At 46.0% G+C, this 142,975-nt stretch overlaps 4 protein-coding genes and 1 pseudogene across 9 annotated transcripts; 3 read left to right on the forward strand and 2 right to left on the reverse strand.

The window, feature by feature from the left end:
• Positions 1-605: 605 nt before the first annotated feature.
• LOC121165586 lies at positions 606-701 on the reverse strand (annotated as a pseudogene).
• Positions 702-3,538: 2,837 nt separating this feature from the next.
• Positions 3,539-24,519, forward strand: POMK (protein O-mannose kinase). Its single transcript, XM_040994192.1, has 4 exons — positions 3,539-3,582; positions 5,438-5,523; positions 9,812-10,114; positions 22,627-24,519. Exons 3-4 carry the CDS (start codon positions 9,833-9,835, stop codon positions 23,395-23,397), a joined length of 1,053 nt encoding a protein of 350 aa, XP_040850126.1. The 5' UTR covers positions 3,539-3,582; positions 5,438-5,523; positions 9,812-9,832; the 3' UTR covers positions 23,398-24,519.
• Positions 24,520-30,448: 5,929 nt separating this feature from the next.
• On the forward strand, positions 30,449-106,757 carry HGSNAT (heparan-alpha-glucosaminide N-acetyltransferase). 6 transcript variants are annotated; one of them, XM_040994197.1, is made up of 19 exons: positions 30,449-30,515; positions 34,975-35,090; positions 37,427-37,563; positions 37,766-37,887; positions 40,602-40,671; positions 44,188-44,346; positions 45,030-45,099; positions 46,262-46,371; positions 49,744-49,820; positions 50,433-50,463; positions 52,691-52,851; positions 54,075-54,190; positions 60,812-60,933; positions 61,161-61,287; positions 63,365-63,451; positions 66,472-66,549; positions 68,900-68,970; positions 69,053-69,165; positions 69,602-70,272. In XM_040994197.1, the coding sequence occupies exons 2-19, from the start codon at positions 35,007-35,009 to the stop codon at positions 69,781-69,783; spliced, it is 1,917 nt and encodes a 638-aa protein (XP_040850131.1). In that variant the 5' UTR covers positions 30,449-30,515; positions 34,975-35,006; the 3' UTR covers positions 69,784-70,272. The 6 variants fall into 6 exon arrangements, 5 of the variants coding, with proteins under 5 accessions (XP_040850131.1, XP_040850128.1, XP_040850132.1 ...); XR_005885284.1 differs by lacking the exons at positions 30,449-30,515; positions 69,602-70,272 and adding exons at positions 78,304-78,408; positions 106,639-106,757 and having other exon boundaries at positions 34,038-35,090; XM_040994194.1 differs by lacking the exon at positions 30,449-30,515 and having other exon boundaries at positions 34,038-35,090.
• Positions 82,942-85,359, reverse strand: LOC121165540 (disintegrin and metalloproteinase domain-containing protein 21-like). The gene has a single exon (XM_040994193.1). The coding sequence runs from the start codon at positions 85,357-85,359 to the stop codon at positions 83,155-83,157; it is 2,205 nt and encodes a 734-aa protein (XP_040850127.1). The 3' UTR covers positions 82,942-83,154.
• Positions 101,866-104,070, forward strand: LOC121165568 (disintegrin and metalloproteinase domain-containing protein 21-like). Its single transcript, XM_040994242.1, has one exon. It carries the CDS (start codon positions 101,866-101,868, stop codon positions 104,068-104,070), a length of 2,205 nt encoding a protein of 734 aa, XP_040850176.1.
• Positions 106,758-142,975: the final 36,218 nt, after the last annotated feature.

Below are 142,975 nucleotides of genomic sequence, written 5' to 3' on the forward strand. Positions count from 1 at the left end.
AGCTGGAGTTAGAAAAGTAAAACCACAATTTTTATCCTGAGGGACCTCAGTTTTGAGAGAGACTAACAGTGTGCAACTCCTCGGTACCTTGAAAATGCTATTTTGACTGTTTAAAGAAATGGTATTTGTGGGGCTGGTGTTGTGTAGCATGTTAAGCTACTACCTGTCATGCTGGCATCCTGTGTATCTGCTGGTTTGAGTTCCACTTCCTTCCCATCCAGTTTCATGCTAATGTGCCTTGGAAAGGCAGCAGAAGGATCTAGCTTCCTGCTAATGGCCTGGGAAAGAAGGAAAATGGCCCAGATGTTTGGGCCTCTGCACCCACATGGGAAGCAAGGAAAAAGCCCCTTTCTCCTGGCTTCAGAATGATTAGGGCCCAGCACTCTTCACCTCGTAAGCTCTGGGAGCTCATGTGGGCGCCAGTTCATGTCTTGACTGCTTCACTTCCTGTCCAGCCTGGGAAAGCAATACAGGATGGCCCAAAGCCTTGGGATCCTGCACCTGCGTGGGAGACCCGGAAGAGGCTCCCCTGGCTCCTGGCTTCAGACTGGCTCAACTGTGGCTGTTTGGAGAGTGAACTAGTGGATGGAAGATCTTTTCTCTCCGTAAATCTGATCTGCTTTTCCAATAACAATAAATGTATCTTGCTAATCTTCTCTGTATCGTTCCAATTTTAGTATATGTGCTGCTGAAGCGAGCACAACAATAAATATATCTTAAAAAGAAACAACAGTGGGTTGTATGTTTGATGTTACAAAGTGATTGATGTGTCTAAGGGGGCAAAATCTGACTGTTGACATTTTTTATTTAACCGAGTTTTTGAATTGGAAAGTCTGATATACAGAGAAGAGGAGAGATAGGGAAGATCTTCCATCCGCTGATTCACTCCCCAAGTGGCTACAATGCCTGGAATTGCTCCGATCTGAAGCCAGGAGCCCAGAGCCTCCTCTGGGTCTCATGCAGGTGCAAGGTCCCAAGGTTTTGGGCTGTTCTCAACTGCTTTTCTAGGCCACAAGCAGGGAGCTGGATGGGAACCAGCATGTGCAAGGTGAGGACTTTAGCCACTAGCCATGCTGCCAGGCCCTACATTTTTAAATGAAGTTTTGATCTTAGTTTTGTAAGTGGTTAAGTCTTATGCACAATTTAAGAGAGAGTCCAGAATCTTTTCCTATGGAAGGTAGGTTATAAAGGAGCAGACATTTAGCCTACCAGAGGACCTGGCTTAGATTTCTAGCTGTCGCTTCTGAATCCAGCTTCCTGCCTAGTAGACCCTGGGAGGCAGCGGTGATGGTTCTAAAGTGGCCCCTGCTACAAGGGAGGCATGGACTGAGTTCCTGGCTCTTGGCTTGGGCCCAGCTCTGACCGACAAAATTAAGATGAGTGTTTCCTCAACAGTTGCATCAAGTGAGGCTATACTAGGTCTCCTCAATGTGATAGGAGAAATTTTAGTTGAATTGGAATTCTGTTTCCTCCTATTTGGTTTATTATTTCCTTTTGCTTGATTTGGTTTACTTTGATAATTTTTAAAGGTAGAAGCTATTGATTCAAGATCTACCGTCCTCCCCGAATTAAGCTTGACGGGCACTGCACTGTGAAGACATGAAGAAAAAGAGGGAAAACAATTTTCTCTGGGATTTGTGGGTTCCCTTTTTTGTCCCATAAGCCAGAAGCAGAAAGTTTCTCTGAGTCTCTCTTGGGCCTGCCAGTGCTCACTGCTGGCTTTGAGCTAGGTGGAGTTCAGGGAGGAAGCAAGGGGTGAAAAGAACAGGAAGATGTGTTTAATGGTGCTTCCCATTCTGTTTGAACTGCCTGCGACATTCATAGAAGAGAGGTTTGTGCATGCGCACTCCGTCTCACAAGGAGTTAGCCTTCTTGGCCCTGGAGTCTGCCCTGGGTTTCGCAGCTTGTTTGTGTCTGCTTACTAGTTAAAATTCTGACTTTGGAAACGACTAACTGATAAATTTGTCCTTGTATTGGTAAACAGTCACCAATCACCAGTGTTCTCAGTATGTAAACATGATACTTGACACGCTATGTTTTTCTGAAGAGTTGGAGTGTAGACTTTATATCTGAAAAATTGTCAAATAATCTGATGTTATTGCTGTGCAACATTTAAAGTGTTAGCTAATCATGGTACGTGTTTCTGAACAGGATTTTAAATTTGCTAGAGGCCAGCATAATAAAAGTTATCATCGTGTTGGTTTTTAAAGTTCACTGGCCTTTTTCTGATCCATTCTGGGCTTCTGACTGCCCTCAGGGGCTATCCTTTGGCTTTGCAAGCCTGATTGTGTCTTCGTTGTAATTACATTATGTCAAACCGTGCTTTGTACAAAGCGTGTTAGTCTTTTCATTTTCTTCTTTTTTGGTTGGTAGTGGGATTTGCTGTTTGAGTTCTAACTACTCTTTTCACAGATCTTTTGTCAAATGTTAATAATTGTATTCAGTCATTCATCACCAGCCTCCCTCCCTGAACCATACCATGATGAAATTCAGGAGTGTGATGTTTTGAGATCTTTTAAAAAGTTTCCTCTAGGACTGGGCAGGCACAGTAGCGTAGTGGCTAAAGTCCTCGCCTTGCATGCACCAGGATTTCATATGGGCACTGGTTTGTGTCCCAGCTGCCCCACTTGGTGTCCCACTTGCCATTCCTGCTTGTGGGCTGGGAAAGCACTAGAAAATGTACCAAAGTCCTGGGACCCTGCACCCATGTGAGAGATCCAGAAGAAGCTCCTAGCTCCTGGCTTTGGATCAGCTCAGCTCCAGCTATTGTGGCACCACAGATGGAAGATCTTTCTGTCTCTCCTTCGCTCTGTAAATCTGAGTTTCCAATTAAAAAAAAAAAAGTTTCCTCTATATGCTCTGTGTGTTCATAAGCTGTGGTCTGTTACTGAGCCTCAAGTCAGGTACCCGGAGGAAAGAAAGGCCAATGATGTATGCACACAGACGAGGAAGAGAAAGGGAAAAGGTTCCTTGATAGCAGGCAACCAGGGGGTGGCAGGCTAGCACCGTAACACCCAGCCTTTACTGGGGAGGGGAAGCAGGCAGTTTGCATAGGAAAACATTTTGTTACGACACCATTCTGACCAAGTCCTCATTACGGGTCTGCTAGGGTGGGGGGCTGGCACAGATTTGGCAGGAGTGCAGCCGGATTTCCAAACTACTTTCAGGGCAGCTGGAGCTAGATCCAGCAGAGCTGTACAATAAAGAAAGCTTTGTTCTAAAAAGCTGCAGTTTTGTCCGACACCTGCCTCTCCAGAGGCCAGGTCCCAGCTCGGGGACCCCTTGAGTCACAGTGTGGGCCAAGTACTGGGTGGTGATGAGGCCCAGCATCCCTTGGGGTTGTTGTGACTTTTAATTTGTATTTTAATGTTTAAAGCGCAAACATAGATCTCCCATCGTGCGGGTCACTCCTGAATGCCCGCGATTGCTGGACTAGACCCTGCGCGGGCCCGAGTCCCAGGCGGCCGCCAGCGGGCAGCCGCGTCCCCGGCCCGGGCTCGTTTCCGGCCGCGCCGGCGCAGGAGGCCGCGTGCGTGCGCGCTCGGGCCGGGCGTCCTAGGAGCGCGCGGCGGCCGCGGGCAGGTAGGGCGAAGCGGGGCTGCGGGGCGCGCGGCGGGGCGCCCGGCTGGTGGCTTCGCGGTTGGCCGAGGTGGCCCTGCACCGGGGCCGGGGCTTACGGGGCGGCGGCCGGGCTGGCGCGCGGTGGGCGTCCCGCACCTCTGCAGGCTGCCTGGGCCGCAGTCCCGCTGCTCCGCCCGGCACCGGCCAGGCCAGGCCGGGACTGTGGAAAAGCCTTTTATTTAGTCTTTTGGCCTGCTTGGTCCTGCTCGGTAACTAACAGCACTGTAGGGCTGCAATATTCAAGATAATTAACTTGGCGTATACCGTATTGCCAACAACAGCGTCACCCAAGTTGTATTGGGTGTTGCTCGTCGGTTTCCTCCGCGGTGCCAGCCACTGTGTAAATTGTGGAAGCTGGTTTGGTTAGGGTGCTTTTTTTCATTTTTAATGGGTGCAGTGCAGACACACAGCGCAGCTGCACCACCCTTCCCATTTGCTTATCGTGTCATTCTTGGAGTTTACACAGGATATCACGCCTCCTGGGGGTGGCCTGGGTTTCCCTGCCAGGTGTCCCGCCCCGCCCTCACCAACCTCTGTTAGTCATTATGTAGAATTCCTGTTTACACATGTACAATGTCTCTGTCCACGTGTGGCTTACTCCATAGAAAGCAGCGGTCTCCAGTTTTGTCCTTTTTGTTGCACCTGTCCAGCTTTCCTTCCTTTTTGTGGCAGGGTGACTGTGTCTTTTACTCCAGTTTCTTTACTCCATCATTATGTGCCGAACAGGTGTCTTCTGTATCGCGTTCTTTTTTTGTGTCAAAGCCAATCTGGGACTGTGGAGTGGTGGGTTCCATCTTGTGCCCTGTTGTCATTTTCTTTGTATAAGCAGTGCCTGTCCTGCTGACCTCAAGGTCAGTCCAGCAGCTAGGAATTGCAGGGTTTAGAAGAATGTGGGTTGGCTTTCCCATGCAATTTCATGGCTTTGGACTTTGAAATGGGAGCAGCAGTTTTATCCACTTTGTGGATGTTGCGTGAAGTTGGCACTATGAAATCAGCTTGATCTGACTGTGGTTGTCTTCTGCTGAGAGAGTGTTCTAGTCGTGCAGTGAGGACTTGGGGATAATTAATCGGCTGCTGAGATGTGAGAGAGAGCCAACAAGATATGTGTGAGGGAATTGTTAGGTAATGGTGAGGGTCCCACAGAGATTAGAAACCAGAGTTCCTGGGGTCCTGTCGAATTTACCCGCTGACCTTGGCAGCCTTTGAGTGGAAATAAAGCAAGTGTGTGGGAGAGCCTCTCTAGGGCTGGACCAGACCTGCATGTGTGGGGTGAGGAGGCAACTTCTCCATTCTACCCTTGCACGAATCCTACCAGTTCCTGGCATAGATCCAGTGGTTTCGCATTCACAGATGGTTCAGAGGTTGAATTGGTGGAGAGAGATTTGGGAGAGGGCTTTCGAGCGTTGAGATTAACTGTGAGGGTGGGCTGTGAGGGTAGGGGAGGGGATACCAGTATCATATTGGAGTTGTGGCATCTCTGCTCCCAGTAGTCTCAGCTGAATGCATCCTAGGTGGGGCAGCAGATGGTGGCTCAGTACCTGGGCCCCTAGCCCGTGTGGGAGCCCTGGATTCAGTTCCAGACTGACTCTAGCCTAGCCCAGCCCTGGTTGTTGCTGGCATTTGGGAATTAAGCCAGCAGCTGGAAGATCTCTCCATCTCTTTGTCTCGGTGTGTCTTTCTGCCCTTCAAAACAAAATCAAAATAAATAGAATTTTAGAAAAAGTAGAAAGCCCTAAAACTAATATGCAGTGCAACTTTACCAAGCTGGGTGGATAGTCATCTTTTTAATTTTTACTTCTTGAAACTCTCATTAAAGATAAAAGATCCTATTGGCTGTGTGGAGGATGGACTGGGAAAGAGAAGGGAGTGGAGACCACATAGGAAGCTGCTGCAGAAGCCCAGGTAAGAGACACTGGTGGTTCACCTCAGGGCAGAGGCGGCGGGCTGGAGGGAGTGGACCGCTGTGACTGCAGGTTGGACAGTGGAATCGATTCTGAGACAGTTGGTTGAGTTAGGGAGTGGGGAGGGGACATTACCCTGGTTGGTGACTTGGTGAGTAGGGAGCTCTGGAGAAAAGGGTGCTGGGTGCAGGAGGCTGACAGTGAGTACAGCTGTGGGTGTGCCAGGCTTGATGAGCCGCTGTGACGTGAAGGGAGTGCTGGGCCAGCTGAGTGACGTAAGAGAAGGTGCTGGTCCCCACTGTGGACCTGGGAATTCCAGGGTTGAGGCAGCACTGATGCTGCCAGCAGGTTGAGATTGTGTGGACGTGGCCAGCCACATCCTACAGCGCTAGTGCTGGGAATGCTCTAATCACTACATGTTGGAGGGAAACCCAACAAAGAACAATATTCGGTTATACATGACAGCTGTCTTCACTGGAACATGGCCTCATGTGTTTAGCAATCACCTGGGATGGAGTGACAGCTGTGATGGGCATGGTACCTGGCTTGTCATTACACCACCCCTGGGTACACTGCAAGGCACAGCTGTGTAGTGCTCTCGATTTTGACTTTGGTCCCTGAGCCTCAGTGCTGCCTTCATAGGAGAGGGATGGTCAAGCCAGGACCCAAGGTCCGAGCTGAGAGCTGGTTGGCTGCACTAAGTGTTAGGAGAGAGATAGCAGTCAGGGGCCAGTCTACACAGCACCCCTGAGGGGCAGGTACTGGTGTGAGAAGCTCCAGAGACTGGGTCCTGGCCTGGCAGTAAAGGCTGTCACGGTGGAAGGCTCTGAGGGTACCTGGAAGGGGAGTGAGCACAGAGAAAGTGGGGGGTTGGAGTCTCGATGAGCCAGGTGGACGCAGTGGGGAGACTGAGGCACAGGGGTGGGCAGGGCTGAGGCATGGAGTAGCAGGAGTGGAGTCTGCTGATTGAGTGAGTGCTGTGAAGTGGTTCAGTAGGACCCGCGTTCACACAGCACCTTGGCAGTGGCCAAGAGGCCAGCGGCCTTTTGTTTGGAGAGGCTGCCTGCGAGGGTCGTGCACCGTCCCGTTCCCGAGTGAAGAACGAAGCTGTGCGTGCTGAGGCTCCGCTGCTGCCTCTGGTGTGGGAGAGTGGCATGACGCTGTCATTTTCGGAGTTATGCCACGGTGGAAAGAGTAGCTTTCAAGGGAAAGGCCACAGATTGAATTTGGGAAGCATTTTTATCTTTTAGGATTGAGATATAATTTTCATGCTGTAAACTTTACCTGTAATTAAATTTTTTCAGTTTATTTACTTGCTTATTTTTAATTTAAGAAAAAGAGCGTGAGAACTTCCATGTAGTAGTTCACTCTCCAAGATGGCCAGGGTAGGGTCAAGGCTGAGGCTGAGGCTGGAGGCCAGGAATGTAATCCAGGTCTCCTGCATGGGCACAGGAACCCAGCTACCTGGGCGGTCACTATTGCTCTCTGGATTTTGTATTAGCAGGAAGTGAAGGCAAGCATCAGATTCAGATACTTCGGTTTGGGATGCTGGGAACATAACCAGCATCTCTGCTGGGCCAGATATCTGCTCCAGAAGTTGCCATTTCAAGGTGTACAATTCCATGTGCGTTTGTTTTTTAAATTCAGTCACAAGGTTGTACAGCCATCAGTCCTGTTTGATTCCAGAACATTTCCATTCAGAAAGAAATCTTGTGTCCATTGCCTGTCAGTTCCCATCTCTACTCTGTCCCGCCTGTGGTAACCACTGGTCTTTCTCCAGATTTGCCGGTTCTGGGCGTTTCATATAAATGGAGTCCTACTGCATGTGACCTTTGAAGGGAGGCTTTCTTTATTTGAGAGACAGGTTTTCTGTTAGCTGGTTTATACCCCAGATGCCCATGGTGGCTGGGGCTGGACCAGCCTGAAGCTGGGAGTCTAGAACACCGTGCAGATCTGCCTTGTGGGTGCTGAGAGCTCAGGTGCTTGGCCATCACCACCATTGCTTAAGGTTGTGCATCAGCAGGGAGCTCAGATCGGACTTGAGGCCAGGCACTGTGATATGGTTGCGGGTGATCCACTGGGCCTCATAACCACTGTGCTGGAGTGTGGCCCATGACTGCCCTGTTTGACTTAGTGTCATGTTGCTGAGTTTTATCCATTTTGTAGCCTGAATCAGAGCTTAGTTCTTTTTTATGGTTGAACAGTGTTCTATATGTGAATGTAACACATTTTAAGTAATGGAAGAGATTAGGAATTCTGGTAATGATTTAGAAGAGGAAAGTCCTGGCCTTGCAGGCTGGGAGGGAGAGACCTTGATCTCTTCTCCACCATCAGCAGTGGTCGAAGGTGTGCGGCAAGAGGTGAGAGAACTTTGAACAGTGTCCCAGGCTGCCCTGCCTGTGGCCTCGTGGAGGGGACCTGTTGGTTTTATTGACTTAGTAGCAGTGAGACTGCACACCTTGGACCTGAGATGTGTGAATCAAAGGGAAAGAACAAATTATAGGATGCTGGGGACAGGTGAAGCTTAGGCCAGCTGTCACTGAACTTGTGTTTTTGATGTGCACAGTACTGAGCAGAGGTTTGCAGAGTGCTTGGCGTCTAGTCTGGATTGCCAAGTGGACGCCACTGTCCGTTTTGCCCACTAGATTTTCCCTATCTCTGGGATGGGAGGAACTATCTCTGTTTAATTCATTGGTGTGTCTTCAGTACCCAGACTAGTGCTGGCGCTAAGTGATTTCATCTGTGTTGGGTGAATGAGGGGGAAGGTGAAGAGTGGGACATGGGGCTGAGCCCAGACAGGCTATTGAACTTGTGGGCAAACTTCCCTGTGGCTGCTGCACCATCCAGGGCTTGAGAGCCCAAGGGGCCACACCATTTGGACTGCTGCAGTGTATTTGTGTCTAGAGCCGCTTGTGTTTGCTCCTTTATGGCAGAATGCTTTCAAGCCAGTCCATGGGGCTAACCAGAGTGCTCACTGACCCAAGTGTTTGGATGGAGACCTGAGCTGGGGGAAGGAGCTTGCTCCTAGAAGGTAACCTCTGCGCTGCAGGTGTTTGTGACACAAGGAGCCATGGACTTTCAGATGCTAGAGTTGCCTTGCCTGCCAGGCTGCATACACTGGTGGGGCTGCTTGCCTTCTGGCTCTGCCGATGCACTCATTGTGACAATCCCTTGCTGTTGTCAGGGTCTCTTCCTGTCCCCCACCCCCTGCCTCCCTGGTCCCTTTCCCTGGTCGCTGCCTTGTCAGTGGCTACTTATTGTCCGGGTCAGCTCTGAGTCCCTTCCTGTCTCAGCTCCAGTAGTCTAGCTTGTATGTTTACGTCTGATCCTAGGTTACTGCCAGGGCCTCTGGCAGCCTCCCTCTCTCTGTTTTCTCCACTGCAGGTCTGCTTCTGGATCCTCCCTGCTGGAGAGCAGTTTTCCTTTCTTAAGAACATTTAGGACTTTTGAGGGCTTTCCGGAGGAGAATGTCCTAATGTTTTTAGAGATTAGGAGGGCCTCAGCATTCCAGCCTTTACCTCCTACTGCTGTGTTTGTCCATCTTCTGCCCTGACCCCCTGGACTAGCAAATGGAAGGCTAGGTCACAAAGTGTTTGGGAAAATGGAATTAAAATACAAATTCATTTTCGTTCAAAAATTTTCAAGTCCATAATTAAAAAAAAAAAACATATTTCTGTGAACTTTTTTGTACCGATCGATATAAACTCATTGTTTTTTTCCTTTTTGAGAGAGACCCTTTGTTGCTAGGCTCCCCGGCCTCCAGGAACGCAGTCCGGAGCCTCCCTGTGAGTGACAGGAACCCAGTTACTTCAGCTGTCGCCGCTGTGCCTCAGGTTACCCAGATCAGGAGCCAGAGCCAGGTGTCCGGCCCAGTCATTTTGATGTGCAATGTGCCTGTCCTAAGTGCTAGGCCAGGTGCCCATCCCTAACCTCATTTTTAAATCCATTTCCCAATCTTTCTGAAGTGTGCTTGTATGCGTTTTGCATTTGTGAATGTCTACTTAATGCACACTGTGGCTAGACAGAATCTTCAGACCTAATGAGCTAGGTGAATTTAGTTTGTAAAAACAAAACAAAACAAAAAAAGAAGATGGGAGCAGTTAACCTTGAGCATTTTGTACAAGCCCCACTAGCCAGTACATTCCTGAATCCTGAAATACTGTGAAAAATTGTGGGATCCTGGAGTGTAAGAGGCCTGAGGGGGTGTGATCAGCTTCAGTCCTGCACAACAGCTTAACGGAGTTAAACACTGACAGTGATTTTTACTCCTCGCTTCCTTTGTGTCCTAGGGAATAACAGAGAGTACCAGCATGGAGAAGAGAGCCGAGGAGAACAGGAAAGGCCTGAGCCGCAGAGAAGTGCCCCCAGCTGTTGGGCTGCTGCTCGTCCTGGCGTTCATGAACCTGCTGCTTTACTTCTGCCTGGATCGGTTTTTTGTTTCTCCTCAACGTTCGGCATTGGACCCCGGCCACTGTCCCTATGGGTACTTCAGAGTGGGACAGATGAAGAACTGCTCCCCGTGGCTGTCTTGTGAGGAGCTGAGGACGGAAGTGAGGCAGTTGAAGCGTGTTGGGGAAGGAGCTGTGAAGAGAGTGAGTTCATGATTGCTTCTGTGATGCCGTCAGAGTGTGCACCTGTGTTAGCTCTGTGAAGAGGTGCGGCTGACTTAGCTCCTCACTTGGCAGGGTGTGGAGACCCCTCAGCCCTGTTGGCTTGGTGTTGGGTGAAGGCAATGGCAACTCGTGGGGCACAAGGGTGGCTTGATTAGCCAGAAATGGAGAGAGATAGGATAAACCCCAGTAACCTAATGAGCCCCTTCCCCATGGCATTTTTAAGCCTCCCCAATTTTTTTTCCCACCCTCTTAGAAGCATTAATACAGGATTTTGGAGTTTACATGTCAAAACTCTTTACATGGAGTTTTGGGGGCCAAATCATACTTAAACCACCAAGCCATAGTCCTTTGAAAAAGCAATTTGATGTTTTATATGGAACATGGAGGTTCCATTAACCCAGTTGTGTCATACCTGGGACTTTATCCTAATAAAAATATGCAAAGCGGGAAAAAGCCAGCTGCGTAAAGGGGTGCTTTTAGAGAACTCGTAACAGTAACTTTAGGAGAATATGCTATGGTGTCACCCCTTAGTGTCTGAGGGCCCCATGTGGCATGATGAAGGCAGTTTTATGATGATCACACAGGATATAGGAGCCACGGTTTGGCAGAGTAATTCCGACTCTGCTTTGGACACCCACATGCCATGTTGGAGTGCCGGGTTCGAGTCCTGCTACTCTGGGTTCTGTTGAGTTTACTGCTGATCATACGCTTGGGAGGCAGTGGAAAGTGGCTTAAATACTTGAGCTGCTGCCATCCACATGAGACACCCAGGTGGAGTTCTAGGTTCCTGACTTCGGCCTGGTCCAATCCGAGCTATTGAGGACACCTGGATCAGTGGAGAGAAAATCTTTCTCAATGTATCTGTCTTTCACACAGAAGTACAATTCAAGGAAAGCAAGCACAGAATTGTGTAGTACACTGTTTTCAACTGCCTGTAGGAAAATACAAAAATGATAGAAATTGTGTTGGGTAAAGGGTTCCATGGGTAATATTTTTCAGAGCCTTATGATAGTGTTATATTGATTTAAAATCTTTATCCCAGAACTCTCTGATTGGTAGCTGTTTCTGTGAGAACTAAGGCCTCCTGGTGCAATGGAGTTGGTGAGTCTGGCAGCTGGATAGAGATGACTGGACACAGCTGCTTGCCAGGACATCCTGACTGGCTGGCATGCGGCTAGGAGGGTGCTAATGGGTTCGTAGCTTTATCCCAGGAGACTGGCACACTAAGGCTGCTCCCCTCGTGTGGGTGGGAAGGAAAGGATTGTATATAAAGTACAACCATGAGCGAGCTAGCTGCTGTTACAAAGACTCACTCCTGCGCTGTAGATGTCAGGGCAGCCTGGAGTCAAACACTAAAGGACATAGAAAACAAGTGTGTGGTTGGTGTTGGTCAGTGACACAGGCAGTGAAGGTGGCTGGGCTGGGACAGAGGAATGGGTTTGTGAGTCAGTGGTCAGGGGAGGACTCTGGCTGCAGCGATGTGAGATGGTCACCAGAGTCCATGGGTTTGGGGGAAGACGAGTGAGAGCAGGCAGGTGTCAGGGGACCGAGAAGGAAGACAGCGTGGGCCAATGGCAGGATAATAAAATCTGCAAATGAAGGAAGAGAAGTGTCAGGTGGGAGCCAGGCACAACGGGCAGCCTTGCAGGGCTGTGGAAGCCCACGGGAGTGATTTCGGAAGAGGAATTTATCTTTTCTAGGGATTATCTTGCCTGCTTTGTGGAGGGTGGGGATTGGTTAGGCCTTTGTAAGTCAGTGAAGAAAGAAGTGAGCAAATGATGGGTTCTGATGTGCAAGGCTACTTGAAAGAGTTTGTGAGCAGGTGGAATCTGTTTTTCTCCTTTTTTTTTTCTTAAAGATTTATTTATTTTTTTATTACAAAGTCAGATAGAGGAGGAGAGACAAAGAGGAAGATCTTCCGTTCGATGATTCACTCCCCAAGTGAGCCCAACGGCTGGTGCTGTGCCGATCCAAAGCCAGGAGCCAGGAGCCTCCTCCAGGTCTCCCACGCGGGTGTAGGGTCCCAAGGCTTTGGGCCATCCTCGACTGCTTTCCTAGGCTACAAGCAGGAAGCTGGATGGGAAGTGGAGCTGCTGGGATTAGAACTGGTGCCCATATGGGATCCCGGCACGTCCAAGGCAAGGACTTTAGCCACTAGCCGTGCTGCCGGGCCTGGGATCTGTTTTTCTTTTAAGATGTATTTATTTGAAAACCATAAGGATAGGGAGAAACAGAGAGGTATTCATCCATTGATTCACTCTCCAAGTGGTTGAGACAGCTAGCTAGGCCAGGCTGAAGCCAGGAGCTCCGTCTTGTTCTCCCACGTGGATGGCAGGGGTTGAAGCGTTAGAGTCATTACTTGTTACCTTTCCAGGCACACTAGCAGGAAGTTAGATTGGAAGCAAAGTTAGCTGAGACTCAAGTTGGCACTCCAGTATGAAATCAGAAACTTCACTTGCTGCACCGTATAGCAGAGGCTCCATTTTTGTGTGTGTGTGTGTGAATGTCTTGAAGATCCCTCTGTGTGTAGTTTTATTTTGTATAAAAATAAACAATTCCACTTTTCTTAGATGTCTTGAAGTACTCTTATGTTCCAAAGGCATTGCCATTGTGACTTCCTAATAGCCTACGTGACAGGATATAAGAGAAAGAATGGGTGACTGCCAGGTTCTGTCTTGGAAGGCCGGAAGGACAGAGCTGGCCTTACCTGAGATGGGAAACTCGGGAGGTGCTGTGTGAGGACTGGAGCAGTAGCTGCACTGAAAGCCGTGCCTGGGAGGGGAGTATGCATTTTGGCATTTGTTGATGTTTCAAGGTGGTGAGGGCATTAGGTCATGACAGCCAAGGAAGGAAGGGGTGTAGTGGCTAGGATAAGGACGTACAACCTGTGTTTTTTTCCTTTAGAAAAGAAAGGTTTATTTTTCCATCTATCTGAAAGGCAGCATGCAGAGAGAAAATCAGTGAGAAAGAACCTGCATTTGGTCACTCCCAAATGCCTTGGACAATCAGGGTTTGGCCAGACAAAAGCCAGGAGTCTAGAACTCCCATCTGGGTCTTTGTGTGGGTGGCAGAGGTACTTGAGCCATCGACTGCACATTAGCAGGGAGTTAAATCACAAGGGGAGAGGCCAGGACTTTAACCAGCACTCTGATGTATGCTGGTGTCCAATGGAGCTTAATATGCAGCACTACAGTACCTGCCCCTAGCCCATGATTTCCTTCTCCAAAGGGTGACCTTGAGGGTTGCCCCTGTGTTGTCATAATTGCTTAGAACACTTTTGGGATTTGTTAGATTACTTTTCTTTAAAAAAAAGAAATTTATTTATTTATTTTATTGGAAAGGCAGATATACAGAGTGAAGGAGAGACAAAGAGACAGAACTTCCATCTGCTGGTTCCCTGCCCAAGTAGCTGCAGTGGCTGGAGCTGAGCCCATCTGAAGCCAGGAGCCTTTTCTGGGTCTCCCACGAGGGTGCAGGGTCCCAAGGCTTTGGACCGCCATCTACTGCTTTTCCATGCCACAAGCAGGAAGCTGAATGGGAAGTAGAGCAGCTGGGATAGGAATCCGGTGCATATTAAGCAAAGATTTCAGACTTTAGCTAGTAGGCTTCTGTGCTGGGCCTTCAAGCAATAATTTTTTTTTTCGATTATTTTTATTGGAAAGTCAGATTTTTACAGAGAGAAGGAAAGACAGAGAGAAAGATCTTCCATCTGCTGGCTCACTTCCCAAGTGGCCACAATGGCCAGTGCTGAGCCATACTGAAGCCAGGAGCCAGGAACTTCTTCTGAGTTTTTAACAAGGATACAGGGTCCCAAGGCTTTGGGCTATCTTCAACTGCTTTTCCAGGCTGCAAACAGGGAGCTGGATGGGAAATGGAGCAGCCAGGATAGAAACTGGAACCCATATAGGATCCTGGTGCATGCAAGGTGAGGACTTTAGCCACTAGGTAGCAGACCCCCCCAGGCAGTTTTTTTTTTTAGATTTATTTATTTATTTTTTATTACAAAGTCAGATATACAGAGAGGAGGAGAGACAGAGAGGAAAGTCTTCCGTCCAATGGTTTACTCCCCAATTGTCTGCAACGGTCAGTGCTATGCTGATCGGGAGCCAGGAGCCAGGAACTTTCTCCAAGTTTCTCATGCAGGTGCAGGGTTCCAAAGCACTGGGCCATCCTTGACTGCTTTCCCAGGCCATAAGCAGGAGCTGGATGGGAAGCAGGCCTGCCGGGATTAGAACTGGCACCCATATGGGATCCCAGTGCGTTAGGCCACCACACCGGGCTCTATAAACAAAATTCTTGCCATTCCAGTCTGGTCTCCCGTAGCCTGGTGTTTGGCTCCACTGCCTTTGCCCTTCCTGGTCTGGTCATCCTGTCTTTGCTGGCCACTCATGCAGTGGGTAATGATCCACTTCCCTCTCACTGCCCTTTTGGCTCTGTCTCTCCATCACGCCTGACTGGAGCAACCCCACACATATTTTAACCCAGCTGGGTACCTGTCCTATGTGAATTATGCTGAAGAGAGGGAAATCCCACAACCACACAATTTCAATGCTTCACCACAAATCTCAGCCATGCACTCAGCATAGCCACTCGCCCTTGCTTCCTGAATTATGAAAACAGAGGCCACCCCAAGGGCGTGTCTCCTTCTTCCAGTCACTGGATCTGTGAGCCCAGCAGCTCAGTTACCCTCCCTGATTTCTCATGTCACTCATTTAAGCTATGCCCTCTGTGTTGAGCAGCAGGTCTTTCCACCCCATGCAGCACTCCTATTGGTGTATGCAGGCAAAGGGCCAGACGTTTGGCCCAGCAGTTGGGACTCATGTGTTGTATATCGAAGTGCTAGGGTTTGGTGTCCTGGATTCAGTCCCGATTCCAGCCTTTGCTAATGTGCACCCTGGGATGGCTCTGGCTCAGATAGCTGGCTTCTATCCCACACATAGAAGACAGCTTGAGCTGGTCTATAAGGAGTGAACCAGCCAATGGCGGCTCATTATCACCAAGAAGTATATGCAATTAAAAGAAAAATGCTGTTTCTTGGGTTCTCGAGTCTGTCTGTAGCTTTACCCTTTGCTACTGCTGAGGTTCTAGTGCGGCTTCTGAACATCTCCACCGTGGTGAGACTGCTCTGTGGAGATAACCAGATCCCAGATCGGGCATTTCTCTGGCTTCTTCCTCTTTAACTGTTGTAGCCCTTGGTGTAGCTGACTCTTCTCCCTGCGCTCCAGGCCTCCCCCGGCACTGCCTGCCCTCTGTTTTCCTCCTCTCTCAATGGCTCTTCTTCTTCCTCTTCCTCTTCTTATCCATCTTCTTTTTAATCTGAAAATATTTGAATATTTGAGTGAGAGAGAGAGAGAGAGAGACCCTGCATCTGCTGGTTCACTCTCCAAACAGCTGCAATGGCTAGATTTGGGTCAGTCTGAAATTGGATACCAGGAGCTTTCTTTGGGTCTCTTACACAGTTGTAGGGGTTCAAGGCCTTTGACCCTCTTCTGCAGGTGTCCCAGGCCCATTAGCAGGGAGCTGAATTAGAAGTGGTGACAGCTGGGACTCGAACCAGTTCCCACGTGGAGTGTTGTCACTGTGGGTGATAGTCTTACTTGCTACGCTACAGTGCTAGTCCCACTGGCTGTTCTTAATTAACCTTTGCTCGATTCTCTTTCCCCATCTGACCTTGTAAGTTCTCAACCAAAAGCGATTTTGCTCCTTAGAGTGACATTCCCACTTCTGTGGGAAGCTGAGGATGCTGTTTGCTCCCATTGGTCGGAAGCCAGGGACGGTCCCTCCCATCTCCTGGCACTCAGCGGGTGCTTGGCCTGAGGTGGGGGAGGTGCAGTCCTTGTGCTTGCTCCCACGGCCCTCCTGGTGGCCTCAGGAGACGAGTCCCAGTCCCACTACTGTCAGTGCCTCCAGCCTCCGCGGGCAGCGCCGTGTGGCCAGGTGGGACTTGGAGAATCTCCCCTCTGAAAGCTTGCCTTGGGTTTGGTAGTCTCCTAGGAGTGGGTACGCATCCTGAGGGCACAGAAGACGGGTCCATGACATGCAGCCTTGAGCGCACACTGCTTAGGAACTGGAATGGCTATGATGATGCAGTGGCTTCGTTTTGATGATTTCTTCCATATATGAACACGCTGCCCGTTCCCTACTCTATTGGTTCGTGTTTGGAATTACTGCAGGAATTGTGTCCTCTCCCTGGAGCAGTGTGTGGCTTTGTCAGTCACTGCACTGGTGGCTTTGTGAAAGGCAGAGTGTCCCACTGTCTTCTCTCTTTTGTTATAAGAACAGTAGAGTCCGTTCAGATATGTAATAGAAGGTTCAGTAAAAATGCACTTCCTCCTCTGGTGTCTTCAGCATCACTCCTCCTCCCCCCGGGATGCAGATGTGGACTCACCCCTTTCAGGATTCTGTACTTTAAAACAAGCAGATACACCCTTTCGCCATGAGTCAGGGAGGCTCCCGCTCCCTGCACAGCCACAGCCTGGCGGCAGCAGCGGTTCCCCCAGAAGGCACAGGGTCAGCCATACTGCTGTGGACAGCCAGAGGCAAGGGTCACACCTTGCTCTGGCTTGCTGTGGCACAGCTGCATTGCCACTAAGGGATCTTCCTGCATGCCAAATGTGTGTTGGGAGTTTCAGGAGGTTGCAAATCACTGTGGAGAATCAAAAGATTGTTTCTTGTTGGGGTTTTGTTTTTAAAATTCCAGAACAGTAACTTAAAAAATTCAGAAGTGTGGATTTGATCTTGTCAGAATGGGCTTTATTGATTTATTTGTTAATCTACTTGTCCATCAGTTACAAAGAAAGAAGAGATACCTTCCATCTACTGGTTCATCACCAAATAACTACATCAGCCGGGGCTGGAGCAGGCCAGAGCCAGGAGCCAGGAGCCAGGAGCCAGGAGCCAGGAGCCAGGAGCCAGGAGCCAGCAGCTTTGTCTGGGTCTCCTTCGTTGGTGCAGGGGCCCAGAGTGCTCAGACCATCCTTTGTTTTCTTAGGCATATCAGCACAAAGTTGGATTGGAAGTGGGTTGAAATAGTATGGGATGCTGATATTTCAGACAGTGGCTTAACTTTATGTGTCACAGTGCCAGTCTCATATATTATTCTGTAGTTCTCTCTTTCTCTCTCTTTAAAAAGATTTATTTATTCAGGCCTGGCACAATAGTATAGTGGTTAAAGTTCTCGCCTTGCACGCACCAGGATTCCATATGGTCACCGGTTCTAATCTTGGCGACCCTGTTTCCCATACAGCTCCCTGCTTGTGGCCTGGGAAAGCAGTTGAGGACGGCCCAAAACATTGGGACCCTGCACCTGTGTGGGAAATGTGGAAAAAGCTCCTGGCTCCTAGCTTCCAATCAGCACAGCAGCGGCCGTTGCGGTCACTTGGGGAGTGAATCATCAGAAGGAAGATCTTTGTCTCTGTCTCTCCTCCTGTCTATATATACACCTTTCCAATAAAAATAAATCTTAAAGAAAGATCTTAAAAAAAATCTTTCTTAAGATTTATTTATTTTTATTTAAAGCAGATTTTGCAGAGAGGAAAGGAGAAATGTAGAGATTTTCCATCCATTGATTCATTCCCCAGATGGCCACAGTAGTTGGAGCTGTACTTGTCAGGAGCCAGGAGCTTTGTCCAGGTCTCCCACATGCTTGCAGGGACCTGAGCACTTTGGCCATCCTTTGCTGCTTTCCAGGCACATTAGCAGAGAGATGGATTGGATATGGAGCAGCCCAGACTCAAACCAGTACCCATCTATGATGCCTGCACAGCAGACAGAGGCTTAAACTACAGTGCCATGGCGCCACCCTAATTTTGTGTAATCTTTGGAAGGATCTTAATGTAATTTTTTTTTAATATTCCAGGCCACTTTATAATTTTAATCTATATATTTGAAAACAGAATGGCAAGAAAAGAGAGGGAGAGACAGACATCTCACATCAGCTGAGCCTCTCGAGAGACCCTCAGTATTAGAGGTTGGTCCGGCGGAAGCCAGGAGCTGGGATCGTGATTCAGGACTCCCAGGCGCGTGAAAGGGACTCGGTACTTGAGCCCCATCACCTGCTATCTCCTAGGCACATTAGTAGCAAGCAGGCTGGGAAGCAGAGCTAGGCTCAAACCCAAACACTTCAATATAGGAGGTAGGCATCTCAACCAGCGTCTTCAATGCTAGGTCAAATGCCTGTCCCGTGTGTGAAATGACAATATGTGTTCCAGTCTCCTTTGCCGGGTCCCCCTGTTCTTCCATTTCTTCTACATCCACTCCCAGAGACCTTGCTGGCTGTGTCTGCAGCAGAGACCTCTTCCCCCAGCTCTTATTCTTCTCTCGCTGCCCCGGCGTGTCTGCTTGGATAGCCCCAGACGTCATGGGTCCAGACACTGCCCCTCAAAGCTTGCTCTTCTTGTTCTCCCCGTCTCAGGTGATGTCTTTGCCCTGGGCATGGGGTAGAGTGATGGGGATTTCTCTCTCACTTTCTCTCACTTCTGTGTTCAGCCCACCAGCAGCTGTTAGTCCGCACACTCCCAGTTGATCTCAGATTGTACAGGTGTCTATTCCCATTGTATCCACACCACCCTTGGCTTGTGAGGATGATCTCATTGACCTTCAGAATGGTCTCTCTGCTTCTACACTTCCCCTCAGCCCTTTGTCTCTGTCCTCAGCACAGCAGTTGGATGATCCAAGTGCTCCAGTGGCTCTGTCCCTGAAAACCAGAATCCTTTGAACAAGGAGGCCGTGCCAGTCTGCACCTTCTTGCCAGCGAGTCTCTGCTGGCCCTCGCCAGGACCCTGGCCTTTTGCTCTGGCAGCCTGTGAGGCTTGCTTCCACCCAGCACCTGCATAGGGTTGCTGCTCTCTCCTGGGTTGAGCTTCCTTGTGCATCAAACAGCTCATTGCCTTATCTCCTTAAGACACCAGCCCGCTGAGATGTTCCCCAACCTAACTGGAAATTGCAAGGGTTGGCTTTTGGCCTGCTTGGGTTACCTGCATTGCATTCACTTGAGTGTCTGGGTTCAGTGCCTTCTCTGACTCCAGACTGCAGCTTCCTGCTGGTGTGATAATGACTCAGGTGACTGGGTTCCTGTGCAGTGCGGTGCCATCACACCCGCTGGGGGCACGTGGAGGGGGCAGCCACAGAGGAGCTCTCTCTCTCACACTGTTGCTCTGTCTGTGCCTCTCAAAGAAACGAAAAATGGAAACGGAAATAAAACTGCAAACCCTTCACCTTTTTTTTTTCTCTGAAGTAGATTTTACCTTCTGATGGATGTACTTTACAGATTTCCTGTTTATTGTATTGATTGTTTCCTGCATTAGAATGTGTATTTCATGGTGACAAGAATTTCAGTTTTTCCCTTGAGGTAAATACTTGTTATCAGTTAAGACATATTTGCATAGAAGTTAAAGGAGAACACATAAACTGAATTTGCTGCATCTTTTTTATTTGTCATGGGGATCACATGGGTGACAGAGTAGGCACAGTAAGCAGCCCTGAAGAGCCATGGATAAGGGGGAGGGAACAGATTTCCAACAGCAGAGGTACAGAAAGGCCAGTAACTGAGATGGACGTGTTCAGGAAGAACAGGTTGCTGTAAGGAGATGGTTTTCACTCTTGAGACTGGCACGTGATGCACACGGTGTCACTAAGCATAGACACTGGGGTTGGGGGAAGGTGTGTGTTGGCACAGACCTCACAGAGGTGATGATGGCAGTGTGTGGTCTTCATCTGCTTTTCTAGTGAATGCCATGTGTGCAGATGCATACATGGGTACAGGAACTGTAGCAGTGCCGTTAGGAGAAAATGGGAAAGAATTTAAATGTCAAAACAGAACGCACAAGCTCTTCAAAGATCTATACAAAATTATAGCTATGTAGTAATCTAAAAGAAAGACTGATACTTTCCAATGGCCTTCATATTTTATACTTGAAAGAAAAAAAGATGTTTATCTGTGAAATCTTATGGAAAACACACTAGCACACAGTATACTCATAAGATGAAATAGTATACAGCTTTAAAAAGATGATCAATGGGGCAGGCCATTGTGGTGAACGGGTTAGGCCATGCCATGAGATGCCCACCTCTCATATCAGTGTGCCTGGGATCAGGTGGCACCTCCACTTCCAGTTCGTCTCCTTGCTGGTGTGCACCCTGGGAGGCACCATTGGCAGGCGAGTATCTGGATCTGTGACATTGTATGTGAGGCCTGAACAGAGTTCTTCGCTCTGGGCTCTGATCTGATCATTCTTTCTGGCTCTGCCTTTCAAATAAACAATTTAAAAACCCTCAAAATTTAGGATGATCTTTATGTATATACATTTGGCAAAAATCCTGTAGGCATCAGTTAAGAGAAAAAACCCTTACTTCTAATATATGTATATTCTCATTTGTGTAGTAGCAAATTCAAATGCTGTTTTATACATGTGCGCTGATATATACAAAAGTGTGGAAAAACTTAGGGGCACATAAAGACTAGATATGAAGAGTGTTATTTTGAGTTGGGGGGAAGAAGGTATACTCTATCCTTCTATAGTTGAATTTTTACCAAGAAAACTATTCATGTTTGATTTTATAATAAAAAGGAAATTTATTTTATTTTATTTTATTTTATTTTATTGGAAAGTCAGCTATACAGAGAGAAGGAGAGATAGAGAGGAAGATCTGTCTGATTCATTCCCCAAGTGGCCATAATGGTTGGGGCTGAGACGATCCAAAGCCAGGAGCCAGGAGCTTCTTCTGGGTCTCCCACACAGGTGCAGGGGTCTAACACTGGGCCATCCTTGACGGCTTTCCTAGGCCACAAGCAGAGGGCTAGATGGGAAGCAGGGCCCCTGGGACATGAACCGGAGCCCATATGGGATCCTGGGGTGTCCAAGGCAAAGACTTTAGGGTCTTCTAAGTGCTAGGCTACTGTGCCAGGCCCAACTTTTTTAATTTTTAAGAATTTATTTGACAAGAAAGAACTCTCCCATTTGTTGGTCTACTTCCTACATATCTGTCTGTTGGCACTAGCACCGTTTATGCACATGGGCCTGAGAAAGTGACGTGTCCTTAAGTCTCATGTCCATTTCAGTGAGGAGGCACTTCTGTGGAGAGAGTGGGTTCAAGATGAAAATGTTAAAAAGTCGTGAGTCACAACAAAATGGCCTTTCACAGAAACAGTCATCCGTGGGGACATTTCTCTGAGTAGGGGTATGACAAGGCCTGGGAAGTGCTTGCCCTTTTGAGTGCATAGGGCCAACTGTTAACCATCTTGGTTTTTCCACAGTGAACCCTCCCTTTATATACCCACAGGGAATCTTCAGAGCCCACCTCCATTTTATATAATATTTTTTGAGTTAAAACTTTTTTAAAAATTATAAATAGGATGTGAATATTTTAGAGAATGTACAAAATACCAAAAGATCTGAAGGAAGAAAATAACACCTAGAATCTCACTGCATAAAGACAAATGAAACTTCACCATATTATCTTTGGTTTCTATAGAATGTGATAGAACAGTGTTACAGTTTTGTATTCTTTTTCCTTTATAACATTTTCATCCATTGTAATTACTGGTGTCCAAACAAGGCAATATTGAGTAATCCTACCCAAACTGGACTATGTCCCATGATTTCCGTTTTGTTTTTTTAGATTTATTTGCTTGAAAGGTAGAGTGACAGGCAGAGAGGAAAGAGAGAGAAAAAATGACAAATTTTTATTCCTGGAGTTTTTCATTTATTTCACATCATTCATTAGATAGTTTTTAAATGTTAAATGTTGATGTTACATTCTGGACAAATAACATGAAGAGTTGCTTTAGGAAGCCTCCCCCTTTATTTTCACCATGAAGAGAGCTCATGTGTGCAGTCAGGGATCACCTGAAGTGTTAGCTCGTTTCCTTTTCAGTAATGTTTCTTTTCTGTTCCTCCCTGAATGGTAGTGCTTCCTGGAAGTTTCCAGCTAGTAAAACGTGGAAAGCCAGGACTGCAGTACACTTCTTGTTAACCTTGGGCCATGTGGATTCGTGGCCTGTTTGTGTAGCACTATAGCTCCTGACTTTACAAGGGAAGCAACTTGACACCTCCTGGCAAGGGAAAGGAGTTGTGTTTCCATAGGAGTGTTACTGTTGATAGGGCTGGGGAGGGGCTCAGCTCCCTTGGAGGGTTGTCTGTAGTCTTCCTGACGTGCTCTGGCTCCATGTGCTGCCTACTCCTGCTCTGCACCCTGCACAGTGCAGCAGGGGCAGCTGCATCTTTGGCTCTCCCTCTTGAGCCTGTTGTCCATGTTCCACACTGCCAGCCTGCAGGAGCAGCAGCCGCGGCAGGCGCTCAGTGTCTGGCCAGTCAGTGTCTTCTACCCCTTCCTGTCCTAAGGTGCTTTGTGCTCTGGGGGTGCTTGCCTTGCCGGAGGTGGTCTTGGTTCTAAGTTTACAGTGAGGTCAGAGCAGCTCTAGGGCGAGGCCTCTGCATCTGCCCCTGAGAGACGCTTGTCACTCCCTATACTAAGCCAGTTCTTTGTTTCAGGTCTTTCTCTCCGAGTGGAAAGGGCACAAAGTTGCCCTCTCACGGCTCACCCGGCTAGAGATGAAGGAGGATTTCCTGCATGGGCTGCAGATGCTGAAATCTCTGCAGAGCAGACACGTGGTTACACTGCTCGGGTTCTGCGAGGAAGACAACACTGTTCTCACCGAGTATCACCCTCTTGGTTCCCTGGGCAACCTCGAGGCGACACTCAACCTTTCCAAGTACCAGAAGGTGAACACGTGGCAGCACAGGCTGCAGCTGGCCATGGAGTACGTCAGCATTATTGACTACCTGCACCGCAGCCCCCTGGGTACCCTGGTCATGTGTGACTCCAGTGACCTGCCCAAGACGCTGTCCCAGTACCTGCTGACAAGCAACTTCAGCATTGTAGCCAATGACCTGGATGCCCTGCCCCTGGTGAACCGCAGCACCAGGACATTTGTCAAGTGTGGCCACCGGGAGCTTCGCGGGGATTTTGTGGCCCCAGAACAGCTGTGGCCCTATGGGGAGGACAGGCCTTTCCAGGATGACTTCATGCCTGCGTACGATGAGAAGGTCGACATTTGGAAGATTCCGGATGTCTCCAGTTTCCTTCTGGGGCATGTTGAAGGGAGTGATATGGTGCGATTCCACCTGTTTGACATCCACAAGGCATGTAAGAACCGGATTCCTGAAGAACGGCCTACTGCTCAGGATGTGCTAGACACCTACCAGAAGGTTCTGAGTTCACTCAGAGACACAGTGCTGGCGCAGACAAGAGAAATGCTGTGAAACTGTGCAACCGTTGACTGGTGGAGGGGTTGCATCTGAAGGAATGTCCTTGAGTTTCATGGTTCATTATTTCCTGCTGTTTGGCCATGTGCTTCTCACTCCACGTTCACGTACACATTTGAGTGTGTTCTACCTTTCCTGGTAGCCTGGGTGAAAGTTGCTGACAAGAGGCAGCTGAGCCTGGGTTTTAACCTGGCTCACGTCCCGAAGGCCAGCTGCTTCCAGCTGCTTCCAGCTGCAGATGTCAGACAGTGGATCTGACCAGCAACTGGGGGAAAACCACCAACATGGAGCCATAAAGAGGCATCACCTGTCCTCACAACTCCATATGTAAGCTCGTAAGAAATGCATACGGAAGGATTTTTTTACATGTCTGTATTAAAGAGACATGTAATTCTCAAGGAGCATCCCCCCCAATTTGAAAGTGGTAGTGACCATTTGGGGTCTCTGGGGCCTGGGACCCTTCATGTTGCAGATGACTGTACCATGAAGTCCATGTGTGTCCTCTTTCCCCAAGGGAAGAAGCTTCCACAGGTGTTCCTGGGGGTTTTGAATGGACAGGGATAACACAGCAAGTATGCCTCAAATGGGAGCTTAGTGAGTGGTGCTTGGGGAAATCCCTTTTGACCTTCCAGATGGGTTTTCTGTGTTTAAAACTAGCGGAACATTTTCCATAAATAAATATCCCTCATCTCTGGGAGGTATCACACCCTTTTACCACTTGGCGTGCATGATTGGATCCTTCAGAAAGGTGTCTGTGCTGGCATCCCAGCTCCTGCAAGGTGGGTTTGGAGCATGTCGACCCTTGATGAGATGGTGAGCTCTGCCTTCCAGATTGGAGCAGGTTTCTGAGTCACCTAGGGTCAGCACTCATCCTCTGGCTCACTGGTTTTAGAGTCCAGGAACAGGTATTTGCGATTGGTGCCCCAGGATGCCGACACTGCTGGTGTGGACATGCCAAGGAGGCACCTGGGAGTGGGAGAGTGTCATCCGTGTATCCTGCCTGGGGTGGATTTGGGAACAGGGTGGCTGTGAGTGTTTCCACTGCTACTGTGGAGCTGATAGGGCACTCTTCACCTTGTCTTTGTTACAACATCTGTTAATAACCTTCTAAGGATGGCTGTAATAAAAAATAAGCAAATGTTGGCAGGCATGTGGGCAAACTGGGATTTTTATTTTATATTTTTATTTTGAATCTTGAATTGTGAGGTACAATTTTGTGTAGGCTGGGATTCTCCCCCCAAACTCCCACCCCCCATCAGATTTTTCAAAAACAGACTTTTCATGTAGTCCGGCAGTTCCCCCAAGCATGACAGAATAAATAGTACAGCCATTTGGAAAATAGTGTGGCCCTTCCTCAAAAACGGATTTTCCAGGTAGTCCAGTAGTCCTCCCAAGCATGAGGGGATCTTCAAACCTTACATGGAAAACGTGTTATAATACATTTCATATGTTTTTAAAAATTACCCTGCGCCAGGCATTGCATGTGTGGTGTTGTGGTCCAGACATTGGGGAGGACACCCACATCGCACATGAGGAGGCCTGGCCTTTGTTCCAGCTCCAGATTCCAGCCTTCTAGGAAGTGGCAGAGGACGGCCACTAGGTGAGTTCCTGCCTGGACTGAGTGTCCAGCTCCCTGCTTTGGTCTGGCTCAGCCTTGGTTGCTATGAGTACTGGGAGGTCAACCAGTGGATATGGAGCTCCTCTTTGTTTCTGTCTCTGTGCCTCTCAAGTAGTTTAATTTCATTTTCCATGAACTTTTGAAACCCCCTCTTACATCTCAAGAGAACTGAAAACCTATTTCCTCATTGTATACTAATTGTAGCATTATTTATAATAGACTAGAGGTAAAATAACCTAAATGAATTCAGTGATTGGATATATGGGACATCCAAATAATGGAGTTTTTCAGCCTTAAAAGGGAAAGAGGCTGCATGCTAAAATAAAATGAGTGAAACATTTTTAAAAAGTTTATTTTCAATAGATATGAAAAGCAGAGTGACACAGAGAGGGAACGATCTTTTCATCTGCTGGTTCATTCCCCAAATGCCTGCAAGAAGCAGGTTTGGGCTTTGCTCAAAGAAGCCAGGAGCCAAGAACTCCCTTTGGGTCTCCAGTGTGGGTGATGGCATGATGTGCTGCCTCCCAGGCTGCATCAGCAGGAAGCTGGATGGCAAGCAGAGCGGCCAGGACTCCAGCCAGCACTGAGGTTGGTGGTGAGTGCTTGAGCTGCAGTTCTACCAACAGTGACACAACACCTGCTCCCATGGTGAGCCTTGAGAACATGGTAAGTGAAAGTAGCAGTTATAAGAGCTACATACTGTGTGATTCCACTTCTATGGGATGTCCAGAATAGGGAAACTCAGAAGCAGAAAGCTTAGTGTTTGCCAGAAACTGGTAGGGCACTGGGCTTAAAGAACAACAGTTGACTGCTTCTGGATGAATGGTGATGATATGTTCTGGAAGAAAATAGTGGTGATGATTGCACAGCTATGTCAGAGTGTTGATTAGACTGAATTGAATAAGAGAGCACCTTTTCTGGTATGTGAACTATGTCTCAGTAAAGCTGTTGGTGGAAAACGACTCTATACAAGCAATGCTTTCCCTTAATGTAGGCAGTTACTATGGGAACTGAAGAGTTGATGTCATTCACATTGTAGTTCTTGTTTAAAGGGTTTTTCCCCTCCTCCAGTAGGATCTGGGTATTATATAAGAACAAAGTTGTCCATTTCAGATTTATTTGGTTTTAATTTTTTTAAAGATCTTTTTATTTGAAAGGCAGATTTTTACAGAGAGAGAAGGAGAGATAGTGAAAGACTTTCATCTGCTGGTTCCATTCCCAAATGACTGCAATGGTCTGAGCTGGGCTGGTCTGAAGCCAGGAGCCAGCAGTTTCTTCTGGATCTTCCATGTTGGTGCAATGGTCCAAAGACCTGGGCATCCTCTATTGCTTTCCCCAGGCCATAAGCAGGGACCTGGATCGGAAGTGGAGCCAGCGCCTATATAGGATGCAGGCACCAGAGGGTGGAGGATTAGCTTGCAATGCCACCATACTGGCCCCTTTTTTAAATGTTGACAGTCCAGCTCAGGTACAGAACACTGGGCTGGGGAGAGTCTACCTTCCTGCTCTGAGACAACCCAAGCTCTGCTGCTGTCTTTGCGACTCAGACAAAGCCAATCTCTAAAACAAGAAACTTGGTGAGAGTCAATTTCCAGTTCTGCTGAGCCTTGCCTTGTTCCCAACACCAAAGAAGTCCATGCCTTCAGGGATCAGTCTTTTAGCTTGTTTTTTGACACAGTTCAATCCCAGCACAGCTGCACAAATCAGGGCTGAGTGTCAGGCACTGTGATGGAAGCACAGCTTGGGATACCAGAACTGTGCCGAATCGGAGGAGCTGAGTTTGAGTCTCAGCTCTGACTTCTGATCCCAATTTCATGCTAACCCACCACCTGGAGGCAGCAGGACTCAAGTACTTGAGTCTCTGGCATTCATGTGGGAGACCTGGACTGAATTCTGGGCACAGGCCTGCTGTTGTGGGCATTTTGGGGGAATGAACTCGTGGATCTTTGTCTCTGAGCTTTACAAATGCATTTTAAAAAGTAAAAGCAAACAAACAAAAATAAAGAACCCTGCAAAAGTCATGAGCCTAAGTATGTCCTAACCAAAGCCTAGACTGGAGGCTCCTGCCTGCAGGGCTCACACGGCTCCCTCAGAAGAGGGCGCTGAGGAGCTGTTGTCCGTCTGCTGGCCAGCACCCACTGCTCCCCCACTGCTCCCGCACCTGTGTTGTTTCATCATACTGTTTGTTCTCTCCTGTGCTGCTGTTCACACCTGTGACGGGAACTGAGCAGTGGTGGAGGGGGACAGAAGGCTTAACTCTTGCAGCTCTCCCTAGAAGGGTCCTCTGTGGTCATCAACATTGCTCATTTTCAGTAATCACCAGGGGTGTGTAACCTGCGAGTGAATGAAGGTAATTTAAAACCCTGGGCCTGGCACGGTAGTCTAGTGGCTAAAGTCCTCACTTTGCATGTACCAGGATCCCATATGGGCGCTGGTTCTAATCCTGCAGCCCTGCTTCCCATCCAACTCCCTGCTTGTGGCCTGGGAAAGCAGCTGAGGATGGCCCAAAGCCTTAGGACCCTGTACCTGTGTGGGAGACCCAGAAGAGACTCCTGGCTTCAGATCGGCTCAGCTTTGGCTGTTGCTGTCATTTGGGGAGTGAACCAGCAGATGGAAGATCTTTCTGTGTCTTCTCTGTAAATCTGCCTTTTCACTAATAAATAAATCTTAAAAAAGAAAAGAAATAATATGTATGTATGTCTAGTCCTCATGAAATGCATGGTGCTTTCCTTCAAAGCTAAGTAAACTTTTTAAAAATTGGCATTTAGTATTGCTAAAGCAAGACCCTTTAAAAATTATATTTACCTGGTTAAACACAATAGATGGAGTACATTTCCTTTTATACCCTCTTGAAACTAAGTAAGAATGGCAATAAAGAAATAAGTATAAATGATAAGGACAAAAAAATCAGAAATAAGGGGGCCTGGTGGTGTGGCCTAGCGGCTAAAGTCCTCGCCTTGAATGCACCGGGATCCCCTATGGCGCTGGTTCTAATCCTGGCAGCTCCACTTCCCATCCAGCTGCTCCACTTCCCATCCAGCTCCCTGCTTGTGGCCTGGGAAAGCAGTCGAGGACGGCCCAAAGCTTTGGGACCCTGCACCCATGTGGGATACCCGGAAGAAGTTCCTGGATCTTGGCTTTGAATCGGCATAGCATCGGCCGTTGTGCTCACTTGGGGAGTGAATCATTGGACAGAGGATCTTCCTCTGTGTCTCTCCTCCTCTCTGTATAGCTGACTTTCCAATAAATAAATAAATCTTAAAAAAAAAAAATCAGAAATAAGAAGCAAGCAAAGAACCTCCACAAAATTTCTCCATATGGGCAGCCAGAATAAACTGCCTTCCATCAGTGCAGGGTGAGACCCTGGAGAGGCTGTGAGTCAGACACCAAGTTCCAGGGACTATGGGCAGGAGTGAGCATTGACCTGACCACTACGAGAAGTATCTGGCTGGAAGCTACCAACAGGAACAGCATGGCATACTTGTCACTGAAAAAAAATACCAAAATGAAGTTATTTGCTTTGTTTTTGAAGAGTTTTTCTATGAACTATTATGGAGGACAGTTTGGAGATTCCTTGGAAATCTGAAAATTAATTTTTGTTATGATCCAGACAGCCCACTCCTGGGAATTTACCCCAAACAGAAGCATACAACTGAGTTATTACACCTATGTTTATTGTAGCTCGATTCACAATAGCTAAAATATGGAATCAACCCAGAGGTCCACCAATGGATGATTGGACAAAGAAAATGTGGTATGTAACACTATGGAGTACTGACTACTCAGCTGCAAAAAAGAATGAAATACTTTTGCAGCAACGTGGATCCAGCTGAAAACCATTGTACTTAATGAAATAAGCCTGTTCCCAAGGACAAACATGTTTTTCCTGTTCTGTAGTAATACACAGAACACAGAAATATGCAACCATTGCATCAGGCAGGCATGAATGCCCCAAGGAAAACTGAAGCAGGATACAGGACCTTGCCAGGCTTCTTGTCCACCAGGGTCCCCTGCTTGTGGGAGCTGGAACAGCTGGGCAGGCGAGCTGAGAGGAAAGGGAATAACCAGGCATCTTCCTGACATTGGCATAGGGGCTGTTTCTCTGCCTGAACATAAGAGTGTGAGACGGTCGCGATGCTTTCCCTGTTACCCCTGGCATTAAGGAACAAGCCTGTCCTCACCTCTGCTCTCTGTCGACCTGCTGCACAGAGCTGCACGCCAGTCACATTGAGCTTTCTTCCAGTTCCTTGAGCCAGCCAGCACCTGCGTCTCCTTCTTTCCTAGTCTGTATACATCAGTCTAGCCCTCCTGGTTTACGATGCCTTTGATACGTGTTATACTCACCCGCTTGGGCTAACCACTGTGCTAATCACACTGCAGTGGGACCTTAAAAGACGGTCACATAATTCACACACATCCAAAAATAACAGGCTGCAGCCCCCGCCTACTCATTGCTCCCTCCACTTAGGCAGGCGACTGGTGCCTTTGAAGTCCACTGGGAGGCTGTAGTTCTATGCACTCGGCCCCTTTACTGCCCCCAATCATCACCTACCTGATCCAGCGTGCCTCACCATAGCGTCACATGTCCCTGAGCAACACAATGGTCTGCCTCACCAGAAGCCTTCCCTCCCCGGGCCTTAAGTTCGAGATTTCACCTCTGTGGGCAACCTGAAGTTGTAGGTCACCTCCAGTGCTGCTGCTGTTACCTGGAGGTCACCGTCGGACATCCATGCAGGTTACCTCTGAGGTTGTGTAGATACACGATCCCGATGCCAGTGTTCTTGTCCAGATACGTTAGAGGGGTGTCGGTCTCTGCAGGTACACAGCTAGGAGTGGGCCTGCGGGCCCGTGTGACTTCGCTACAGAACCGGCCCGGCTGTTTTCCAAGTGGCGGCAACACAAGGTGTCTCATTTAAGGTGTGTGGTGGCTTCGGAGTGGTCAACGTCTTGGGGGCGGGGACCTGTGGTCTTGCTGACCCTGACTGCAACGCGCGGGAGCTGGAACAGAACGCTGCTCCAGTGGCGCTGCAACCTCTGGGGAGCAACGGCTCCAGGGCTGTAGGAGCTGCTCTCCGCCGGAGGCTTCCGTTTCCGTGGGCGCAGACAAGGTGCACCGGGCAGGAAACCTCGGGCTCCGAGGCGCTTCCCCCGGGGGCAGGGTCGGGAGCGGCAGCCAGGCTCCGCCTCTGGGACCCTCCCATCCCCGCCGGCACCGCCCCGGGAGCCCGCAGAGTCTCCCGCCGTGACGGCGGCCGAGGGAGGCGGGTGGAGCGGGGGGGAGAGGCGATGACGGGCGCGCGGCCGTGCGCCACGGAGCAGCGCGAGATCCGAGGCGCAGCGGCCGAGGAGCCAGCCGGGCAGGCACGGCCGCCCGAGGCGGCGGGGGTCGCCATGTCGGGAGCGCGGGGCGCGGGCTGGGCGCTGGGCTCGCTGCTGCTGCTGGCCGCGTCGGTGCTGAGCGCCGCGCTGCTGGCCCCTGGCGGCTCTCCGGGGCGAGGTGAGTGCGTGTCGCCGCCGCCGCCACGGCGCGCTCGGCTGGCGGGGACGAGGCGCGCGGCGGTTCCTCGCACACGAGAAGGGAGGGAAAAAAAAAAACTCCCGGAGCGGTGTCGTCGGAGCGGGACCGCGGGCCTGGGCCCGGCCTCCGCGGTCGGCTCGGCGCTTTTCGCCGCTTTTCGTGGGCACGGCCTGGTGCGTCCTCTGGTGGCTTTTCCTCGAAATAGCGAGGTGCCTTAGATTGGGAAGCCCATTTACTCCACAGACGCGAGTCTGAGTCAGAGACTGGGATTGATCGCACATCCGTCCCCCGTCTCCGGTCCCCCCGGGACCACATCCTTTTCCCCCAAAGGCCCTTGTGGCCGACGACTCGGGGGTCGGAGGAGTACAACCCGCGAGCCGCAGCGTGGACGCCTGGCCTCCGCAGAGATCGCGCTATGTGTGGGAGGTGGCGGCGGGGACGTTGGTTGGAGTTCCACTTCTGGAGAAACTTCCCTCCCACTGCCTTGGGCGAATTTCACAAAGTTTTGGGTGAGGCCGGCTGGCAAGCACCGGCGACGAACCGCAGCCTCGGCTGAGCCTCGCGGGCCCGCGGTCGTGGAGGGGACACTCCTTGGCTCTGCCGGGCCACAGCACCTTTGCTGTGGTCTCCCGAGAGTGGGGTGGCTTCCGAGGCGCTGTGGGACGGGAGGGGACACCCCCCTTCATCCCCAGCTTGCCAGGCGAAATGGTGGAAAACAGGAAGTCCAGCTCCTCCCGTTAGGCCATGGGAAGAAGAGGAGGAGGAGGTCACCCCAGCCCTGGAGGACCCTTGTGACACTCCAGGGCTGTCAGGACTCTGTCAGGAGCCCCTTCAGTCATTGTGGCCGGGCCTGTCGGCTCCCCTGGAGAGGTGGTGGTCATCTGCCCATCTTCGCCTGTCTCCTGTTCTGGCTCCTGGTGTCTGTGCGGGTGAAATTCAGTCTTGTAGAAAAAGCATTTTAGCGAGTGACATTTGGGTGCTGCCTCCCGACGCTGTACAGTGGCAGGGACCTCCAGAGGGTTACATAATCTGTCCAGTCACAACTTGTCAGGGAGATCTTGGCCCAGTGCTGTTTCTGTGTCTTTTAACATTGTTTTGTTTAAGGAGAAAGGTGATTTGTTGACAGCAGCCCTACTCAGGAAAGAACATTAGTGTTTCCTAAGCAGTCCATTCCAATTGGGACAGCCAGGTTTTGCAGCCCACCTGAAGCCCAGATGGGCTTTGTCTTCAGATAGTTTGAGGGTACCACATTTTACTTGCAAGAACAATTAGGTAGAGTCCATTTATTAAGAATCTGACCAGTAAAGCTCAGGGACCAAAGTAGAAATAGGGAGACAGGGTCATCTTGATCACTGTCGGCATAGCTAAGGGGCAATCAAAGGAACGAGTGAAGACAGCAGAAGGGTGGGGGGTGTTTGCAAACCGCGTAGCTGACCAAAGGGCTCAGGAACCAGGATATATAAAGAACTCAACTCCATGGTGCACAAATAATCTCTTTTTGCAAGGAAGACAAATGGCCAAAGGGTATCTGAACACCACCCTCTCTCCCCCCTGCCAGTGCTCAGGAAAATGTAAATGAAGAGCTCAATGAAATGACACCCCCTCCAGTGAGCTTGGCCCTTAGCAAAAAGTAACAAGCAGTGAAGATGACTTTTGCACGAACAAGCTCTCCTACTGCTGGGTGGCTGTGTATCCGGAGGAAGCGCCAGCAGTCTTTAAAGGAGACATCTGTGCTCACAGGGCGGTACTTACTGCTCACACTGGCAGAGACCTGGACACGTCCCAGGTGCCCTTCACCTGAGGAATAGATGGAATTGTGGTACCTGCACACGACGAAACGTGTTTGGCCACTAAAAAGCACAAAATCTTGTGCTTAAAGCTGGTGGACATTGTGTTGTGTGAAATGAGCTAAGCATAGACAAGGTACCACGTGACCTCATAGGCTTTAAGAGTAGGATGGTGGTTGCCTGCGGATGGGAAGAGAGGGGAGAAGAAGGGATGGGAAAGCTTGATTGATCGGTACTAAGTTTTAGTTAGGTGAAAGAAGTTCTGGTACTCCGGATGGTGCAGTGACTATAGGTAACTACATGTTTTAAAAAGCTGGACGAGAGGGTTCTGGATTTTTGTTGCCAAAAAGAGATGATGTGAACGTTTGAGGACATAGTTATGTGACTGTGCGTCGGAATTTGCACAATGTATGCATCTGTTGAAATGTATACTGCTTACATATCTGTTAAAAGTTTTAAAACGGAGCAATTGATTTTAACAGTAGGTTTAACCCACCCAAGATGTCACTTCAATATATAATTGCTGTTTTTTTTTTCTATCAAGTCTGTGAAATCTAGGATGTATTATACACATCCAACATCTCAGTGTAGACACTAAATTTGAACTGAAAAGATGTAGACTGAATTTTACAAAGCAAACTCATATACGTTGTTCCAAACACAGGTAGTTTGCTCAAGTTTTCCGGTGTCTGCCTGGACTCTCAACTTCCTAAAATTCAAGTTAAAAGTAGTTACATACTCTGTTTTATCTTCACTGAGAACTAGATAAGGTAAATTGAGGTAAACCTAGAATGAGAACTTTAGCCCAAGTGAAGGATTCCTTAATCATTGAGGTTATTACAGACAGGATGCCCCAGCAGCCAGGCGGCACTGGGCACTCCGGAGGAAAGACCCCTGTATTTACGGGTGTGGATCTGAGAGTCAGTCCCTGATCCATTGTTTCCCAGGTTTTGTAGTCTTTACTAGCAAGGGAAGCTCACACCTTATCTCAGGCACGTAGACTTACGAGGCGACTTCAGGACAGCTTCAAGGAGCACTCAGTTACCTGCAAGCTGTGCAGCTGGTCTTGGGCGTTATCACACATGGGTTTCCTAGAGACAACGAGCCAGCCATCCTAGCTAAGTGGCAGGTTTCTTTATTTCTTTTCAGAGGTTTCTTTTTCTTTTTTTTTTCATTTTTAAAAATTTTTTATTGGAAAGTCAGATTTACATAGAGAACAAGAGATAGAAAGATCGTCCATCAGCTGGTTCACTCCCCAAGTGGCTGCAATGGCTGGAGCAGTAGCTGATCTGAAGCCAGGAGCTTCTTATGGTCTCCCATGCAGGTGCAGGGTCCCAAGGCTTTGGGCCGTCCTCTACTGCTTTCCCAGGCCACAAACATGGAGCTAGATGGGAAGTGGAGCAGCCAGGACACTAACTCTCACCCATATGGGATACTGGTGTGTGCAAGGTAAGGATTTAACCACTATGCTACTGTGCCAGGCCTAATTTATTTTTATTTGAAAGACAGACATAGAGAGATAGAAATTCTGTCCGCTGGTTCACTCCCGCAGATGACTTGCAATAGCTGAAGCTGAGCCCATGAGAAGCCAGGAGCATCTTCGCAGTCTCCCATGTGGGTGTAGGGTCCCAAGGCTTTGGGCCTTCCTTGGCTACGTTCCCAGACCACAAGCAGGGAGCTGGAAGGGAGGTGGGACATCTGGGATACGAACTGACATGTACCTATATGGGGTCCTGGGCCTTGGAAAGTGAGGACTTTAGCCACTAGGCTACCGCACCGAGGTCCTTTGTGTTCTTTAGCCTGAAAGCCAGAGACTGAATCAACTTTTCTGTCATATGAGATCAGTATTAGGGGACCACTTGTTTTAAATAAAGCATTTTGCTTTAACTCGAGGCAACAGCTGTTTCCCTAACCAATTGGCAGACATTTTGTGACCCTGAGAATGCCATCTGATACACTGGAGGTCTGTGTGCAGTGTGAAGAGAGCGACGCTGGGTCTCCACGCGCTGCCCATGGAGGCTGCTGCTTGTCTTGTTATCCTTCTCAAAACCTGCCTTGGCAACCAAACTCCCAGATAAAGTGGCGGGGCACGGGAAACACCAAATCGTCCTGGGGTCCTGCTAATGAAAGTTCTTCATTGCCACTGCAACTCAGGCTGTGCTCACAGTTGATTTTCTGAGTGGAATTCGGACTCTGAGTTTTGGCTTTGGAATCTGCTGGATTGGGTTCAGATCATTGATTTCAGCAAGGGACTCTGTTGCCTGCGAAGTTTAACTTGTGCTTGTGAGCCTTTACTGGATTGTAAAATGGAGGGAAGGACTAGCTGAGGGCGTTGTCATCATTGTATGGGAAGTCCTAACTTGTGTGCTTGTCACATCTTAGCATGGTGAATTTAGGTTCCGCACTCAGTGCTTTTGCACAGTGGGTGTGAATGTGTTGACGGAGTCCTCACTTGTGTGTGTAAGGGTGCTCTCTGCACGTATATATACCCACATGTGTTCCTGTGCATGAAGAGGTAGGTTGGAGCCACCCGGAAGCCAGGTGCAGGTCTCTGACAAGGACCGGCAGTGTGCTTGCGTCTTACACATCCTTCAATATCTTGTTATTCTGTTTGGATTTTTTACACTCTTTAATGTATTCATTCTTACCAGATTTAGACAAAAAGAAGCCTAGGGAGCTGAAGATGGATCAGGCTCTGCTGCTCATCCATAATGAGCTTCCTGGGACCCACCTGGCTGTGTACTGGAAATCCGAACGCTGCTACCATGTATGTCTCGTGTTCTTATTCACCTTTTTATTGCCTTGGGGTTTGTTCGTTTTCATAGCCAAAGCCTGACACGTGCTAATTCCAGCTGATAGGGAAGGAAACAAATGGGCTAATGAAGAATCAGAAGAAATATATTCAGAGGAGAATTGTATGGCAGTGGATTGCATACACTTCTATCATTCCTTACTCGTCTTTTTTTTTGTAAGATTTATTTTTTTATTTTTATTGGAAAGGCGGCTATACAGAGAGGAGAGACAGAGAGGAAGATCTTCCGTCCAATGATTTACTCCCCAAGTGAGTGCAACGGTCAATGCTATGCCGATCCGAAGCCAGGAGCCCCTTCTGGGTCTCGACTGCTTTCCCGGGCCACAGGCAGGGAGCTGGAAGGGAAGCGGGGCTTCCGGGATTAGAACCGGCGCCCATATGGGATCCCGGGCGTGCAAGGCGAGGGCCTTAACCTCTGCGCCATCACGCTGGGCCCACTCATCATTTTTTTTTTAAGGTTTATTAATTTGAAGGGTGGAGTCACACAGAGAAAGGAAGAGACAAATCTGACATCTCCTGGATTACTCCCTGAAAGGCCAAAATGGCTACGGCAGGGCCATGCCCAAACCAGGGACCAGGGGCCTCTTTGTCTCCCATGGGAGCACAGAGGCCCAGTTACTTGGATTATCTTCTGCTGTTCCCAGGTGCATTAGCAGGGCTTGGATGGAAAGTGGAGCAGCCAGAACTTCTAGAAACTAACTCTGTATTTGTTAGGAACAACAGAAAAAGGTGACTTACCAGAGTTGTCCTGCAGGATGTTAAAATCTGGTAATATGGATGCAGAAATATTAAATCTGGGTCCAGTGCCGTAGCCTAGTGGCTAAAGTCCTAGCATTGCATGCTCTGGGATCCCTTATGGGCATTGGTTTGTATTTCGGCTGCTCCACTTCCCTTCCAGCTCCCTGCCTGTGGCCTGGGAAGGCAGTAGAGGACAGCCCAAACCCTTAGGACCCTACACCTGTGTGGGAGACCCGGAAGGAGATCCTGATTTCTGATGGGCTCAGCTTCGGCTGTTGTGGCCACATGGGTGTGAACCAGTGGATGGAAGATCTTTCTGTTTTCCTTCTCTCTGTAAATCTGACTTTCCAATAAAAATAAATAAACCTTTATAAAGAAATGTTAAATTGTATTCTGTCAGATGGAATAATGAAAGATCATGGTAGTTTCATATTTTTTCTCGAGGAATCTGTAGATATCACATCCAAATTATAATGGGAAGGATATAGGTTGAATAGAGAAATGCATAGTACACTCTGATATGAAAAGTAATATAGGAAACATAGTGGCACTTCTCAAATTGATTTATACATTTAACTTCATTACTGCTAAGGTACTAATGGGTGCTTTATAAAATCTGCAAAAATAAGTCCAAAATTCATGAAAGAGTAAATGAGCAAGAGGATCCAAAGGAGAATGGGCCACATGGAGATGTACTGCGTCGGATAAGGCGCATTGCAAAGCCACAGTTACATCACCGTGGTGCTGCCTCTCGTGCCAGCATCCGTATGGTGGCCGACTTGAGTCCCAGCTACTTCACTTCTGATATAGCCTCCTGCTGATGCACCTGGGAAAACAATGGAGGGTGGCCCAAGTGAAAGACCTGGAACCAGGACATTCTATGGGGGTGCCAGGGACCCAACTATTTGACCCATCATTTGCTGCCTCCTAAGGTGTGAATTACCAGAAAGTTGGAACTGGGGGAGGCTGGCACTGTGGCATAGAGGTTAAGTGTCTGTCTGCAGTGCTGGCATCCATAGCAACATGGTCATTGAGTAACAGCTAGTAGATATGTTTCATCTGTTTTTTTTTTTTTTAAGATTTATTTATTATTTTTATTGGAAAGGTGGATATACAGAGAAGAGGAGAGACAGAGAGGAAGATCTTCTGTCTGATGATTCACTCCCCAAGTGAGCGCAACGGCTGATGCTATGCCGATTCGAAGCCAGGAGCCAGGAGCTTCCTCCAGGTCTCCCACACCTGGAGGGTGCAGGGTCCCAAGGCTTTGGGTCATTCTTGACTGCCTTCCCAGGCCACAAGCAGGGAGCTGGATGGGAAGTGCAACGGCCGGGATTATAATCGGCAACCATATGGGATCCTGATGCATTCAAGGGGAGGACTTTAGCTGCTAGGCCACCGCACCGGGCCTGATATGTTTCATCTAAATGGAACTTTTTACATTAAAAGTTCAAAGTCACTTGTTGCTCAGCATTTGGATATTGTGTTCTGCAACGATCCTTAGAGTTTTACAGAAACTCCTCACTTGTTGCCTGTTTTGCTTTTTTATTTCGTAGTGCTTGTTTGAGCTTCTGGTCAATGTTCCTCAGAGTGAAAAACCGGGGCCAGCCAGCATTGCCGCTGTCCCTATCAGCAGCCAGCATGGGTCGGTCCTGCAGCTGAATGATTCCCGAGCAGAGAAGGAAGTCTGTAGGTGGGTGGCAGCTTTGATGTGCTCTGCGTGACCTCTGCACGCCGTCTCTGTCTTCTGTCCTGTTCGCTCTTAGTGTTCCATCCTTGGAGAGGCTTTTCTGGGCTTTCCTGACCTGTGTGCGGAAGTGCCTGTCTGCCTTCAGAACAGCACGTCCAACTCCGTGATTCTGGATGTAACTGTTTATTGTTCCCAATCTTCACAGGCTGGAATACAGGTTTGGGGAATTTGGAAACTATTCTGTCTTGGTGAGGAGGAACCTTAACGGGAGCAGCGGAATTGCATGTGACGTGGTCATCAATGAGAACCCAGTGGACAGTAACCTTCGTATGTATAAGCTCTGTGTGGATCTTTTCAAATTGGCATTTTCAGACTTTTTTTTTTTTTTTAAAGATTTGCTTATTTTCATTGGAAAGGCAGATTTATATGGAGGAAAGACAGAAAGATTTTCCATCTACTGGTTTACTTCCCAAGTGGCTGCAATGGCCAGAGTTGAGCCGATCTGAAGCCAGGAGCTACTTCCTGGTGTCTCACATGGGTGCAGGATCCCAAGGTTTTGGGCCATCCTCTACTGATTTCCCAGGCCACAAGCAGGGAGCTGGATGGGAAGTAGAGTAGCCGGGGCATGAACAGGTGCGTGTATGGGATCCTGGCACATGCAAGGCAAGAACCCCAGCCACTGAGGTCCCAGAGGTATTGGTTTTTAAGTGTACTGGTAAAGTGAAACACTCCACCCATGATCACCCTGTAGTTTAGCATCTGGACTATAGGTTATCTGTCCAATCTAGTGATGGTATAATAATATACTTACTCTATGAAGTTTAACTTTGATGTATAAATAAGGCTGAAAAGTTAAATACAGTAGGAGGGAACCAGAAATAGGGCAATTGACTGTCAGATACTTCTCTGTCAGACTTTCCTGTGGGGCTGTTGCCTCATGTCCATAACAATTTAGGCACAGGGACAAGAAAGGGTCAAATGAGAGCCTCCACAGCCAAAAGGGTTCCTAAAAAAGCCTGGCCTGAGGTTTTTCTATGGGGAACTCTCCCTGCTGTGTGGGAGAGATTTAAATAAGGTATTGAAAAGGGATGGTTTTGATTGGTTTCTTGCCAATCGAAACTGTTGGGAATGTAAATAAGGGATTGAACTGTGGCTACTTTGGTAGCTTTTTTTTTTTTTTAAATTTTTATTGGAAAGGCAAATTTACAGAGAGGAGAGACAAAAATATCTTCCTTCCACTGATTTGCTTTCCAAATGGTTTCATTGGCCAAAGCTGAGCTGATCTGAAGCCATTGGTTTCTTCTTCTTCTTTTTTTTTTTTTAAGATTTATTTTATTTTTATTGGAAAGGCGGATATACAGAGAGGAAGATCTTCCGTCCAATGATTCACTCCCCAAGTGAGTGCAACGGTCGATGCTATGCCGATCCGAAGCCAGGAGCCTCTTCTGGGTCTCCCACATGGGTGCAGGGTCCCAAAGCTTCGGGCCATCCTCGACTGCTTTCCTGGGCCACAGGCAGGGAGCTGGATGGGAAGCAGGGCCGCCGGGATTAGCACTGGTGCCCATATGGGATCCCGGGCGTGCAAGGCGAGGACCTTAACCACTGCGCCACCGCGCCAGGCCTATTGGTTTCTTCTGAACCAATGCCCATATAGGATACTGGTGCTCCAAGGCAAAGGTTAGCCAACTGGGTGATCGCATTGGCTTCTTGATAGCCTCTTGACTAGAAAGTTAAGCCTCCAGTTATGGAAGCTGAGTAGAGTCCAATTACCTGTCTTCCCTCTGGTGTTGGTGAGCCATGACTTTGGGCCCTGACAAACGTTCAATCTCCAGTCACAGAAGTCTTAACCAAGGCTGATGGTGGGACTTTCCCAAATGCAGATGGTGGGTGTCGTTCCCCAGCTTGTGTAGAGGTACTGTCTGTCTTCTGTCTTTGCCAGCATCCTTCCTTGTGCTAGCATTGGGGTGTGGTGTTTCCTATTTGGTTCAGACTGACAGTGCAGAGGGCTCCTTGGGTTAAGGAGGAAACTTGACTTTTCTAATGGCTCCAGTGTCCTTTTCCTGGCTTAGGTTGCAGTCTGGGAGCCCACACTGCTTTGCCTTGTCTGATGCTCATCTCCTGTCCTGGAGGACAACTGTTTGGTCTTCCTCCGTCTTCCTTGCCCTGACAGTTCTGAAGAGTGTTGTCTGGTTATTGTAAACTGTCCTTCAGACTGGATTGGTGTGTCTTGGTAGGGGTTTTGTGTGGCTTGAGTGGGACACTGGGGAAGTGACGTTTTGTGTAAATCCCGGCACGTTGTGTCAGCAGACGACACTGAATGCAGAATCCTGTTACAAGGTCCATATAAAAAGTGTACTGAAGTACGGAGTGATGAAATGATGCAGTGTGTGTTATCTCTTTTAAAATTCTTGAACCAGAAAAGGTGTGGGGAGGTTAGTAATAAGATGAAGCCAAAGTGACAATATGATAATTCCAGGTGGAAATATGTAGGTTTATTTTAAAATTCTCTATATTTTGTGTATTGTTCCTTTCATAAAGGAAACAATACTTGCAGCTGGCACAATTTCTCAACTGGTTAATCCTTCCTCTTCAAGTGCCCGAATCCCATATGGATGCTGGGTTGTGTCCCGGTGGCTCTACTTCCTTTCCAGTTCCCTGCTTGTAGTCTGGGAAGGCAGCAAAGAATGGCTCAAAGCCTTGGGACCCTGCAACCACATGGGAGACCCGGAAGGGGCTCTTGGCTTCTGATCAGCACAGCTTTGGTCATTGTGGCCATTTGGGGCGTGAACCAGTAGATGAAGATCTTTCTTTGTCTCTCTTTTCTGTAGATCTCCCTTTCTTAAATGAGTCAAAAAAAAAAAAAAAGAATATTTCATTCTTAAGATTCTCAATTATTTGTAAGAAATTTAGCATCAGAAAGTGGAGTTTTTATTATTATTTTTTTTTGTTTCCTTTCCCATTTCAGATTCAGTGTAATGATATGACAACTGTGGTGCTTATTATAACATTTTTTGGTGATAATGGTTTTTTTCTCTTCACAGCTGTGACTGTTGCATTCCTTATTGGTCTGTCCCTCATCATTGCAGTGTGCCTCCTAAGGCTGTTGTTAAGGTAAGTTGTTAGGGAAAGACAGAATTGAGGAGGGGAGAACATAGTTGCATTGCAGTTATATGTTTAGAATGGTAGATTGGCCCCTCTAGTGAGCATTAGCCCTTGATGAACTGAATATTTTGGAGTCTGCTATGTTTGATCCAGTTCTGGGCATTGGAGAGTTAGTGTAGATGAAGACTTCTGACTTCAGGGAAATAACAGCCAAGATTCTAGCACGTTTTTGCCTTCTCTGTGGCTGAAAATGAATCAAATGCTTGAAAACTAATTATTACCTAAAAGATCTCATGTCCTAGCCCTGAGCTAGTACAAGTCGCTTATGATGCTTTAAAGATTTTTATATATTTGTTTGAGTAGCACAGAGATAGAAGAAGGAAATGCTGGTTCAGTCTCCTAAATGCCTGGGCTGGGCTAGCTGAAGCAGGTGCTGGGAGCTCAGTTCAGCTTGGCAGGAATCTGACCACTTCCTCCCGGGCTCTGCACTGGCACACAGTTGCAGTCTGGCGTGGACACAAGACTCTACTAGTCTTGCTTGTCAAGCTTTTTTTAAATTTTATTTTATTTATTTATTTTTGTTGTTGTTGAAAAGTCAGCTTTTCAGAGGAGAGAGACAGAAAGATCTTCCACATGCTGGTTCACTCCACAAGTGGCCATCATGGCCAGAGCTGAGCCAATCTGAAGACAGGAGCTTCTTCTGGGTCTCCCACGCAGGTGCAGGGTCCCAAGGCCTTGGGCCATCCTCGACTGCTTTCCTAAGCCACTAGCAGGGAGCTGGATGGGAAATAGAATAGCTGGGACACAAGTTGGCGCTCATATGGGATACTGGTGCATGCAAGGTGAGGATTTAGCCACTGAGCTGTCGCACTGGCCCCCTTGATAAGATTTGGGTACTTGTCCAGTGTGTTATGTGCTTCCCTTTGTACTGTCCATATGGATGGATTTACCGTGTTCCTTTTTAAAGGTATTAACTACTAAGAAATAGCACTAGCAAGGAAATTGGCCTTGCCCCACTATGTGATTGAAAGTGCTTCTCACAAAAAAGTTGCTTGTCTAATGCTATGGCTGGCCTCATTCCTTGCTAGAAATTCCTGATAGGCATGGCTCACTGTGTGTCAGGGCAGGGTCCTACATGGTCTTGTGTTGTCAGATCTTTATCCCCTGTAGTCTGGTGGTACGGTTCCTTAGCCTTTCTTGGTCTTTCAGGCCAGTCTTTCATGGCCTGGATCTTTGGAGGAGTATTTGCCTCATTTAGGAGTGACGATTTTCATTTCTGAAAACCCAGGAAAGTTAGGTTAGTCTGAAGGAGAAAATAACCAGGAACAGCAAAAGGGTAGAAAAATCTGTATCCTTCTTACTTGAAGCGCAGGCATGTACACGGAGGCAAACATTTGTTTTTGTCTTGCTTCATTTTCTCATATCTCAACTTCTGTTTTTATCTTCTTTAGGTTTTCCTGTTTTCACGTGATAGTCACATTGCCATTGCTGACTAAAAGGGAAATGAGTTTGGGGAAGAAAGAGAAATGGCAAATGTGGACGTTAGATGTATGGATTGTGTTTGGGTGCTGATTTGAATTACTCAACTATGGCAAGCTTATGAGACAGGGAAATTGAGCTGTTCACATGATACTTAGGAGTTGTTATTAGCATTTCAAATGTTATGAAGGAATTCTGATTATGCTTAGAAATAAAGATATACTAAAGGTAGTGTATATCTTTCGGGATAGGTACCATGTGTTTGCTCATACATGAAATGATATGATGCCTAGGATTTTCAATGCAAGACAAGAAGAGGGACAGTGATGGGAGATAGGGAAAGAAGATTGGCTATGTGTAGAGACTTGTAGGAGCTGATTGATGTAAGTTCTTCATACCAGTTTCTTTTCTGTGATGCTAAAAATTTTTCAAGGTCAGAAAAAGACAGTAATTTCATGCATTGAGTAATTCAAATGTGGCAAAGCTGTTGTATTTCAAGCTTTTAAGTTTATTCTTACTTAGAGAGAGGAGAGAGAGAGAGTAGACAAAGATCTTCATTCTTTGGTTCACTCCCCAGATGGCCACAATGGCTAGAGCTGAGCCAGGAGCCACGAACCAGGAGTTTCTTCTGGGTCTTCCACCTGGGTACAGGGGCCCAAGAACTTGAGCCATGCTCTACTGCTTTCCCCAGGCCACAGGCAGGGAGCTGGATGGGAAATGGAGCAGCTAGGACTCAAATTCGTACCCACAGGGGAATCTAGTGATACAGAGGGAGAATTAGCTTGCTAGGCCACCATGCATGCCTCAACCTATTGGTGTCTTTTTTTTAAAGATTTCTTTATTTTTTAATTGGAAAGTCAGATATACAGAAAGGAGGAAAACAAAAACAGAAGGATCCTCCATCCACTGACTCATTCTCCAAGTGGCCGCAACGGCTGGTGCTGCGCCGATCCAAAACCAGGAGCCAGGAGCTTCCTCTGTGTCTCCCATGCAGATGCAGGGGCCCAAGGCTTTGGGCCATCCTCTACTGCTTTCCTAGGCTACAAGCAAGGAGCTGGATGAGGAGCTGGCGGGACAAGAACTGGCGCTCATATGGGATCCCAGCACATGCAAGGCTAGAACTTTAGCCACTAGGGCACTGTGGCCTGACCTAATGATTTCTTAACATTGGTGTCATGATGGTGCCTCCCCCAAATGGAGAAAGTTAAGTTAATGCAAAACATAGGTCGTTTTTTTTTTTTTTCCCCCCCAAGTAGGGAAACTTTCTGAAAGACTTTTTTTTTAACCAACTAGACATTGTATTTTAACGATAAGCCAATTAAGGTATGTATCTTTTGTTAAACAATGTAAAATATGCTTAATGACGTTTGGATATGTTTTGGACTTAAATCAGCCGTGAACAGAGGGGAGCATGTGGAGGACTGGCAGGGCAGTTAGGGGAGTTCCCTGGGATGCCCACTTTCGATGCTGAGTCCTGGCTCTGCTCCCCAGTTCTAGGTTCCTTCTGTGAACAGCAGTAATTGAGTACCTCAAGTACTAGAGGTACCCGTCAGCAACTGATTGAGCACCCAGTTCCTGCTTCAGCTTGGCCCGGTCCTGGCTGTTGGCTTTTGTGGGCATTTTGGGAGGAAAGCAATGGATTAAAGATTGATCTCTGTGTCTCGCTTCCTGTGAAATTAAAAAAAAAAAGTTAGGTACAGTAACATCAGCTGTTTGGTCCACTGCACAGCTGCTTTCAGACTTTGTATGAATGCAAGCACTCCTATTTAGTATAATATAGATTTCTTTTTTTATAGTTTATCTTTGTGTGAACAGAATCCACATTCTTGACAGTTTCATAGTTATGTCTATCCTGTCGCACAGCTGTCCTATCCCGTGTGATTATTATGTTGAATGATTTTGATTATTTCCAGCTTTTGGCTATTTTAATTGCGTTATTGATAAGACTCTCAGCAACAGGGACAGTTATTTCGTTTATATTTCATAGTCCTTTAATGAAGACTCCATGCTTATTCCTCATTCCTCTCTCTCTCTCTTTTTCTTAAGTCTTCCTTGTTTACTTGTAAGGCAGTATTACAGAGTGACAAAGGGAGGTACATATGCAGAGACATCATCCACCCACTGGTTCACTCCCCATATGGCTGCCACAGACGGAGCTGAGCTGATGCAGAGCCAGGAACCAGGAGCTTCTCTTGCGTCTCCCATGTGAGTTCAGGGGCCCGATCGCTTGGACCGTGTTCCACTGCTTTCTTAGATGTATTAGCAGGAAGCATGTAAGTAGTAGCGAGTTGTAAGTAGAACAGCCGGGACTTGAACTAGTGCCTTTGTGGGATGCTAGTCACTGGCTTTCCCCACTATGGCCAGGCCCCGCCCTCCCATCCCCAATTCCTTTTTTATTGCTGAGGGAAAATATGCTGTAAGGGTTTGACATTTCTAGGTTCTGCTATTATAAACTTTGATTTCTGTTCTTTGCTGGTTACTTGTTAAGCATTTCATTCCTTGACTAATATAGAAAGGGAACCTGAAATCAGTTTCTTTCAGTTTGACATCTAATCGTTAGGAAAAGTCTGTGGAAGAAAATGAATTAACCGGGGGTAGGTGACTGGTGTAGTGGTTAAAGATGCTGTTTGGGGTGCCTGCACATGCCCTTGGAGAGCCCAGTTCAACTCCTGGCTCTGCTCCCGACTCCCATTCGACTCCAGTTCCCTGCTGGTGTAGACTCGGGGAAGCAGCAGGTGATGCTTGATGTAACTGACACCTATGTGGGAGACCTGGGTGGAGTTCTCAGCTCCTGGAAAGTGAACCAGCAGATTGGAGATCTCTGTCTCTCTGGAATAAAGAGTAGAAAGAAAGAAGCTAAAATAACTGAAGTTTTTATTTCCTGACAGCTTGGATGACTTTAATGATTGGATTTCTAAAGCTATGAGTTCTCGAGAGACTGATCGCCTCATCAATTCTGTGAGTCATTAGAGTTCATTGTGTGTTGCCTGGGTGATTTCCTAAATCTAGAATTTGCCATTTCTTTTTAATAATTATTTTTAACTGGTTTGATAAATGGCGTGCATAGCAGGAGGTGGGTCTTTCCTTCTGCATCCTCTTCTGATGTCTGATGACTCTGCGAGCAGTATTGTTGTACCAGTCCAATAGAGACTTCCCAGATTAAAATGAACAGCATCAACACTCAGTGTATAATTGCTGATGGTAGTAAGTTTATTAACTATGGATATCCTTGTTTCTCTGTATGCTTGTACTTGATGAACTTAAGTATAAATCAGTGCTTTGCTTTGTTTCTTGCGTGGCTGCTGGTCAGCTCTGCAAATGCCCAAAAAAATGATTAAGTGAAAAACTGTTAAGAAAAAATTTTTTAGGTTTGTACACTGTTAATATCTTTGCAAAGAATGAGTTGTGGGGACCTGAGCCTTTACCTGCAGTGTTGGTATTCCAAAAGGGCACCTCTTCAGGTCCCGGCTACTTTGTTTCTGATCCAGCTCTCTGCTTCTTGCATGGGAATGCAGAGGAAGATGGCCTAAGTCCTTGGGGCGCTGCTCCCACATGGAAGACCTGGAAGAAGCTCCTGGCTCCTAGTGTTGGACCAGCCCAGCTCTCATCATTGCAGCCGTTTGGGGAATGAACCAGTGGATGGACGATCTCTCTGTCTCTCCTTCTCTTTCTGTAACCCTGCCTTTACAATAAAAATAAATCTTTTACAAATGATTTATTTATTTGAAAGAGAAACAGTGGGAAGGAGAGAGAGAGAGGAGAGAAAAAGATCCTTTATTGCTTTTTCATTTTTCAAATGGCTACAACAGCCATATCTGGATCAGACCTCAGCCAAGAGCTGGGAATTCCATCTGGGTTTCCCACATGGATGGGAGGCGGTCCAGGAACTTGGGTCATCATCTGCTGTCTTCCCAGGCTCGCTAGCCGGGTGCTGGATCAGAAGTGAACGGCTGGGACTTGAACTGGTGCTCTTATATGGAGAGCTGACATGGCAAGGACTGGCTTAACCCTTGGTATTGCAACACCAGACTTTGTTAATTTCTTCCCTAAAAAGATTAAGAAGTGAAATTTACTCCTTAGCCTCACTAGTTGTCATCTGTGTCACTTATTTTTCATAAAGGAACTGGGATCTCCAAGCAGGGTGGACCCCCTCAGTGGTGACCCCCAGCCGGAAGCATGGCGCCTGTCTATGTCAAATTACCGCCTGCGCTGTGTGGACACATTCCGGGGGTAAGTGGGGCTCCCTGTGACATGGTGGGCCCAGGTAGCCAAGGCCTCACGTGAGACACAGTGGGTTCAGGTAGCCATCACATCACGTAAGACAGTGGGCTGGGTAGCCATCACATCACGTAAGACAGTGGGCTGGGTAGCCATTACATCATGTAATTCAGTGGGCCTAGGTAGCCATCACATCGTGTAGTTCAGTGGGCTCAGTAGTCATTGCAACACCAGTGGACCCGGTTAGCCATCGCATCATGTAATTCATTGCACCCAGATAGCCATTGCATCACATCATCACACAGAAACACACTTAATTCCTGTACATGTTTTATGTGTTCCAGGCTAGCACAGATTTCTAGGCTGTAAAAATGGATATCCCAGTGCAGAGTGTTAATAGCGATGTGCAGTGAGGCAGGCGGGCACAGTTGACTGAGTTAGGGTGACTTGTGCTGGAGACCACAAACTGCGACACGTTCCAAAGAATACAGCAGCATGGGGTAGGTGTTTACTGCCTGCACAGCAACTTTAGGCCTTCTTGATAGCAAACAGGCAGTCAGTACTGTGAATCGTTCCTTTTTTTTTTTTTTTATAATTTTGGGTCAAAGAATGAAGGCTGGCCCAAGTTCTGAAAATAAAGCGTTAGACTATATAATCAAAAACAGATTCATACAGGACAGCTTCTGAAAGCTTGAGGAAAATGGCATTAAAAGATAGGTTTATTTTGCTGTAAACATTTTTGAAATGCATGTGTGCAAGTCAGTCTTCTATTTGTAGCCCTGGAGCCTGCTGGTGTGCAGCAGTAACCTTGCAGTTTGCCACTGCCTTGCTGAGGGCAACTGCTGGGTGTATCCAGGCCAGATGACACAGGCTGAGTTTCCCTTTCCTTGGGAACCTTGCCATCAGAGGTGTCTTGGACTTGAGGCATTTTTGGATTTTGGAATATTGGCCTTTATGTCATGAGAGCTATATTGGACCAGCACATAAATCTAAAGACAAAAAATCATTTGTGTCATATGCCACATTTGCATATACTTGTGTACAAGTAGCTTGAAGGCAAGTTTATGCACTGTTTACTGTGCCCAGTTTTTAAATGTGACCTAAGGCATGAGGTCAGACATGCAATTTTCCACCTGTGATGTCATATTGGTGTTTTAAGATTTTGAGTTTTGGATTTTCTATATGCTGGGATGCCCGACCTATAACAGTGATGAGACTAAAAACTGCTAACAGGGTTTTAGTTCTCCCTTTTTTGCCAGTCACTGCTCTGGCTTGGCTTAGTTTATTTGACTTCTCAACAATCCCATGAGGTCTATACTCTGAATTTCCTGTGGCATGGATGAAGAAACTGAGCCAAGGTTAATTAACTCAACTAAGTTGGGCATTGAGTGGGGGGTGTCAGCGTTAATTCCAGCCATTTAGGCTTTGGTGGGCCCCAGAGGTGTCTCCCCAAAGCCCCCAAAGTCCTCATTCTCAGCGTCTGCACAGGTGGCATCTTCAGAATCTGTTTTATTGCTTCTCGCCGCCCTTCCTGCTAACACCACGTTTGGAGATGAATGTTCACAGGCAGACAGGTGCTGCCACTTACTGAGTGCCTGCAACGCGCTAGCACCGAGGAGATGCCACTAAGACTCATTGCTCAACTTGGGAGTCCCATGCAAGGTCCTTCTCTTGTTGGGCGTGAAGGTGGACTCACCCGATAGAAATCTTGGCCAAGTCCTTTAAGGCTGATGAGAGGAAAGGACCCAAGATTTGGATTCTTTACTTTTATGACTCAAATATTGATGAGCCTTTTACTATGTATTTTAACCTGAAGAATCTTTTTTTTTTTAAAGATTTATTTATTTTCGTTCTAAAGGCAGACTTACAGAAACAAGGAGAGACAGAGAAGGCTCCTCCATTCATGGGTTCATTCCCCAAATGAAGCCAATGGCCGGATCTGAGTCAAACTGAGGCCAGGAGCCAGAATCCTCTTCTGGGTCTTCTATGCAGGTGCAGGGCTTCAAGGCTTTGGTCCATCCTCCACTGCTTTCCTAAGTCACAAGCATGGAGCTAGATGGGAGTGGAGCAATTGGGACATGAACCAGCACTCAGGGATGCCTGTGCTTGGAGGTGTAGAATTAGCCAGTGGAGCCAACACACTGGCCCCAACCTGGACAATCTTAATTAGCACAAATTAAGTCATTAAAAATATTTTTTAGATTTAGTAGTATAATATAATTTTTTTTTTAAGATTGATATATTTTTATTGGAAAGTCAAATTTACAGAGAAAGGGGAGACAGACCTTCTCTCCCCTGGTTCATTCCACAAATGGCTGCAATGGCTGGAACTGAGCTGATCTGAAGCCAGGAGTCAGGAGTTTCTTCTGCGTCTCTCACAGGGTACAGGGTGCCAAGGCCTTGGGCAATCATCCACCCTTCCCAGACACAAGCAGGGAGCTGGATGGGAAGTGGAGCAGCTGAGACACAAACTGGTTCCTACATGGGATCCTGGTGCCTGCAAGGTGAGGACCTTGCCACTAGGCCATTGCACTGGGCCTAAATTTTCATTTCTAAAAAAATGTTGGCAGGCCCAGCATGTCAGCCTAGTAGCTAAAGTCCTTGCCTTCCATGTACCGGCATCCAATATTGGTGCCAGTTCGTATCCCAACTGGTCCACTTCCCTTCCAGCTCCCTGCTTGTGGCCTGGGAAAGAAGTAGAGGATGGCTCAAAGCCTTGGGACCCTGCACCTGCATGGGAGACCCAGAAGAGGCTCCTGGCTTCTGGCTCCTGGCTTCAGAGCGGCTCAGCTCTGGCTGTTGCAGCCACTTGGGGAGAGAGTCAGTGGACAGAAGATCTTTCTATCTCTCGTTCTCTCTGTAAATCTGCCTTTCCAGTAAAAATAAATAAATCTTTTTAAAAAAAAGTTGGTTATTTGAGAGACAGAGACAGATGTGTAGAGAGAAACTGTCCACGTGTTGATTCACTCGCCAAATACCTGCAACAGTTGGAGAGAGTAGCTGAGGGCAGGTGTCGGCTGTGACAGGGACCCATGTACTTGAGCTGTCACCTGATGCCTCCCAGGGCCAGGGTATGCACCAGTAGGAAGCTACAGTCAGGATACGAGCTGGGAAGAGGACCCACGTACTGCTATATGGAATATGTGTGTCTTAATTACCACAACAAAGGTTCACCCCCAGTGGGAGTTTTCTTAAAGACACACACACACTTGACAGACCTTTCCAGGATGGTCATCATGGTTTGAGAAGATGAAGCTTTCTTGCTCTTTAAGTCTCAGCCCAGGACTGCCTGACTGCACCTCCTGTGTGTATAATCACATCCGGCCATGTGGCCACTCCTGTCACATCCACACTCTGAAGGCATTCTCTTTGTTGACTTTCCAGGATAGCTCTCGTGCTCATGATCTTCGTTAACTATGGAGGCGGGAAATACTGGTATTTCAAGCATTCAAGTTGGAATGGTGAGCTCCTTCCTCACAGCTGCATTGCTGGGGGTTCTGCATCCCCTAGAACCTCTACCCTGACGACACTGGCCGCCTTAGAGCTACAGCGCTCCTGTCCCATAAAATGAGGCAGTTTCTCCTGTTGTATATTGTAAATGTATAATGCCTCACTGTGATGACATACAGACCCTACATTTCCGCTGTGGGGCCAAGGGACTCGGTGTTAGGATACTAAGAATTTGGTTATGAATGATTGTTGTCATACCCCATGTGTGTCTTCTGCTGGTCCTCGTATTCTAGAACGTTCTGCTTCCTAACACTTGGGGTCCCTCTTGGGCTGCCACTGAACTGGAATTGATGTGGGAAAAGCTGAATCATGGCTGTAACTCTGGCATGGTAGTTGCAGGCTTTGCTTGTACTCACAGTCAGGGTCTGCCCTGTTCTGTTATCGTTCAGCAGAAATCCCCCTGCCTGGAGATGGGTTACAGAATCTCAAGGGAGAGTGTGTGTGCACCACCTTCGTGTGAGCTTCTCCTCCATAGCAGAATACAGTGGAGTTCATCCTAGATTTGAGAAGTGTTTATGCCCTGGGGTTCTTTTCTTTCTGACTGTACTTATGTTGTTCTGCAGGATTGACAGTCGCGGACCTGGTGTTCCCTTGGTGAGTCCTGGGGTGATTTGTACTCCTGTCTTCCTCATGTCTTTCATGTTTCAAGTGATGCTGGAGTTTGCTTTTGAGACCAGCTGCTAGTCCTGGACTGCAGGCCTGTGTCCTGCTGTTGAGAAGTGCTTCTAGAAGTTGTGTTACTGGCTGGTTGTTATACTTGGTGTAGTGACTATTGCATGTGAGCATGAAAAATGAGTGACTTAATAGGGGACATTTGTGACTGTGGATAAGGGATGCCAAATTTGTTAACATATGGGAAGGCAGCATATGTTCTAAATGCATAGTTCCATTAATACTTGTTCACTGTCCGGCAATGATGGACTTGGTGCATGGAGCCAGTAATCACACACATGGACTACTGACTGATGGTCAATACTGAAGTTATTAACAGCATCAGACTTTTAAAATATATATATATATATATATATTTTTTATTAATTACATTGCATTATGTGACACAGTTTCATAGGCTCTGGGGATCCCCCAGTCCCTCCCAGTACTCTCCCCCCATGGTGGATTCCTCCACCTTGTTGCTGTATTACATTTCAAATTCAGTCAAGATTCTTTCATTGCAAGTATATACGAAGTACAGAGTCCAGCATCTTATTGTCCCGATAAATTCAACAGTTTCTTGGGGAGACCATCTCTGGTCTGAAGGCAAAGCTGGCAGAATATCATCCCAATCAATTTAAAGCCCCAACATAACATCAATGACAATTTACAACATTAATTGACATGGTATTGAGTAACCAGTATATTAAAAAAATATGCAAGTTCTTAACCACATCCTGTGACTACTTCATTGACATTTCAATTTTAGTTTATACACAGAACTAGCGGCTATACACCTTAAAATGGCTATAGGGTACTGTTCAACTGTCTCGTATCTATTTTCGTTTTAGTATTTAGCAGTTTATAGTGTTGAAGCATAATTTTGCTGAACCTGACAGATTTTAGGATAGTCTAAACTGGATTATAACTTTAACAAGGCATATGTCAGCAGTTGAGGTGCAGAACAATTTTAGGAGGGGTGTGCAGAGAAATCTTCAATACCTTAGTGAGGAATAACTAATCTTTGTGTCCTACCTAGTAAGGTATGTGTGAGTCCACAGCATCAGACTTTTAAAGACTGAGGGACACAAAGGCATAAGGGTGATGGGTTGGAGGAATTTACATATCAATAGCAAGTGGGGATTGACTTGAGACTACGGGAGTTCCCAAGCCTTTGCCTGGAAGTACCTTTTTTTTTTTTTATAAAGTAGACTTGCAGATCTAATCAATTATCTTCCTACTAATACTGAAAATCCGTGTAAGGTCATGTTTCCTAAAAGAAATACAGAATTGTGTCAGTGAACACAAAAAATATATAGTGGGCAATGACAGTGATAAATTAAAATTTAGTGGAGTAACCAAGCTCTGTTGCCAATGGTTTATGGCTTCTTGTTCTTGCCGTGGGACACTTCCTGTATGAAGTGGAGTTTGTACCTTTGCCCTGTTGCTTTAAGGAGCTTTGCTTGGTCAGAGGCAGTGCCAGGAGATGGTTCATGTTTTTACTCCCTGTGTTTCATCACTGGGCTTTTACAGGGGATTCCTTGATATTTTGAGATGGGTTAACGTGCCTGAAAACCTGGTGAAATGTTCACGTAAATTCTCTGTGAGGTTTCTTGTAGAGAATTTCTGCTGCTAAAAGCTGGACCTGACAAGGCTGATTCTGATGCAGGGAGCCAGGAGACACCCAGAAAACAGCGAAGGCAGACTCCTCCGTAACCCTGGCCAAATCATTTGGAGAAATTAGTGTTCTGCCTTTTCCTTTATAGATACAATTTAGCATGACAAAAGAAAGGGAAACAGAAATCTGTGTGAGTCAGATGAAGGGAGAGAAGCAGAATTGACTTCCCATTTCTTTCAGGAGCCAAGTGAAGCTGGAAGTGACTGCAAACTTGTTTGTGTTTCTCAGCCACCTCCAGGGGCTGTGGGGGAGTGTGTTGTGATTGGCACTAAATGGGAGGCTTGCGCTTGCAAGCTCCACTCAGGATTTGAACATTCTGCTCCTGAGGCCGACCCTGTGGTACACAGCCTCTGCAGCCCAGCAGGGCAGCTTCAGTCTCCTCCTTGGCTGTTAGCCTGCTGTCATTTCCGGAATGTAGTAGGTTATAGAACAGGGGTAATATGTCAGCAGGCTTTGCCAGTGGCTAGTTACTAATAGCTGGTTCTGTTGCAGGTTTGTCTTCATCATGGGAACTTCAGTTTTCCTGTCAATGACTTCTATGCTGCATCGGGGATGCTCAAAATTCAGATTACTGGGCAAGATTACATGGAGGAGTTTCCTGTTGATCATGATAGGAATTGTCATTGTGAACCCTAATTATTGCCTTGGTCCATGTGAGTATTTTTATCTAAGTCGTTAGTATGTATTCAGGAAAGATGAAAATAGCTGGCATAGTTAGGAGATGTTTCGATTTGGGCGGTAATTATTATTGCATAGATTTGAGTGGCATTGTTGTTATTGCTATCTTGAAATTAGGGTTCCTGCTGTACATATTGGGGGGAGGGTCCCACCTAATTCCTGGCTTCAGGCAGGCCCTATCCTGGCTATAAATGGGGATTTGAGGGAGCGAACCATGAATTAAAGTTAGATCTCACTCTGTCATTCTACCTTTCAAGTAAATAAAAATGAACTTTAAAAAACAAACAAACAAACAAAAACACCCCCACTAGATCTGACGGAGGTCCAAAACGTGAGCTGTTGCTCCTGCTCGGGTTATCGGAGGGATTGTGACCGGGTTGGACTTGTGATGAAGTCAGCATGCCTGGAGGACTGGGAGAGCTGATGAGTGGCCAGTTCCTACCTGGAGCCCTTGCCTTATCCCCACTCTGCGGTAGGACAGTGTTAGCCATGTCTCCCAGCAGGCCAGCTTCCCATCTTGAGTTCCAGGCCTATCCCTCACCTTTTTACTCCATGGGCTGCCTTATTTCTGGCTCTTGGGTTTGACCTATGTCTCCTGATCATAGGGGTGTCTATTCCCATAAGCTTAAAAAAAAAAAAAGACTTAGTTTGAAGCTCGCGTGGTAGCCTAGTGGCTAAATTCTCACCTTGAATCTGTCGGGATCCATATGGGTGCCGGTTCATATCCCAGCTGCTTCACTTCCCATTCCGCTCCCCGCTTGTGGCCTGGGAAAGCAGCAGAGGATGGCCCAAAGCCTTGGGACCCTGCACCCATTTAGGACACCTGGAAGAAGCTCCTGGCTTCGGATTAACTCAGTTCTTGCCGCTGCGGCCGCTGGGGGAGTGAACCAGCAGATGGAAGATCTTTCTGTCTCTCATTCTCTCTGTAAATCTACCTTTTCAATCGAAATTTTTAAAAATCTTAAAAAAAAAAAAAAAACGCCTCAGTTAGATGTAGTCTAGGGGGTTCTCAAAAATTTATAAAAATACGTATAATGCAAAACTGTGCCTGCTGTCAAAATATTTCATGCCATCATAAATGTATGTTGTAAGTCCATTTCTCCATGAGCTTTTAAAGGTATCTTCATGTGGGTAAGTCTGCTCCCTCTGTCTGCACACTGACATGGCTGCTTCGGTACCTAACGTGTGTCTTGTGCAGTGTCCTGGGACGAGTTGCGAATTCCTGGCGTCCTGCAACGCTTGGGAGTGACTTACTTTGTGGTGGCCGTGCTGGAACTCCTCTTTGCTAAGCCTGTGCCTGAAGCCTGGGTCTTGGTGAGATGCTCTGTTTTTAAAAATGGGGGCCTGGGGAGGGGATGAAAATCACGTTAGTTTTTAAAACAGTTTCTACTTCCGAGGACAATAACGTGCTGTTAGTCAAATGTTTACTTTTTACTCCTTTCATTCTGTTATTAATCCTGTGTCAATTTTTATTAAGATGTGGTTATTTTACTTGAAGGAGTTACAGAGAGACAGAGTTAGAAAGACAGAGAGCTTCCATCCACCGGTTCCCTCCGCAGATTGCTGCAATGGGCAGAGCTGGGCTGCTTAGAAGCTGGGAGCCGGGAACTTGCTCTGATCGTCCATATGGGTTCAGGCACCCAAGCACTTGGGACATCTCCTACTGCTTTCTCTGGCTATTAGCAGGGAGCTGGACTGGAAGTGGAGTGGACAGAAGAATGTGGATCTGCACTCAAATGATGCTGTGTCACAGGCTGTGGTGGTACCCCTCTGCCACAATGCCAGCCCCAAATTACCTTTAAATTCCATTTTCTGTGAACTTTTTTCAAGCATCTTTGTGTATCGTATACCATTAAACTGGCACTGAAAATTTCTAAATTTAGGGATTGGTGTGGTGGCTTAGTAGACTAATATTAGATACTCTCCCTGCAATGCTGTCTGTGCTCCCGCTCATGTCCTGGCTGCTCCACTTCTCTCTGTCCTTGTTTGTGTGTTTGTTTGTGTTTTTTAACAGATTTATTATTTTTAATTGCAAAGTCAGATATACAGAGAGCTGGAGAGACAGAGAGGAAGATCTTCCGTCCGATGATTCACTCTCCAAGTGAGCGCAACAGCCGGTGCTGTGCCGATCTGGAGCCAGGAGCCAGGAACCTCCTCCAGGTCTCCCACACCTGGAGGGTGCAGGGTCCCAAGGCTTTGGGCCGTCCTCGACTGCTTTCCCAGGCCACAAGCAGGGAGCTGGATGGGAAGTGGAGCAGCTGGGATTAGAACTGGTGCCCATATGGGATCCCGGCATGTTCGAGGCAAGGACTTCAGCCACTAGGCCACTGTGCTGGGCCCTCCTTGTTTGGTTTTTAAAATTATTTTCATGATACAGTTTCATAGGCTCCCGGATTTCCCCTTCCACCCTCCCAGTCCCTCCCCATCTCTCTTCTACTCTCCACTGCTGTTTTTCCCTGAATTGTAACGCTGGTATAGTCCTTCAGCAACAGTTACAAGTCCATCATTCTGCTAGTTTAGTGTAATATGACAGTCTAGGTATAGACAATGGTATAAAGTCCAGCATCCTATTGTCAAGATGTAGATAACAGTTTCACTGGGAGTCCATGTTTTATTCGGGTGTAGAGATGCATACTGCACTTCTTGGTATGCTAGTCTTCCTTATACAGTTCCTCTAGATGAAGGTTTATCTGTGTATCTGTTCATCTTATATTTTGTGTGAAGGATTGCCTTGTGTCGGTGAGAACGTATGATATTTGCCCTTTTGGGATTGACTTATTTCACTGAGCTTAGTAATCTCTAGTTGGAACCCAGTTTGTTACAAATGGTAGAATTTCATTCTTTTAACGACTGAGTATTCCAGAGTAGATATCTTTATCCACTCAGTTTTTGGCAGGCATCTGGGTTGTTTCCGTGTCTTCACTATTATAGATTGTGTTGCTGTAGATATAGGATTACAAGTCACTTTCTTATATGTAGATATTACTTCCTTTGGATATATTCCCAGAAGTGGGATAGCTGGATCACACAGTAGGTCAGTTTTCAGTTGTCTTAGCACTATCCGTGCTGACTTCCACAGTGGCTGTACTAGCCTAAACTTCCACCAACGAACCACCCACATCCATGCCAACAGGCGTTGTTAAGAGTTCTGAATGAAGGCCAATCTCACTGGAGTTAGATGGAATCTTAATGTAGTTTTTGTCCATGTTTCCCTGATAGCTAGGGAACCTGAACATTTTTTCCATATGTTTATTAGCCATTTGATTTTGATCTTTTGAAAACTATCTGCTCATTTTCTTCACCCATTGCTTCACAGGGTTGTTTGTTTTGCTGTCATTGAGTTCCTGAACCTCTTTGTAAATCCCGGATGTTAGTGCCCTGTCAGTTGTGTGGTGTGCAAAGGTCTTCTCCCCTCCTGCTGCTTGCAGTGCTTCCTCACTTTGCTGATCATTCCCTTTGCTGTACAGAAGCTCCCTTGTTTGATGTAGTCATTTGTCTATTTTGACTTTGGTTGCTTGTGCTTTTGGTAACTTTTCTAAGAAGTCTTCCCTAACACCTATTTCTTGGAGAGTACTTCCTATGTTTTCCTTTCATAGTTTAATGGTTTCTGGGTGCAGATTTTGGTCCTTGATCCATTTAGAGTTGATTTTTGAATAAGGTGACAGTGGAGGTCTTGCTTCATATTTCTGCAGGTTGCTATCCAGTTGTCCCAACAGCATTTTTTGAACAGACCAGGCTTTTTTCCTGAAATATTCTCAGGGTTTTTTTGGTTGTTGTTGAAGATGAATTGGCTGTACATATGTGGACTCCCTTCTGGAGTTTCTGTTCTGTTCTGTTGATCTTTGTTTCTGTACCAGTACCAGCCTGTTTTGATGGTCACTATTCTGTAGTATTTTTTTGCGGTCTTAGAATTTTGATTGCTCCTGCTTGACTTTTATCCTTCAGGGTAGCTTTTATTATTCTTAATCTCTTGTGCTTTCAGATGAAATTTTATATCATCTTTTCTGTTTCTGAGAAAAATGTTGTTGTGTTTTTGGTTGGGACCACATTTAATCTATATATTACATTTGGTAATATGGACATTTTGATGATGTTGATCCTGGTGACCGAGGAACATGGTAAATTTAATTTCCTTTACTTCTTTAAAAATTTTTTTTTTGTGATTTTCATCATAGAGGTCTTTCTCGTCTTTGGTTATGCTTATTCCAAGGTATTAAAGGTTCTCTGCTATTTTAAACGGTGTTGGAGTTAGAAGTTCTTTCTCAGCCATGCAGTTAGTTATCTGTGTATACTAAGGTCATTGATTTATGTTCATGAATTTTGTAGCCTTACTACCCTGCCAAAGTCTCTTACGAGTTACAGTAGTCTCTTGAGTAAGTCTTTTGGGTCTCCTATATACAGAAGCATGATGTTTGCGAACATGGATAATTTGAATTCCTCATTTCTGATTTGAGTTCCTTTAAATTCTTTTTCTTGCCTAAAAGCTCTAGCAAGGACTTTTGTTTTATTTTTTTAAAAAAAAGATTTATTTATTTATTTTTATTACAAAGTCAGATATACAGAGAGGAGGAGAGATAGAGAGGAAGATCTTCCGTCCGATGATTCACTCCCCAAGTGAGTGCAACGGCGGGTGCTGTGCCGATCTGGAGCCAGGAGCCAGGAACTTCTTCAGGGTCTCCCACATGGGTACAGGATCCCAAAGCACTGGGCCGTCCTCGACTGCTTTCCCAGGCCACAAGCAGGGATCTGGATGGGAAGTGGAGCAGCCGGGATAGAACCGGCATCCATATGGGATCCTGGCAGATTCAAGGTGAGGACTTTAGCTGCTAGACCACTGTGCTGGGCCCTAGCAAGGACTTATATATATATATATATATATGTATAGATAGATAGATATACAGATATAATCTGTATATATAGATATACAGATATACAGATTGAAAAGTCAGATACACAGAGAGGAAGAGAGACAGAAAGGAAGATCTTCCGTGTTATAATTCACTTCGCAGATGGCCGCAATGGCTGGAGCTAAGCCCATCAGAAGCCGGGAGTCTCAGGAGCTTCTTCCAGGTCTCCCACAGGGTGCAGGGTCCTAAGGCTTTGGGCTGTCCTCAACTGTTTTCCCAGGCCACCAGCAGGTATGGGATCCCTGCGTGTGCAAGGCGAGGACTTTAGTCACTAGGCTACCGTGTTGGACCCCCTCATGTCTTTTGTTTCCGAATTCTTTCTCAGTATTAGTGAAGTTCTCAACTATTATTTCTTTGACTACATCTTTTAATGCAGCTTCTCTTTCTGTGCTCTCAGGCACTTCCATAACTCATTTGGGTTTAAATGGTGTCCCTTAAGTCTTGGATGCTTTCCTGAGATTGTTTTTTTTTCTGCCTCACTCATTCTGTTATTGAGGCTTTCCACTGAATTTTTAATTCGCTATATTATGTTCTTTATTTATAATAATTCAGCTTGATTTTGTTTCAGTGTTGCTATTTCCTGTGTACCATATTCCTTAACTTCATAGCAATTTTTAAAAAATTCTGTGTCCGCACTTCCATGATGTTTTCGTTAGTTAATTCTGAGATAGAGGTATCATTTCCTCCTTTGCGGCGGAGGTCTCGTTCACCTTACTGTACCTTTATCTCTTCTGTTGCCCTTGATCATTGCGATTCTGATTAGCGAGTTCTTCTCCTTGGTGCTTATTTTAAGCTGTGTTGTGCACAGGTCTACAGGTTGGCTTTACTGATCCTGTTTAGTGTCTGGTTCTTTGCTGTCACTCACACCACTCCGTCCACGCCCGGGCTCCCGTGCTAGGCCTCCACCATGGTCTCCACAGCCCTGGTTCCTGTGATCCCGTGCTATGGCCACACCGTTGTCTGTTCAACCCTTTTTGTGTTCTCAGTTCTAGCAGTACCTGGGATGAGGTAGACAAGAGCTGGGATTTTAACCTAGATCACAGGGTTGTCAGTGGTGCCCATTATACAGATTTCCCCCCCTCTTCTTGCTGGAACCTGCTGGCAGTTATGTCTGGGGGTCACTCGGAACTGTTTTGGATGGAACCTATAGGATGCCAAGTTGGTATTGTTTTCCTGGTGGGACCATGTGATGTGTTGAGTTGGAAGTGATTTCTCCTCTAGCTTAGCACATGCTCAGCTTACCATTCTCCCTCCCTTCAGAGCCTTTGCCAAAGTTACAAAATGACAGCTGCTGAGGTGCTGGTCGGGGTCTGGGTCATGAAATTCACCGTGTCCCTACACCTGACTGCTTGGGCTCTGCCACTCTGCTTCTGTTCCTGTCAGATTAAAGAAATCAGCAGAACTCACAGTTCTGTGGCTGGGTTCACCTTCTGAGTTCTAGGTGATCTCCCCTTCGCACTTGTCCACTGGTGGAACTCCAGTTGCTACTAGGGTATCTGTTTACCACCACTCTGCTGTCTCTGCTGCTTCCCCATGTTCGTGGGTCTCCCAGTGTTCTTATTTTGTTGGCCTGTCCTCTCCTGTTTCCCAGAATTGTGCCCTCTCTGCTTCCCTCAGCTAATCCCTCTCCATTTTGAAAACATGTTCTCATCCTATTCCTCTGCCTTCAGACTCCCCCTGCTCCACTTCCAATCCACCTCCCAGCTTATGCCCTGGGAAAGTTCCTGATGATGACTCAGGTTTTTGGGCTCCTATACCCATGTGGGAGACCCAGAGGGAGATCCTGGCTCTGGCTTTGGATCGGCTCAGCTTTGGCTGTTGTGGCCATTTGGGGAGTGAACCAGTGGATAGATGATCTCTCTGTTTTTCCTTCTCTCTCAGTAAATCTGCCCATCAGATTACAAAAAAAAAAAATCTTTAAAAAAATTCTAAATTTGTTCAATTTGAAAGGTATATATGGGAGGTAGGCAGATCAGGAGACTGTTTTATTCACTGGTTCTCTTCCCTAATGCCCATAAGAGCCAGGGCTAGGCCATGCAAAGCCAAGAGCTCAGAACTCAGCCCAGGTCCCCTCCAGGTGGGTAGCAAGAACTCAAGTAGTTGAGTTATCATCTGTTTAAAATGTACAGTTCAGGGCCAATGGGATAACCTAATGGCTATTAAAGACCTCATCTTGCAGGTGCAGGGATATAGGCGCTGGTTTGTATCCCAGCCACTCTACTCCCCCTCCAGCTCCCTGCTTGTGGCCTGGGAAAGCAGTTGAGGTTGGCCCAAAACTTTGGGACCCTGCACCTGTGTGGAATACCCAGAGGAGGCTCGTGGCTCCTGGCTTTGGATTGGCTCAGCTCTGTCCATTGCAGACACTTGGGGAGTGAAGCAGTGGACAGATCTTTCTCTCTGTCTCTCCTCCTCTCTGTATATCTGTCTTTCCAATAAAAATAAATCTTTAAAAATATATACTGTTCAGTGATATTTTGTGTATCCACTACACAATTCTGATACATTTTCTTTATTCCACCAAGTAGCTACAGCCAGTTCCTGTCTGAGAGCTCCTGTAGTGCTAACTCCTACTCTTGTGTTGATATTATTTTTTAAATCTATAGATTGCCTATTTTGAGCATCTCTGTAAATGAAATAACTTAAAATGTATTTTTTGGTGTCTGGTATTTTATGCTGGGCAGATTTGTTGAGGTTTCATGTCACATACCTGGTCCCTTTCTGCTGCTGAGTAAAATCCCATAAATAAGATGCACCATGTTTTGCTTACCCGTTCCTTAGCTGATGACCATTTGACTGGTTTTCTGCCTTTTTACCACTGTGAGTAATGATTCTGAGTATGTTTGTGTATAGATTTGTGTGTGAGCACATTTTCAGTTCCTAATGAATATTCTGCTCTCAGATTTCAGACAACAAAGTACATATTACATACATGTCTGTATTAGTGCCACACAGGGCGAATCACCTTTTGGCTGCATTTTTCTCTTCCTTAGCCCCTTCGTGATGGTGTTCTTTCCTGTCCCTCCCTCAGGAAAGAAGCTGCATTTGTCTTGGAGATGTCACTTCCAGCTGGCCCCAGTGGCTCGTCATTCTACTTCTGGAAAGCATTTGGGTGGGCTTGTCCTTCTGGTTACCTGTTCCTGGGTGCCCCACGTAAGTGAACCCTCACAGGTCATCCCTTTTTCAATGTCATTTTCTCTGATGGAGGAGTTATGTATTGTCTCAGGGTCGATTTGGGTAGCAGTTGCCTAAACCAAACGCACAGGGCAGAGATGAGAGTGCCTGGGGCCAGTGGGATGCACACGTTTAAAGCTCTTGAACTGGACTCTGTTATCCTTTATGAGGTGTTAACTGTTTATATTCGTCTTCTACTCTTTTAGTGGCTATCTCGGCCCTGGTGGCATTGGAGACTGGGGAAGGTATCCGAATTGTACTGGAGGAGCTGCAGGCTACATCGACCACCTGCTCCTGGGGAGTGAGCACCTTTATCAGCACCCTTCTTCTACCGTGAGTGACAGTGGCTCTGCTTGGACCTAGATGCTTAGGATCTTGGTGAAGGGAAGTGGAGAGACCTGGCCACCTCTAACCTGTGGCCGCTTAGAAAGATGTGATAGGAACTACTGTTTAATCTGAAAAGCTGGCTGACTTTATACTTTGATGTTCACTGTGTGGCAGTGGGTGTGCATTAATCTGGGCTGTAAAGCGATATGCTCTGTGATGTAAGTAGCACGTAGGTCTCTGGATGTCTCATGTTTGGCTTTTCTGGCTGCTGGTTCTGCCGAAAAAGAAAGTTGATTAGGGATCCTTGCTGGACTGTACCTATGGGGGATGAAGTAAACAGGACTGGTAAACAGGACTGGGCAGGGGAGGAGGTAATGGCAGGTGGCTGCCCAGAGGCCTCATTGGCCTCTCAGTGAGTTAGGGTGACACCTCAACCATTTGGTATTGGGGCTAGGGGGGTGACAAACCTTTTCCTGGTTGGACAGGCACTGCCTATAGTAAAGGGGGACTACTGGAGAGGCAGCTTTGCTAAATCCAGGAGAGTTCAGAAAGGTAAGCTGGCTGAGAGCTGTTGTCTGAATACTTGTTGCGTTGCGGAGAATGAACTCTTTAGTCCTACTCTATGCATTTCCAAACCTCCATGACCTCTACATCATGGATGCATTTATTTAAAATGTTTGTATTTTTTTTCAAAGATTTATTTACTTATTTGAAAGTCAGAGATACAAAGAGTCAAAGAAAGAGGGAGGCATGGGGCCAGGAGTGGGTGAGATAAAGAGAGAAAGAAAGAAAAAAAATGAGTGAGAGACAGGGAGATGTTTGATTGCTTGATTTGATTCTCAGCTGGTTGGAGCTGAGTGAATCCAAAGCCAGGAACTTCTTCTGTGTTTCTTGTGTGTTGGCCAAGCAGTTGGGGCCAAGCAGTTGGGGCATTCTTCACTGGTTTCCCAGGTCATGAGCAGGGAGATGGATTGGAAGTGGAGCAGCTGGTACTCAAATGGCACCCTCGTGGGGTATTGGTGCTGCAAGTGGCAGGTGGGCGGGGGGCTTTACCTGCTGTACTATAACATCAACTTCTTCAAGATTTATTTTATGTATTTGAAAGACAGAATAAAAGGCAAGAGAGAGAGAGAGAGAGAGAAAGAGAAGAGATCTTTCATTTGCTGGTTTACTTCCCAAATGGCTGCAATTCCTGGAGTTGGGACGGGACGAAATCAAGCACCCAGAGCTCCATCCAGGTCTCCCATGTTGGTGGTATGGGCTCAAGTACTTGGGCCATCTTCTTCTGTGTTCATAGGCACATTAGCAGGGAGCTGCACAGGAAGTAGAGCAGCTGGGCCTTGATCTAGCACTGTAGGATGGGGTGCCAGGCTTGTAAGTGGTGGCTTAACCTGTTGAGATACACCACTTGCCATTATATATTTATAATTGAAATTACAAATACAAATGTGTGTGTTCTTATTTATTCAAAGGCAGGGAGAAAGAGAGAGGCAGAAAGATCAGAGATCTCCTATCTCCTAGTTTATTCTCCAGAAACTGTCAATGCTTGCAACAGTCAGGCCTGAGTTAGAAGTTGGAAACACAATCTGAGTCTTAACATTTGGGTGGCAGACACCCAACTACTTGAACCACCTTCCCTCTGAGGATTCTCATTAACATGGAACTGGAATCAGAAGTGGAGCTAGAACTTTAAATCAGGCATTCCCATATGGGTTCTGCATGTTTAATCAGCATCTTAACCACTAGGCCAATACCCACCCAATGAATGTGTATTTTTGGGTTGTTTGCCTTAAAAGAAGGCAGGAAGCTGTTGACACACAATAAAGTTGGCCTAAAAGCAGCGCTGAAAATGCTGAGGGTATTGTGGTATTGGTCGCTGATGCATAGCCTGAGAGGTCTGTTGGAAGCTGAAATGTTCACCTTTATCTTCCTATAATCCCAGTGAACGGGTAGTACGGCTGCTCATAAAGGGCAGACACGTTGGGTCCTAGAATGCCTGACAGTTTGCATCTGGTCTGAGGTTGCTGGTATGTATCTCTGTGACTGGTGGCTGAATGCTGTCTTCTTTTTCCATTTCCCTAAGGTGCTGTATCACACCAAGGTGGCCTATGACCCAGAAGGTATCCTAGGGACCATCAATTCCATTGTGATGGCATTTTTAGGAGTTCAGGTAATGTTTGTTTCATTACGATGTTTATGATTATTGATGCATCACAAGTTCAAAAACTGTTTCATTAAAATCACGGGAAGCATGTCCCCTTTTGTGTGATATGAATGTGATATATTCATGTCAGTGAATTGTGTGAAACCGCAAGTTGCTAAAATGCAGGACATTGAGATAATAGGTGTCATTCTTAGATCACCTTCACACACTACAGTGTTTTTATTTATCTGGCTTATGTTAGTAGCAGTGTTTCTGGATAGAAGGTGACCCTGGCGGAGTGTGCAGAGTGTTTGAGTATTGGTCACATTGGGAGGCCATCATGCCACCTAGTCACATGTGTGTGCTGTTAACATATTGAGGCTTGGTCAGTTGGAAGGAGCAGAAAGGTGTTTCCCAATTCCAGAGTCTTGGAATGAAGGAACTGGCAGGTTTGTTGTCCAATGACAACCATTTCTCAGCTTCCAAGATGTACTTTGGCCTCTGGAAGGACACAGGTGTTCTTATATGGTGGAAGGCAGGAGAGCAGAGACACTGAGCTTGCCTCCACGATCCTAAGTAAAAGTCACACTGAACCCACCCTCATGACCTGATCATCTCCCAGAGGCTCCCAATCCCACCTCTTGGTGGCCTGGTTTCAAGATAGGAGGTAGCACAGGCATTCAAAGCTCTGTGCTTGATACAGCCTTAATGTGGATTTATTCTGTGCCAAAGTCAGTATGGGTTATCTCTGGTTTAACTCATGGTTTTGTTAAAATTCTGAACAGTCTAGAATTTTCTTCTGATAGTTTTTGTTGGTGAATGAAACTCTTCTTTGAGGGGAAGAAGTGGGAAGGCATAGAACTGTGATAATGGGAATATTCTATCTGTGCTTCCCACTAGAGCAGCCCCTCGCCAGGGTAGCTGTTGAGTATCTGACACAAGGAACCAATATTTTGTTTAAAATTAATTTAATTTTAAATCATTTTTTATTTTTAGTTTAAAAAATACACACTTGTTTGTTTGAGAGGTAAATAGAGAAAGAGATAGAAAGTTTCTCTCTGTGGTTTATTCTGCAAGTGCTCACAATGGCTAAGACTGGGCTGGGCCAATCTGGGAGCTTTGCACTCAGTGCAGGCCTTTAGCCAGAGTCAAGAGCCAGAGCTGGGTGCCAGAAATACAGGCTCTCTGATGTGCCTCTCAATTGGCATCAAGTGCCAGCTCCTGACTTTAAAGTTACTTAGTTTTAAATGTTTTTGGTGTCAGTTGAATTCAGTAAATTGGTTTTTAAAAAAATATTTATTGATCTATTTTACAGACAGAGCAATAATATTTTATGCACACGCATGTGTGCACACACACACACACACTCAGAAATACATCCATTCACTGGTTCACCCCTATAACGGTTGGGGTTGGGCTAGGTCTGAGCCATGAGTAAGGAATTTTGTCTGTATCTCTCATGTGGCTGTTGGGGACCTAAGCACTTGGGCCACCTTCTGCTGCCTTCTTGGGTGCATTAGCAAGGAGCTGAATCAGCAGAACAGCCAGGACTCAGACTTGTTCTTTCTTGTGGGATTTCAAAGAGCTAATTACAAGAGGTAGCTTAACCCACTATAGCACAAGCTTGGGCCCTGATTTTAAATTCAAATTCAGGTGTAGTGAGTGGTTGCTATATTGGATAGTGCATGTCTAAGTCACATGTATTCTGGTGATGAACTGATTTTTTTTTACTTAGAAATGTTGTCTTTATCTTTACAGTACTTTATACAAGAAAACTTCAGCAAGTTCATGGAAAATGCAAATAAAAACCAAATTTAGTGCAGAAGTAATTTTGAAATCTACAGATTTTTTTTTCATAATATCCATTTTTTTTCCCCCCACAGGATGAGAAAATGTTCTTGCACTAAAGCCAATACTTCTAGTTTCATTTTCCCACAGTTTGCAGTCATCTCACCTTGCACTTTCTCACACAGTCATTTCCCCACTGTGGATGCCCTCTGGGTCAGTCTGTCCAATGCAGAGTGAGTGGAGAAGCCCCACTGCCTGGGGAGGAACCCCACTCTGCCACTTGTAACTGGGGACCTTTGGATCTGTTACTTGACCCCTGTCTGCTGCAGTAGCACCTACTTCCCTGTAAGAGGTTATGACGATTAAATAGGTGAATTCGTATAAAGTTCTGAGAACTGGCACATAGACAACACTAGTACTTTTTAGAAACTATTATTATAAATCATTAGTCACTTTCTAATCTTGAGCCGTTCAAAAATTCACTCCTTTTGGAAGGGTGTCATGCAGTGTCTACATTTTGCTGCTTAAAAATGTTTCCCAGCTCTAGTTCCACTCCATCCCTGTCCCTCATCCATGCTGCCTGATAGGCCATTGAGGAGGCCAGCCTTAGCTGGTCCCTGGCCACTTTGAGGGGAGACATGTGGGAGAAGCCCTCCTCCCAGGTACCTGTCACCTGTGCTGTTTGACTCTTGTTGTGAGCCTTCTGCGCATGCTGCTCCATTGTGCTCAGACTGCTGTTCCTGCAGGGCCACGTCCTGTTTGTGGCCTCAGCCCAGCGGCACCTCCCATCTGATGTCTCTCTGTTCCCATGTTCGTTTTCCAGGCTTTACTAAGCAAGAGCAAGGGTAGTGTTGCATTCCATCTGGTAGTCCCAGGAGTTAGCGGCTTACCTAGCAAATGGATGTTCACTGAGTAACAAAGGCAAAGGATGAATATGAGATAAGACTGTCTTAGTTTCTTGGGTGCTAAGTTACAGTTGGGTGGGAGTAAGAAGCTCAGATGGCTTATTGCATTGTGTAATGATTGTAGGTATGGAAAATGTATAGTATGTTTCTCTAGAGAAAAACTGGAAGAATGATCTTGAGTGTTTCCACCATAAAGAACTGGTAAATTCTTTCCCTGACTTGACAATAGTGTGTACAGGTGGGACCCCATCAATATGATTTTGGTATGTCAGTTGAAATTAAAACTCTCTACAGATCTTAAAAGCAGGGTTTTATTGAAGGCAATTCTTGGTCATGTTGCTCTTTCTTTTCCAGGCAGGGAAGATTCTGTTGTATTACAAGGGTAAGACCAAAGATATCCTGATTAGATTCACTGCTTGGTGTTGTATTCTAGTAAGTAACTGACATTCCTCATTGAAACTTCTTTTCTTCACACATGTACACCTATGCACTCATTATAAAAACTTTTCATTTATGTTGGGGCTGTTGTGGTACATCAGCCTACAACATTGGCATACTATATGAGTATGTGTTCAAGTTCTGCCAGATCCACTTCCAACCCAACTGTTTGGGAAATGAGCAGAAGCTGACCTAAGTGCTGACCTGCTGCCCACATGGAAGGTCCTAGTGGAATTCCGGGTTCCCATCTTTTGGCATTACCCAGCCGTGGCTGTGGTGGGCATTTGAGAATTGAGCCAGCAGATAGAAGATCTCTCTTTGTGTCTGTCCCTCTGTGTGTCTATAACTTTACCTTTTAAACAAATAGGTAGATTAAAAAATGTTTCAAACTACCTATTTGAAAGGCACAGAGAGACATACAGACAGGCAGTCAGAGATGTCTGATTCTCTAATTTATTCCCCAAATGCCCACAATAGCTGGAACTGGGCCCTACTATAGCCAGGAGCTAGGAACTCAATCCAGGCTTCCCATGTGAATGGCAGAGATCCAACTACTTGCTGCTGTCTCCCAGGCTTTTAAAATGTATTTAGTTTTACATGCTACCTATGCAACTTGAGTTATTTTAAAAAGACTTCATTTATCTGAAAGGCTTAGTAACACACACATGTACACACACACATCTTCCCTTTGTTAGTTCATTTTTCAGATGACCACAATGAGTGGAGCTGGGCTAAGCCATGGATAGGAGCCTTGCATTCCATTTAGGTCTCCCATATATGTGGGCAGAGGATTTGGCCATTTTCTGCTTCATTCCCAGATGTATTAGCAGGGAGCTGCTACATAATTGGAGGTAGAGCACCCAGGACACAAACTGCTGTTCTTCTGTGGAACATTGGTGTTACAAAGGACAAGTCAACTTGTTACAACACAGTGCTGGTCCTCAGATTTATTTTTCTTAGGATATATGCCTTTGTAGGTAGAAAAATATTTGCCATCAAACAGCCAAGAATGCTTGAAGAATGGCATGAGGTCTAAACATTGTGTAAGGAATCTTATTAGGACAACCAGACTAATAGTCTCAGGTTTGGAAACTTCAGCTTTCAGATTTGTATTGAGAAAGTAAGTGAACGACTGAATGGGTATTCATTTTACCCCTGACCTTGTAGTTATGTTTGCTGCTAAGGTTCACTCTAATTTATTGTTTAGTTTATCTTCAATGCAGAGGAATACCAAAAAGATACATTTTAGAGAGCAGTTTCAGTTATCTCTTTAAAAAACAGTTTCCAGTTACAGGAGTAAAGTTGAAGCTCATTTTTCAGTTGTTTTTGTTTGTTTAGATTCATTTATTTAATTGAAAGTCAATGTTACAAGCAGAGAGATACGCAAAAAGAGATTTTCTATCCAGTGATTCACTTCCTAGATGGGGATAATGGCTGGGATTTTGCTAGGCCAAATCCAGGAGCCAGGAACTTCTTACAGGTTTCTGCATGGGTGGCAGGGGCCCAAGTACTTGAGCTGCCTTCTGCTGCTTTTCCCAGGCCATTAGCTGGATGGAGCTGGGTTGGAAGTGGTGTGCCCAGGATGTGTATGATTGTCCATGTGGGATGGTGGCCTGGAGAGTGAATTCTGATTTTTTTCAGAGATTTTATTTGTTTGGGGCTTGATGCGATGGCTCAGTGTCTAAATCCTCATCTTGCATGTGTCAGGATCCCATGTGGGTATTGGCTCATTTCCTGGTTGTCCCACTTCTATTCAGCTCCCTATTGGTGGGCTGGGAGTTCAGTAGAAGATGATCCAAAGCCTTGGGACCCTGCACCCACATGGGAGATGCAGAGGAAGCTCCTGGCTCCTGGCTTTGGATTGGCTTAGTTCTGGCTATTGTGGCCACTTTTGGAATAAACCAACAGATGGAAGATCTTTTCTCTCTGTGTGTCCTTCTCTCTGTAAATCTGCCTTTCCAATAAAAATAATCTTTTCAAAAAAGGATTTTATTTATTTTAAATGCAGAGTTACAGAGAAAGTGAGGGAGAGACAGAAAGATGTCTAATTCACTCCCCAAATGGCCACAGCAGCTGGGACTGGATCAGGTTGAAGCCAGGAGCTTCTGGGTTTCCCATATAGGGGCAGGGGCCAAGCACCTGGGCTGTCTTCTGCTACTTTTCCCAGGCCATTAGCAGGAAGCTAGATTGGAAGTGGAGTCACCAGGACTGTAGTTGTACCCATTTGGGACACTGGTGTCACAGGAAGCAAGCTGCTTTACCCGTTACTATACAACGTCAGCCAACAGAGTTGTTTTTTGGGATAATAATATAAAACCTGAACATCATTCTCCTCTTATTATAGGGCCTTATTTCTGTTGCTTTGACAAAAAGTTCCGAGAACGAAGGCCTTATTCCAATAAACAAAAACCTCTGGTAAGTATAGAAAAGTGTCACTGAGGAGTGATGATGTCTCACTTTGGGGTTGGCTGCAGGACCTCATTCTTGCTCACTCCAGGTCAATTTCCTATGTCACTACCCTGAGCTCTTTTGCCTTCTTCATCCTGCTGGTCCTGTACCCAGTTGTGGACACAAGGGGACTGTGGACAGGAGCTCCTTTCTTCTATCCAGGTAAGTGGTCTCTAACCCAGGCAGTCACTGTTCAGGAGAATCAGCAGCATCCACATTGTCCCAGGTGTCCTGGGATGTCACTGGCTGTGAGGAGCCATCCACCCCGTTTTACCTGTTTAAAATGTCCGCCTTCTACATGTCTGGGTTTGATTCCCAGCTCTAGGTGCTGACCCCAGCTTCTTGCCAATGCAGATCTTGCGTGGCAGTAGTGATGGTTCTGAGGCATCATTTGCCTGCCACCTGTGTTGGAGACCTGGGTTGAATTCCTGGCTCCTGGCATCAGCCCTGGCCCAGCCCTGGCCCAGCCCTGACCCAGCCCTGGCTGTTGTCTGCATCGGTCTCTTGTGCCTGATTCTTTGCTTTTTGAATGAAGAGATAGCAAATGGATGACCAGGTGTGACTCAAAACACATCATCTTCCTTTGTCTCTGCTTTAGGAATGAATTCTATACTGGTGTATGTGGGACACAATGTGTTTGAGGACTACTTCCCCTTTCAGTGGAAGCTGGGGGATAGCCAGTCGCATAGAGAGCACCTAACACAGAACCTCACTGCCACCATCCTTTGGGTGCTCATCGCCTATGTTTTGTACAGAAAGAAGATTTTTTGGAAAATCTGATAGCCATCGTGGAAATTTGTCGCTGGAAACACATCTTGTGAGCCTGTGGGAAGTATTCAAACAGCTTTTGTGCAAGAAATCTTTTATTTAGAAATCAGTGGATGCGTTCTTTCCAGGTCATCAGGGGAAACGATGATAAACAAGGTCACTGCGATATGGCTCACCAGAACTCTGCTGGACTGTCTTGAGACCTCCTATTTGGAATGTAATTTGTCTCTTTTCCTTCATCTTCTGGATGTATTTGTGACTTTCTTCTTGTAGAGCTCATTGAGCTCTCCAAAAGGGAATCTCTATGGACAGTTTGCTTCTGTGAAGGATACAAACATCTAAGATCGGACTCTTAATGGATTTTTGTCTTTGTACACCTTTCCGTTCGTATACACATACCAGCTGGACACATTTGCAGCCTCGTGTGGCTGAGTACAAAGGAACTGAATGGCCCATACCATCATCTGGGTGAATATTTATATTAAATACAATTTTGTGTTTCCAGAAGGCCAAGTAGTATTTGTTTGAAAGTCTTTTTTTTTTTTTTTTAAGATTTATTTATTTATTGGAAAGTCAGCTATACGGAGAGAAGAGACAGAGAGGAAGATCTTCCGTCCAATGTTTCACTCCCCAAGTGAGCGCAACGGCTGGTACTGCGCCAGTCTGAAGCCAGGATCCAGGAACTTATTCCAGGCAGGTCTCCCACGCAGGTGCAGGTTCCCAAAGCTTTGGGCCGTCCTCGACTGCTTTCCCAGGCCACAGGCAGGGAGCTGGATGGGAAGTGGAGCTGCTGGGATTAGAACTGGCGCCCATATGGGATCCTGGGCGCGTTCAAGGTAAGGACTTCAGCCGCTAGGCCACCATGGCACCGGGCCCTGTTTGAAAGTCTTAAAAGGGTTTGCTGGGTCCCAAAGGTTTCTGTCAAGCAGCCATTTTCTCATTTCCCTACTTGAAAAAAACAGTTACAGTGTAGATGCATAACTGCCAACCAGCTCACTTACAGCTTCCTGCTCAGGTAACCGCCTTTGTACTTTCCTGTCATTTGTCTGCCTCTCTCTCTCTCTCTTCTTCCTTCCCTCTATCACCTGCCCTCCTGTCTGTCTGTGCCTGTCTGTGGCAGCCAGGGCTCAGGATTGTAGCTGCTGAAGAAAGGACATTGTCCTGCACTTGCCTGTGTGCCATCACTGCTGTGCCTGGTGTGTGTGGTGCTGGGCCAGTGCTGGACCTGTGTGGGCTTTGGTTTCCTCATCTGAAATTACTGGGAAGGTAAAGCTTTGAGCTACCTTCCATGGCTTTCATAGGGTAAGGCAGTTTTTCTGAATCTTCACAGAATTCTTATAGCAAACTCTTCAACAGAAAAAGAACACTTGAAAACAAAACAAAATAAAACCAACTCAGTCTTCAAAAATAGCCCTCTACAATGGAGCCCCTTCTCCTGCTGCAAGTCTCAAACAAGTTCTTAGGTTAGGAGCTGGCACAGTTGCTTGGTAGCTAAATCCTCATTTTGCAAGCACTTGGATCCTTTATAGGTATTGATTCATGCCCCGGCTGCTCCACTTTCCATCCAGCTCCCTGTTTGTGACCTGGGAAAGCAGTAGAGGATGGCCCAAAGTCTTGGGACCCTGCACCCGTAGAAGAAGCTTTTGGCTTTGGATTAGTTCAGCTCCAGCCATTGTAGCAATTTGGAAAGTGAACCAGCAGATGGAAGATTTTTCTCTCTGACTCCACTACTCTCTGTAATCTGCTTTGCCAATGAAAAATTAAAAAAAAAAAGCATTTGTTTTAAAGCTCTTAGGGTAGAGGAAGGTGGACATTGAGAAAACAGCACCTTGCATGAATTTGCCATCACACTCGGGAATTTGCTGTGAGAATGGGATTGGGGCTATCATAGCCAGAGCTGCAGAGAGGGGCATCCTGGGACCTCAGGATAGGAGCAGGGGAGATAGGGACAGGTGAATCCTGAGTTTCTCCTGCTCCATCTTAGGTTCTCTGGGACAGCTGGCACAGGTGGAGGTGAAGACAACTTCCTGGTGACCAACACCAACATAGTGGGGGGATCAGGACAGGATGAGGCTGAAGAGGACATCCTAGGGCCTGCAGGATTGAAGTGGGTCCATAGATTGCATCCAATAGAAGTAATTTGTCCCAGTCATTATGTGGTGAGTCAGAGTGTGAACCCCAGGAAGCCGGGGAAGGTGTATTGGGGAGGTCCTCTGTAAGTTTTAAGTCAAAAAAATGGGCTTTGCAACTTGTCAGCAAATCTATCTGCAGAGGAGGAAAAGGAAGCAGGGAAAAGGGCTTCAGAGACTTGGAACCCAGGTCTACAGGTGAAAGTGCTAGCGTTCCTAGGATCATGGCACACTGGGCACCATCCTGTCTGCTCTGCTTACGTGGGCACTGGGTAAGGGGTTGAGCACCCTGACTCTGGCCTTGCTGGGCCAGGAGTGTCTGACAACACTCCTGACGTCACCATTGCTGAGCACCCATTCCTGTTCCAGAGCAGTCAGAACACAGGCTTCTTAGGGACTGATGGGCTCAGTGTGAATTTTCTAGACAAGAGGTGTCCGGCACAGATGGGTGGATTTGATACAGGCAAATGGAAGCTACTTTCTTCCTGCCCTGCTGATGGCTCTGGAATATAGACATATATTGACCAATTCAGAATAGAAATGTGTTACAAGGAAGAAGACTTGCTCCCAAGTTAGGAAATAAAGCATTTTTGAGTCTTTGAAACAACACCCAATGTCCAGCACAATTACCAGAAATAAAGTATTTGACTTTTTTTGGATGCTGTGTGCTCCAGACAATTACAATGCATAGAAATTAGATCCACATGAGTGAATAAAAACAACCAAGAAAACCAGAGGAGGAGGGATCAAGATAACGAAGAGAATCCTTACTTTAGTCACATAAAAATATTGGAACAACAAAGGAAGGGAAATTTTTCAGTAAGTAATGAGAAAGGAAAACAGCCTAAAGACTTTGAAAGCCAATAACGAACACACCAGTGCCTTGATGCTGGTTCTGCAGTTTGGGGCACACCATCCCACTGGGATCAGTAAAGCAGAAAGCACCATACTTCCTCCATCCCCCAACAGACTGATGGCCCTATGGGAGAGTTCCACATTCTTCACTGACTTTAAACCCAGACTAGACAGCTTAGAAAGCTGACTGGGGGCCCAAGAAACTACTCAGTAGAAAACAACAACCATCAACACAGCAAACCACATGGTGCCAAACTGTGAGCTACTGTGGTAGAACCACTGCTAAACTGTTATGCGTTGAGAGACAGCGAGCAGTTCCCGTTGAAATCAGAAGCACCGAATCTGGACACAGAGTTCTTTGAAGCTGCACCCTGCAGCTGTGGGGATTTGAGGCATGAGTCTTGGAGCCTTGTTCACTTGCTCTGTGTGATCCATGGAAGTTTTCCTTGGCTTTTTGGGGCTCAACACCAGCAGGCAATTTATGAAGTATCTGATAATATCAGACCTGAAGAAGGTCCTTCTTCATCTCCCTGCACCCAGTACTGGGTGCTTGGAGCATGAACTCCACCATTTTGTTTGCATGCCTTCTGGGAACTGGGAGTAGTTCCCTGTGTGTCCTGCAGATGTGAGACAATTGTTGGGATTAACTCGCATTCACCTAAGCTACCTGGAGAACGCTATTTGCATTCCTGTACTTCAGGTGACTAGTCCACAGTTGCCAACACAAATGGCTTGCAGTTTGTGATGATCCCACTGCATCGTGCAGCAACAGCATTGTGAGACCTAGAGAAGAACATTTATGCACTCTACTGCTCCAGACCCCCAACTGCCAGCCTAGGGTTCTTGCCATAACCTATCTTCACTCTGAGAGAAGGAAAAAGATCCCCATTCACATCTTCCAATGCTCAGACTATGGCTTCCAGTGTTACAAGCCTGACTACCAGTCAAATCTCCCTAGAAGGCCCGGGACAGAATCGATCCTCATCCCACAAGATTAGAGCCCCAACCACGGGTGCCACCACCCCAGCATCACTCAGACTTTCCAAACAGGATAAAGGCATAGTCCCTTCAATGCCAACAATGAGGTTACAGCCAGCAGAAATCCTAGTATGACTGACACTCAATTCTTTGGGACTGAACATAGACACCAAAGGAAGCCTACATCTACTCAAAGTCAAACTTCTAAACACACAAATTGCTGCAAGCTAAACTACTGGGACAATCATAGGCATGGCTGGCTTTGGTTAAGCTAAAGAAATCACTAACCACTTGCACTTCTTGGCTCCCCAAGAGCCAAAGCAAAGCCACAATCCAAGCAAGATGCCTTAGATTCACAGACATCAACACAGGGATACAGGAAACATGAAAGAGCAATCAAGCATGGTGCCTCCAATAGGACACAATATTTTTTTTTTCAGGAAATGAATCCAATCTAAAGGAAATGCCTAAAAAACAATTCAAAGTAAGAGACTTAAGGAAACTTGATGAGTTGCAATAGAATCTAGTCAGTCTAAAGTGATGAAAACTGATATGAATGAATAATAAATGTAAATCATGAAAAAATCAGAAATTACAGAGCTGAAGATATTAATGAATAAAAGACACCAAAGGGGACCTGGTGCAGTGGCCTAGCGGCTGAAGTCCTTGCCTTGAACATGCTGGGGTCCAATATGGACACCTGTTCTGGTCCTGGCAGCTTCACTTCCTATCCAGATCCCTGCTTGTGGCCTGGGAAAGCAATCGAGGATGGCCCAAAGCTTTGGGACCCTGCACCCGTGTGGGATACCTGGAGGAGGGTCCTGGCTTCTGGGCTTGGATTGGCGCAGCACCGGCTATTGCGCTAGCCTGGGGAGTGAATCATCAGATGTCTCTCCTCTCTGTATATCTGACTTTGTAATAAAAAATAAACAAAAATAAATAACATCTTTTAAAAAAAATACACCAAAGGGCTTCAACAATACAACAGGACAAGTGGAAGAAAGGATTTCTGCTCTGGAGTACTGGACTTTTGAATAACTAAATCAGTCCTAAATAAACAAATAAATAAATCCTACATGATACATGGACAAGGCCAAATGAAAAAAAATATAGTGATAACAGAAGGAGAAAAAAAAGTAAAAGGTATTGAGAAACATTGCTAGACTGCCCAACAAGGACCCTCTGGCTGCTCAGTATGGAGTAACTCCAGCCCTTGTGCGAGTGGCCCAGAATTTCCCAGGTCACAGTTCTCCTCATGTAGCCTTTCCCTGTCAATTTAGCAGTGGTTGAACCATTCCTAATTGTAGGGCTTGGAAGTCACTCTCCACCAGCAGGAAGGGCAGAGGGGCCTCCAGGCTCTGCATACTGCCCTATTCTGGATTCCCCCTATTGAGTACCTCTTCCAAGGCTGCAACACTCGGAGACTGTTGCTTGCCTACGTTCCACACTGATGCCTATCGGACCTATTGTTCCTAGACCTGAGGTTACATCCTGTTGCCCATGACTTCACTGGGTGAAGGAAAAGAAAACCAAATTCCTGAGTCTTCTGCAAAATCTACACCGCCAGGAAGTCCTTGACCAGGTTCCTTGGCCTCTGATTGACCCACAAAGGGCTTGGCCGCATCCCAACCCCAGGGCAGATGGGGCACACAGAGGGAAATTTTTATGCACCAGGTGCTCCTTTAATTTTTGAAGTGTATGAACAATGTGGCTGAGGCTTTTCACAGCCCCAGCTTGGGGAAACCAGAGTCGGGGAATCCCGAAAGCCTAAGGTGGTGAGTCCACTGAACACATGGTGCTGGCAGCTCCTGAGTCCCAGGGACAGGAGAAGTTGTAGCATGGTCATCTGGAAGATGACCTGACAGAGTCAGAGGGGTGGCAGGGAAGGTGGGTGTAGGTAGCAGGCAGCAGGCCCTTGGAGTTGACTCAGACATATTGGTGACTCACCCAAATGACACCAGTGGAAGCTGGAGAGAGCATGGTCATTGCTTGGGTTCAAAAATAAGAATCAAAGAACCAAGGTGTCTTTAGAGGGATAGAAAGGTCACCAAGGACTTAAGGGTTAGCTGGACAGGGAAGGAATCCCGAGGGCCACGCATGCATGCAGATGAAGGCTGTAGATGAATCTGACTTGTACACAGGGCTCGCTTCCAGTCTTGACCCCTGTGGGAGCCTCCAAATGAAATTATGTTGAACACGAAGGTGAGAGTGGAAGGTATATCCACCTGAGCAGTGTGTTCACCACCTAGCCTGGCTGTGGGAGGACCCTACCTCAGCCAGCCACCTAGCTGACATCACATCTAGCTCAACTAGGGCCCAGAATGCATATTCCTCATTCAGGAACACGAGAAGCATAGACAGCCCAGTTCATCCCTTCCTACAAACCTGTTTCTTGCAAAAAGCAAAGACAACGTTGGGAGGATTTTATCTTATCTGACACACTGACCTTGCCTTCAAGGGCTGATCTGCCGTGGGAGGCATCACTTGTTCTCAGAGTGTATGGCCTGCTCTAGGGAGCAGCCTGGACGTGACCAATGCTTTTATGAAATGCCAACTTCTAAGGAGATTCTTGTGCTGGGCACCCATCCCTTGCTGTCTCAATTTCTATCAGACAGGCCTTCCAGTGCACTTGGGTCTCTGTGGCCCGGGAAGCCCTCAGCTGGCATTCATGGGAAAGAGGTCTGGAACACACTACAAATTATTTAGTGTGGGTCAAATTCAGAGAATGCCAGGAACACGCAGAACAGTACCTATTGTCTGCGAGAGAAAAGAGAGGGAGGCTTTCTGTTCCTTTGTTTCCTGCTGGACCTGTTTGGTTTTGTCTGCCAGCAGTTTTGAGCCCCTTACCCAAGCTTTGTTCTGAGAGCAATGAGGTCACGTGGCAGCTGGGGGTTCCTACAATTTCTGGTCAGATATAATGACACGTATCATCTGGGTACAGCTGATGCCTTTGTATTTTCAGTCCATTTGGGTGTTTTTGAGAGTTTCACACAGGTGTGTTTGGTCTGCAGGAGGCTGAAGTGCAGGCCTTTGCCCCTGTGAGGAGTCTTGGCAACACTGTCCCAGCAGCTTAAGGAGCAGCTCCTTCCCCCTTGTGCCCTCTTGTGTCCCCTCAGGAGAAGCCAAACTCATCTATTTCCTTAGCCCTGGTCACCATTGCTCTGTCTTCTGTTCCCATGCGGTGGCTTTTCCCAGAATGCCCTCTGAGCATCCCAGTGTGGAGCCTTTTGGGTCTGGTTCCTTTCACTTAGGAAATTGCACCTGCGCTTCACCGAGATGACTGCTAGCTCTATCAGTGTCTTCTTCCTTCTCATTCACTCAGGTTTCAATGCCCCTGCTGAATTCTTGAATGGTACTCACAGTTTGTAGTGATTGTGAGTAAACAGGGACCCTTGCTTGCAGGTTTTTCTGTGCACTTAAGGTTTTAAGTCAGTTGGGTCATGCACAGTTCTAGGATCAGGTGACAGGCAGATGTTTAGCCTTGGAAGGCACAATTGCACTATTTAGCAGAGTGGCCACCCCATTCTATGTTCCCATTTGGCCATGAGATTTCCTGCTACCCTCAATGTTGTCAGCCCCTGATGTCATCAGTATTTTAGGTTTTAACCAACAAGATAGGTGAGCCATGGCATCTCACTGTAGTTTTCATGGTGACCACCTTTTCATGTGTGTATTGGATGAAATGTCCTTTTTTTTTTTTTAATTTTAAACAGATCTATTAGAGAGATTTTCCATAGCCTGGCTCACTCTCCAAATGGCTGCAAAGGCCAGGGTTGCTTCAAGCTAAAGCCAGGACCTCATCTCGATTTCCCACATGGGTAGCAGCAGCCCAAACACTTGGGCCATCTTCATCTGCATTTCCCAGGCCAATAGCAGGCAGATAGAAGGGAGGTGGAACAGCCAGGATGTGTACTGGCACCCATGTACAATGGCAGGCAGTGACTTTACCAGCTACACACAATGCCAGCCCCAAAGCAGATTTGTTTGATGAAGGGTCCCTTCTGATACGACATCCATTTGTGAGGACAGGACAGTCTGAGGTGTTCTTATTGAGATTTAAGATTAAATTGTATGTTCTAGATACAGGTCCTCTTATTAGATATCTACCACGTTCCATTCTCTAGCTTTTCATTTCCTACTCTTCAGTGTCCTTTGTAGAGTGAAGGTGTTCAAATAAGGTTTTCCTGATCAATTGTTTATTTCACCCATGGTCTTTGCTTTTGGTCTTCATTTAAAGGTCATTACTAAATCAGATTATTTATTTTTTTCTAGAAGTTCTAGACATTAAGAGTTACAGTTAGACCTGTACATTAAATTAGTTTCATTAAGATATGTGTGTAATTTGGGTTTTGTTGTACATTTCTCAAGATTTTTACAGACACGGTCATATAAATAAAGACTATTTTATTCTCCATTCTGAAATGTGCCATTTCACTTTCTTTTTCTTACGTCCTGAGTGGCACTTGCAGTGCAGTGTTGATAGAAGTGGAGGGGGGCGTTGTTCTGTCACTCCAGAGCTGGGAGGAAGCGTTCAGTCTCTTAGCTTGAAGTTGCTGTGGTGTGTTCACAGATCCTTGTGCTTAGGCCTACTCCCTGCTGCAATGAAGTCTTATCCTGCAACTCCGGACAGGTGTTCCCATCATGGTTGGTGTTAAAATGGAGAACCAGAAACTGGGTGAGTCTGCTGCTGCAGTCCTGGTGGTCTGCTGCTGCTTGGTCTCTGTTTGAAGTCTTAGGCAATGAGAAATCCAAAGTCCTTAGTGTGCCAGCCATTTTGGGTGTTGATCCCAATCACTCCATGGAAACTGTTATGGAGTTTTAAGTCCAGTGCAACCTCCACAGTGGTCAACCCAGCAGGGGCCTTTCTGCTCCTCTCTGTCTTAAGAGGCCCACACACCTCCATCAGCCTTCAGGGCCTGGTTACCAAACACCGCACACTTGCAATGGAGTCTGCACTTCAGGGTCAGCTGTGCCATGGGTTTGTGTAAATAGTATAAATATGCTTAGAGTTTACAGACTGAGCAGGGCTTCTCTAGAGCCCCACAGTGTGCTGTCTAGTGAGTCCTGCAGCCCCTGGGCCCAGGTTCACAGCCCCTTACCATGTATCCCTTTACAGATAGTGCTGGCAGATTTAAAACCCGGAGGTGCAGACTGCACAGGGTTTGGCAAAGACAACTGGGAAAGGCTACCAGGCTGGGATCCCAAGAAGGCCTGTCAGACACATGTGTAGGCTTCCTCTCTAATGTTCTTAGTTGCTGGACATTTGACCTGCTAGCTGCAGGCTCTCATATCAGGGGAGTCCCATGAAGGCCTCGGACGTGTCACAGTCACATCCTCCATGAATCAAGGCCACTGTTAGGCCACCAGCAGTCAGACTGGTTCAGGGTCACTCACGATGGAGCAGTGTTGACATATTCTCACAGAAGAAAGTGGGCAGGACTCCAATGCTGTTGACAAACGATTCTACTGGATGTCGCTGTCCTGCTGCCATGGTCCAGCCTAACAGGGTTCACCCTCTGCCCAGACACTGGTGGGTACTGTGGTCAAGCCTTGCCAGGCAGGCCCCCAACCCTTGGCTTTCGTGTGTGCTGATAGGTGGTGGTTGATTCCAACAATCCCATCTCAGGTCTCCCACGTGGGCAGGTGTGGTGGTTTGATCTTAAACGCTGCTCAGGTACTCTGCACAAGCTGCCATGCTGCAAAGGGCTGCTGTCACCCGAGCCGCCAAGGGCGAACTCCTATTTTTTATTTCTGCTTTTTATTTTCTTCTCATTGCTGAGAAGAATGCAAGCCCGTGAGGACCATCAAATAGGGCAGGGAGGATCACAATATGGGGGAAGATGGGTTGGGGAACTACTTCCAGTTTTTCTTTTCTCTTTTGTTCTGTATGGGGAGGAGGTAATGTAAGAGGTAGCAGCTGCTCCCACTGCCAATCTACATCACACGTGGGGATGTGGATGTCCACTTGATGTCATCTCAGAAACCCCAGTGGGGAGAAGAATGTTGCAAGAGTATGGTTTGAAGCTGAATAGATTTGAGAGTTCTGAGATGCTGTTGGTTTCATTGTCCCAAGGTTAAGAAAATCCTTCCAAACTCTGAGTTCATCCTAGTGCTTCACTTACACACCAGCCATTTGTCCACTGCACAGTCAACAGCAACCGAGGAGGCCCAGTACTGAAACATGTATTCTAAGATCAGACTACAAATTCTATGATTCTCCCTGTGGCTGGAATTCTGAGCTCAGTGGTCCAATTGGGGATTCCCCCAAGAAACCTCATCTGAGGTGATTCCAGACCTGTCAGGTTCCAGTTCAGTCTGTCACCCATATCAGCCTATGTACACATTGGCAATTGTAATTGCCTGGTTAGTTCTATTTCCATCCCCACATCCCATGCAAACCAAACAAACAAGTGTTGTGGATTGGTTCTGCCCAGCATGCCACAGACCCCTGCCTTTGCACACACCAGCAGGAGCTGCAGCCTTGTTGGGGCAACACCCAGTAAACCCTAACAGGTGAGCCGCCACACTGGGTTTCTGTGCATACCAGTGTGTATAGCTGTTTAGTATGGTCATGACACAACCCAATCAGGCACTTGTTTACACATAAGGGTGTTAAGACATGGCTCACCTCACTCCACCCAACAAACCGGTAGTCCACATGTATGCCAACAAGTGCTGACACATTGTTCAGCATGGCAGCACCCAGCCCTTGCTCTCAGACTTGAAAGCAGGAGCTGTAGCACAGCAGAAGAATACCCATAGTTTCCCTACCAAGCCCAGTCCCAGTTTTGAACCTTGCAGTTTCCAGGGAGTACTGTGATCCAGTCTGACAGAACTTGTACTCTGCCGTAGCACTTACTAACAGATGCGATGGGAAAGCCCTGTCAGTTGGCATTTACCCACACCCATGAATGTGGCATTAGATGCAATGCCCTGGCCTAGCTCAGTCCTCCTCAAAATAGGGTTCCCATGCAGGCCGACAGTTATTGAAATCCTGCCCAGGGACTGTTGTAGCCTTGTCTGCCCCTAGTCCCAGCTCTCATGCTCACCAGTAGAGCAGTGGCCCAGTAGGGGAGCTCCTGCAGTCAGTTTGCTCCTGGCCTGGGTTCTTGCAATGTGCTGATGGGTGTTATGGCCAGTCTGTCATGGCAAGTTTCACCTTGAGATATGACAGGGGGTGTTGCAGCCTGGCTCTGCCTGGCCTGACCTCAGTTGCAGCTCATGCTAGGGGTGTGGAAACCTAGCCCAGCCTGGACAGCACACAGTCCTAGCTTTAATATGACCTGGCAGATATTGTGTCCCAACCTAGCCTTGTGTTCAACCCTATCTGATTCTATCACTTGCTGGGAGTTGTTACAGAAAGGTCCATCCTGTCTTGCTACAGACCTGACACTTATGTATGCCAGAAGGTTACAGCCAAGTGTAGGGTGATTTTATTATTAATAAAGGCAATGGAAAAATAGCAAAATATGTTGCATCTGTGAAAGGCAGTTCATCATCTCAATGAAAATCTGACATGATGCCCATCTGTAAATTGACCTTCTCATAGCTGAGGAACCGTTACTTATCACTGTGCAAGAGACATGTAGGAACACCAGGTAAAGATGAGGAATGATGAGGGCTGGTTCCTGTTAGGGCCTGGGACTTTGAGTTTTCCCAGTAAACTGTGATAACCACAGCACAGGAAACCTCCCTTCTCCATCAACCATCAGTGTATGTCTGCAGTATAGGAAAAGCAGCTGACCCACCCCTAGAAGAAAATGAACTTGGTGTGCTGTCCATCTGGCTTCTCCTCAGGGATGGGTTTCACACCTGCTGATGCCCGTCTGCATCACCTTGGTGCCATCTTTCCCAATCTTTGGTTGAACAGCTGATGCCCATACCCTGTCCACACTTCCTTCTTCTATTGGAAGAAAGTGAGGGCCTGTCCAGGACAGGCAAACAGGTTCCCTTCTCAGGGCCCACTTCCGTTGTTGTTGTTTTTTTCCCGGCAGCAATGAGATTACACACATCCCAGCTTGCAGAGATGCCGACTCGCCCAGGCCTCCATCTGCATCTTTTCCCTGAACTCCTCGTTCTGAGTCACAAACTGTGCCAATGTTCTCTGCCAGTTTTCTCTCTTGGCTGTCCACATCCCTGCTGCACTGGGCACTTACTTCATCTGGGAACCTGCTCTACGCTAAGCTATTCTGTCTGAAGGGGGGTTGTTGGTTTATTAGAATTTGGGATGGGGTCCAATGCTCTTGCAACAGGAGGTTGCTCCTGTTCTGCAGGCATTGCTGTAATTCATGTCCTCAAGCTGCTGCTTCTTGGAGTGAATAGAGTGCAGTTCCCTTCAGAAGGGCATGCATGGGTGCCAGGGCCTATGGGCCAGTTACAAGAGCCTGACTAAGACACAGCAGCATGTTTGATGGCAGTGTTGACCTATAATGGGATAGCAATGTCCCAAACAGGGGATCCAGTGGGGCAAGAGACCAGGCAGTACAGCAGCTCGATCCCCCATAGAGTAGACTGAACAGAATACCAGACTCAATTGGGAGCCTGAAGCTCAGGGTAGCATCAGCATGAAGCACACAGAACAAGGCACTGGGATTTGAGAACTGTAGGCACTGGGGGTGCATTGGTCACTGAAGTGAGGAGAAGGGCAGTGATAGAAGCCATGGTTGCTACTGTCATAGCAAAATAGAATGATATCCAGGGAAACCATACCATAAGCCTTGTACCTGAGGGACCCAGATGAAATTCCGATGTATCACCCTGTTTGTCTGCTGCCTCACAACCCAGGACCATGGTTGAAATCATGCCTCACCACCGACTGCCTTCCTGGAGAAAACTGTGCCCAAATTTGGTAGAGCTTGTGCCTGGAGTGTGATTTGAGTCTCTATTGCAATGGTGCCATTCTCTGTCCCATGATCACAGCCATAGATGGAAACTAGCTGGGAATAGTGAAGGATGGCCCAAAACTCATCTGGTTGTAGGAAGATATAGATTACTCAGTGAGGAGGGAAAATGCAGAGCCAGAGAACACTATTATGTAGGAAAGCCATGAATGTGTCTTCCGGCAGCATAGGAATAATTCCATTAATCTTAGGACTGGGCACTCATGTGTCTCCATTGCTATATCTCATGGCTCCTCCTATGGACAGAGACTCAGGCTCCTCTGTGCTGTAAGACTGATAAAAAGGTGCACAAGAAAACAGCACGATATTTTTGACTTTTATTACGAGTGTACACTGACAACCATTACAGAAAACCTTCATTAGTCAATATTCCACAGACCTTTGGGATAGACCCTTCTGTGCCAGGCAGAATTGTGGAAACATGAAGTTGAACATGGTTATATGGTCCACCAGTTCTTCTCCATAGATGCAGCTGTTAGAGCTTCCACATATGCACAGGGGTCCAGTGTCCAACTGATGTTTTAGTGTGTCTCAGGAGTTGTTTCTTCCATGACCACGGTAGTTGTAATATGGCGTAGTCTTGTGACTACCCCACAGAAGAGTGCCAAAAGGAAACAGTAAATTCGAGATATGACCAGTCTCCAGTAAACGATTGGTTCTAGGCTACTTCTTACTGTACGTAATCTTCTGGGCTGGGGTCCACTGTCTGAACTTCCCCCAGCACCCCTATTCAGGCACAGTGGGGGTTCCCAACCAACATGGCAATGGCAATTCCGCTTATTGTTGCAAACTCCTCTAAAGCTACACTTCTCAGGGACACAGTCGTATTGCAGGGCAGTAACATCCCCAGAACATGTGTTGTCCTGACAGAACTTTCCAGGCCCACACAGAGTTCCAGTTCTCACACGCCCCGCATCAGTTGCTCCTGTCGCCCGGTGGTCATCCAGTCCAAAGCAGGTGTAGTTATTGTACACAGACTGATGGAATGACACATGCTCCTGCAGTTGGGGAAGGTAAAAGACATTGATACATTGCAGCCTCCCACACATCTTGTCTTTTACAGCACAAGGAAAGTAAAGGAGGGCGGTTTTGTTTCTGCCACAATGTCCAAATCGGTCGCTGATGAGATTAACGGCATAGCAGTCCTCAGGACCATTCTCTGCCCTCGCACCAAAGATTTCTTTGCAGTGCATGCTGCGGTCAGTGCAGTTCCCCTTGTAGCAGTAGCCCTCCTCAGTGCATGGGGTTCCATCTTGCAAGTAAAAATCTTCAGGGCACATGGATAAGGACCCAAGACAGTACTCAGGAAGGTCACATATGTTTCTGATGGATCTACAGAGAGTTGTAGCTGGGGAGTAGGTGCAGTTTGAACAGCATTGCTGTTTATCACAGACACTTCCAGGAGTGAACTCACAGTTGCTCTGACAGCACTTATTGGCATAACACTGCTTGAAGGAACCACAGTCACACAGTTCGCTTTCCTCTACTATAGAGTTTCCACAACGTGTCTGGATCAAGCTTTTGTTCAAATATACCTCCGGAGTAGTCAGGTAATAGCATTGCTCATTCCTTGCATTTGTAACTACATGCTGTAAATGTATAATGGAGCAGTTACTATAGGCATCTGTTATTTCAGGGTAGAACATCATGAAGCAGGTAGTTCGTCTTTGGCAGTAGCAATATGTATGATCAAAACCAAGACCTATCATTCTCGATATATGATGTGTACTTAAAACAGCCAGCAAGAGATAATGTCTGCCTTTGAAAGCAAAAACCAAGAGGTTCTCATTACTGCATACGCCATACTGTTTAGGTTTAATTTCAGAATCATCTGGCTTATCTGGTGTAAGCATTGTAGATATATAAGGGCGCAAATGAGTAGGTTTATAGAAAGTTTGAACATAGTGCCGACTCATTGCACTACCTGGAACACGCACATCATCCATATTTGTTGGGTCTTGCACATCATATACAGTTAGGAGAAAAATATAATGGGTAAAAGCAATACCTCGGAGAAAGCTGTCAATAACGCTAAACATATTTATCCCCAAATGGACACATTTTGTTACATTGTTGAATACACGATACATGCCATTAGAAAATTGAATGTGTCCTTTCAGATGGGCTATATGGAACAGGTAGTTGAAACTGGAAATCCTGGAAGACACAGTGCCATTTCTTTCAGGGAAGAAGGAATCAAACTCTTCCTTCTGTTCCAGCGTATATGTGGGCCCTGTGGCATCGTGGTCAGCCACTATCTGAGAAACAATATGTTCAAATGTGTGGGAATCCTGGAGGGGCTTGATTTCATAGGCCAGGTCATCAAGTTTCATGACACCTTCCAGGCCCCCATAGCACGTGTTAACAGTGACTGTAGACAGAGGAATGTCCTCCAGGTAGCCAAGGTAGTGGCAGTCCATAGGGATGTAGGGGTAGTCCATCTGCAAGGCTCCTTGGTCATCCTGAGTCGTCATTAGCAGATGTCTGGACCAAACAAGCTTCTTGCTCCGCACGCGGATGATGTGTCTTTGGCCCCCAAAACGCAGGCTGTAGGAGAGCCAGCCTGGCACCTCAACACCTTTGCCATGGTGAACCTCCTTCCTGGGAATCACCACCTCCGATGAGATATAGCGCCACACGGGACGGCCACCAGAACACTGGCCTGCATCCAGAAGTGCCACGAGTTCAAGCAGGAGGAGGGTGACCCACCTGTCTGCCAGCATCATGAATATGTGTTTAAGGAGCTGGGTTAGGACAAACCTCAGAGATCCAGGTCGGAACCATCTGTTGTGGTCTCTTCTTTGTCAAGATGGACACTGACAGAGGACAAATGGCTTCTCAGGCTCCTGGAGGCCTGAGTGGATTAGGTAACAGAGGCAGGGCGTGGCACGGGTGGTTCTGGGTGTGTGTCATCTAGCTGTGAGTAGGAGAGTCAAAGGGCCTGTGGGTGAGTGCTCCTCTGTGTGGGGACTGGGTAGGCAGACAGAAAGAAATAGAGCTGTTTCTACACCTAACCTGTTTGAACAGGAGAAATGTGCTTATTGCATTGCAACTTCCAGTCAAAACAGAGCTATTGCTGACAACATCCTGGGTCAGATACAATGACGAGCATTCTTTGGGTGGATCTCAGTACCTCAGTTTGATGCATGGGGTAGACTTCATAACTCCCCCTTCTTGGGTGCTGAAGTTCTCTGTTCTTCTGAACAGGCATGTTGTGGTCAGCCTTGCTGTTGTGGTATGCAGAGGCAATTTGACTACTGGTTTTTGTGTATAGCGTTTTGTTGTATGTTTCTGGATTAGCAAAAAGTACAAGATTCATGCCTATAATCCCTGAGATCAGTGTTTGATCCCTAAGGGGATGTCTGCTTTCTGCCATACTACATTTTGGTATCTTCTTTCTGGATGTCTCCAGATTTGTTACTTAATCTCAGGTATGCCTTCACTTCCTGTGTCTTTTTCTCTGTCAATGTTAAGATTGTGTTCTTCTTGTGTCTTTTGAAGAAAGCAACAAACTTCACATCAATGTTTGCTTTTCATATTTTTTAATTGTATCAATTTTTAAAAAAGATTTATTTATTTTATTGGAAAGGCAGATGCACAGAGAGGAGGAGAAACAGAGGTGAAGATCCTCCATCAGATGATTCACTTCCCAGATGGACGCAACAGCTGGGGCTGCGCTGATCCAAAGGCAGTAGCCAGGAACTTATTTCCTGGTCTCCCACGTGGGTGCAGGGTCCTAAGGCTTTGCACTCCCAACTCCTTTCTTAGGTGACAAGCAGGGTGTTGGATGGGAAGCAGGGCTTCCGGAATTAGAATCAGAGTCCACATTTGACCCCAGTGTATTCAAGGCAAGGACCTTAACCATTATGCTATTGTACTGGGCCTTAATTGTATCAATTTTATTTTTGATAGTTTTTACACAGTTGTTTAGGGTATATATGATCAAGGACTAGAGGGAAGTGGGTGAAATCATTGTTTTGACATTCGTTCTTTCCTTCCTGCATCTGGGGGAATGGGAGAGATTAAAGGAGAAGTCAAAACCAGCCTCCCAACCATCCCAGGTTCCCAGATGTGGAGCATGCTCCGAGGGTCCTCAAGTGGTTTTGATTGTTCAACACTTCTGTGTTACTGCCGATCTTGCCACTTCAAGTATGATCCAATCTCTCTAGACTCCACTGGCTGACATAGTCCATCTTAACATCTCCACTTACCCAGGTATTCACTGCCAACTTTTTGCTGGGGTAGTTGATTGATTTGTTCTGTCCTCTGTCTTCTCTTATGGTATCAGGTGTCTTCTGCAGGCTCCAGTGTACGCTATATCCTCCATATGCACCTGAATATGCTTTCCACTGCTCTGTCTAAGGCACTGAGCAAGCCCAGCACTGACACATGCATTCCATGGTCAAACCATGAAACCTTATTTTCTCCATGGTTGAGGTTCTGAGTCCAGTGGTTCAGTTGGGGGAATCCCCAAAGAAATTTTAGATCCCAGACCTGATTTTTGCGTGTGAATGACAATACAGGATTTGGCACAGTCCATCGCCCTAATTGGCCTATGTGTACTCTGTTACAATTGCTGGGTTAGTTCTGTCTCTAGCCCTGTCTTCTACACAAAGTAATGGTTGTTGTAGTCCAGCCTGATCCTGCCCACTACACACTCAGCCCCCACGTAAACCAGTGGGAGCTGATGCCTAGTTGGAGCGATCCACAATAACCCCCACTACGCATGCCTCCTGCCCTAGTTCTCATGCTTGCCAGTATGTACAGCAGACTGGTTCTGTCTATGCCACATCTCATTCAGCTCACATACATGTGAATAGGCATTGAAGCCTAGTTCAACCCAACCATCCCCTCTATCAAGCTCACAAATATGCTGGCGGGTGCCATTCTCTGTATACCCATGCCTGCCCCCAGTCCTCTTTCTCATGCTCAATGTTGGAGTGGCAACCCAAGAGGAAGATGCCCATTGTTTCTCTATTGGGCCCACTCCCACTCCTGGATCTTGCACTCTGCAGGTAGTACTGCAGTTTAGCTTAACAGAGTTTTCCCCCTGTGTCAGAATCTGTTACCTGATGCTGTGGCAGAGCCCAACCAACCCTCATACCCTCTGGCTTATGCATATACCTTAAGTTCTGTCCATTCAGCCTGCCTTGTTTCTGATCCAGCTTACATGCAGGCCAACAGGTGCTGTAGCCCTGTCCAGCCTGGTCCAGCCCCCAATCCTAATCTTACGCTCACAAATGGGAATAGTGGCCCAGCAGGGGAGTTCCCTGCAGCCCCCCTGTTGTGTTTGTCCACTCACCCCTGGGGTTTCATGTATGCTGCTTGAGTGCTGTGGCCTGCCTCACCTCTGCATTTGCCAGTGGGTGCTATAGCCTGGCCTGGCCCGGCCAGCTCCCAGTTTCATCTCGCACTGGTGGGGATTATAGCCTAGTCAGCCTAGCCAGCCCCAAGTCCTGGCCCAAGTGTGGACTGGCTGGTATTGTGTCCAACCTGGCATGACCCACACACCGTTCTGACTCTTGGATTTGCCAGTGGTTGATATGAAGTGGCCCAGCCTGGTTTGCCCCAGACCTGAGCCAAAGGTAAGCCTGTGGGTACCTTTCCCTGGCCTTGTCAGGGCTGCTCCCTTTCTTGGTTCTTGTGCTCATCTGTAGTACTGTGTCCCAACAGAGGAGTTCCCAACCTCTTCAATCAGAACTTCTCCCAATGCCAGATCTCATGCATATTGATGGGTCCATGGGCAAGCTATACTTAGTCCACCTCCTGTCCTAGCCACAATAGTGTCCTTTTCTGACTGATCCTCACCCATTCTGGTTCTTACCATTGGGAGTTAAAGCCCAGCCAAACCTGGTCCATATCCAGACACAGCTCACTTATGGCTCAGCAGGGACAGAGATTTAGCCCAGCACACCTTATACCCATCCTGGTTCTCATGAGCTCCAATGGATGCTGGAGTCTAGCCCAGTCTTGCACACCCCAGACCCAGTCCACACCTGTGTCAAGAGACACTGTAACCATTTCCAGACCAGATAGCAGTCCCAACTCTGACCTCTGGGTTCACCAGTGAGACCCACAATCCAGCCAGGGAATCCCCTTAGCTCCCCAACCAGGCCTGATTCCAGCCACTGATCTCGTACTACCAGTGGTTGCTCTGTCCCAGCTTGGCACAGCCCCTTCCTTGTCTTTGCCTTTGCCTTCAGATGCTGCAGCCTGGCCTTGCCCAGTCAGCCCCAGTTCCAACTCGCGCTGGTGGGTGCTGCAACCTGGCCCTACTCAATCTGCTCTTATCCCTGGCTCATACAAACAAGTAGGTATAGCAACCTATCCTGGCATGACCTGCACTCCATCCTGGTTTCTGCACTTGCCAGTTGGCTATGGCTTGTTCAGCCCTGCCTTGTCCAGCCCTTCCAAAACCAACTCACACGCTTGCTGACAGATGGAGCTACACTGCCCAGTCTGCCCAACACCCAGGCCTGAACCATGTGCTCATCAGCAGGACTTATGAGCCACTGGGGAGTTTCCCAGGTTCCCTTGTTCAAGCCTCTCCCAGACTCAGATCTCACACATGCCGGCTGGTACTTGACCCTTACCTGACATGACCTTGCCCATCTGTCCCGGTCTTTGTATGAGCTGGTATGGCTCGGCCCAATCTACACTCTGATTTAGGGTGGTCATGCGGGTGCTACAGCCTGGACATACCCCACTTGTTCCCAGCCCCAGTACCAGTGAGTGTTGGTGAGTTCCATGGTCACTCCTAGCTCAGCCCATCACCATCCCAACTCTCAAGCTAACCAGCAGGATTTATAATTCCATAGGGTTGGGCCCACATATCCTCCACAGAATCCAACCCCGGACCTGGTTTTCTTGCAAGTTGGTTGATGTTATGTCCCAGCCTAATGTACCCTATTCCCTGATCTGATATTCCCTGTCAGGTACTGGGATCCAGCCCTGCCAGACAGGCCCCCAGCCATAGCTTTTGTGTGGGCTGGCGTGTGGCAGTAAGCAATGTTCCATGCTTACAAGCCCAACCCAGGACTTTCATGTGGGCTGGTGCATCAGTCTGACCTATACAGATCTTCCAGACTCGCCCCTCCAAACCACCAAGATTAGTCCCCTTGCTTACTTGCAAGTACAGAAGCTCTGTCGTTGGTGTCCCTCAGGATTCATTCCTTACCCACCCGCACAGTGGCCTTTTTCATGGATGTCGCTAGGCAGTAATTCCAGATTCCCAAGACTCCAAAGCTCACTATCAGCTGGTCAGTGTGCAGAGCCTGAGACCAGTTGGTGCTCTGCCAGCCCACAAGCCTAAGATGTTGGTAGTGTGCCAAGCTAGGGACTAACCTGAGCTCCTGAGTTATTGCTTCACAGTGTACTTACCGTGAAGGGAGAGAACTTTCCGGTGTAAGCAAGCCCAGAACTTGCTTACTGCTTGGCAGTGGTGGCTGGGGCTGGGCCTAGGGCCATTGCTCAGACTTACCTGGATTTTGCCCACCAACATGGTGGCAGTGGGCAGAGCCACCATCCTTAGCATGTCCAGAGCTGTCCGTGATCCGTCCCAACCAAGGTCACTGTGGTCAGAGGAAATTCTCGGACTTGGGGCTTGGATAAGTCTAGGATCCTCCCCCCGCCTAGCAGCGATGGATGGGGGGCTAAAACCTTCAGTAGGAAATCTGGGCCAGCATGGGTACCCTTATCCACAACCACGTGCCTGGGGGCATCCAGACACCCACGCTGCTGTTCAGACTTACCTGGACTCTGCCATGGCTTTGATATTTTTATGGGTTACACAGCCAGCCTGTAAGCCTTTTGAGGAAAGTATGCATATTGTATAATGTTAATTCTTCTTTTTAAAAAGATCCTTATATTTTATTGGAAAGGTAGGTTTACAGAGGGAAGGAGAGAGATAGGTCTTCTACCTGCTTGTTCCCTCCCTAAATAAGAACAAAGACTGGACCTGAGAGGCTTGGAATCCATAAGTCTGGAGTTCTTCTAGGTCTCCTATGAGCTCTAGGTTCCCAAGACTTTGAGTTACTGTCATTGCTTTCCCAGGCCATTCATAGGGACTTGTCTCACAAAGGGAGCTTCATGGATATCTCTGTTTCTTGACTCTGTGTATAACTGTCTTTCAAATAAATAAGTGAATAAACATTGTAAGAAAAAAAAACAAGAAAAATAGTCTTTTACAGATATAATCTGAAATAAAATGTGGCCCAGATTTGATATCCTTTCATATGTTATGCAACTTTTAAGAAGTGTCTTGTTTTATCACTTTTGCAATAACTTTTTTAAAGATTAATTTAGTTTTATTGGAAAGGCAAATGAAATTTAAGCAGGAAATAGAAGTAGAGATATTTCATCCACTGATCCACTCCCCAATTGCCTGCAACAGCTGGAGCTGGGCCCTTCTGAAGCCAGGAAGCAGGACCTTCTTCCTGGTCTCCCACATGGGTGCAGGATCCCAAGGCTCTACTGCTTTACTCTGCCATAAGCAGGGAACTAGAAAGGAAGCAGAGCAGCTGAGTCATGAACTGGAGCCCATATGATATCTCAACACTTGCAAGGTGAGTATTTAGCCACTGAGTCCTCTCATTGGATTCCAACAATCATTTTTTTTAGCAGAAAGAATTAACACACTTTAAACAAAGAGTTAATTATATTTCTGACAATAAGTTATTGCCTGAGAAGTCTTAGTTTGTCATTGTTGTTATTTTTTTTTCAAAATACATATCTATTTTTAATTAAGCAGCAAAAACCTTTGTGCAGCATTTCAACACCCAAGAAATGCTTACTGGTTGCCCATAATGCACACCTCAATCCTGCCACCCAGGTATTTTCTTTTAAAAATATCTATCTATTTTTATTTGAAGGACAGAGTTACAGAGAGAGAGAGAAAGATCTTCCAGCCTCCAGTTCACTCCCCAAATGGCTGCAATGGCCAGAGCTGGGCTAATCTCAAGCCATGAGCCAGGAGCTTCTTCTGGGTCTCCTGTGTGAGTATAGGGTCCCAAGGACCCAGGCCATCCTCTGAGCTTTCCCAGGCCACAAGCAAATTGCTGGATGAGAAGTGGAGCAGCCAGGACTTGAACCAGGGCCCAAAGAGATGCCAGCATCACAGGTTGAGGCTTAATCTGATGAGCCACAGTACCTCTAGATTATTTTTTTTTTATTTATTTTTTGCAAGCATAGAGTCTAGCATCTTATTGTCCAGATAAATTCAATGGTTTCTTGGGGAGAACATCTCTGGTCTGAAGGCAGAGCTGGCAGAATATCATCCCAATCAATTAAAATCCACAACATAAGATCAACAACAATTTGGGCCCGGCAGCCCCGCTTCCCTTCCAGCTCCCTGCCTGTGGCCCGGGAGGGCAGTAGAGGACGGCCCAAGGATTTGGGACCCTGCACCTGCGTGGGAGACCCGGAAGAGGCTCCTGGCTTCGGATTGGCATAGCATCGGCCATTGTGCTCACTTGGGGGGTGAATCATCGGACGGAACATCTTCCTCTTTGTTTCTCCTCTCTGTATATCTGCCTTTCCAATAATAAGAAAATAATAAAAACAAATCTTTAAAAAAAAAAGATCAACAACAATTTATAGCATTATGGAATTAATTGACATGGTATTGAGTAAACAACATGTTAAAAAACGCAAGTTCTTAACCACATCCTGTGACTACTTCATTGACATTTCAATTTTAGTTTATACACAGAACCGGGTGCTATACACCTTAAAATGGCTATAGGGTACTATTCAGCTGTGTCATATCTATTTTCATTTTAGTATTTAGCATTTTATAAGTGTTGAAGCATAATTTTGCTGAACTTGGCAGATTTTAGGATAGTCTAAACTGGGTTATAACTCTAACAAGGCATATGTCAACAGTTGGGGTGCAGAACAGTTTTAAGAGGGGTGTCCAGAGAAATCTTCAATACCTTAATGAGGAGTAACTCATCTTTGTGTCCTACCTAGTATGGTATGTGTGAGTCCACACTGACCATTTCCTGTCTGGTTCTAAGCTTTCCTTGTTGTTCTCTGTCTATTTATTCTAATCTGTGTGTGTGTGTGTGTGTGTGTGTGTGTTGGGGTGGGGGGCTCCGGAGCAACCCTGATGGTCATTGCAAGAGAGGGTGGGGATCCAAAGTTCGAACTAAGTAAGGACCAGAGAAAGCTCCTCTCCCTAGTCCCAAAGGAAGCTTACTGTTCTGTTTCTGCGGATTCCTCACGGCTCCTGGTTATTGTTCCAATGACCTTGGATTCTGTGAGGAAGGATTTGGGCTTCTTCCATCCCATGTGGTAGATCCAAACGGGGGTGGGTGACCTCAGAGTTCCTAGCCTCCGAAGGCACTCCAATTTCCCATGGTCTCCTTGGCAGTTGGGATGTAGTCCTTGATGCCCATACTGATAGTCCTTGGTGAGGATCTGGGAGTCTCCAGGGTTGGGATACAAGCCTCCTCCTGTCCACCTGCTCCACTCTGGGGTCCCTTCCTACTTTGTGCATATGACCTCCTGTTAAGAGGTTGTCAGGATCACTCTTGATTCCCCCTGTATGTCTTTGTAGTCTAATGCTGATTCGAGTCTGTTGTCTATAAGTTTTCTGTTATGTTCCTGATAGGTTATACGTCATGTCTTCCTCACGCATTCTAAGGAGATGGAATGATTTCTCTGCTCTCCCATCCCATTTCTGAGTAGCATAGGGTCTTAAAAGTATATTAGGTTTTACAATTCTTTGATGTAGATCATAAGCAGTCTGACTCACGTTGATTGTTGGTTCATTGGTTACTTCACAATATCTTATTGCATGAGAAATAGGCTGTTTGGGATTGAAATAATATCACAGTTTACAGGTAGTATTTTTCGGATTGACATCATTTCATCTTATATTAAGGCAAACCTGTGGTATCTAACCTTTTGTGATTGGCTCATTTCCCTTAACATAATGGTTTTCAGTAGGGCCTGTTTGGCTGCAAAGAACTGCATTGCATTTTTTAAAAATAGCTGAGTAGTATTCCATGGAGTAAATGAACCATAGCTTTCTTATCCAGTCGTCTGTTGAATGGCATTTCAGTTGGTTCCAAGTTTTTGCAATTATTGATTCTACACATGTCCAACAGTTTCATTGGGAATCCATCTTCATCTGGATGCAAGGATGCATGTTCCATTGTATCCCCATGTCTGTATGATAGACCCCAGTACTTCATCACTATACATTACCATAAGTTAGAAGCCATGAAATGAGGTCAACAAGTGGTATGAGTTAGAACAGCCACATAAACAACAACATCAACAAATTATAGCACCTTGAAAAAATACCATGCCACTGAGCAACTAACACATGAGTGGCAAAGAGGAAACACATAAGTCTCTTGGAGAAAATGATGCCATCATATACTTCATGAGCACGTGATGAATTCACCTAGAGAAAAGAGATTAATTGGAAGGAACCAAACTGAAACCAAAACATCAAAACACATGGGATACAGCCAAAAAAGCAAGCAAACAATAAAGAAAAACAGTACAGATTGGACAATTGGAGGTACACTTTTCATGGTGGCTTCCTTAGATGAGAGAAAATATATGGTATTTGTTCTTTTGTGATAGACTCATTTCACTGAGCATAATGGTTTCTAGTTCGGACCACCTGGTTGTAAATAGAATAATTTCATTCTTCTTAACAGCTGAATAATATTCAATGGAGTAGATGTACCACAGTTTCTTTAACCACTCTTCCTGGGATGCACATCTGGTTGTTTCCATGTCTTTGCTATTGTAGATTGTACTGCTGTAAATATAGGATTACAGATCCCCTTCTCACATGGCATCGATGTTCTTGTCTGAGAATACCACAAATTCTCAATAATTCAAATTTGCTAATCTCTGCTAAACTACTCACTCTCTTCCAACACCAACTGGTGTGTCTCCCATGTGCACATGACCATACATGAAGGAGGATGTCTGTGGCAATGTCCTTTTCACAGACTTTCAGAGAACAGATCCAGAACCTGATGAATCTGATCTGAATTAACACACAAGGCTCCCTTCTAAGATGGTGCAAGTTTCATGGCCAGAAACAGACACACCAACAGTCACAAGCCATGCCTTGTGCTACTACAAAACACCCAGAAATTCAATACCCAGGTTATTATTACTTTTTTTTTTGCAGTGGATATAGCAGATAAAGGATGATGGGACAAGAGGAAAGGATGGAGGACAGCCTTGTGCATGCTATGATATACCAGTTAGTGCACATCCTATCATAAAAGACTGGGAGCCTGAAATTAATCTACACTTTGACCTGGGAAGATGTCAAGAGATTTTGACCTATATCAAATGACTAAAAAGGGAAGGTTTTTTTTTTTTTAAAAAATGAACTCTAATTTTAGTGAACACAGCATTTTTTCTAAAAAGCTGTATTCTTTTAAAAAATTAAAAAAAAGAATTGTTGCAGTGAACAGAAAACCCACCAGCAGCCAGCAAGCAGTGATCTAAACTCTAGTGATCGGGCTCCAGCAGCAGTCAGGGATCCAGTGGCAACCATGGCTCTTGTGATAGCCAGGTAGGAATGTGGGTTTGCGTGAGGAGCTCAGGAGGTAAATGCAGGCTGAGAACTGCCCATCCTGCTGAACAATTTGGCCCAGGAATGAGTGGAGAAGCAACAGACGCAAAGTAACAGATCAATGGTGCAGCGGATCTCACAGCATGGAGTTCAGGTGCTGTCCTGTGTGGTGGAGCAGAGTGTGGATTTGAGGGGACAACCCAGAGTGGGATTGTTTCTGGCTGATCACACTGAGTTGATCCCAAAGGGAAGGGCAGCACCAACTTCATATCTTGCAGGGTCCGTTTGGTTCCTGGATCTGAAAACCAGCAGCCCCTTATCTCCATCAGAACCCTGCCAGGTGCCTCCTGTGTAGTGGGGCACAGAGTGCGGATTTGAAGGGATGGCCTAGAGTAGGCTCATTTCTGTCTAATCACATTGAGCTGAACCCACAGGGAAAGGGGTACCAACTTTGTAACCTGAAGGGTCTGTGTGGTACTCAGATCTGATGGCCAGAGGCTCTGTATTTCCATTGGTGCCCTGCCTGGGGCCACTTGCACAGAGGAGCAAGAGCTCAGAGGTTGGGAGGAGAAGCAGTAAACTGTACATGTGTTAATCAGTAGGGCTCAGGCGCCATTTTCGCGGGAACAGGTACTGTTAGACTGAAGAGAGGACAGCTGAGCTGAGTAAGAGCTAAGCTGCGAACAAAATAATTTCCAGCTTAGAGCATTGCACAGATCCCTCAGAGAAAATAGTTCTGTGTGGCACTCTACAGATTCCACTTAAAATAACTCAGGTGGCCCTTAGACTTAATGGCCAGCAGGTGTTGGCAAGATTAGTGCTGCCAACAATCCAGTTATTCAGGACACTTGGTGTTTTCCTTATCTGGGACACGGATTGAACACAAAAATCGACTTGTAGACCTATAGGTAATACATCTTAAAAACCTGCCCATTGTCAGAATTGCAATGACACAAGGTAAGAGACTATGAATTTTACTGAAGACTCTCCAGCAAAAGAACAAAAACCTCTACCACCCTCAGAGTTAACTGAGGAAGACATTGAGAAAATGGGGAACACAGAATTCAGAAAACTCATTACAAAGCTTCTTACAACAATGAAATATACATATAGGAATTTACAGAAATTAAGGAATATGTCACATAGGAAATAGAAACAATGAATCAAATCAAGGCTGATACATCAGAAGTTAAGAATACAGTAAAGCAAATTAAAGGTACAGTGGAGAGTCTCCAAAATACAATGAATGAAGCAGAAAAAAGAATCTCAGAATTGGATAATACTTCTGGAAAGAATTAAAAAGCTGGAATCAGAGCTGGGTCAAGCTAAAAAAAAAAATCCTAGAGTGATTAAAAGGTCCAATATGGGAGTCCCAGAAGGTGCAGAAAGTGAAGCTTGGGATAAAGGTTTATTCAATGAAATAATAATTAAAAACTTCCCTAATCTGGAGAAAGACTTGGAAAATATTATTCAGGAGGGGTACAGAACCCCCGATGGATTTGAGCAAAGGTGAACTTCACATTGACACATGATAATCAAGTTCTCCTCAATTGAACATAAGGGAAAGATTCTTAAATGTGCATATGAAAAAAAAAATCAAGTGACCTATAGAGGTTTGTCAATCAAACTCGCAGCTGACTTCTCAGAGCAAACACTACAAGCTGTAACAGAATGGAATGACATATTTCAGATTCTAAAAGGGAAAAGATTTCAGTCAAGAATAACATTCAGCAAAGCTTTCCTTTGTCTTTGAAAATGAAATAAAATTCTCCCACAGTAAAGAAAAACTCCAAGAATTCACATCTTCTAAACATGCCCTATAACCGATACACAAAGATGTTCTCTTGAAAGAGAAAAGTAAAAGAAACTACCCAAACTAAAGGCAAATGTGGAGAACCTCCTAGTAAAAGGCTAACAGAAGACTAAGTTAAAGAACAACCTATTGTTAAAATGACAGGACCAACCTGCCCACATATCCATATTAACACTGAATGTAAATGGTTTAAATTTAATGATCAAAAGCAATAGATTAGAAGACTAGATTAAAAGACAGAACTCATCCATCTCTTGCTTAGAGGAGACACATCTTACCAACAAAAATCAGAGGAAACTGAAAGTGAAAGGATGGAAAAACATATTCCAAGCTATTTATAAGGAAAAAAAAAACATATGGATGTAACCATTCTTATATCAGATGATACAGATTTTGATGTGATAAACACTAAAAGAGAGATGAAGAAGGCCACTACATAATGACCAAAGGATCCAATCAGGAAGAAGAGGTCACCATATTCAATGTATATGCACCAAATGTCTAGGCATCTAACAACCTGATGCAAACATTAATGGAATTAATGGGAGAAATAGACTCCAATATAGTCATAGTGGGGGACTTTAATGCCTCTTATACATCAATGGACAGATCAATGAGACAGAAGCTCAGCAAAGAAACAAGAAAACTCACTCAGACACTAGAGCTGTTGGTCGTATCTGCCAAACCATACACTCTACAGACAGAGAACACACTTTTTTTTTTTTAAGATTTATTTATTTATTTATTGGAAAGTCAGATACACAGAGAGGAGGAGAGACAGAGGAAGATCTTCCGTCCGATGATTCACTCCCCAAGTGAGCTCAATGCCGATCCAAAGCCAGGATCCAGGAACTTCTTTCCTGGTCTCCCACGCGGGTGCAGGGTCCCAAAGCTTTGGCCCGTCCTCGACTGCTTTCCCAGGCCACAAGCAGGGAGCTGAATGGGAAGTGGAGCTGCTGGGATTAGAACTGGTGCCCATATGGGATCCCGGGGCATTCAAGGCGAGGACTTTAGCTGCTAGGCCATGCCGCCAGGTCCCCACAGAATATACTTTTTTTTTTTTTTTAAGATTTATTTTTATTATTTTTTCATTGGAAAGGCGGATATACAGAGAGGAGAGACAGAGAGGAAGATCTTCCATCCGATGATTCACTCCCCAAGTGAGCGCAACGGGCCGATACTATGCCAATCCAAAGCCAGGAGCCTCTTCCAGGTCTCCCACATGGGTGCAGGTTCCCAAAGCTTTGGGCCGTCCTCAACTGCTTTCCCAGGCCACAGGCAGGGAGCTGGAAGGGAAGCGGGGCTGCCGGGATTAGAACCGGTGCCCATATGGGATCCCTCGCAAGGCGAGGACCTTTAACCACTTGCGCCACCGCGCCGGGCCCTGAGAATATACTTTTTTTTAAAAAAAAAAAAATCAGTACATGGAAGCATCTCCAGAATTGACCATGTTATAGGCCACAAAACAAGCTTCTGCAATTTTTTTTTTTAAATATTGAAATTATACCATGTATCTTTTCAGAACATCATGGAGTAAAACTAGAGACCAAGAAGTTGAAACATGCAAGAAGACTTGCAAACACATGAATAATACACTACTAAATGAGCAATAGGTTAGAGGAAATCAAAGGAGAAATTTAAAATTTGCTTGAAACAGATGAAGGTGTAAACACAACATATCAAAATTTATGGAACACAATCAGTGTTAAGAGGAAAGTTCATCACAATCAATGCTTATGTTAGAAACTAGATAAGCACCAAGTAAATAATCTAACCGTACAGTTTAAGGAACTAGAACAACAACAGCAATCCCAAGATTAGTAGGAAAAAAACTAACTAAAAAAGGGAGGAAATAATAATAAAAAAAAGAGAGCTGTACATAAGATCAATGAATCAAATATCTGGTTGTGGGAATCTAGATGGAGGAATAGAGTAAGGACATGTTTAAACAGATGGACAAATATTAGCCAGTGTGAAGCACAGAGGGAACATGCCAGGAAACAGAAGACAGAACAAGAGCAGAGAGGTACTTGGAGACAGACAAACACTGGAAAACAGTGGACATAACAGTGCAGTGTTAGTGTGCTGCAGTGACTGTTAACCCAACAGCACTGAGCGAATGGTGATCAGAATGCCACTGGCAGCCAGCACTCCACCAGCAACAAGGTGGGAAAGAACTTTCGCTGGGAGCTTGGGAGGTGAATCCTGACAAAGAACTGCTCGTCGTGCTGGTCTGTTTGATTTGAACAGGAGCAGAGGCAGAGCAGCAGGTCCCAGACTGATAATGAAGGATAAAGGTGGATTTCATAGCCACCAGTCCATCCCCTAGAGTCATAACAGGTGCCATTTTGTTTAAGGAGACAGGGGGTATGGAGCAGGACTGCACATGCACTGAACTAGGAGTGAACTCATTTCTGACTCAGTGAATGCAGCAACATGGCATCCTATAGGTTCCACCCAAGATAGGTTCAGGTAGCCCTCAGATCTGATGGACAGCTGATTAAGCTGACTCTAGTAGTGGCACATCAGGCACTATTTCTTACAGTGTGGCAAAGAATTTGAGACTGCAGGGAAAACAGTGAGATGTGCATGCACTGAGCTTGGCAAGAACTCCCTGAGCTCAGTGCATTAAACATGTCCCACAGGGAATATAATACCAATTTTGACATCCTACAGGTCAAAATAGGTTCATGTGGCCCTCAGATCTAATGGGCAACAGGTTCTGGCAAGATCAGCATCACCAACAACATAGCTATATAGGACACCTGGTGGCTCCCTAATCCTACTCCAACCAGCAGTGGGAGAAAGGTTGTACCAGATCTGGAACTCGCTGTTGGGACTACAAGTGACTGCAAACAGAGAGCCATGTAGCAACCACAATAAGTAAAATCAAATTATAGAACTGTGGGTGACACAGCTTAGAAACCTGCCCCAAGGAGGAGAATCTGATAACCAGAAGTACAATGACTAAGAGCAAAAGAAGAGACAAAGACACAATGAATATTACTGAAGAATCCTCTGCAAAGGAGCAAAAGTCTTTGCCAACCTCAGAGTTTACTGAGGAAAACATTAAGAAAATGGAGTATACAGAATTTAAAACCCTTGTTATAAAGCTTCTTATCAACAATGAGAAACATGTAAAGCAGGTATTCAAGAAATACAAGGAATATGTCACACTGGAAATGAATAAAATGAAAGCTGATATATCAGAAATGAATAATACAGTAGAGCAAACTAGAAGTATGGCGGGAGTCTCCAAAATAGAATGAAGGAAGCAAAAGAAAGAATGTTGAAATTAGAAGAAATTTCTTGTCATCAGGGGGAAACAAACAAAAAGCTGAAAGCAGAGCTGGATCAAGCTAAAAAAAGTATTCAGGAGGCCCGGCGCGGTGGCGCAATGGTGCAGTGGTTAAAGTCCTCGCCTTGCACCCCTGGGATCCCATATGGGCACTGGTTCTATCCCGGCAGCCCTGCTTCCCTTCCAGCTCCCTGCCTGTGGCCCGGGAAAGCAGTCGAGGACGGCCCAGGGTTGGGACCCTGCACCCACATGGGAGACCCGGAAGAGGCTCCTGGCTTCTGATCGGCATAGCATCGGCCATTGAGCTAACTTGGGGAGTGAATCATCGGACAGAAGATCTTTCATTCTGTCTCTCCTCTCTGTAAATCCGACTTTCCAGTAAAAATAAAATAGATCTTAAAAAAAAAAAGTATTCAGGAATCGAAAGACACTATTAAAAGGCCAAACATAAGATTTGTGGGAGTTCCAAAAGGTGCATAAAGAGAAACTGAGATTAAAGGTATATTCAATAAAATAATAAGGGAAAATTTCCCTCATCTAGAGAAAGAATTGGGAAACAACACCTAGAAGGGGCACAGAACTCCTAACAGGGTTGACCAAAAGCGATTTTCACCAAGACACATGATAAACAAGCTCTCTTCAGTTGAACATAAGGAAAAGATCCTTAAATGTGCACATGAAAAAGACCAATTGACATATAAAGGAATGCCAATTAAACTCACAGGAGACCTCTCACAGGAAACTCTTCAGGCCAGAAGAGAATGGAGCAACATATTCCAGATTCTAAAAGCAAAAAATTGTCGACCCAGGATCAAGTACCCAGTGAAGTTTTACCTTGTGTTTGAAAATAAGTAACAAAAAAATAAGTAACCAAACTGGAGACATCCAAAGATAGGGCAAAAGCATTAAGTACCTGAAGAAGCAGTCTTATATGTAGGTGATTACATAGTGTTCTCAGAGACAGCGCAGTGCAGGAGAGCATGAACCTTGTACATTCTACCCATTCAGAAACAAGAAATCTTGTACACAGAAACCAGTAGTCAAATTGCCTCTGCATACCACAACGGCAAGGCTGACCACAACATGCCTGTTCAGAAGAACAAAGAACTTCAGCACCCAAGAAGGGGGAGTTATGAAGTCTACCCCATGCATCAAACTGAGGTACTGAGATCCACCCAAAGAATGCTCGTCATTGTATCTGACCCAGGATGTTGTCAGCGATGGCTCTGTTTTGACTGGAAGTTGCAATGTAATAAACACATTTCTCCTGTTCAAACAGGTTAGGTGTAGAAACAGCTCTATTTCTTTCTGTCTGCCTACCCAGCCCCCACTCAGAGGAGCACTCACCCACATGCCCTTTGACTCTCCTACTCACAGCTAGATGACACACACCCAGAACCACCCGTGCCACGCCCTGCCTCTGTTACCTAATCCACTCAGGCCTCCAGGAGCCTGAGAAGCCATTTGTCCTCTGTCAGTGTCCATCTTGACAAAGAAGAGACCACAACAGATGGTTCCAACCTGGATCTCTGAGGTTTGTCCTAACCCAGCTCCTTAAACACATATTCATGATGCTGGCAAACAGGTGGGTCACCCTCCTCCTGCTTGAACTCGTGGCACTTCTGGATGCAGGCCAGTGTTCTGGTGGCCGTCCCGTGTGGCGCTATATCTCATCGGAGGTGGTGATTCCCAGGAAGGAGGTTCACCATGGCAAAGGTGTTGAGGTGCCAGGCTGGCTCTCCTACAGCCTGCGTTTTGGGGGCCAAAGACACATCATCCGTGTGCGGAGCAAGAAACTTGTTTGGTCCAGACATCTGCTAATGACGACTCAGGATGACCAAGGAGCCTTGCAGATGGACTACCCCTACATCCCTATGGACTGCCACTACCTTGGCTACCTGGAGGACATTCCTCTGTCTACAGTCACTGTTAACACGTGCTATGGGGGCCTGGAAGGTGTCATGAAACTTGATGACCTGGCCTATGAAATCAAGCCCCTCCAGGATTCCCACACATTTGAACATATTGTTTCACAGATAGTGGCTGACCACAATGCCACAGGGCCCACATATACGCTGGAACAGAAGGAAGAGTTTGATTCCTTCTTCCCTGAAAGAAATGGCACTGTGTCTTCCAGGATTTCCAGTTTCAACTACCTGTTCCATATAGCCCATCTGAAAGGACACATTCAATTTTCTAATGGCATGTATCGTGTATTCAACAATGTAACAAAATGTGTCCATTTGGGGATAAATATGTTTAGCGTTATTGACAGCTTTCTCCGAGGTATTGCTTTTACCCATTATATTTTTCTCCTAACTGTATATGATGTGCAAGACCCAACAGATATGGATGATGTGCGTGTTCCAGATAGTGCAATGAGTCAACACTATGTTCAAACTTTCTATAATCCTACTCATTTGCGCCCTTATATATCTACAATGCTTACACCAGATAAGCCAGATGATTCTGAAATTACACCTAAACAGTATGGCGTATGCAGTAATGAGAACCTCTTGGTTTTTGCTTTCAAAGGCAGACATTATCTCTTGCTGGCTGTTTTAAGTACACATCATATATCGACAATGATAGGTCTTTCTCTTGATCATACATATTGCTACTGCCAAAGACGAACTACCTGCTTCATGATGCGCTACCCTGACATAACAGATGCCTATAGTAACTGCTCCATTATACATTTACAGCATGTAGTTACAAATGCAAGGAATGAGCAATGCTATTACCTGACTACTCCGGAGGTATATTTGAACAAAAGCTTGATCCAGACACGTTGTGGAAACTCTATAGTAGAGGAAAGCGAACTGTGTGACTGTGGTTCCTTCAAGCAGTGTTATGCCAATAAGTGCTGTCAGAGCAACTGTGAGTTCACTCCTGGAAGTGTCTGTGATAAACAGCAATGCTGTTCAAACTGCACCTACTCCCCAGCTACAACTCTCTGTAGATCCATCAGAAACATATGTGACCTTCCTGAGTACTGTCTTGGGTCCTTATCCATGTGCCCTGAAGATTTTTACTTGCAAGATGGAACCCCATGCACTGAGGAGGGCTACTGCTACAAGGGGAACTGCACTGACCGCAGCATGCACTGCAAAGAAATCTTTGGTACGAGGGCAGAGAATGGTCCTGAGGACTGCTATTCCATAAATCTCAACAGCAACCGATTTGGACATTGTGGCAGAAACAAAACCGCCCTCCTTTACTTTCCTTGTGCTGTAAAAGACAAGATGTGTGGGAGGCTGCAATGTATCAATGTCTTTTACCTTCCCCAACTGCAGGAGCATGTGTCATTCCATCAGTCTGTGTACAATAACTTCACCTGCTTTGGACTGGATGAGCACCGGGCGACAGGAACAACTGATGTGGGGCATGTGAGAACTGGAACTCTGTGTGGGCCTGGAAAGTTCTGTCAGGACAACACATGTTCTGGGGATGTTACTGCCCTGCAATACGACTGTGTCCCTGAGAAGTGTAGCTTTAGAGGAGTTTGCAACAATAAGCGGAATTGCCATTGCCATGTTGGTTGGGAACCCCCACTGTGCCTGAATAGGGGTGCTGGGGGAAGTTCAGACAGTGGACCCCAGCCCAGAAGATTACGTACAGTAAGAAGTAGCCTGGAACCAGTCGTTTACTGGAGACTGGTCATATCTCGAATTTACTGTTTCCTTTTGGCACTCTTCTGTGGGGTAGTCACAAGACTACGCCATATTACAATTACCGTGGTCATGGAAGAAACAACTCCTGAGACACACTAAAACATCAGTTGGACACTGGACCCCTGTGCATATGTGGAAGCTCTAACTGCATCTATGGAGAAGAACTAGTGGACCATATAACCATGTTCAACTTCATGTTTCCACAATTCTGCCTGGCACAGAAGGGTCTATCCCAAAGGTCTGTGGAATATTGACTAATGAAGGTTTTCTGTAATGGTTGTCAGTGTACACTCGTAATAAAAGTCAAAAATATCGTGCTGTTTTCTTGTGCACCTTTTTATCAGTCTTACAGCACAGAGGAGCCTGAGTCTCTGTCCATAGGAGGAGCCATGAGATATAGCAATGGAGACACATGAGTGCCCAGTCCTAAGATTAATGGAATTATTCCTATGCTGCCGGAAGACACATTCATGGCTTTCCTACATAATAGTGTTCTCTGGCTCTGCATTTTCCCTCCCCACTGAGTAATCTATATCTTCCTACAACCAGATGAGTTTTGGGCCATCCTTCACTATTCCCAGCTAGTTTCCATCTATGGCTGTGATCATGGGACAGAGAATGGCACCATTGCAATAGAGACTCAAATCACACTCCAGGCACAAGCTCTACCAAATTTGGGCACAGTTTTCTCCAGGAAGGCAGTCGGTGGTGAGGCATGATTTCAACCATGGTCCTGGGTTGTGAGGCAGCAGACAAACAGGGTGATACATCGGAATTTCATCTGGGTCCCTCAGGTACAAGGCTTATGGTATGGTTTCCCTGGATATCATTCTATTTTGCTATGACAGTAGCAACCATGGCTTCTATCACTGCCCTTCTCCTCACTTCAGCGACCAATGCACCCCCAGTGCCTACAGTTCTCAAATCCCAGTGCCGTGTTCTGTGTGCTTCATGCTGATGCTACCCTGAGCTTCAGGCTCCCAACTGAGTCTGGTTTCTGTTCAGTCTACTCTATGGGGGATCGAGCTGCTGTACTGCCTGGTCTCTTGCCCCACTGGATCCCCTGTTTGGGACATTGCTATTCCATTATAGGTCAACACTGCCATCAAACATGCTGCTGTGTCTTAGTCAGGCTCTTGTAACTAGCCCATAGGCCCTGGCACCCATGCATGCCCTTCTGAAGGGAACTGCACTCTATTCACTCCAAGAAGCAGCAGCTTGAGGACATGAATTACAGCAATGCCTGCAGAACAGGAGCAACCTCCTGTTGCAAGAGCATTGGACCCCATCCCAAATTCTAATAAACCAACAACCCCCCTTCAGACAGAATAGCTTAGCGTAGAGCAGGTTCCCAGATGAAGTAAGTGCCCAGTGCAGCAGGGATGTGGACAGCCAAGAGAGAAAACTGGCAGAGAACACTGGCACAGTTTGTGACTCAGAACGAGGAGTTCAGGGAAAAGATGCAGATGGAGGCCTGGGCGAGTCGGCATCTCTGCAAGCTGGGATGTGTGTAATCTCATTGCTGCCGGGAAAAAAACAACAACAACGGAAGTGGGCCCTGAGAAGGGAACCTGTTTGCCTGTCCTGGACAGGCCCTCACTTTCTTCCAATAGAAGAAGGAAGTGTGGACAGGGTATGGGCATCAGCTGTTCAACCAAAGATTGGGAAAGATGGCACCAAGGTGATGCAGACGGGCATCAGCAGGTGTGAAACCCATCCCTGAGGAGAAGCCAGCTGGACAGCACACCAAGTTCATTTTCTTCTAGGGGATGGGTCAGCTGCTTTTCCTATACTGCAGACATACACTGATGGTTGATGGAGAAGGGAGGTTTCCTGTGCTGTGGTTATCACAGTTTACTGGGAAAACTCAAAGTCCCAGGCCCTAACAGGAACCAGCCCTCATCATTCCTCATCTTTACCTGGTGTCCTTACTTGTTTCTTTCACAGTGATAAGTAACGGTTCCTCAGCTACCAGTTGGTCCCTTTGAGTTGCAATGGCATTTCAGAGATGCTACGTTTTCTCAAAATAAGCACTGCCTTTGTTAATAATAAAAGCATGCTACTCCACAGTGGGACTCACCTTCCAGTTCACACCATAAGCACTGTGGCCATGTTTGGTGTATTTTGGGGATTCCCATGATTGTTTCAGGGATGCTGTAGATCAGAACAACTCACAATGCCCTGCAGCTCACATTGGACAGCTACAGCCATAGACATCACGAAAAGAAGAATTTCATGCAAAGCTGTTGTTTCTCTCTCCACCACACGCAATACCCTCATTTTGTTTTTTTAATAGAAATAAGCAGTGCATATGTTAGGTCCATCTGCAGTGTGTGCTCATGTTGTTTGATATCATGGAATGGGATATCTGGAACTCCCATGTCTGGGGCTCGTGATTCAAGGGTGCAAGTTTAAGGATGTTCTGTTTTTCATCAGCACAGGGAGGGAGCAAACTGCATGTCCTACGTAAGAAGTCTTGAGGTCAGGTAATGCAGAAAGGCAGAGCCCAGGGTGAGTGAGAGTGTTTTCACGACAAAGAGGTCACACAGTAAAAATGTGAAAGTTTGATGTAATTGTGCTGTGATGATTGTTAATCCCAGCCTCTTAGTTCAGATGTATACAGGCAGAGAGATTGTGTCACTGTACATGTGTTTCCAACTTTCACAGGTGTGAAGGTAAATCCAGCAGCATAGAAATCCATGTGCTGTGCCAGAGGAGACCTGCCAAGTTAAGTGTCACTCCAGTGTGGAAACTCATATTGCAGCGAATTGGTGTACTATGCCCACGAATGAATTCACATGGTTTGAATTCATTCCCAGAGTCTGTGCCTGTGGTGCTTCTCACTGAACTCACTGATTAATTGTGGCAATTCTCCCACAATTAATCCTACTCTGCGATAGAGACAGCCATGCCTTGTAAGGCTTGAACAACTCCTTTTTGGTATGGAGGTATGTGATTTTTCTCCTTTTAAATTTTCCCAAGTTTCCAGAATTTGGGAATATGAAGATGGTTTTTCATGAGCCTATGTTTTCTTTTATTATTATTATTATTATTATTTCATTTTATGACCCAGATCCATAGGCTCTGGGATTCTCCCAACTCTTCCCAAAGCCCTCTCTCCAAATTAATTTTCTCCATATTAATACAATAGCACAGCTCATAACCAGTCATAATTCCATCAGTGCGGGCATGGATCATGTAGAGAGTCCAGCATCTTATTGTCCGGATAAATTCCACAGTTTCATTGGGAGACCCTCTTTGATCTGAAAGTAGAGCTGCAAGAATATCATCCCCTCCAATGAAAAGCCACAACACAAATTCAACAACAGGATGAAGCATGGGAATTTACAACATCATAAAGTTAATTGATGTGCTACTGAGTGATCAATGTGTTAGAAAATGCAAGTTCTTAACCACATCCAGTAACTACTTCATTGACATCTCAACTTTAGTTTATGCATAACTGATTGCTATAAATCTTAAAATGAATATAGGGTACTATTCAGGTGTCTTGTGTCTTTTTTCCTTCATATTTATATTTAGCAATTATAGTATTCAAGTGTGATTTTACTGAACTTTTTGAATTTTAGGATAGTATAAACAGGCTTATAACTCTAATAAACCATATGTTAACTATTGAGGAACAGAACAGTTTTAGGAGAGGTGCGCAGAGAAATCTTCAATATCTTAGCGAGGAGTAACTGATCTTTGTGTCCTACCTAGTGAGGTATATGAGAGACCAAGCTGACTTTTTCTTGTCTGTTCTAAGCTTTTCTTATACTCTGTCTATCTGATCTAATTTTTGGGGCCCCAGAGCAACCCTGATGGTCAGTGCAAGAGAGGGTGGGGAGCCAAAGTTGGAACTAAGTAAGGACCAGAGAAAGCTCTTTGTTGGGGTCCGTACAGTAGATGTGGGGGACATGAAGGGGTGAAGAGTGTTGTTCCATTGCAGGCAGGGCCGCAAGGAATTTCCCGCTGTTTGGCAGGGCCTGCCCTGTGGACGTCTGAATGCAATCACCTGAATGCAACTCCACCTTTTGCATGGACACCAGACCACCCTGTGGAAGAATTCTAATCCATCCTGGCATTTGCTACTGTGAGGCTGGCCTTTTGCTCAGCGTGAGCATGGAGGTCAATGTCTTGCAAAAGGGCCCTCTATTATTCCTACTGTCTTGGCTGTCCCCATTGAGCCTATGCTAATCAAGGGATCTAGATTTAGGCTTTCATTCTTTCCTCATTCTTTAGATTCCCCTTTTCTTTGTGATACAAGATTGAGTTGTAGGATAAGAATTGTAGCAGGAACTTCTAGGTATTATTCTTAGAAATTCCCAACTTGACCATGACGTAAAAAGTCTGACCCAGAGTTTGACAGTTTCTGTATAAATAAAATTCAGTCCCCTGTATACTGTAATAGTGTTTAAATTAAATGCAAACAAATGCCCTATGCCTATAAGAACAGAATAATTTTTTTTCTAAGCTGATTTTTTTAAATTGTATTGCATTATGTGTCACAGTGTTATAGGCACTGGGATTCCCTCCACCCCTTCCCGAACCCTCTCTCCATACGCACTTACTTTCAAACAGACCTAGAAGACTTCCTAGAGTACCTGTTCACCTGGTGTAAGAGCCAGAGGCTCATGGCAGCACTGGCCATGGGGCAGTGCTGGTTGGGGCCCTTCCCAGAGGAAGATAAAGGTTATGAGGATGATAAGAAACTACAAGGAAGATGAGCAATACATGCGGAATGAAGATACCTGAGGTCATCCTAGCACAGTCCCTCAGAGTTCTAAAAGATCCAGAAGCACAGGTATAACTGGCAAGTGTCAGATTGCTGACAGTCTCTAGGGAGTCTGTACCATTCCTGAAGCCAGATGGATAGAGCTTAGAGAAGGTCTTGCCATGGGAGAAGGGATTGAACTGAGCCTTAGCCCCTAGGTTTAGCCTGACTACTGTGTAGGGCAGCCATACTCCCAGAATGCAAGGAGATGCAGAGTGAGCCTGGTCTGTATTGCTTCAGGGCCACCAGGAGCCCAAGCCGGAGTCATATGATGCAGGCCCTGTATTTGCCTCTCCCCTTCCTAGCCAGGAGCAGAGAGGTGGTTGGCCCAGTCCCAGCTAAGCCATAGAGCCTCTCCCTGCGGACTTCTTGTCTTTCCCAGCGTCAGGAGAAGTGAATTCAATATCCAGCCAGAGGTCCAAGCAGCTGAATCAGAGGTGGCTGGGATTTCAGCTGCTACAGTTTCCTTGACACCCCAGTCCAACCCCACCCCCAGTACCAGGAGCAGTGAGGACTAGATAGGGACAGGTCTCAGCAGCTAAGCCCATAAGTCTGGAACCTCAGTTCCTGCCATCCCAATGGCCTTCCCCTCCACTCTCACCATTGTGAGTAATGAAGTTCCCACAGCTGTTCCCGAGGAGCCTAAGGACTCAGTTACTGCCCATGTCCACACCCAGGTCTGGCAGAGGCTGGGCAGGATTTACTGCAAGATTGTTAGATTCCTGTTGAGATCCTTTTGACTGGAAAGGTTGCTGCCAGCTAGACTGATTAGGGCAATCCAAGAACAGGCATCCTTCAACCAGAGCTGCCTAAGGATTTTCTTTTCCTTGAGCCTTGTGTGGGCTTCTCATGAATAAAAATCAAAACTGTGTGCATGGAATTGGTCCTGCATGGTGTCAGATTGCTGTGTATGCTTTGGCAACCATTGAGCAAATTGTCTGTCTTGGAGACTGAAGCTGTCCCATCTTATTACCATGGGAATTCCTCAAAGTATGACCTCTTAGTAAGAGATAACCGAGGAATGGTTCCTAGATACTGGAGGGTGAAAGGGGAAGAATAAAGAGGGTTGGATGCAAGAAGGAAACGGGGAAGGAAGCGGAGGAGCTAAGGAATAAGCAGAGAGCATTGAAGGAGGAAGAGTGGGAAAGGGGAAGAAAGAGGAGACAGGAAGAGGGAGACGGAGATAGATAAAAGGGGGAAGTAAAGAGGTGGGTAAGAAGGGGAGGGAAAGAGGGGAGAGAGGTGGAGTGGGAAGGAAGGAGTAGGAAGGAGGAAAGGGGGAGAAAAGGAGGGAAGAAAGAGGGAGGACAGGGGAAGAGGGATAGAGGCTAGAGCAAGCTTAGTTACACACTCACAGGAAGGGCAGTCTGAGAGCTCTGGTACAGCAGCGAGATCCAAGTCCACAGTGATGTGTATTGCAGCAGAGCAGTGTGTTTCCATATCCAATGTTTTCCTCATTTGTCACTGGAGGACAAGACCCCTCCCCCAAGGACCATGGGCTCTGGCATTATGATGTGGGCCATATACCAAGTGTGAAAAACAGCTGCAGCTGGGAGCAGGGCAGGAAGCTCAGCTGTGGCCTAAGTGCTGCAGAGGATGGAAGTGGGCCATTTACCTGGGGATTTTTTTTTGTGTGGTTTTCAGGTCCACAGGGCCTCTGGCCTTGCCTTAGACTTTCAAAGCTGCCTAAACAAAGTTTGAGTGAGCAAAAAGGAAGTGATAGGTGCAGGCTAACTGCAGAGGAGAGGGTCTCTTTGGCCTCAGCTGAGGAAGCTGTAGGAGGAATAGGGTCTTTCCCCCCAATCCCTGTTCTTTTCCATGTTTCTGGGGGAAGGGACATGCCACTTAGAGGATGACCCTTTGTTACAATGCTGATGATAAAATGAATGTTCCACTGAAAGGAGCATAGTTACTCATTGTCTTGCAACCTCCTGGCACACAATTGGAGCTGTGTATGCTCCAGCTTAACTAAATGCCTGTGTCATCCTTGCAGTGCCTCTGGGAAGTTACATGAAAAGGTGACTTTGGCGAGTTATCAAAGTCACCTACGCATGAGTGTGACTGCATCATGCCAATGACTTGGGCATTTCCAGGCTGATGTTTTCTCTCTCCTGGAATCTGTGTCACGGAGATTCCTTCTGGGAGGCTTGTCCAGGTCTGGGCCTTCAGCTTTCTAAATCCTGGAGATCAGAAGGGAAATTAAAGGTAAGAAACAGCAGCCTCGGGGGGCTGGTGGCCTGGCAGGCAGCAGCCTTTGCTAAGACAAGTTACAGGGCCCAATCCTCCATTATTTCCAATGAGGGCAGTGAGTCTAGAGACTGGGGAGTGTCAAGGGCTTCCTCTAGGAAGGCCTTTCCTGGACAGTGATGGAAAGTGATCACGGCCAAGAAAGACCCTGGGGTCTTCTCATTCAGGTAAGGTTGTCCTTCACCCTGCAGTCAGACTGGTGAAGCTAAGAAGCAGGCCAGGAACAGGATGGCGGTCTTTTTGTCTCCTGCCTGGTCCCCTGCCTGGTGTGGATTCGCTTTTTGCCCAGAAGCCTTTGGATGTATGAACTTCCAGTGTTGTGCTTTAAACCCTTGTCTGACCTCAGCTCCTTCAGGACAGGTCTCACATCCTCCTCTGACACCTGGGACATCCCAGCACTGTCCCCCTGCAGATCACCCTCTACACACATGGCGCCTCAGGCTTTCCTTGGATCCTGGGCCACATCTGTCCTTTTGCTTGTGCTCTGTCCTCTCTGGGGAAACAGGCCAGGGAGCTATAAACCTCATCTGGGGCACCTGTGATTGGTGTCAGGGACCCAAGATCTTGGTCTTTTGCCTGCTGCCTTTCAGAGTGCACCTGGGTAAGATGCTGGAATTGAAAGCAGCACCAGGACTGGAAGCAGTTACCCTGGTGTCGCCTGTGCATCCCAAATGGGGTCTGGCTACCTGTGCCCCATAACTGCATTTTCTGGACCCGTGTTTCTTAACTATAATAAACTATAGTTGAAGGTTGCTAAAGAAAACACTAGTTTTCTATTTTTGAAGGAAACACTCACCACGTGAAAACAGGACATGTGTTACAAAGCTACACATTGCACACAGAAAGCCTACACTCAGCCTTTCTTCAGAAAGTCTCTCCAAGAAACAACTGACAACCCTATAGTCAGCTCTTTTCTTTTTTTTTTTTAAGATTTATTTTTATTATTTTTTCATTGGAAAGGTGGATATACAGAGAGGAGAGACAGAGAGGAAGATCTTCCGTCCGATGATTCACTCCCCAAGTGAGCACAACGGGCCTATACTATGCCGATCCGAAGCCAGGAGCCTCTTCTGGGTCTCCCACGTGGGTGCAGGTTCCCAAAGCTTTGGGCCGTCCTCGACTGCTTTCCCAGGCCACAGGCAGGGAGCTGGAAGGGAAGCGGGGCTGCCGGGATTAGAACCGGCGCCCATATGGGATCCTGGGCGTGCAAGGCGAGGACCTTTAACCACTTGCGCCACCGTGCCGGGCCCAGTCAGCTCTTTTCAATTTGTAATTTAATACCTGTCTGCTGAACTCAAAAATACACAAAACAACTGAAAAAAGAGTGCATAAATTATTTGTAACTTGGAACTATTTTATAAGTTATTAGCAGTAATGTAGGACTAGACAGAGAAACTTTTTCGAAAACTTAATGGGATATTGGTATGATCTTCCTGAGAAGTCAATTTTTTGGAAAAATTTTCCCCTTGTGTCTTCTTTATTTACTTGAAAGTCAAAGTTCCAGTGAAAGAGAGGGAGGCTCAGAGATAGATAGGTAGATAGATAGATAGATATGAGATGTAACTAACCCCCTTCCCCCAAAAAAACCAGTATGGAAAGAGACATTTATAACATCAGGTGTTTACAAATAGAAATATCTCAAATAAATGATCTAATAATATATGCATTAAAAAGTGAACAGGAAGCAAGAAATGATTAAAATTACAGCAAAAATAAATGGAGTTGTAACAAAAAAAATCCCTACAAATTGCAAAAAGAAAGAGCCATATTTTAAGAAGATGAGCAAAGCAAGTTCTCAGATTAGCAAAGAAATCAATAGAGAAAAAAAGAAATGAGTAAAATTAGAGATGAAAAGGAAAACATCCTAAGAAACTAGTCAAGTGATCTCTTCTTGCTGAATGGTCCTTCGGTCATTATGTGGTGCCCTTCTTCCTCTCTTTCAATATTTTTCAGGCCAAAGTAAATATCACCCGATAGAAGAATGGCTACACCCCCTTGTTTTTCTTTCCCATTTCCTTCAAAATATCTTTTTCCATCCTTTCATTTTCAGTTTCTGCACATCTTTGTTGGTGAGATGTACCTCTTATAGGCAGCAGATGGATGGCTTTTCTTGTTGGATCCAGTCCACTAAATCTGGGAGGCCTGATTGATGAGCTTAAGCATTTACATTTAGGATTAATATCGACAGGTAGTAATTTGCTGCTGTCATTTTAGCAATGGTTGCTCATTGCTTGACTTACTGTTGTTTTACTGGGATTTTCTCCACGCTTCCCTTTGGTTTTGGTGGGCGCTATTCCTTTTCTCTGTCAATAGAACATCTTTAAGTATCATTTGTAGGGCAGGTCTGGAAGAGGTAAATTCTTTGAGCTTTTCTTTGATGTGGAAAATTGTCCTGTAAAGGACAATTGTCCTGTAAAGGAAAGCTTTGCTGGGTAATTTATTCTGGACTGACAGATTTTTCCTTTTAGAATCTGGAATATGTCACTCCATTCTCTTGTGGCCTGGAGAGTCTCTTCAGAGAGGTCAGCAGTGAGTTTGACTGGGGTTTCTCTATATGTTAACTGATTTTTTCATAGACACATTAAAGGATCTTTTCCCTGTGTTCAGCTGAGGAGAGCTTAATTATCATGTGTCTTAACAAAGATCATTTTTGGTCAGCCCTTTTGGGAGTTCTGTGACCCTGCTGTGTGTTGTTTCCCAGTTCTTTCCCCAAATTAGAAAGTTTTCTTTTATTATTTCACTGAATACATTTTTAAAACCACTTCCTCTTTCTGTGCCTTTTGGAACTCCCATAACTCTTATATTTGGTCTTTTAATAGTGCCTCTTAATTTTTTTTTTTAACCTTGACCCTCCTCTACTTGCAGCGTTTTCATCGTTTTCCTCATTGTGGCAAGAAAAATCTTTTGATTCTGAGATTCTTCTGCCTCACTCATTCTATTATTGAGGTATTCCACAGAATTTTTAATCTGCTCCAGTGTGCTCTTTATTTGTAATAATTCTGCTTGATTTTGTTTCAGTGTTGCTATTTCCTGGGTGACATGCTCCTTAACTTTCTTGAACTCCTGTATGTGCTTCTCATTGTTGGAAAGAAGCTTTGCAACAAGTTTTTTATTATTATTATTATTATTATTATTATTACATTGCATTATGTGACACAGTTTTTTAGGCACTGGGATTCCCCCACCTTGCTACATTGCCACAGTTCAAGTTCAGTTGAGGTTCTTTCATTGCAAACATATACCAAGTATAGTGCAACAAGTTTTAAAAATTCTTTTTTTAAAAAAGATTTATTTTTGTTGCAGTCAGATATACAGATATGAGAGACACAGAGGAAGATCTTCTGTGCACTGATTCACTCCCCAAGTGGCTGCAATGGTTGGCACTGAGCCAATCTGAAGCCAGAAGACAGGAGCTGCCTCTGGGTCTCCCATGTGAGTGCAGGGTCCCAAGACTTTTCTAAGGTCACAATCAGGGAGCTGGATGGGAAGCGGGGCTGCTGGGATTATCAGCACCCATCTGGGACCTGGGCATATTTAAGGCGAGGACTTTAGTCACTAAGCTACAGTGCCAGACCCTTAAAATTCTTTATCCTTCATTTCCACAATGTCTTCCTCAGTTAAGTCTGAGGTTGATAAAGGCTTTTGCTCCTTTGTAGGAGAGGCATGAATAATGTTTATAGTGCCTCTGTCTCTTCTTTTGCTCCTGGTCTTTGCTATTCTGGTTAGCAAATTCATCTCCTAGGGATCAGTTTCCAGGCTGTGTTGCCCAGTGATCTACAGGTCAGTTTCACTGAATGCATTCAGTTGCTGGTTCTTCATTTGCAGTCACTTGTGCCACTCCTTCCAAGCCACCTGTGCTAGGCTTCCGCCAGTCCTGTTGCCCCAACTCCTGGCTTACCACTTTCCACCCCCCTGGATCCTCTTGCTGTGACCAGTCTGTTGCCTGCACAGCCTTTCTCCCACTCCAAGTTCAAGCAGTGCTCTGGATTAGGGAGATGCTGGCTGTGTTAAATCACTGGGTTGTGAGCAGTGCTGGTCTTGCTGGAACCTGCTGGCAGATAGGTTTAAAGGCCACCCAGACCTATTTCAGGTCGAACCCGCGGGATGCCAAGTCAGTACCGTTTTCTCTGTGAGACCAGTGCAATATGTTGAGCGGGAAGTAAATTCTCTCCCAGCTCAGTGCTTGTACAGTTTGCTGTTGTTCCTTCAGCCCACAGCCTTTTGCTCATTACACAAAATGGCACACATTTGTGGCATTGGTGGGAGTTTGGGCCTGCCGGGTTGTTAGGTCGGGGGGCCACCCAGACCTATGTTGGGTGGAACTTGTAGGAGGCTAAGTGGGGACTACTTTCCCTGTGGGACTAGTATAGTGTGTTGAGGCAGAAGTGACTTTGTTCCTGGCTTAGTGCGTGTGCAGCTTGCTATTGTCCCTCCAGCCTCACAGTCTTTTCCTCTGTAAACAAAATGGTGCCTGATACTGGTGGAAGGGCTGAGCTGTAAAACCCATCCTGTACCTGCACCCACCTGCTTGGACTGTGCCACTCTGCTTCTGCTCGTGGTTGGATCAAGCAAATCAGCAGGATAGGCTGCTCTGTGCACGGGTTCACTTCTGGAGTTCCCAGTGAACTCCCCTTCTCGTCTGGCTGCTGGTGAGGCTCTGATCCCCAATCACTGACCACCGTTGGGATATCTGGTTACTGCAACACCACTCTGCTGTCTCTACTGCTTCCCTGTGTCCACGGGTTTCTATATGTCCCACTTCCATTGGCCTGTCCTCTTTTATTTTCTGGGATCATGGCCCTTCTGCTTACCCTAGCTAATGATTCCCTGTTCTTGCCCTATTCTATCACCTTGTTTCTCCCCTTGAATAATATTAATAAAAAAGAAATCATGGGAACCAGGGTAGGGGCCATGCCTGGTGGGGGTTCTAGGGACTCGCCCCAACTAGGCTACAGCTCCCACTGGTTTGCATGAAGGCCGTGTATAAAGTGGGCAGGATCAGGCTGGACTACAACACCCATTGGTTCAAGTGGAAGACAGAGCTGGAAACACAACTGAGCCAGCAGTTGCAACCACCAGCATGTGCATAAGCTGATTGGGGTGACAGACTGTGCCAGACCCTGTACTGGCAAGCCCACACAAGTATCAGGTCTGGGATCACCTCAGGTGAAGGTTCTCTGGGGATCCCTCCAACTGAACTGCTGATCTCAGAACCCCAACCATGAAGAGACTATGTCAGCCGGTGGATTCTGAATAGATTCCATTGCACTTTGAGCAGCGAGATTGGTAGCAATTCAGAACTGTTGAACTTTCAAAACTGCAAGAGCAGGCCCCTCAGAGCATGCCCCACGTGGGGCACCTGGGAGGGATGGGAGGCTGGGTGGGGATTTTCCCTTTATCTCTTCCCTTACCCCAGATACAGGAAAAAAAAATAATAATATTAATGTGGAAACAATGGTCTTACCCACTTTCCTGTAGCCCTTGACCCTTTGTGCCCTGATCCACTAAGTAAGATTATTAAAAAAAAAAAAAGAAAGAAATCAAAGGTTCTTGGAGATAATGTGTTTCAAGAATACGTAGATTCTTGTTTTTGTTTTAAGGACTGCAATATGTACAAATAGAAAAACAAGGGGAAAATTCACTTCATTGTGACAACAGAATTGCCAGTATTCCAGACAAATAATGTATGAAGTTAGAGAATAAAGAGAAAGTAAAAAATAAAGTCAGACCTGGCAAGCTCTGGGGGGATATAAAGCTGCTGCAATGTTCAGGCCAGTGTAAATTCTAACGACTGTGAATACTTTTTGACATTTATAATATTAAAGTATGCACGTTTCTGCACAGTTCGCCCCAATACTGCTTTTATTACCTTTAATTCTTTTAGTATTTTATTGTGTTTTAACTGGAAATAAAATTGTGGCTGTTAAAGTATATTTTCGGAATCAACTCCTTTAGCCCTAAAATATACTTTTAACATATGCTCAGACTAGGTACTTCATAAACCTTGTAGTAATAAATTTATTTATTTTTTTTTACAAAGTCGTTACTGTTGCTGTTAAATATATATCATACCTATTAAAGTGTGTTTTCTACTGGCGATTTCAACATTATTTCCCATCCACATTTATTACTGGAGCTTTTCCTGTTCAGATTGGCTGCATATAAAGAATTTTGAATGTATGAATACCCCTGCCTTAATTTGCCTGGCACTTTTTTTTTTTAAAGATTTGTTTATTTATTTTTATTACAAAGCCAGATATACAGAGAGGAGGAAAGACAGAGAGGAAGATCTTCCGTCTGATGATTCACTCCCCAGGTTAGCTCAACGGCCGGTGCTATGCCGATCCGAAGCCAGGATCCAGGAACTTCTTCCAGGTCCCCACGCGGGTGCAGGGTCCCACGGCTTTGGGCTGTCCTCGACTGCTTTCCCAGGCCACAAGCAGGGAGCTGGATGGGAAGTGGAGCTGCTGGGATTAGAACCAGGGCCCGTATGGGATCCTGGCAAGTTCAAGGTGAGAACGTTAGCCGGTAGGCTACTGCACCAGGCCCTGGAGTATTTGTTCTAATGTAACATGTCCTCCAGCCTGCTGGTAGTCCGTGGAGAGTCATCAGTTCTTGCATATTGAAGGGACACATTTGTCCTCGGTAAGGAAGTGACTTTTCTTGGTATAACCTGTGATCAGTCCTTCCTCACCCATTCTCGCGGTGCGACAGAGGGGATGTTGCAAGCTTCTTTCTGCCTCACCTCAGTGCTGCTGAACACAGTACGAGTACCCCACTTCTCACACTGTCAAAAGTCTGGATGTGTGGAGCAATGCTAACCACCAGCGAATGGTGGAGTCCTCTGCCAGGGATGGTAAAAACACTGCTCTCAGACGCAGGAGCAAAACTTGGTAGACAGAGGAGTGCATTCTTGGATGGTTCAACATTCTATACCACATGGTTGAGAGCAATTTTACATGTGGGCTTTCAAGTAAACTTTACATCAGAAACAAGCAATAATTAGGTAAGAGCCTTGATTTGGCTCCTTGTCAAAAGCGCAGGATGGGGTCTGGAGCAATAGCCTAGTGGCTTTAGTGGCTAAAATCCTTGGCTTGCACTTGCCAGGATCGCATATGGGCATCGGTTCTAATCTCGGTAGCCCCGCTTCCCATCCAGCTCTCTGCTTGTGGCTTGGGAAAGCAGTTGAGGACGGCCCAAGGCCTTGGGACTCTGTACCCATGTGGGAGATCCGGAAGAGGCTCCTGGCTTCGGGTTGGCTCAGCTCCAGCCGTTGCGGCCACTTGGGGAGTGAATCATCGGACGGAAGATCTTCCTCTCTGTCTCTCCTCTCTGTATATCCGCCTTTCCAATAAAAATAAATAATAATACGAAGTGCAAGATGCACTTTAGCTTGCACAACCCTATCTCCACCACTAGATGGCAGCATCCGCCTCTCAATTGCAGATTCCATTTCTCTAGGCTTCAAATCCAGGCACCCGGCTGTGATGATTGCCGCAATACCATTTGTAAGGCATCTGTCATTTCCAGACAATGGACGCAGAAGACATTTACTCAGACAGTCTGCTCTTCCAAGTAGCTCTCGGGGCATTGACTCATTGTCATCATGGTGTTCAGTGGATGTCATAGAAGCCGGACGAGAGATGTCAGCCGAAACCGAAGGTAAGTTAAGATTCTCAGAGGAAACAATTCCTGAGCTGAGTTTTAAATGTGTCTGAGTCACTAGGATAAACATGGGAAGTCCTTGGTAAAGTCTCCGATACCACAGAAGTACTCAAAGGAAATAGCAAGTTTGTCCAGTGAAGGGACACATGGTTCTGGAATCACCATAAGAGACCATGTGTACATCCCAGGCCAACTAGCTTACTCATCACTAACACATATCACCAGCTTTTAATTTCTCTAGGTCATCTATTTTAGTGCACAATATATTTCTAGCCTCAGTGTGCCACTCATTTACGAAAGGTTTGCAACTTTCCAAGGAGTTTGGCCCTAAGCACCTATCAATGCGTATAATACCAAGTCAAGATGCTGGCTCTAGAAAGGCCATGGAGAACAGGTGTAAAAGTGGCAGATGTCCAGGGGAGGCCTTCTGTGAGGTGGTGGTGTCCCTGATGAACAGTTACGTCACTGAAGAAGTGATAACCCACGGACCACGATTACGCTCTGGGCTGAAGTTGGTTAGCTAGCTGTGAACACAGACTTACCAGCACTTGCCCACCGTGGTCTGTGCAGAAATCAGCATTTCTATGCGATTACAGCCATAAAAAGAAAGTCTTCTTGACGGGATGCGGTCAATGGTATCTGTGTGAAGAGTTCCTACAAGCAAGAGAGATGCAACATCCTGCGTCAGCCAGGAGCCTTGGTGTCTTGCCCAGCCTCGGGATCCCACAGCATGAGTTCAGGGGAGTGCGTTTCTTGCTCTCTGCACAGTCGCTGCATACTGGCTTTTACAGTTCTCACCTGTGCTCTTTTTTATGCTCAGTCCCAGGCCCTTCCAAAGGACCTCATGGTGAGGACAGGCTGGGAGGGATTTTCTTTGCTCCAGGAGTGTCCTCACACTTCCCATCAATACACCAACAAAGAAAACAGGCTGCACCTCAACTTCAGCTGAGTATTTAAGTCTCTGCTTCTTTTTTTTTTTTTAAAAAAATATATATATTTTGTTAATTACATTGCATTATGTGACACAGTTTCATAGGCTCTGGGGATCCCCCAATCCCTCCCAGTACTCTCCCCCCATGGTGGATTCCTCCACCTTGTTGCTGTATTACATTTCAAATTCAGTCAAGATTCCTTCATTGTAAGAGTATACCAAGCATAAAGTCCAGCATCTTATTGTCCAGGTAAATTCAACAGTTTCTTGGGGAGATCATCTCTGGTCTGAAGGCAAAGCTGGCAGAATATCATCCCAATCAATTTAAAGCCCCAACATAACATCAATGACAATTTACAACATTATGGAATTAATTGACATGGTATTGAGTAACCAATATGTTAAAAAAATGCAAGTCCTTAACCACATCCTGTGACTACTTCATTGACATTTCAATTTTAGTTTATACAGAACCTGCTACTATACACCTTAAAATGGCTATAGGGTACCATTCAGTTGTCTGGTGTGTAGTGTCTATTTTCTGCTTCTTTTTATTAAGAGACAAGGAAGAAGCAAAAGTTGTACTCATTATATGTGGCTTTTAATTCCTTGTCTGGTATCAGATCCTCCTGAAATTATAACTCTTTCTAGCATTTATATGGTACGTTTACTTACTGTATGTGAAATCTGCAGTCATTTATGAGGTAGATGAAATAGAAATGGTTGACTCAATATTAGATCATTAAGGAAACCAAAGGGAGGTGCCATCCCGTGGTCTCCTTAGGATCCAGCAGTGAGAAAATCCTGGGGTTGAACATCCTTCTTGAACTAAGCAGTGGGACTTTGAACTGATATTGAGGAAGTTGTCAACAGAAAATGGCCACCCTAAGCCCCTGCTGACCTAGAGGAAAAGTGACTTTACATGCAATCGAGGTCTCTAAATTATTGATATTTTCCCCCATTAAAAGACTCTTGGCAGAATTCACATCTTGCCCTTTGATCTGCCCCTTGGTACAAGTAGTGTCTCAATTGCATTTCTGAGATAACGTCTGAACATTGGTTAAAAAAAATGCTCAGGACCTGTGTTGTGGTGCTGTGGGTTAGGTACCACTTGTGATAGAGGGACTTTGTATCCCGTAGTGCTTCAAGTGTTAGCCGCTGCACTTGCAATCCAACTCCATACAGATGTATTTTGGAAGGTGTCAGATAATGGCAAAGAACTTGGGCTTGTACCACCCACATGCGAGCCTGGATGGGATCCCAGGCAACTGGCTGTGGCAGACATCTGGGGAGTGAACCAGTGGATGGAAAACCATTTTCTCTCTGCTTTTTAATTATAAAAAATAAGCAAATATTCAAAAAGCAAAATGACAACATGACATTACGAAGCACACATTGAGACACGCATTTAAAACTTCATTAAATTTTCATCTGCAGAAAAGCAATTTGACCCTAAGATATAATCAAATTATCCTCACTATGTGGCAAATTTATTAAGATTTCTGCTTCATGAGAAACCATTACTCTCTAAATAATTTTTAAAAGAACTTTTCAGTTACCCACATTTGTGACATTTTTCCATTTGATGAACATTCCAAAGACTCGGAGCAAAACAGACACTCTCGATTTAATTAAATGTAACATATTATTGAAGAGTCACTCAGCTTTTCTCAAATTCTTCCAAGATTCAAGGGCAGAGCGCTGTGGTTATAGGTGCTCAGGTGCCACTTAACATTTTGCACCATTTGTTTGATATTTGAAATTGAAAGTGTATCTTGAAGGAAACAGTACAAATGTGGATTGACAAATGCGCTTCCACATTTCTGCAATCACATCAAAATGAAAGTAAGTGGAGAAGAAGGGGAGGAGCATGTCCCAGAGCGGAGGAATAAAGAGATTCAAACGTCTAGGCATTCACTTGTTTACTACAAGAACATTTTTAAAAAGATAGAAACCAGAGCGACAGATCTGCCAGACTGCCTGACTTATTACCAACTTCCTAGATTTGGTCCCCTAATTTGGAGACACATCTTTCATGCAGACATAACCACAATGAACTCATTTAGGCACCAGATCCGTGAGTTTCAGCCTCAGATCCCTTTTCCATATGGAAACCTAGAGTCCCTATTGCCAATAACCTTAAATTTGTGCCAAGGCATATTAAATCCTGTCATTTTGTGTCAATATTTATCGTGGAGAGAGATGATTGAAGCAGATTTTCAAGATGTACGACAATGTGTGGGTAAAATGTGTTCTATTATTTGAAACATTGCACTCTGTCAGACAAAAAAACACAACATTTGCAGAATTGAAACACAAGCCAATCCCGCAGGGTTTAACAAATGGATTCTGTCTTTGACTTCTAAAAAATACAATAATCCCTGGGTAGCGTCTGAGAGTTTGGTCTCGGATGCCTATGTGTTGGGGACGGGAAGTTTAGCACAGGTATGTGCTGGATGTGTGCAGATTTTTGGAAGTAGCTATGTATGACTGGGTTGTTTGATGTGTTTGCACATCACTGGGAAGTTGGCAAGCATGTGACGGCACAAATGCATCATGCTTGAATGATTCATGCAAGTGTGGTTGCACCAACATCTTGTTCCCTTTCACCTCCCGTATAGACCTAGTGTGACTATCTTTGTAACATTCAAAGCAGAGGCAGAGACATGATGAACTTTCTTGGAAGAGTGAGCAGTTTCCAGTTTGCATGCATCGTTGCTGTCCATGAGACAAGGCTTCTACAGCAGAGGTGTGTGTAAGGAGGTGGCAGGCTTGGCCCGGCACCTGAGAACTTTGGCATGGTGGCCAGCGGTCCTATGGCCCACCCTTTCCAGGCCCCAGGCCGTATGTGACTCTGCTAGCCTGAAAACAAAAAACAGAAACAAACAAACAAGAAACTCCCCAGTGCAACTTAAATCATCAGCCAAACACAAATGTGTATCAAACCTGGTCTCACACAGAGGGGTCTGGAATAAGGAGACTGACCAAGGTGATTCAGTTTTCTCCAGACCCTCCAGAGCGGCCTGAAATGAACAAGACGATGAGTCCGTGAAGAAGATCACAAACTAGGAGATGAAGGCTACTTGGATCTCTGGGGTGCAGGATATTTCCCCCAAAGGCTCCCCATTTTCATCTTGCTCCTTAGCTTGCACCATGGTGAGATGAAATTGTCAGACTATTCTGCGATGTCACAACCACTTGGCAACCGTCAGGAGTTCGGGTTCTTTTGAGGGTAGTGTTGTAAATGTCGGGATGATGACCAGGCTGAGGTCTGCCAATCATCGCCTGCTGACCATAAGGCCACCAATGAATGAGTGGCCAGATAGCCAAGGCCCAAACCATGAGCAGTCAGAAGACAGGAGCTCCACCCCTGTGGGTTCCTGACTTTGAGGAAGTCACATCCTCTTGGCTAGGACTAGCTGACTGTGTAATCTGCTTATTCAGTTTCAAGACAGAGGCCTTTGCAAGAAACTGAACCCATCAATCATTGCATGGCTAACTGGTTCTTAGAGAATCCACGTCTGTGAATCTAGAAGAACACACAGAGAAAGAAGGATTCTCATTTGTCTTGTAAACAAAGGTGCAAGTAGGTAGAATAAACAAGTCTGGAGATTGAGGTGTGTAACTGAGATGAGAGTAACACTGCATTGTGTCCTGGTGCTTTGCAAGAGGAGGAGATTCTAGATGCTCTTGTCACACACACGTATACCAAATGAGATGATGGAACAAGTCACTTTGCTTGATTGTAGCAATCATTTCCCCATATCTGTGGAGGGATTCCAAACGTTCATGGAAACACAGCGTTAAAACAGAAGCCTATTTTGTTGCAAAAATGTACACTTTCACAAGCATTTTCAAGTCTCCTTGTATATCCAAACATTATGCCACATTGGTTAAATATATACAATGAAGATGACCTCAGAAACAATAAATCACTTTCAATGCATTAAAAGAAAAAGCAATAGGTCTTTGACTTAGCAGCTAAGTTGTTGGGTAGGACACTCCTGTCCCATATCACTGTGTCTGGCTTTGATCCTGCCCGCCCGTGGCTCTCGTCTGTCATTTCCTGCTTTCGCAGAACTGTGGAGACATCAGTAATGACTCGGGCAGGTGGGTTACTGCCAGCAAGACCTGGGCTGAATTCCAGCTTCCTTACTTTGGTCTCCAGACTGTCCAGGGTATTTGAGGAATAAACCAGCAGGTGGGAATCTCTCTCTCTCTCTCTCTCTCTCTCTCTCTCTCTCTCTCACACACACACACACACACACACACACATGCACACACACACACGCACGTTATCTTAGGCAGTGTTGCTAGTGTGATCATGTTTTTGGGTTGATTATGTTTTGGGTCTGAACATCTTGTCCACTGATGTCTTCTTCATGGGACAGACACATCCTTTCATTCTTTCATCCCTGCCCTGTCAGCCAGCCCTTTGGTCCAACGGAGGTAAGCCTCCAAATGACAGAGATTTCTTTGACTTTCTACTTGTCTTTCTTCTTCTTTTTCTTGGAATTATATTCTTTCATTATTTTTAAAATAATCTTACTTAGTTGATTAGAGGTAAACTTATCTTTCAATGTTGGAAGAAATGTTATGCCGTTAGGTGTGCCTGAGTGGCAGGTGACATGCCAGAGCCTGGCTTACCCCTGCTAAGAGCAAGACCCAGGAGGAACAGTACCATCCTGGGGACCCACACCCCCTGCTCTGAGTAGCCGACCATGTCTACATCAAAACAGAGCATTTGCTAGAATGATGCATCAACTGTCTCGTCTTCATTTCTGCAGCATCCTTCCAGCTGACTGATAAGGTAGGGCAGGGTTAGGAAGAACTTTGGTCTCCAAGTTGGGAGCCAGTCAGGAGTGGGGGGACTATGTGAAGTTGTGTAGTATCTAACACGTGGCCTTATTTTTCCACACTCATTCTTTATGTTGGAGATAGGATATCTGTTTGACAAGAATTGTGGCAATTCGACAAGATGGTGTAGACTTATTTTAAGAAACAAGCAACTGTATATCAGTAAAAACACCAGCACTCATTTCCATTCCTTTTATGAATGTCATTGATTGTGGAAAATAAAAGAGAAGGGAGATGGGAAGAAAGTGTGGAAGGAGGAGGAGAAGGGAGTGAGATTATCATGTACTTATAGGTACTTGGAAGATAAGATCAACATTTCCAAGTCAAAACTCACCCACTTTCTTTTCTTTTTTTAAAAGCTGTTTATTTAAAATATTATGACTTTATTTAAATACATATGGGCTTACATCATTTGGAGTAATTCACATGAAGCTTTCACTAAAAAATGTGCTTGTTCATCTACAATGCATCATCTGCATCATCCAATAACTGTCATCTCCAGTTTGGCATTGCCACTTTTGTATGTCCAGCCATGCCATGATTTCAGCGTGTTGGATTCTGGGCAGGGTGTCACCTGGGCCTCCTCCGGTCTTTCCCAAGGATTTGTTCTTTGAACAAGAATGATGCTCATTCATAGCAGATAGCCAGGCAGTCTGTCCCTCCAGCATTCAGAGTGCTAACACAGTCTGACCCTACAAACTTGTCTTAAACCCAGGGTGTTGCACAGTTCCTGGGTGTCTGGAGCTTCCTGGAAAACCTCTCAGTTCTGGTCACCCTACACCCCTCAGCTCCTGCCACTCTGCTTTGGTGTGGTCTGCCTCCAGGCATCTCCAGCTGCTCTATTGGGTCATTGTTCAGGTTGCCTTGGTTCCCCTCGTCCGTTCTTGCCCTTCTGGTCTCTGCTGGTGTTCTGACCACTGCCTGTGGAACATACACACACACAGCTCCTATTTGTTGCTGGCATTTCCTTGTTGCCTGGCTTACTTCTTCTCTCAGAGGGCCTTAAGTTTCACAGGCACAGAACATGGCACCTGCATCCACCTCTCTACCTGGCACATACCTGGCCTTTTGTACACACTTAATATGTTGGTGATTCAATGAATAATTTTCAAAACATCAAGAGTATTGTTCCAAGGAAGAAAGTGCCCGCCGGGCCTGGTGCATGTGTGCATGTGCCCAGGCCACCAAGTGTGTGTGGGCGAATGTGTGCACGGGCAAAGGGCACCTGAGTTGAATTGAGTGATATCCAAAGTGTTATAATCTTTGTGGGCATGATTGAATGACAAGGTGGCTATGTGTCACTAGGAAAGCTGGTTGTCCTTTGGTGCTTGGGACATGAGTGGTAGACCTCTCCAAAGCCATACCACCACCCTTAATATCTACAGAGGCATTTGTGCTTGACAGTTCAGTGAAAATCAAAAGTAATCATTCTATGAACTCTGCTACAAGCCAGAATCTGTGGTGTGTGTGTGTGTGTGTGTGTGTGTGTGTGGTGTGTATGCTGAACAACCACCACAATCATGCCCATTCAAAGGCTGTTGGCTCCAGGATCCCACAGATACCCAAATCCAAGGCCGCTTGGCTCGTCTATAAAATGGCACAGTGTTTGCATCATTGCCCTGTGTACCACGCATCGACTCTGGATCACTTGCGTTACTCAGGGAGGTATGCGTGTTTGTGGTTCCTATCCCATGTGCGTTGGGGAATGACAAGAAAATGTTTTGTATAGACACAACTATCCTAGGCCTCACTGCACGGGCTGCATCAGTAACAATACACCTGTCTTTATTTTCCATTGCAGTTGGCAAATTCCCCAGGTGGGGCATCCGTGGATGGGGGATACCCACTGTTCCAAGGGCCAGACCCTGGGAGCACAGGATGAATACAACAGACCCAGTTGGTCTGATTGCTCCTAAAGGGTATGGTTGACCCAGGGAGGCAGTGGGACACAGCAAAGTGGGAAGGGACAATTCCTGGTGGATGGGAGAACCCATTTTCTCAAGGAGAGAGGAGGGCAGGGGACAACAGAGCACTGTATTTGCAACTGAGGCCTGGTAACAGTTACTCCTCAGGTTGTTCTGAGGAGGCTGTGGGTGAGACTTGCTGGGTGGGAAGCATTGATGGGTGAAAACAGTGGCCAAAGGGAAGACTGAGTGAAGGGAGCTGGGTGACACAGGGTCTTGTCTTTTGCTCACAAATAGAAGGTTACAATTGGCCTAGTAATGAAGATGCTACTTGGAAAGCCACCTCCCATGTTGCAGTGACCGAGTCGAAGTCCTCCCTCTGGCTCCTGACCTCAACTTCTCGCTAATGGCCTGGGAGGCCATGGTGGTGGCTCCTGTGATTTGGCCTATTAGTCACTCACGTGGGATATGGGGTTGTCTGTGCTACAGCATTAGCAGAGCGAACCTGTGAGAGATCTCTGCCTCTCCCTCCCTCAAGAAATACCAACAATACAAGTAAAAAAGCATTGAAGGGTTTTAAAACAAGAGGATGAAGTCATTGAATTTCAGGTGTACAAGGCCTGCTTGGCCTTGGGTAACAGGGTCTTGCTACGCCAGATGAGAGGGCAGCGGGCAAAGGCCAGAGGGGCTGGGTGGGGTAGGAGGCATCCAAGCTGGCACTGGCTTTGTAGATGTCATGTCTGGGTGGTGGCAGGGTAACTTTTGCCTGCTGTGCTTTTAAAACTGAACCCAAGTTGATGCCAACAATGTTTCTTATTTATTTATTTATTTCAGCTGGATTTGTTGGTCTCCCAGAAATCTAATTGGAAACATTTTTTCAATGTGTACACGTCTCTGCAATTTATCTGTGGGTATTCAGAAATTCAGGAGCAATTGTACTTTACAATGGGATGGAACAAAGGTTTAATTTGAGAGCTTGGTCAGGAATTGCAACGTATCTTGAGAAAGGGAAAGAAGAACTTCTTTGAAAATTCTGCACAAACATGCAAATGTGCATTTGTGCATGCTTTATCTTCCTTTGCCTTCCCATGTACACGAGTGGGGAGCTAGACAGGAAGTGGATCAGGCTCTCATGTGGGGTGCTGGAGTCACGCCAAAGAGCGGACAGTAGCTGAACTTTTCCTACAAAGCCAGCCCTGCCTTTTCTCTTCCTCTACTCCTTTCCCTTGCAAACATGCACACCATGGCCAAACACACTAGTTAAAAATTCTAGCTATTTTAAAAAAAAGATTTATTTTTATTGGAAAGTTAGATATACAGAGAAGAGGAAAGACAGAGAGGAAGATCTTCTGTCTGTTGATTCACTCCCCAAGTGGCCGCAATGACCAGTGCTACACTGATTAGAAGCCAGGAAACTGGAACTTCTTCCAGGTCTCCCACGCGGGTACAGGGTCCCAAGGCTTTGGGCCATCCTCAACTGCTTTCCCAGGCCACAAGCAGAAAGCTGGATGGGAAGTGTGGTGCTGGGATTAGAACTGGCGCCCATATGGGATCCTGGCACGTTCAAGGTGAGGATTTTAGCTGCTAATGTACCTTGCTGGGCCCCCAAAATTCTAGTTCTTGATTCATCTACTGGCCAATCTAAAGCCAAGGATGGAGATGGCCGTCACAGCCAGGAGGGCTGCACTGCAAGCCTGCTTGGTTGGAGCCTCTATCACTTCAGAAACATCCCGTAAAGGCCAGAGCCCCAGTTCTCAGGCAGGTACCCAGAACTCTGCGCTTACCAAGTGATCTGCCACCTTTAGGCTCCTTCTCTTCATCTTCATCTTTCTGATTCTGTTTGCTTAACCATTTCATTACCGGGGGAGAGAATTGTATGAATTTATTTTAGAGAAAGCTCACTTTGGAGGAAATGTGATCTAGTACACGCTCTCATGGCATTCATGCTTCCTAAAGGCGGAGTGTCTGCTCTGTGCTGTGTTTTGAAGCAGAATCATGACAGCCGGATATCCCCCAGTTCCATGGGAATGTGAACTCCATCCCCGCAAGAGGCAGAGTTCTGGTGTGTCACCGATGGTCCGATTTTACAGACTAACGACTCTGACAGGGTTGTCGCTATACAGAATTGGTTGTATCTAAAACTTGCATGGACATCATTAAGTGTTTGCCTCTATTTGTTGCTGTTTTCTTGGTGTTTAAGTCTTGGTCACTTTTTCTTGTTCTTTAAGATTCATTTATTTTTGTTAGGTGGAGAAAGAGAGACAAAGAGAAAGACCTCCCATCTGCTAGTTCACTCTCCAAATGGCCACAACTGCCAAAGCTGAGCCGATCCAAAGCCAGGAGCCAGGGGCTTCTTGCATGTCTCCCATATGGGTGCAGGGTCCTAAGGCTTTGGGCTATCCTCACAACTTTCCCAGGCTATAAATAGGGTGTTGAGTGCAAAGTGGAGAAGCTGGGGACAGGAACTGGGGCCCAGATGGGGTCCTGGTGCTTGAAGGAGAAAGATCGACCTCTGAAGCTACCGTGCTGGGCCCAAGTCTTGGCCAACTTTCTTAGGCTCTCTAAATCCTTGGCTTCTCATCAGGAAACAAGGTCAATGCTGTTTGCCCCCCCCCCACCCCCCCGCCGCCAGCACCACCAGCCCAACATGGACATTTGGCCAACTATTTATTCTGGAGTTCCGGAGTGATTCTGTTAAGACTGTAAACATCCTGCCTTATCAGAGGGTCGCATCTCATTCCCCAACTGGATTCTTTTTTTGAAAATGAATAGCGAGGGTGTGGTGATCCATCAGGCTAACCCTTCCCACTCTGGTTCTGGTACCTCAAATGGACACCAGTTCATGTCCCAACGTGCTCCACTTCCCACCTAGCTCTCTGCTTGTGGCCTTGGAAAGTAGCCAGAGATCGCGCGTGTGCTTGGGCTCCCTGCACCCCTGTGAGAGACCTGGAAAATGGTCCTGGATCCAAGTTTTGGATCAGTTCAGTTCTGACTGCTGTGGCCGTTGGGGAATGAACCAGCGGATGGAAGACTTTCTCCGTCTCTCCTTCGCTCTCTGTAAAACCTATCAAATCAAATACAAAAATGTTTTAAAGAAGCTGCAATTCTGATCGACTTTTTTGTTGAAGGGGAGTCCTCTTTTCAAACGCATTTGGCATGCACTGGCATTTCCTTGCACATCCCGTGTGTGTGTGTGTGCAGCTGTGGAAAGTGCACTCTGTTGTCTTATCTGAGTGTGGAACACGACTCTCTCTTGGCTCCTTAGTGTCATCAGGAGAAGGTTCGTGTCCCAGGAATGTCATCGCTTCGTCACTTCCCGGTTGTCTTCCATTCACTCCACTTTCTCACCAGTTCCGTTTCTCTGGAGCTGCCGAGCTAGGTCATTTTTGGTTGTTTTCACGGGGCTCACGGGTGCCTGTGTGGGTGTGTGTGAGCTACACGGGATGATTACCTGGGTGAATTGCTAAGAGCAAAGCAAGGCGTTTCCTCCGTTTCAGTAATTTTCCAACATTTGAGATTTCTAATTCAACGTCTGCAGAGTGATCTTCGCTTATCCGGTTGACATGCATCTTCTCCATGTGGCCAGCAGATGGCAGGATTTCACAAGGAATTGGCAAGTTTTTACTCTCGTTCATTTCTTGGTCATTGCATTTCTTTTTAAAGAAGATGGAGGCGCGCACCTGTAAAAGCGGTGGATAGAGGAAGCGAAAAACAGAACGCAAGACCCTTTCAGCTTCACTGCCAACGTGTTTTCTGTTCAGGCTCTCTCTATTTACCTTGTAAAACTCTGCTCTTTTTGGGGAAAAAAAAATGAAGGGTAAATTAAATTGTTGATAATTCTGGAAGTGGTTATTATTATTATTGTTATCAACATCATCTATCTGGATCCTTGACAATCTCAAGACTCTTTTGGGGAGAATGAGTCATGCAATCCGTGTCTTGAGCAATCACTCCAGCTGAGCACTGAGCCGCTGGTTGCATGGGAGGGGAGCGCTTCCTGCCACCAGCCAGAGAGGCTCCGTAGCCGTGATCTGCTCTGATCCCCACTCCCCATGCAGTGGTGATGGTGCCAGTCCCGTGCCCATCCTCTTGTCTACTGCCCCTGTCTGCAGCCAGCGTGGTGCGTTCAGCGGAATCACCCAGCACAGTTGCAGGGGCTGGCTGGCTGCAGCTTTCCTGTGGGTGCCCTCTGGCTGAGCTTCCAAACTCCCAACTGCAACAATGCCTGGCACATTTGTGCGCGTCCCAACAGGAAGTACCGGCTGAGAAAACGTGGTCACCCAAGCTGGCAGACTGGGAGATGGGCGCAATCTTCTCCACCTCAGCTGGCGGGCTCCCACGTTCACTCCTCTCCCAGCCCCCCTGCCGTCCCCTGCGCCTTGGCAGCAGATTAAAGGACTGCTCTTTGGCTCCATTTTTGCTTTGGGGACAGCCCAGCAGTTTTCCAATTATCTCCAAAGAGGAACAAATGCCAGGGATACAGAATAACTTTCCCCAAATGAAAGCGATCTTATTCTACCTGTTTGTAAAGAAAAATCCAAATCCATGACCTCAGGCACATGCGTGAGGCAAGAGGAGAGACTGGAAACTGGTCCGCAGTGTCTAAGAGGTTTTGCTTTCTCATCGACTATTTTTCTCTCATCAGTGGAGGCTGTTGCCTTCCTTACTGGTGTTTTTGACCTTCATCAGTAGCGTGATTTTAATTATGTTGGCTAAAACCTGCTTGTATAGGCAATGCCTGCGATATGGAGTTCTTTGCATTAATCTATATTTCTTTTGTCTTTCAGGATGTCCTTGAAGCAGGGGCCTCTGGGACCTAGCATGCAAAAGCCACGTAGATGTGTACTGGGTGCAGGAATCACTGCGTGATGAATCTCTTTAGCATCCGCTCCCTTCCATTTTCCCAGGGCCCTGGAGACATTGGTGCTTCCTACTGGGAAAGAGATGCCTCAATTCCTTGAGATGAGCCATCAGGAGAAAAAAAAAAAAAAAACCCAACCTTGTGATGGTGTGTAGCCTCCGTGGACCTGTGTCCAGTGTACTTGGTAAAACCTGGGAGACCCTTGAGTGTTTAAGCATCCATTTGTGTCACTTCTAGCACACACTGAGTGATTGGAAGGACAGACGCAATGCCACATCCTTCTTCCCAGCCTAGGAGAGACAGTGAGAGGGAACAGCCAGGACACTTGGGGCTGGGGTTTGATTTGCTTGTGCAGAAAGCCAAGCAAGGGAGTGCTACCTCCCAGCAAGTGAACTCTCATCCCTTGCTCTGTCTGCAGTGGCTGCAAGGTTCGTCCCTCTTCACCAGAAGCCTGTAGCTCTCGTCCACTGGATTGTGCTTTGTAAATCTTGCCACCAGGGGGCAGCATTGACAAACTTTTGCCTCAATTGAACAGGACCCCCCCCCCCCCCATTTATTTATTTAATTATTTTAAAGGAAAAATTGTATCTCTTTGCCTGGGGTATGCCCAATGAATCAATCCGAAACTGTACTTTTGCAAGTACAGTACCTGTGCAGGAGTGCCACTCTGGGAAACGAGATGAATGCGAGCCCTTGAGCGCCTCCTTTGTGGTCAGATGCCCGGCTACCCCCGGTGACCAGGGAGTGCATAGGTTTGGGGCTGTGTGCCTGTCTCATGGGTCTGACTCACCCCTTCGTCTTCACGTGTCTGTGACTTGTAGCTTTGCTGTGTTAATCCTCGCCCTGCACTTGTTACCTCTGCATCTTCATTCCAAATGACTTCTTTAAGCAAAGATGATTGCTGCTGCTACTGCCGCCTCGCAAGAGGAAACTCCATCACAGACCATGCAGGTCCAGAAATGCCGATTCCAGATATCAGGAATGGGACAGAGGTCTCTGAAATGCTGTTCTTTGCTCTTAAAACGCACAGACAGGGAAAAGAAATATCATCAGTTTCTCCCGGAAAGAATTGTCCTAGACTCTAGGCTCTGACTTTGAGACTCCCTCACTCCTTTTCCGGCGAGGAAATAAACATCTGGGACTTCTGTTTGTCTCTAGACTCCTCTTCTTACACCTGCTACCCACAGGTGGATGCCTTCCTTCGTCCTGCCGTCTTGACACGTTCTCACTGCAGGACTGAGGCAGTAGACGAGCCCAGAGACCAGTGCCTCCCACCCCCACTCTGGCCTGGCAAACCCATATCAAGGAATGGCCATCATTAGCCTTTGTGTGGATGATGCACGCTGTGGACAGTGGTGCCTGACATGGCAGATGAGCCACGCTGTGCTGTCCTGTTTGCCGAGGGGTTCTCTTTGGCTCACGTTTTTTTTTGCTAGCATGTCATGTGTCAGTTGTACTCAAATAGAAATTGCCTGCTCTGGACTGGTGACTAACAAAATAGAGGGCGCAAGGCAGTTGGACTTCAGGGCGTTCACACCACTTGGCTGGATTGGGGGGATGGCAGGAAAACAGCCCAAACAGCCCATTTAGAAACTCACTCCTCCCAGGGGAACCACACCGCCATAGAACTTGGCTCCTCCACCAAGGGTCTAGAAGACCAGGGGAGAAGCACCCTGGTGCATCAGCACCCTGGTGCATCAGCAGGTGGCTGCAGCCCTTGGCTTTGTTATCTACTAGGTCTGGGGAGAACTCATGGAAGCATTGGGGTTAAACACCCACCCTCTGGGCTTGAGAGGCTGCTGCAGGCTTAAGTTTGATATGGGGAGGAAACATCCAGCTCTCAGTTAAGAGTGAACCTCACTGCTGTCATCAGTTGGAGGCCAGCTTCCTTTTTAAACCCTTCGTGCAGACTGTGGCATGGAACTCTTGCGGCACTGCTGTAGAGACAAACGCTTTGAGGTGACGTTGACTCAAAGCCCCATTCGGCCGACAGTGGACTCACTCTTGTCCACAGGAAATCATGCTGCTTTACAGACAGACCGCTTGCATGTTGCCGCCTCTAACCTAGGGCGTGAGAGACACAGCTTCTGAGCTGCCACGCCTCACAGATGTTCAAACCCCTTCCTTCCGCTAAGCCACACACGTGGTTACAAAGGACATTCAATGCAGTGAACATCTAATAGGACTATTCCAATTGCATCCATCCCTCCAGTTCAGAACTCCTGCTAGATGTACAGGCTCAGATCACAGGAAATGGCTGTAGGGGAAAGTAGGGGTAGAATACGCGGGACAGAGACGCCCAGACATCACTCCAACGGGCAGTTCTGTGCAGCTCGTGCAGAGGCGAGCTGGAGGCTATCAGCCCAGGAGTTTGCAGAGATCTGCAGGTGCTGTAGTCCCAGGGGGAAGGAAGGCAAGCATTCTGGGAGTGGAACCAAGGTTGTCCAGAAGTATTGCACTCCAAGGTGTGAAGGATGGACAACACGTGCAGAAGCTGAGAACAGTTTCACAGCTCTAAGATGCACGGGCCCGGGCTTGCAACCTGTCATTGAGTACTTGGGCTACATAACTGGGATGAAGTTGGTTGATCTTTACTTTTACCTCTTTTTTTTTTTTAAACTAAAGATTTAAAGATTTATTAAAGGCAACGTTACAGGGAGAAGAAGAGATCTAGAGAGAAATCTTCCATCTGCTTTCGCATTCCCCAGATCTGCCAGTTCACTCGAGGCTGCAATGGCCAGAGCCAGATCTATCCAATACTGGAAGCTAGAGGCTTCTTCCGAGGTCTCCTATGTGGATTCAGGGCTCTGAGCCACCCTCTGTTGCTTTTCCAGGCCATAAGCAGGGATATGGTGGAGGTGGAGCAGTCAGGACACTTAGCCTGATTCTACAGCACCAGCCCTTTCTTGTATCTTTTTATAAGGTCTAAGTTCCTTGGGTGGGGTGTTAAAGGGAGACAAAGTCTCATGGATTGGTTTTGTTTCAGTAAATCAGCCAGTCAGTTGTCTGAGAGTAGATCTTTTGTTTTTCCCACAGCCTGTGGCAGAACATGTTGGCATTTTCAATTAGGATTCTGTGAAGGAGACAGTTGTGTTGTGAGCACAAACCCAGAGAAAGTGGCCAGGACCTGAAGAGGCTTTAGTGCTTCAGGACATCTTGGGCTAAGGAGGCCCAAGCCTCAGGGGAGACAGGACATCAGATTCTCTCAAGGTGGTGACAATGTGTAGATCTGGTCAAATTTATAGGATGCAGACAGCTATTCCAGATGAGAAAAATGCCCTGAACTATAAGAACAAGCACACTTGCAAAGCTGAGAAGGTAGCACAAATGACTTGCCTGGAATCTAATCATTTACCATTCCTCACTCTCTATTTTTAATAATTCATTTATTTTATGATACAGTTCCATATGCTCCGAGATTTTTCTCTCTCCCCCTCCCAAACTCCTCTCCCTCTGATGAATTCCCCTATGTTATTACAGCACTATAATCCTTTAAAAACAGCCACAAGTTCATCTTTCTGCTATTTAAGTGGTCCCTGACATTGTAGGAATAGACAATGGCAAAGAAATCCAGCATCCTAGTCTCATGATATATTTAAGTCTCATGATTTGAAAATAGAGATGCATACTGCATTGTGTCTTAACATCTGGATATGATGGTCTCTATTTGCAGTGTCTCTGGATGCGTGTTCACCTATGGATCAATTGATCTTGTATTTTGCATGAAGGTTGGCTTTTATCAGAGAGAACATATGATATTTTTACTCTTGAGATTGGCTTATTTCACTGTGCATAATGGTCTCTAGTTGGTACATCTTTCTTCTTTTTCACACCATTTGCCATCTCTTTTACAAGAGAAGTCCTGGATGGTGGATATTTGAATGCCTAATCTATCCAAACATGCTACTCAACTTGTCTTAGATTGCAGATTGGACCTAGAACAGAAACCTTGACGTTCTGACCCCAAAGAGTGAGTTCTTTTCTCTTTTAACATATTTATTTTTATTGGAAAGACACAATTACAGAGAGAAGGAGATACAAGATCTTTCATCCTCTGACTTATTCCCCAGGTGGTTGCAACAGCCTTAGCTGAGTCGAAGGCAGGAGCCAGGAGACTTTTTTGGGTCTCCCACATGGTTAGTTGGTTTCTTGGCACTTGTGTGAAAGACCTGGATTGGCTGCTACCCCGGTGTTTGGTGGGGGCCATGTCCTGGGTATCCTGGGTGTTTGAGGAGTGAATCATTGGATGGGAGCACTCTCTCTTTTTGCCTTTCTTTTTCTATATTCATCTATCTGTCTCTTAAGGAAATAAGTAAGTAGGTAAATAAATCTATCCTTAGGAACTGGTGAAAACTTGGAAAGTACTTCATAAAGATTAGTTATATTTTTAGTGAAAAGATACTGGAAGTACTTAAGTATTAAATGAAAAAATATGTAAAGTCTTTCACTGCAGTGTGGAAAATAGAAACAGGCTTTTTTTTTTCCCTTAAAGACATAAAAGTTAAATGTGTAATATTACCTCCATAATTTTTACAAATACATTCTTAAGTCATGAAGATTACAAGGAAATAGGATTCAGAATTGCCTATTGCTGTAGTGGTGAAACTGTAGATGTTTTAAAAATACGTATTTATCATCTTTGTAGTCAACATGTGTGTGATTCCGTCCCTAACAGCACTTAGGGATCGTTCAAACATTTGCAGTCAAGACTTGACATCAGAGTTACATTTTCTAAATTTCTCTTTTCAATGAGTAGAATAGATTTAGGAGTTAGGGGAGGACTAGGATGAATGTAGCTGGTGTAATGGCAACACAGAAACGGAAGGAGTGTGCGTATATCTGGGGGAGATTTAGGAGGTAAAGTGGTGAGGACTTGTTGGTGATTGCATATGGGAATGGTGGAAAAGCACAGTGGTCTTTATCATGTGAAATCTAATTGAGATTTATTTAATACACTCCAAGAGTTGTTAACAGCTGGTGAGTTTCTATCTTAGTCATGGGAGAAAAAAGCATCTTTAAAATTTTCCTTTAATCAAAGTTAATGCATAGCAGAAAGATATTAAAAATTAAGCCCAAATGAAAACAGATAGATTTACTTCCAATCTCAAATATGTATGAAACGACTTCGAGGGAGGTCACCTTTAGTCACCAGATAAGATTCCAGGCCTTTAGCACAGGGGCCACGTTCCAGATCCTTCCACAGTCCTTGGTAGAGTGAGACCAGAACACCATACACGTATGTATCCTGTAAATTTGAAGTGATCAGGGACTTTCCCGGAAAAGAAAAGAACATGACTTTTACTAGTGTTCATTAATGGAATTTGAATCCATTGATTTATACGTATAATGAAATGTCTCATTTTTATTGCTGTATTAAATGAACTTATTTTCACTGGCCAAGAGACCCGATAGACCATGGTGCATTTCCATCTTCTGGAATAGAGCTTTGGCTCAGTGTAGGAATATGTGTTTTGAGACATATATTTCCTCTTGAGGAGATCAAGACGTTGGCGCCATAGAACCTGAAGACTGTCCCCATACTACGGATTTCAGTCTGTGCCTGCAGCTGAATCCGAGTCTGCCATGCCTTTGCAATGCTTTTGCCAGACAAAGCGACAACTAGCTTCCGGGTGACTGTGATGTGTTGGGCACCATGATACAGCTGGGGTCAGGAATGCACAATATACCCTAGGCTAACTGCAGGGTGGCTCAGGCAAACTTAAAAAAAGAAGTCTTTAAGTAATAAAGTGTTTCATTGGGCATTAAATCTGTAAGAAAACACAATAGATTCCAGACATTTGTGGAACATCTCTAAAATGTCAATTATTTAGTGAAGATACAATGACTTCCAGGCATTCAAGGCTTTGAATCTGAGCTTAGGGTTCCAGATGGGCTCATGTGTCAGGACCTAGCTGACTTCTCAGCAACTCCGTCTAGGACGCCACTCTATTTCCTGCCCAACATCACGTCTTCATTACGGCTCATGATTGAACGTAAAACCAAAACCCCACAAATATCAAAGCACACATCTCTGTCTTCTGATTAACACAAAACAAAACCAGGCTGCAAAGAGTGTCCACAACCAAGCTTGGAAGAAAAGTTTGGTGGCTTCTAAAGATATATTTCCCAGACGGAAAAGAAAACGAAGGACTCCTACGGCGATTTCTACCTACAACTGTCAGGCAGTGTGCAGAAACCCAGGAGTAAGCAATCCGTGGGGCTACTGCAGCCATTGTTTCTGCCAGAATTCGTTTTAATGGCTGTGTAGAAGACTGTAGTCCTGAGTTTATAGAATCATTTGTTGTCTAAGGGGGTCACTTCTATTTTATACTACATGGTATTTTATGGAGAAAGGGATAAGTAACAGCACAATTTTTGAATTTGTGAATTTGAGAAGCCTTAGGGAACTTTTCCTCTGGAATATGTATTTCTTCAAGTGTTAATGACACGGTGCAGATAAGAAGAATAAAAAGTATGTGGAGAAGAGAGGATGTGAAGTGGTGAAATAGAGAATGAGAACTGTCAGAAGGGGACTTGGAGATAAGGCAGTTTGACCTCCAGCCCTAATGGGTTGAGCAAGGTAATACAAATGGGGAGACAGTGAGAGAGGGAGAAGTAAGGGAGAGAAGAGGGGACAGGAGGGGAAGAGAAGGGAGGATAGCAAAGAGAGGAAGAGATATGATGCTACAGGATGGTGGCAGCCTCTGAAAATGTGTGCTGTAAGAAGGTGAGCCCGTGGGGAATGCAGAGTGGGGCGGGGCTGGGCAACCAGAATCTGATCCCTGCCCTGCTCCAGAATAACTGTGACATTAAGGAAGTGGTTTATCCTCTTCAATCCTTCATTTCTTTTCAGAACCGTAATTTCTTCATCCGTAACATGATTGCAAGAAGCCAGAGCCATGCCTGAGGTACAGTTCAGTGATTTTATGTCTTGTAGGTAATCACACTTTACCGTGTTGCTTCCTTTTTTTCCTTCTGTTGAACATTAGACATTGAACATTTTCCATGTCACTAAGATCTCTTTACAACATTGCTGTAATGACTGTGTAATGCTTATTATCGTAATTATTTAGCCATTTCTTATGTATTTAGGAGGTTTTCAATGTTTTTATTATAAAGATACTACAAAATGCCCCTTGCAAGTATGTTTCTCTCTCTAGTGATTTCCTTGGGTTGATTCCTAAAAATGAATTTAATGTATATATATAAAAAGCAAAATTGGAGCATCTTCAAATGTTTGATATTTATTACCAAGTATCTTTTTAGAATGTTTGTGCTGTTTGCATTTCTACGGGAATGTTTAAGCCTTCTGCAATTAAGCCACATTATCCTGTTTACCTTACTTCATTTATTGGCTTTGTTGATAATTTAATACCCACGATCATTTTAACTTTCATCTAAAAATTGACTATTTTTCCACGAACGTTTATAAGCTCCTGATATCTTTTGATGGTGTTTTCTTTGGGAAGTCCACGCCTTTCTAGGTTTCAGTGTTAGGATTTTGTTTTATAGTGAGTGTTTTTCTATTGTCTGTAAGCTGTAGATATCATGACCTCACTTGCCAGCAATTACAAATTTTCATCAGTTCCACCAAGGGCAGTCTGCATCTCCTGGGTCAGGCATTTCTGGACGCCCCTCCTCCCCTTATTATTGTCTGGGAACTTGGGAAGGGAAGGGAAGGGCTGGATCTAGGAGATAGACATCCGAGCCTTGCTCTGATGGCCATGCCTCTGTCTCCTTGTTCTCCTGGTACCTGCTGTTCTTCACATTCCTGAACCCGCACAGGGCTGCTCTCACTGCCTGCCTGCCTGGCCACTCGGTGCCTTTCGAAAACTTTTTAGAGGTGGCTCTGCACACTTGGCACCGGCTCTAAGGAACAATAACCTTTTTTGTCCCTTTAAACCTCCAGCCCTCTTCTTAGACAGGGGAGTGGCCCCGAGAGGACAGGGACATGATGGCAGGTGATGGCCAGGACAGCTTCACCCCATGTGGAGCGCAACTTTTCCTCTAGTCTCAAGGCCTAGACACTTTCTTCCACACAAGCTCCTCTGTTTTCTGCTTTCTGTCCACTCCATCAAGCACATTTAAATTCCGATTGTGTTCAAAGCTCAGGCTCACCTTCCAGACCAGCTCCTCATCCTTTCCAAGTGTAAAGCTGTGCTGTCATCCCTCCCCTCCCCCTGAGCATTCTATGACAGTTGAGCAGTTGGATGGCAAGATGTTATGTAGGAGCTGGTCCAGGGATGTAACCCAAAGACATCAGAGAGTCCTGATGTCCCACCTACTCTCCCCAATACTGCTACCCACTGGATGAACCCAATGCCCTAGGATCTTTCCAATGTTTTGTAGCACGTAGAAGCTTTTATATATAATTAAATTTGGAGATTTTTTTCCATCCACAATATGCTCCATTGTCATGCTACACTGAAAGTGCCCAAACAAGTTGAACTGTCATGTTTCTATCAACAGACTTCCTATAAAATCACAAAAGGGAATGAGGAAGTGGCCGTGCTAGCTATGGCAAGGCTTTTTAAGTGACACTACTGAAAACACTTTTGCTTTGGCAGTGATCAGACAAATGCAATCAGGAAAATCCTAAAACAGAGCTTATGTCAGCATGTACTGTGCAGTGAGAAATCACTGCATGTTACCGAGATGGAGACGTAGGACTCTATAAACAGTACTAGGGAAGTTGGCTACTTGGATGAAATATCAAGGTCTGACTGTCTAAGCATGAAGTAGTCACATGGTTATTTTAATCCACTTTCAGACAAACCATTTTCTTTATATGTCAGTCATATTCTAGGTACTGAGGTTGTTTCTCTGAAACAGACAAGGAACTGGAATTATTCTAATGAGGAAAGTATACATGGATAAGTAAGTATGTTATAAAATGTCCTGATGCAAATACTGTGAAGGAATGGGACAGGGTGAAGAGTGGGGTGGGGGAAATGGGAAGGAGGTAGAGTGACTTTCAATGGGGTGATTGGAAGGCTCCTACTCTAAGCAGAGGCTACAAGAATCACCTCTTTTGTTAAGCAGTGAGGAGAGGCAGCACCTTCCACATCCCCTGGTGGCCTGAGTATCAGCAGAGCCGGGCTAGTGAAGGAGGAAGAGAGAAAGAGGCAAGAGGAGTAAAGAGAATATTCAGGCTACCTTGTGGCTTTGCAGTATAGGGGGGTGACAGAGGAGGATGAGGCCTTGGACCAGGAGAACTTTGGAGGAATGAAGTTGTTTGATGAGAGTCAATTTTCAGTAAAAGCCAAGCTTTTGCTGTTTTCAGGTGAAGAGGTCCAAGGGAAACAATTGAATCTGCAGGGGCTGAAAGGACAGTGCAATGTACCAGATGATGACACATCCCAAGCAGTATAGAGCAGGTGTAGTTGGGGGAGGGTGCAAAGCATGGTGGAGTTCAATCTGATCATCTGGAGGAAGTGGAAGTGTAGACTCATGAAATTGGCTTAGTGATAGGGACTAACGATTTACCCTAAAGTTCCAACGATGTTCATTTAATAATCTTGGCTGGAGGGGGCGGGGTGAGTGTGGGAGGCAAGCTGTTAGTGTTTGGTAAACTGCTTTTTACTGTAATGAAATATTAGAAGAAACAGACAATGATCTTACAGGAGGCGTGAGCACTGACTATCACAGATCCCAGATGGAATTGTCTTAACAGAGAAAGTGGGGCATCTCACAACCAAAGCTGTTGTTTTTTTAAAAAAAATGTATTTATTTAATTTTATTTTACAAAGAGATTTACAGAGATAAGGAGAGACAGAGAAAAAGATCTTCTGTCCTCTGGTTCACTCCCAGAGTGCAACAGCCAGAGCTGAGCTGATCTCAAGCTAGGAGCTTCTTCCAGATCTCTGATCTGGGTGCAGGGTGCCAAGGCTTTGGGCCATCCTCCGCTGTATTTCCAAGTCATAAGAAGGGGGCTAGAAGTGGAGCAACCTCGATATGAACTGGCATCAATATGAGATGCTGGCACTTGAAGGTGGACGATAAGCCTGTGGAGCCATGCCAGAAAAATTCTTTAAAATCACAAAAGACATAATCCCATACTCAGAAAGCACCGGACTTAACAAACAACAGTAAATGAACAAACAAACAAACAAACAAAAAACCTCTAATAAATACATTCATTGAGCTTATGGGATACACAAATAACATAAAAATTGGCTTCATTTCTGTAATGATAAGAGATAAGTCAGAAGAGGAAAATAAGAACATAATTACACTAACATCTAAAAGAATGACATACCCAAGAATGATTTTCTCATAAAGTATGTGTAAAAGGTGAGGTGATCATTGACACACACAGGCCACGGCCACGTTCAAGGGTGGAGTGGGCTGGGAGGTGAAGGTTGGGGAAGAGAGAAGTATTTCCACCTTCCATTTCCATTTTGTGGAGAGAGAGAGAGAGAGAGAGAGAAGAGAAGAGAGACCCTTCCATTACTAGGGTTCAAATGAGTCTGCAGCACAGGATGTTACATCATACCATCCTCAGGTGAAGGGAAGCAAATCCTGTGTCAGGGGTCATTTGAGTGACAGATAGACCAGTGAGCAGCGGAAGTGTGGCTTCCAACCTGTGACCCTAAGCTAGCCACCTGCCCTTTCCATTTCATCCCCGCCTCCCTCAGAAATTTCTGACCTTTAATCTTAAAGGTGCAGAGTCTGCCCATCTCCTGTAACTGCCTCCTGCTGATTGTGGGGGAGGGGGCATAGGGCCCGCCAATCTTGGTTTCAGAAATCTCTCATCTAATAGATTCGTCTCACGAGCCGGAGAATTTCCGATCAGTGCCAGTGGTTCTGTCCTCTGCCTCATCATCATTACTCTGAGGAGCTATTGGCTTCTGAAATTGACAATTTTTATCAGTCAGCATGCGCAAAATCAGAAAGGAAAAAGCTGTATGCAGAGTGTTCTTTAAGAAGGGGAGATTATATTTTATTATTTCCCAAACACTGGGTGCTGATTGATTGCCCCTGTGCAGATTGTAAAATCATCCATCTTGAGTGTAAAAGAGTTTCAACGTCCCTTTCAGTGAACAGCCTACTGTTAGAGTAGAGGTGACAGATGCATTAATCACTGCACAGGCTCCTCATTGTTCTCTGAGCATATATTCTTAGCCTGTCATTTGTTCATGACAACTGTAGACAGAGTGTCCACAAACTGGGCAACTTGTTGTAGGAGTTGGCCTGAAGCATAGGCCAAAGGACCTAAAGGAGTTAGGTTTTTAAAATCAGCCTTGTGACATACTGAAATCTTTTAATAATGGAAGAACTCACTAAAGCGTTCTCTCATGAATAACAGCTTCTAGAGAAGATCAAGAGAAAAGGCAGAGAAAAACATGTCTCTTAAAGTTAGCCGCCCTCATGTGTTGAAAGCAAGAATTCTACTTATCTTTCTTCCTTCTGAAGAGGTACTTGAAGTCTTTGGTTGGCAAAGAGGAGTAGGCAGACTTATCTTTTGTGTGCACCTGGATGTGCTCCTCTCCTCTGTACAGGAGTCAGCAATGGAAGTGGCCTAATCATGCAATGTGTGCTCTGAGGCTAGACCACACACTCACAGGCCCTACTCCCTCAGACTGGAGATCCCTACATGTCTGAAGCCAACAAAACGTCAAAACACAGGTTGTCTTCTGATACTGAAAGCCATTAGCCACCTGCCCCCTTCTCCCCTATCTCCACCCTCCTTTGGTGCTGTGGGCTGGACACACAGACACAAACACACACACGATTATTACCTAAAGTGTTCTATAGATTAA

Source organism: Ochotona curzoniae, unplaced genomic scaffold (genome assembly GCF_017591425.1).
Source record: "Ochotona curzoniae isolate NIBS_2020 unplaced genomic scaffold, NIBS_Ocur_1.0 contig_899, whole genome shotgun sequence".
In the NCBI taxonomy this organism is placed as follows: Eukaryota; Metazoa; Chordata; class Mammalia; order Lagomorpha; family Ochotonidae; genus Ochotona; species Ochotona curzoniae.

Coding starts and splice junctions, on each gene's coding strand:
- POMK (XM_040994192.1), top strand. CDS start 9,833: ATGGAGAAGAGAGCCGAGGAGAACAGGAAAGGCCTGAGCCGCAGAGAA. Junction 10,115..22,626: donor GGGAAGGAGCTGTGAAGAGA/GTGAGTTCATGA, acceptor TCTTTGTTTCAG/GTCTTTCTCTCCGAGTGGAA.
- HGSNAT (XM_040994194.1), top strand. CDS start 34,956: ATGTATTCATTCTTACCAGATTTAGACAAAAAGAAGCCTAGGGAGCTG. Junction 37,888..40,601: donor CCCAGTGGACAGTAACCTTC/GTATGTATAAGC, acceptor TTCTCTTCACAG/CTGTGACTGTTGCATTCCTT. Junction 60,934..61,160: donor CCTGTTCCTGGGTGCCCCAC/GTAAGTGAACCC, acceptor CTACTCTTTTAG/TGGCTATCTCGGCCCTGGTG.
- LOC121165540 (XM_040994193.1), bottom strand. CDS start 85,359: ATGATGCTGGCAGACAGGTGGGTCACCCTCCTCCTGCTTGAACTCGTG.
- LOC121165568 (XM_040994242.1), top strand. CDS start 101,866: ATGATGCTGGCAAACAGGTGGGTCACCCTCCTCCTGCTTGAACTCGTG.